We start from the raw sequence: 144,179 nt of genomic DNA, 5'->3' as shown, positions 1-144,179 counted from the left end.
GCCAGATCCACCTTTTTGTTGTTTGTCTTTTGCCGTTTAATTTGTCTCGAGTGTCTAAACTTCTATACGCTGTAAATATCTGTACATAAACCTCAGTTATTGCCTTTTTTTTATCCCTGCGTGTCAACTGATCACACGAGCGTCTCTGACGTGGCACCCCTGGTGCGAAGAGCTTCAGTTCGAGTTACCAACCGTCTCTGGCGGTGCACCTGTAGTGCAAAGAAGAAGAAGAACCTGATCTTTACTGGCGCAGTCGACAGGATCCTGCGGCCATCGGAAGACGGCGCAGGAAGAAGACAAGGCAGGGAGAAAGGTGACGACAAGGCGACAGGTCAGCGATCGTGAACGGACCTGCGGAGACACGGCGGCAAGGACGCAAGGACCACGGCAGTAGTCCAGCGACGCGGGACTGCGTCCGGTCAAGGAAGCAGCGCGTCGGGAACTCGACGATCACCGGCGGCGGACCAGCGGCGTGCGACAGCTCATCGCAGCGTCCGGGGAAAGTGGCGGTGGACCCCGACGCCAAGGAGCTGGCAATGCGGATCGACGCATCGAAACCGTGAGTTTCCTTGGTCGCATTGTTCACGTCCCTGTGTTCGAGCCGATAGGACATCTGAGGGGTACGGAAGGCGGTATGGAGAGCTATCCAAGCCTGCCCTCACTTGATGTGAGGTACCAAGTGGAATTAGCGAAGGCGCGCTTAGCGTACTTTCAGGCTGAACTTGCGAAAGTAAATGGAGGAAAGGCGCCACTGTGCGAGGAGAAACCTCAGGATGTTAAGTGCGTCTTGGAGGAATTAGAAGCAAAGCGCCAGCAGCTAGCGCTGGAGCTCGCTGAGCTCAAGGAGTCTAAGAGAGCTAGTGAACTAGCGAGGGACAACTACTCCGAGTCTCGAGAGGCGAGGCCGCCTGTGCTGGAAGACAAAGGAATATACCTGTCAAGCACAGGTCAAGAAAACAGCCAGGCAGAAGAAAAGAGGGAGCCAGCTTTCCACGAAAGTGCAATCTCTCGTGAAGAAAGTATCGTGACGGAACGCAGCGTCGCGGTAGTCGAGGCGGTGAACGCGCACTCCGACGATCCAGCTGCACAAGTTAGCTCAACCCCTAATGAGACCAGGGACGCGGACGCGAGTTCAGGATTGTTGGAAGTCACTCTGACAATTCCGAAAACGCAGTCCCAAGCAAGCTGTGAAAAAGAGCATTTCGTGCAGCAGGAAACGGTCGGTGAGGACAGACGTCAGATCGGCGAGCGAGTGAAAGGAGGAAGTCTGGCGTCGCCGCAACCGCACACTGTGTCGGGTATGGAGCATGAAGTGCCCCGTAGCGTTTCTGGTGGCAAGAGCCCTTCATCCGAGGCAAAGAGCGGAGGTGGGCCTGTTGGGCCGACCGGGCAGAACGCCGCGCAGATGAACGCACCCGGTGTGTGCCCGACCAGGTCAGTTGAGGACCCGGAAAGGTGTGGCGACTTGCCGCAAGGCAAGCCCGGGTCAAGTGACTGTCAGGAAGCTCATGGAGCCTCGGAGTCAGACTATGCCACGGGGCCAGCGGGCGCTGATCAAGCACGGAGCGGCGGTTTCAAAGTTTGCTCGTGCAGTAAAGGTGCAGATGACCCCGGGCGAGGTGGAGTGGCAGGAGGCAGGTGCGTGGTTTTCACGCTGAAAGTCGATGCGAGGAACAGTATGTTCCGTGCTAGAGGTCGGCGTATCAAGTGTAGCGAGACTGGCTGTACTGCTATATTTGGACGGGCCAGGGGCTATGCTCTTTACGCACCACGCGTGTCGTACTGGTGCGCCGGAGAGAGAGTGCTCTCAAGTGCGTCGCATGGTCAGAGATTTTCACCTATCGATGACCAGGACGTTTTTGATCCTGGAGGGCACCGTCTTTTCAGTTCACGCCCCGCTGTGGCACCAGCCTGACGAGCATAGTGGCCATTAGGTGTTAATCGTGTCGAATGAGGCACGTGTGGGCTCGAACGCGCACAGGGACGCTCGGTGCGACTAAGGAGGCTCACGTGGCCCATATCAGTGCTACTGAACGCTCTAGTTGTGAGTGTCGGTGTGTGTGTCGAGCAGGACGCGGGTGTGCATGCTGGTGAACTGGGTGCAACGCACCAACTTGGACGCGTGTTACGGCGCACGGCAGGCATGCCACCGTGTGAATTTGTGGAATTTGCTGATGTTGTGTGTGCATTTTGCATTTTGTTTTTGGTTTTGGTTTTGTTGGTGCCAGCGCTGGTGTAGCTGCGGTATGTCACCCACAGGGTGGTTTTGTGACCCGTACCGATCCCTTTGTTATAATTCTAAAAGTGGCATTTGAGCCCTTTGTAGAATCTTGGGAAGGGCGTGTAAGGGTTCGGTAGCGTTCGCGGGGTCATCGGAACGCGGCTGGGGGTGCTCAAAGCGAAGCGTCTCCTTTCTTGGAACGCGGCCGCTCGCGAACGCGCCGGCAGGTATACGGGTGTCCCCCCACCCGCAGTACTGATTCGCACACGTGCTGGCACGGATGTCTATTTGTGTTTGTTTTTATTTTGTGGTGGAGAGAGAGCTCTATTTTACGGCAGCTGGAGGGCTGGCCAGGCTCTTGAAGAACCAATCATGTTGAGAGCACAATATGATTGGAAGCTATGGAATGTGGGCCGGGCCTTTAGGGCTTTAAAACCGGGCCCCGGAGCTGGAAGCGGGGTTCTGGGCTAAGGTGAGATGCAACGCATCTTCGGCCACGCCGAGTAGGGGCCTCCCCTAGTATTAGCCAGATCCACCTTTTTGTTGTTTGTCTTTTGCCGTTTAATTTGTCTCGAGTGTCTAAACTTCTGTACGCTGTAAATATCTGTACATAAACCTCAGTTATTGCCTTTTTTTTATCCCTGCGTGTCAACTGATCACACGAGCGTCTCTGACGTGGCACCCCTGGTGCGAAGAGCTTCAGTTCGAGTTACCAACCGTCTCTGGCGGTGCACCTGTAGTGCAAAGAAGAAGAAGAACCTGATCTTTACTCGAGGGGTCACACAAGTAGCAGTGGACTAGGAAAATAAAAGCTACTTGTGTCGGAAGATGTCTTCAGTGCTTACCTCAAAAGCCTGCTTGCTTGCTGGGCATCCTAGCACCAAGTGAAAGGCTGGCACAGCCATACTGGAGAGCTTGGAAGAGGCATTGCTGGTAAAGCTATGTGGAGATTGCTGCAAGGTAAAAAGACACATTTAACAGCAGCACAGTGCAAAAAATGGACTAGAATCAAGCATGTAAGGCAAAGTGCAAGGCACAAAAAGGAGCCGGTCGCAGAATGGAACACAACTGTTTAACCACATTTCGAAGTGGGCCAGGCAACAAGAAATTCATAACCACGGCAGTCATTCACAACCTAGCCTCAGACGAGACATCACTTGCATATCGATATCCAGCATCGTTTCTACAATACATGCCACCATTCAGAAGAACAGACCACAGCAGGACGATATTTTCAGTAGAAGGCTGGTTTGCTTCAAATTCTGCATGCGTCCCTCAATTTGAAATCTGCCATGATTAGCAATGATTTCACATTCTCAAAGGTATGATGAATTAATAGTGCCAATTGCAGAAAAACCACACTTTTTCCTTTAACATCAAATAAGGTATTGGAGAGGTACCTCAGCATATTTAAGTCAAAGTCAGATTTATTTGCGCCATTGGTTATAATCATGAAACAATCAAGTTTATTCTTCGTACATATTAAAGGCTCAATTATCCTTAAATTTCACTGCAACTTCGGGATTTAGGGCAAATGGAGCTAGGGCACCTGTGTGCATTTTGCAGTTGTTTGTACCATTTCAGCTCCGAGCCAAAGTATGAAAAAGCGAATGCCAAAATAGAGGCGAAAAACTTCAGAGCAATTTGTTTTTATCTCACCGTTCTGCTATTCAAGGCTCGACTACACTGGCTCGGCTATAAGTACGAACGCAGCTGGATCATATGGAGCTTCGTACCTTAAATACACAATTTATAAAAGTACAAGTGAAATACAAGTGAAAGAGGAGGAAGCTCAATCCAAACGCATACAGCTGAATCGCAGTCTACGTAGTTAAACTGCTCGAGCGCTGTTACTTCAATTACAGCGTAACATGCGGCGAGAATGTAAAGCCCGGGCCGAAGATCTATTGGTGGGCACATATTCCATTCTCGGCGAGAGATGAATGGCAGTACGGCGGCAGTACGGCGCCGATATCGTGCACCCCGCGATCGGATCAGCTGTGCATATTTGCATGGCATACTGACCATGACCGTGTGACCACTGACACTACACGCGCATTCATGCCCGTGTGCCGCCAGCAAACAACCTTTCAGCGCTGCGTGCTGCCGCGATACGCACTGCGTCTTCGCGTCTCTGTACTAGCTGTGTTGACGTGGCCAGTTGTGCGCAAAGGCTTTGAAATAATGAACAGGTTCGAAGAAAATTAACTTACCCCCAAGATGCGAGATGTCACCCGGGTAGTGGTCTCCCACCAGCTGCTCCGCCATGGAGGAAATGAGCCCCACCGTCCGCATAGCGTTTCCAGTGAAGGCGCGCAAAGGACGACGCGCTATCCGTCGAGCCCGCTGACGCACGCTATAAACACAGGTTTACTCAGCACCTTACCACGTTTTCGTACATCGCACCAGCGAATTTCACTGCTGTCGGCACATCACATATCGGAAGAGTGACAAATGCTCATGCCAGCGATCGTTCACGCCCTCGGCACCACAAAGGACCACGACAAACGTAGTAACGCTGACCGCGGCCCGCCATGCTGTCCCTCCCCAGACGCTGCGTTCGTTGGCTAGCGCTTCGGCCAGTTCCGGCTTCCTTCGACCCGTTTAGAAAGGCATCGCCTCCAGGCATTCCTCCAGGTCGTCTCTTTCGGGCTCTATGCTTTTGGGCAGTGCGATAGCAAAGAACTAAAACCAAATGAAACTTTCGTTACAAAAATAATTAAGTTCTTGTGCACATATTAGCATTAAAAACTTGAGAAATTTGTGACGCATGGACGCATTAATATGCGTGTCGGTACATTCGTGCGTGCGTGCGTGCGTGAGTGGGATGGTCTAGCTCGTCAAATCCAAAGCCTATCCGACATGCTGCATGGTTTCTGAGATCACCGCCGTGAGCTTCGCTTGTTTTTCTCGTGCTGCTGCTGGGCTGTCTTGCGCGCCGCTGTTACTGTGCTGGAATCGCAAAAGAAGAAGGATTACCGGTGTGTGCTGCCGGTGGGCGCGCTCTCATCCAAGAGTAGTAGCAGCTCCCAATTAAGCGATCCGTCGGGGCATATGTGCTATGGATGTCTGGTCGACAACGATAATGAGGTCAGCAGTGCGGTGCCGTCGTTTGATGAGTCGAACCTTTCGGCCTATTGCACTGCTAACTTCGTTGCAAAAATGCCTGGCTCATAAGCAGCGACAGTGGCCATTGTTTCTGTGGTGTGTTTCGATTACAAGACGGCGCCCTTCTACAGTGTGGCTTCCTTGGAAACTTAGTCGGCGGTGTGCCTGCAACACCTGTCGCTGTCAGCTCAAACTGACCGCCTGCGAGCGCTGCCTTCTTTTGCGATGTGAACGGTGACGGGACACTTACTGCCTGTGGCCGGAGCTTATAGCAAAAGCGAAGAGTGTTTTGTGTGAAGGTTTGACGAAGTGCGTGTGTCAGTCTGGACCCTTAGCAAGTCATACGAGATGCGACATGCAAAAGTGGTCCACCAGTCGCTTCAGCAGAAAGGAGTGCGGATGTTTTTTACGTTACTTCAATCGAGAACTGCCCATGCAAATATTTCAACTCGTCCCTTGCCTAAACAGCATAGTAAAGAAGCTAAAGCAACAAAACTGCTGTTTCCATGCTGTATATTGATTCCGCACTCGTGCTAGAGGTGGGAAATATGTAGTAGTTATTGGCGGAGTTACAGCCTATGAAGCACGTGCAGCTTCCTGTAATTGCAGGTTAGGATATGTGCCTTACTTGGTATTGACTTTGTAACCAGACATAGCCATCTGTCAACTAAAAGAAATTTTCTTGCTATAGGATTCTGCAGCATTATGTATGCTTCTGGACACTGAATACCGGGTGCGTCACCTCTCTTGAAAGCACTCAGATTTGTGTACTTATCAGTACGTTTGAGATGAGAAAATTTTATCAGCTTCTTTTCTTTATTTTATAATTAGCTACACAGCATGTCGCAAAAAAAAAATGTTTTAAGGAAAAGTATTTCAGTTTAGAGTAGAACAGTTCAACAAAGTTGTTTTGGGCATTCTGGTAACTTCAAGATGGTATCTGATGGTTGCATACAGACGCGCAAGTCAAACCTCAAAGGGCATCAAACTTAACAGTACCGCTGAGCTTATCCTTTCGTGCTTTTTATGTGTGTGTAGATCACCTGGGGAAGTTCAGTATTGGATGTTGGATTTCATAGTTCTGCTACAACTTTTATCTTCCTTTCTACACATGAAACATGACTGAACTCGATTACATTCCCCAAGCAAATACCTGACGCCTTACAAGCGTTCCTTACTGTGCACAGTTGTCCCAGTGCATTATATCCACTCATGTGCAGCACACTGTTGTGTTGCTCTTGGTCTCCGAATGTGACTCTCAGCAATATGACGGAATAATAGCACATCCAGATGGTCTTTGTGGTAGTGCAAATTTCAAAACAGATTGAAGAAGAATGAAGAGTGTGATACTTCGTCATGCATCATGCAATGCTGGTGCTAATCAGGCAACATGTGTGGTATATATACTTCGCACATTTGAGATTCATTGGATTTGTTCTGGAGCCATACTGGGAATTAATTAATCGATCTGTGATTTGTCACTGAATTTGAGAGAGGGCACTAATTTCTGAACTTTTGACACCAACTGTGAATTCAAAACTGTCTTTTCGTGTAGGCTTACATGGCCTTTTTACGTGTATGTAAATTTATGCTAATGACTTTGGAAATTGCTTTGGAAATGGTTTTGGAAATTGCCTCGTAACATTCCTGTTACAGCTCACAATTCGCTTTCTGCACGTCATGTTTGATTGAACCTGATTATATCCCCAAGCTTGTTTGTTGCACCTAACAAACACTGTTGCCCTTTCAGAGTTATTCCATTGATTGACTCCTTTCGAATGCAAGCAACAAATGGTTGTGTTGCTTCTGATTTCGAAATATGGCTGTCTGCATGACGGGCAACAACATAAGTGCTCTGGATGGCTTTCATCATGCATCTATAAGATATCTGTAACTTTCAGGATTGGTTAAAGGAAGAACTGAAGGATGCTGTAAGAGTCATTAGCAGCTTGTTTTTTACATTATTTTACTATAAACTTGCAATGTTGACAAGCTCTTGCTCAGTGTGCATGTTGTCATGTACAGGTCCCTGCAGTATCCAAGGAAACCATTTTGCACTAAAAGATAATTTTTTGGTTATTTGTTTGCTGAAGTTGAAAATGATTAATGGGTACTTACGCCAAGACGAAAATTATAAAACAGCAAAACGTGAGCTTATTGCTCATTATTGAGAAGTAATCATTAACTGAATGCTCGAACCTTGTTTGCTTTCACCCTAAATGGGCCTTTACAGTCTCAACAAGTTGCTACTAAGCAAGCAAACGCACACATGGCCACACGCAGCCTCACTGAGCTTGCTCAGTACGCACATAAGCACGCACAGCTTCGGCAAGCCCCCTCTCAGCACGCAGACGTCCACGTACAGAGAGTTCTCCACGAGAGTCCACGATTTTTTACACGCAAAGAGTGTGCGTGAACGTCTATCAGCTCACAGTACGCGCATATGTACACACAGGACGCACAGAATGCGTACAGGTAACGCACAATTTCTGCGCATTTGTGTGCAAAATGAACGTGATCGTACAAAAATCACTGTTCTCGTGCAAACTCACGCAGAGTTTTTTCAATAGGGTGCAGCTACAGAAGTTAACGTCGAACTACTGCGCACCACCCGTAGAGCAACGGTCTTACACAGTGTCTGAACAAATCTATCTATGGCATGCTCGCCATGTATGGGGACGGCTAACACAAGACCTGGGATACCATCCTCACATACGTCGCCTTCGCCTACAACACAGCAGTGCAAGAGACTTTCCTGATGGCACCGTTTAGGCTCGCTCATGTTATGGAGTCAACCACCACTCTCGACACCCATCTCCCGAACATTACAGATGAAGAGAACATGGACGCCGCCGCCTAAATTCAGCGCGCAGAAAAGGCCCGACGACTTGCCCCATTACGGATCAAACATCAACAGCGCACAGACACCTGACGGCACAACCTACGCCGACATAACGCTGAATACAAGCCGTGCACGAGACTCGACGGCCGTTCGCCACTGTGGACTTAGTGAAAAGATTCTGCGCCGCTACTTCGGGAGAAACAAGGTCATTTGTCGACTTGGGGAGCTTTACTACGAAGTGTGCTCTGATGGAATGACGTCATGATAGCAGCGCCTTTCACGCCCAAAAGTTGCACATGTCTTGCGCCTCAAGCCTTACTTCGGACGCTTGCGGACGCTCTGCATTTTAAGTATCAGTATTTTTTTCTTGTGCGTTTAGTTCGTGTTTTTTTAGCATTACTTTCTTTTCGTTGTGAGGCATCGAGCCAATCCTTATTCGAGACGAGAGGAATGCCGCTCATCTTAGTACTGTTTCCGCTGCGCGCTCAAAGCCACCTGCCGGCGGCTTTATCATCTCGTTTGTGCCTCGAGATTCAACCAGACTTATCTCGATCTATAGTGCCCACGCGCAACTGCGTCCAGTTTTCCAGATTGTTCTAGTCGCTTTCGATTCCTCACCTCGAAATCTCCTTGGTAGCTTTATATTCAGTGCGGCCAAGATATACAGGGACTTAGTCAGAGTACCACCGAGCAAGCTTGTTGCTTTCACGCTGTCTCGTCATTCAGCTCTTTGTAGACGCAGGGCGGCCTAATAAATACCCTGCTGAAAAAATTTCTATGATGCAATAACCTCATCGATCATTCATCGTAGAATATCATACAATCTGTATGACATATACAATCTGTATGATATATCATACAGATTGTATGATATGTCATACAGATTGTATGATATTCTACGATGAATGATCTATGAGGTTATTGCATCATAGAACTTTTTTTCAGCAGGGTAGTTTTGTTTGGAAGCCTTGTCGCTGTATTCCTGATAGCCGGACTGCCGTCACCACTACACGAGAACATAGAAATGAGATCATGTTTTTTGAGGAGTCCAAATAACACTATTGCGTCACACCATTCAAGGCGGAGCTTAGGTCTCACCACTTTCTTTTCTATAGCATGTGCCAAACCACCGCGTCAAATACGAGGTGAAGGATGTACCCTAATAACGTCCTCGTTAGAGAGCGTCATTCAGCAATATAAGCGGGTCATCATGTTTTAGTTTGTTACTTTTCTTTCTAGCTGTATTAAATGCTGACTTTTCCACTGTTTTTGTGTTCTTACCCCACCTTCCTTGCTTTCCTGTTTTTTACCGTGTTGATGTTGGCTTTTCATTATTCATCAAGTTTTTCTTCATGCGTAATATCGTAGTTTCAGCGATTTGTTTTCTCTTCCAAGTGGCTCTAGGTTTGGTCTTTTGTGCTTGGTTGACCATGTCGTATAAGTTAGGGCTGCGCAAAATTTATACCTAATTTATTTTCCTTTGTAGGAAGGTATATTATGCTTTCTTAAGATTCTGTGTTTTCTTTCTTCGTCATGCGAGGTCTTGCCCTCGCTTCTTCGTAACTGAAGTTTTTGGCCTCTTTCGTTTGCTTTTTGAATATTTTTTTGCGTATTCATGTGGCCTGATAGGGCACTTCAAAAACACTGGCCCGGAGCTTTGGAGTCTTATCAGCACAGTGTTTACTTCAACAAATACGGCATATGATCAGGGAGCAAAAATTATTGTTATCATTATAGCGGCAACTTTTTCTAGCCGGGGAACCTGGACTATTTGCTCTCAATGCATACCACATTAACCCCGTACAGTCAATTTATAACAACTGTTATTAACAGTTGCTCCCTCCCTCCATTCGTCCGTCCGTCCGTCCGTCCGTCCGAACTGGATGGCTTCCTACATTGCCTCAAAGAGTTTCGTAGACTGTAAATGGAGTGCTTACTTTTAAGACATTCATCCACACTATGTACAAGAGGTCCCAACTCTGTTCCCAAGAACAAGACGACCAGTTGAATGCATATTTCCAGTATTAGTTATCTACGAAGCAACGATGCATTTCTGACATAACTGCTTATCTGTTGTGTCCCCTTATTGCTTTTGTGTGTGTGCGCCCCCTCCTAACGACCACTCGCATTCCCCTCCTAACGACAGTTCGCATCCTCCTCCTAACGACCACTCAATCCTCCTCCTAACGACACTTGCCCCTCGTCGCACGCTGTCACCAGATGCCCCCCACGGTGCGCCCCCGCACCCTCCTCCTGTTCTGGGAAGCCACTCCCTCCCGTGGACGCTTCTCAGCTCCCTCCTTTCTTCGGGCGGCCAGTTCGGCTCCTGCCTCGGTCGACGCTGGTCGCACCCTCATCGGCTTAAAATAAACGAAGTCTTAAAGTACCGTGTGCGTCTTTCGCTGCATTCAACACAGCGACCGGACACGACAGTGGCGACGAGAAAGTGGATTCGACCCGCGCTACGCAACGCTATTGACAAGCCATGGCTACGCGAGGGTTTCCCAATCAGATACCAGAATTCAACGGCTCATCGTGGTCATCGTGGGTTGGACGCCTTCAGTTCTACTTTGAAGCTAACAACATCACAGACCCAGCCTTGAAGAGGGCCAACCTGCTGACGCTGTGCGGGGAGCAGACCTACGATACTGTCTGCGCCCTTATTCAGCCAAGCACACCAGCGGCAGTGTCTTACGACGACATCGTAAAAGCGCTGCAAAAGCACTACGACCCAAGGCCATCCGAGGTCTACAGCCGGGCTCGCTTCCAACGACGAGATCAACTGGAAGGAGAAACTGTGAGCGCCTACGTAGCCGCGCTCAAGAAGCTCGCTGCCGACTGCAATTTTGGAACGCTGTCGACAACAGCTACCGGGCAGGAGGGAGACGCAGCTTCTTCTGCTAACACCACCATGCTTCCCTTGGACGTGATGTTACGCGACAGATTTGTGTGCGGACTGAGTGACGAGTCACTGCAGCAGCGCCTGTTCGCTGAGAAGGACCTCACATTCAGCAAAGCTTACGACATCGCCGTTCGAGCGGAGAGCGCCGGTCACCAGCAGAGAGGGATTCGCCGGAACACCGAGCCGGTACACCAGACAAGCAACCAGGTGCGCAAGCCTTCTGTTGTTGTAAAATCGGTCAAAAAGGCACAACGCTGCTGGCGGTGTGACGACCAACACAACCCCCAGGGATGTCGATTCCAGTCAGCCACGTGTAATTTTTGCCACAAGCGAGGGCATATCGAAAGAGCATGCATTACGAAACGGAGACGTGCCAAGATAAAGTCACCTTCCCAGCCTAATCACAGCGTCAACGCCTCAGAGAATACGCCGCTATCTGATCTCCATGGAACAACATCAGCAACACCATCTGTGTTGTACGACCTGAACACTATGAATCTCGGCACGCGACCGAAGATTTTTACAGAAGTAAGCGTACATCACCAGCTGATTAAGTTCGAGGTGGACTCCGGCGCAGCCTGTACTCTGATCAGTGAGGACACGTTCCGAACTTCATGGCCATCTGACGCACCCGCCCTGCAACAAGACGACAAGCACCTGCGAACGTGGTCAGGACAGAATCTGCCACTATTGGGCTCTGCCAACGTGCAGGTTAACTACAACGGCCAGACCCATACGCTACCTCTGCTTGTTGTGAAGGGCACAGGATCAAGCCTTCTAGGGAGAAACTGGTTTTCTCCACTAGGCGTGATGATATGCGGCATACACCAGACGCCGAGCCAGAACATGGTTGGTAAACATCAAAACGCCGATGCGCTAAGCCGTCTGCCACTAGACGCAACTGTTGACGAACCATTTCCACCAGGAGACGTTCTGATGTTCGAAGCACTGCCAGAACCTCCGCTTACAGCAGGCACAGTTGCAGCATCTACGCAGAAGTGCGCAGCTCTCCGGCTAGTTTACACAGCTGTTCAACAAGGCAACGTGCATAAACTCAAAGGGGACAACTTCGACGCTTACCGCAGGCGAGCTACAGAGTTGAGCACCCATCGCGGCTGCATCATATTTGGGTCCCGAGTTGTGATGCCGAGAGAACTACGCGCACAAGCTATGTCTCTCATCCACGCCGGACATCGGGGCATCGTTGCAATGAAAAAGTGTGCCAGAAGCTACATGTGGTGGCCTGGCATTGACAACGACATCGAAACAGTGGTGCGAGAATGCAAGCCTTGCCAGAGCAGCCGGAGCGCCCCGCCGAAAGCTCCTGTCCCAGAATGGGAAAAGCCAGACACACCATGGCACACACTGCACATTGATTTTGCAGGACCAATTGAGGGCTGCACTTTCCTTGTGGTCGTAGATGCCTACACAAAGTGGCTTGAGATAAGGCAAATGGGACAGACGACTTCGGCAGCAGTCATTGACAACCTCCGATCACTATTTGCAACGTTCGGCCTGCCGCGCAAGGTAGTGTCGGACAACGGAACACCGTTTGTGTCTGCGGAGATCCTCAAGTTTTATCGCGACAACGGGATCTCATCAGTTACATCGGCCCCCTACCACCCAGCGACAAACGGACAAGCCGAGCGCTACGTAGCCGAGCTAAAACGCGCCCTTGAAAGAGATCAGACAGGCTCGCTGCAGCGCCGCCTTGCGCGCTTTCTCTTCAAGCAGCACACGACGGTTCAGAGCACAACAGGCGAGACCCCCTCGAAAATGATGTTCGAGCGTGAAATGCGAACCCAGCTCACAGCCATCCTCCCCGAGCCAAAGGCAGAGACGTTCCGGGAAGAAAAAGCAATTCCGCGCTGCGGCACGCTTAATGAGGGGCAGCGCGTCCTCGCCCGACAGTTTCTGAAAAAGCCACGCTGGGAGGAAGCTACAATTGTCAGACGCATAGGCCTGCGCTCTTGGCTCGTCAACATACATGGCACAGTAGCACGCCGACATCTCAACCAGCTGCGTAGATTTACGACGCCGTCTGAGAGCTGTCCGCCAGCGGAGCGAACACGTGCACCATCTTCCCACATAGCCTGGCACCTCTTCCCGGAAGAAGAGACTTCGCCCAGGACAGACCTAGGAGACACAGCGAACAACAGCCAGCCTACAAGTGTTTCTCCCCCGAGCGCACAAAGCCAGCGCGCCTCCACGCGTGAGCGCCGACCCCCTGCACGATACCAGGCAACTTTCTAAGGGGGAAGGAAGTGTTGTGTCCCCTTATTGCTTTTGTGTGTGTGCGCCCCCTCCTAACGACCACTCGCATTCCCCTCCTAACGACAGTTCGCATCCTCCTCCTAACGACCACTCAATCCTCCTCCTAACGACACTTGCCCCTCGTCGCACGCTGTCACCAGATGCCCCCCCACGGTGCGCCCCCGCACCCTCCTCCTGTTCTGGGAAGCCACTCCCTCCCGTGGACGCTTCTCAGCTCCCTCCTTTCTTCGGGCGGCCAGTTCGGCTCCTGCCTCGGTCGACGCTGGTCGCACCCTCATCGGCTTAAAATAAACGAAGTCTTAAAGTACCGTGTGCGTCTTTCGCTGCATTCAACACAGCGACCGGACACGACATTATCATAAGCAGATCCTTTCGTAGCCAACTGTTATATAACACCACTTTCAAAATATCGAGAAATTAAAGGTTACCGATTTCAGCAGATTTAGTTGTGATTGAGTTTCCTCTTCCTGGAATAACTTTACATTCAAAATACCTCTCGCCTTCACAGTAAACATTCCGGAAGCCACTTTGTTCAAGGTAAACGATTCGAAATGCTTTCAGCGTTTTTTTTATTCGTGGCGGTGCACATGTTAACGGAAAGTAAATCGGTGAATAATAAGATAAAAGTCACCCAATGTACATAAAATGTGGCGCTCGGCGCTGCGGAAGCGGTGGACAACCAGCATGCAGCGGTTTCTAGACGCCGCCTGGACGCCGCCGCGTTCGGCTCCCCGACCATCCGCACTCGTGAGTGGACTGCTTCCACTAAGCACTGGCGCCTCCTCTTCGCTCCAAGCATGAATAGACCGCGGCTGCAGGCATTCGGCACAAAGGGTCTCCCCAGCTGGTCGCTGCTCCCTTCCGTGCCCATGGTCACCAGACCGACCACGGTGTTTCGCCCCTTTGCTGCACCGGCCCATCCGTCCGAACTTGGCGGGCCCCAGTGACTGCGTAAAAAAGCACTACGAGCAAAGATCGCGACCCAAATGGCGGACTTGTCACATATAACGGCTAATTTTCAGCGAAAAAAAGGTGCACAGAACTATGGAGCTGGTAGAACCAAATATGTGCGTACGTATCTGTCCTCGGGGTTGACGCACTTTTGCTGAGGTTAACTATACGACCTCAAATCCCCTCTGGCTTGCAACTGCGGCCAGAGAAATGACGTATTTCATTCCCCGAAGACTGGGTGAATAAACTTCCCGAAAACAAGATAACCGGCAGCTCCTCAATAAGTATTCTCAAAAATACAATGAATGTCAAATCATCGTGTGCCATTTTTTGCATCTGTGTTTATCCCTAAACTTGTGCGTTCGCGCAACAACGCTATATTTACTGCCTTACGGGACTTTCTGCAGGGCTGAATGTTCAAGATAACCATTGATGGAGCGTTTTGTGCATGCCGCTTGCTAAGTCAATGTCGCTGTGCAGACTCGTGTGGCAGTTAAACACAAATTTACCTGCAGAAAATTTGTGCCCTGAAATTGGAGCCTGAATCAAGGCTAACGCTCTAAACCCATCGTTCATCTTCAGCGGTATACAGCCTAAACGATGCTGCAGGAATTCAACAAGAGAGAAGAGGCAAAACAAATGTTGTAGTGCTCGGCATGCTGGCTTAACAAAAGAATGAGCGAGAACTGCTACAGCTTTGATTTTACCACGTAGCCCTGGGTCACATCGGGAACCACCATCCGATTACCTATTCCTCCTCCCTCGTCATAATATCCGCCTTTGACTTCTTCCACAGTAGCCCCCTATTCGTTTTTCCCTTAGCAGGCTTCTTCCGGTGGCGGAATTTTCTGCTCCTGTCATAGCTTCCAAAGCCATTAGGACACCTGCCCCTCCCTCCACCCTCCCTTTCTTCTACCACTTTCCCTCTCTCTGCTGTTGTAAGTGTGGGGAGGAGGATTAACTTCTCATCTCTCTCACCAGCAAACCTTAGCCGGTAACCTCCACTTGGAACAGATGGCAAGGTGAAAGCTCAATTGACTATGACTGCATGAATTTAAAATATTTTATATCATAATAAATTTATGTAAATAATTTTAAATTATTTCTATTCCTTATGTTAAAATAGATCAGCACTGCTTTCGCAGTAAAAAGCGACAAAAACTTTGCAGAGGAAATCGCCTGACGGCGTCTTCCGGTAAACTTGGCACGGCTGCCGGCGCATGTAGGCCATCTAACCAACCAGTGGCTGAAGTTGTAATCAATCCTCGCTGGTGCAGTGTTGAAATTAGTAGAAGGAAAGCAAACTCAAAACTGCCGTTCTTTGCGAACTTGACGCCGTTCCGCAAGCGCGCACTCTCTTGTTTTGAAGAAGCTACATTTTGCGCAAAGCCTCTATGCTACACACACACATTCACGCCAGCGCTCAAGCACGATCCAGAAAAAGGGGGTCACTGCACCTGAAATATGCGTAATTTTGGTCCGAGCCAAGGCGAATCCAGGGGCCGAGTTCTATTAGGACCAGTATCCATATTGCCACACTTAATTTAGACACCACTCTACCGGCGCCCCCGTGCGGTCTGTCTTCGTCCTTTGTCGCGCGCCGGACTTCGTCCTCTTCTGCTCGGTTCTAGGGTCGGTCGGCTGCGCTCTGCCCAGTGTGCTTGCGAAGTACTGTACTGCCAGGGAGAACGTTCTACCGGCATCCGGTGATATTTTTGTGGAGGTGCTGGGTAACGATCCATGTACGAAGAGGTCCCAGGAACCTCCAGCGCTCAGCCACACCCCCTGGACACGACACCTGTCCGCAAGTCAAGCCGCCGCTTGAGAGGCTTAGCCCTCGAATACAATCCCCTCACTGCGCCACCCCGAGCGATGACCTCTACAGTGGCCAGCCAGACCTTCCGGCAATCTGTGAGTTCGCCGCCGCTACTTCTTCATACGCCTCGTACGCCCGCGTCGATTCATGGTGACAAGTTTGAGGATGTGGATGACTGGTTGGACGGGTATGACAGGGTCGCTGAATTTAATCTGTGGGACGAGGACCGCAAGCTTCGAAACCTCTACTTTGCCCTCCAGGACGCCGCCAAGACGTGGTTCGAAAACCACGAGTCCGCCATCCACACAAGGCAAGTCTTCCGGCGGCAGTTGCTGGATACGTTCAGCAGCAACGAACGGAGGCAGCGTGCTGAATTGGCCCTGCAATCCAGAGCGCAGCAGCCAAACGAGAGCGTGGCGATGTCCGTGGAGGACATGACTCGGTTTTTCAACCGCGCTGATCCTCCGATGTCGGAAGCCAAGAAGGTGCGCCATTTGATGCGGGGAGTGAAGGAGCAGTTGTTCGTCAGGCTCGTGCGCGATCCTCCGGCTACAGTCGCGGATTTTGTAAAGGAAGCGGCAGGCATGGAGCGTGCCCTGCAACAGCGGTTTACGCACTACAGCCGTTCATCAAACATCACTGCTATGGAGCGCCATATGCCGAAGCCCGGGGATGAAAACACCACCCTCCGAGAGCTCCTCAGCAGCATCGTCCGCGAAGAGCTCCAGAAGCTTCGCTCTGTGGAGCAGCCTCCTAGTGTCACCGCCATCTCGGATGCTGTCCGTGACGAGATACCCCGCACGGTGCAGCCCATTCCACTGCCCAACCGCCAGCTCCCTATGTGATGACATACAGCGAGGCATTGCGCAGCCCTGCGCGACCACCGCCGGCGTTCTACTCTCTTGCCCTTACCGCGCCGTCCCACCGATTATCGTACACGACAGCGCTGCCAGACGACCGCCCACCCGTCACGAAGGCAAACATGTGGAGCACGCCGAACAACAGGCCCATGTGCGTTCATTGCGACGAAGCAGGCCACATCCGTCGTGACTGCCCGTACCGCCGGATTGGCCTGCGCGGCTTTTCGCCAGACGCACCCCCGCCACGCTATGGTGAACGACCCCGCGAGATCGATCAGTACCTAACAGCCAAAGTCCCACCTGCACCCACTGCCCCACGTCAGTCCAGGTCACCGTCGCCTCGACGGTTGTCTTCACCAGCCCTCCAGTCCTACGTCCGGCAGTCCTCCAGCCCGCGCCGGGAACACTGAGGACGGCGACCCCCGGAGGTAGGGCCCCCGTGACTGGACATAATGACGAACATCCTCCGCTCACCGACGTTAGCATGAGACGCAACATCCGACCCCACGCCGCGACGACCTTTCGACGCACAGAGACGCCTTCGCTTGACGCTTCAATTGGACAATCCGAACGAGCCTTAATTAAGTCCGACGACGTTTCGACGAACAGAGACGACTCCCCTTGACGCTCCAACTCGACCGCGAGAACGATCCCCTAGTCCGACCTCCCCCACACAGCGTCTTCCTTAAGATGACCAAGCTTCGGCTGAAATCCCGATCATCGTTGATGGCTGCCACGTGACTGCTCTCGTATTTACCGGCGCCGATTTCTCCGTCATGAGTCGTGGTCTGGCAACTGTCCTGAGGAAAGTACTGACACCTTGGCCTGGAACGCACATCGGGACAGCTGGAGGCCATCTGGTGACACCGCTTGGCGTCTGCACCGCTAGAATGGAGATTCCCGGTGTAACCTTCACTGCCTGCTTCGCTGTGTTCGCTTAATGCTCGAAGGACCTCATCCTCGGGTTTGATTTTCTTCGGGAACATGGTGCGATAATCAGCCTCCGTGAACTTGTCGTGACGTTCTCAACTCAGTGTGCCATAGCCGACAGCAGCGAGCCCGACAGGGCTGTTTTTCGCGTGTTTGACGACAATTTCACGCTACCACCACGCTCCGGTTGGTTTATTACGGTGTAATGCTCCAACCCACGCATGCCTCACGGAATTGCGGAAGGTAATCTGTCATTACTGCTGAGCGAACAAGTCTGCGTTGAGCGGGGTTTTACTTCCCTCCGCGAAGCGCGAACGCAGCTTTTTGTTACCAACTTTAGAGCCGAATACCGCCACTTGCCGCAAGCAACAGCCATAGCCTATTTCGATGAAATTAATGAGTCAGTCTCCCACTGTGCCTTGTCCCTGTTCAACGATACCCATGAATCCACGTCTGGCGCACCCGTTATGACTGATGTGAATTCCGACCTAACCGCCGATCAGAAACACCACCTCCACATGATCCTGGAGTCTTTTCGTGACTGCTTTGAGACCACTTTTCTAAAGTCCGACAAAAAACGGTCGCTAAACATCGCATTGTAGTTGATGAAGGCTAGAGGCCTATGCAACACTACCCCTATCGAGTGTCTGCAAAAGAACGGGAGGTGATTCGGTGGCAGGTTGAAGAAATGCTCCGCGACGATGTTATCCAGCCGTCAATAAGCCCGTGGGCTTCGCCCGTTGTGCTGGCCGCCAAGAAGGATGGCACTCTCCAATTTTGCGTCGACTATCGTCGCCTCAACAAGATTACTAAAAAGGAAGTTTATCCGTAGCCCCGAATAGATGACTCGTTCGATCGCCTGCGTCATGCCCGGTACTTTTCCTCTCTTGGTCTACGCAGTGGGTACTGGCAGATCGAAGTCGATGAACGTGACCGCGAAAAGAGCGCGTTCATAACCCCCGACGGTTTGTACGAGTTCAAGGTGCTCCCCTTTAGCCTATGTACCGCTCCTGCCACCTTTCAAAGAATGATGGACACTGTCCTGTTTGGCCTCAAACGGCAGTCGTGTCTCGTCTACCTTGATGGTGAGGTTATTTTCGCCGCGACCTACGAAGTACATCTCAAACGCTTGAGGAAAGTATTGGCGGCAATCCGATCAGCCGGTCTGTCTCTAAAACCCAAAAAATGCCACTTCGCGTACCAACGGCTGAAGTTTTTGGGCCATGTTGTGACACCTGAGGGCGTCAGCCTTGACCCCGACAAGACGGCCGCTGTAGCTGCGTTCCCGACCCCCACTGATAAGCGAGCTGTGCGCCGGTTTCTTGGCCTCTGCGTATATTACAGACGCTTCGTGCAAGACATCTCCAGGCTGGCTGAGCCTCCCACTCGGCTGACCGAAGACGATCAGCCTTTCGTCTGGGCACAGGAACAGCAGGATGCCTTCGAAGAGCTCCGTAAACGCCTACAAACAACGCCCATTCTTGCCCACTTTGACGAGGAGGCGGACACGGAACTTCACACCGATGCCAGCAACATTGGCGTCGGTGCAGTCCTCGTCCAGTGGCAAGAAGGTGTTGAGTGCTTGATTGCTTACGGCAGCCACACGCTGTCATTGTCCGAGCTGAATTACTCAACCACTAAAAAGGACTGCCTAGCTGTTGAGTGCGCGAAAACGCAGTTTCGACTTTACTTGTATGGTCGCCCGTTTCGGGTCGTGAGTGACCACCACTCATTGTGTTGGCTCGCGAACCTTAAAGACCCCTCGGGCCGGCTAGCTCGTTGGAGCCTTCGCTTGCAGGATTTTGATGTTAGAGCTGTCTACAAGTCGGGCAACAAACACAGCGATGCAGACTGCTTGTCCCGTGCTCCTAACCCGTCCAGCTCAGATGACCTCAAAGATGACCCTCTATTTATTGGCGCTCTGACCACATCGACCCTCGCTCAACCACATAGGGACGACACGGAATTGCGGCCACTCATTGATTACCTTGACGGTACTGCCTCGTTACCATCTCGTCTATTCGCGCGTGGCTTGTCGTCGTTTTGCTTGCGGGATGGCGTCCTTTACAAACGAAATTATGGCCCCACGGACTCTGGATACCTGCTCGTGGTTCCAACGGCGCTCCGCACTGACGTGTTGCAGGCATGCCACGACGAGCCTCCTTCCGGCCACCTCAGATTTTTTCGAACGATGGCACGAGTTCGTCACCGTTATTACTGGCCCAGGCTTTCTGCGGCTGTCATGCGTTATGTGCACACTTGCCGCGAGTGTCAACGTCGGAAGAAACCACCTTTCAAGCCGGCTGGCATGCTCGAACGTATTGCTCCGCGGAGAATTCCTTACCACCAAGTTGTCATGGACTTACTGGGCCCATTTCTCACGTCATCATTGGGTAACCGGTATATTGTGGTTGCCACCGACTACCTCACCCGGTATTGCGAGACGAAAGCCACTGCCCGCGGCACGGGCGCTCTCTTTCCGGGCATTTCCCACGGGACCCGACACCGACCAGGATTTCGATTTCAATCTGATTTGCACTTTTTAGGAAATATCCAATTATTACAAATCCACGCACCAAACTCTTCCCTCCCCGTGCAAAGCACTGGGGAAGGTCAGTGAGCGGGTACTCCTGCGCCTGCTCACCAACACGATGTTGTGCCCGGTAACTCTACAACATTTCGATCCTCAATACGACGGGCGGCGCTCACACTGTGGGGAGGTGTCTGACACCTACCACATGGTGTGGGCCGGCCAGCAGAACCCATGCGTACCCCCTATCCCGAACCCCACCCGAGAGGACTGGGAGGCGACCCTGTCCGGTTGCTGCACCCTTGAGGCCCAAAGGGCCTTAACGCAGCGCGCCCGGGCTGCGGCAAACGCCAATGGGGTGCCTGACTAGGCATTCCACCTAGTGGTTGCAAGGGCGTGACCCTTCAGGTCATGACCCCCAACACCTATCCCTATGATTAAGTAAATGTTTTCACCACCACCACCCCCTGCTGCTGAAATTGCTGACGTTTTCATCATCAGCATAGTCCTCCGCCATGGCGCCCCTCATGTTGTTTTAACTGACCGAGGCACAGCGTTCACGTCCACGCTTACTCAGAAAGTTATGCGGCTCAGCGGCACAAGTCATTGTAAGACCACATCTTACCATCCTCAAACCAACGGCTTAACCGAGAGCCTCAGTAAGACTATCCCTGATATGATTTCTGTGTACGTCAACGATGACCATAAGAACTGGGACGAAATACTTCCGTACGTCACGTTTGCCTAGAATACTGCCCTTCAAGAGACGACGGGGTTCACGCAATTTTGTTTGGTACACGGTCATGAAGTCGTGACTGTTGGACACGATGTTGTTGCCCGATATTGCGCACCCACCCGTTGCCGACGCTGATGCATTCGTTCGGCATGCAGAGGCTGCCCGCAGGCTGGCTCGGCAACGAGCCTGCGTGCGGCAAGAAGTCGATGCTCACCGCTACAACCTTCGTCATCGTGAAGTCATTTTCCAGCCTGGAGATCAAGTGTGGATTTGGAGCCCCATCCGTCTGCGCGGTCGCTCTGAGAAGCTTTTGTGCCGTTACTTCGGCCTCTACGAAGTACTCCGCAAACTCAGCGACGTTACGTACGAAGTGCGCTCGCTCTTCAAGACGCCCGCCGACATCCGAAATTGTGCACGTCGCAAGACTCAAGCCATACCATGCCCGCTAGGACAACTCTGGCCACGTTCAGTGCCTGGGACTCTGTTGACGCCCACACGAGGCTCCCTCCTCATTTTCAGGCATCGAGTCGGTGCCTTTGCAGAGGAGAGGGGCAATGACACACTTATTTTAGACACCACTCTACCGGCGCCCCCGTGCGGTCTGTCTTCTTCCTATATCGCGGACTTGACTTCGCCCTCTTCTGCTCGGCTCTAGGGTCGGTCGGCTGCGCTCTGCCCAGTGTGCTTGCCAAGAACTGTTCTGCCAGGGAGAACGTTCTACTGGCGTCCGGTGACAATATTTCATTCCTTTTGATGTGACATATGCGTGACGGCAGCATGAAACTGTAAATGCAGTTCGATCTTTTTCCACTGATGCACGGGAGGCTGTACAACGTGGCTCTACACCTAGCGCTGAATACCACACACAGCATCAGCCTATGCACCGTAACAAATTACCCCTCAAGGAAGCACGGCATAGAGCTGCCTCTCCTAATACTAGTAGCACATCGGAGACGTAGTTATTAAAAGACATCGTATCGCTCTCCTTCTATGTGTACGAAGTCGTTTTCCTTCCAGAGCTTTAGCCCCACCAGAGTTGCACCGGCAGATGTGCTGTGCAGTCGTCGACTGCTATTGAAAAGAAAGTTAGTCCATTGAAGATATTGCTCGCGCCATGATTTCGACTTCAAGTGGAAGGATGAGTGGAAGGAAACATGTGGCCATTCATACCACTCGAAGCGGCAGCTCAAGAGCAGAAAGCGTTTCTCTGGTAGTATCAAGTGAGGGCGGTCGACTCTTCTCAATGCTTACAATAGGACCGCGGCACGGATAACGAAGTCTAGGTGTCATTCTTGCGATATTTCTCAAACTTATGGAAAAATGGCTTGTTGGCACTGATCACTTGTAATGTTTGGAAAAACAAAGTCAACAACGCGTGCTCGTAGAAAAACCTCGGTGATCTTTTGGTGTGCTAGGAGTAAATGCGTCATTTTTAAAAATCCGGGAGTACCGATGTTGAAGCCCCGGAGCAACCAGGGTGAGGTCCGGTAAGCTTGGATCAACTTCACGCCAGCTGGAGACGACTGGGGCGAGGGTGTGGAGCTAAGAGAGCAAGAAAATCGGTTGATTCCACATGAAGAGCAAAAAACTGGAGAGGACGCAAACCATAAAGAGGACGCTGACGACACGATAGATTTAATGGGTTCATGCGCATATATGCAGTGTTGGCCATTCTGAACTTAACACTCATAGATCCCTTGGAGTCCTTGCACCAATCTTGGCGCATTAGTGCGGTGGTTAATCGATGACTTCTGTCCTGCGAGGGCAGATGCCGCCACCTCTGGGACTTGACCGATGGAGGTTGCTATTCCCAAGCAATCTCTGGCGACCAATCCTGATTTTAACTGCCACCTTCCGCAGTGTGTAGTTTACTGACAAACTTATGTGCAGGTTGTGATAAAGCCACAACATTGGGAGAACTAGTACTTGATGAAGGGCTTGTCGGTTCAAGCTACAAAAATTCAACAGCGCAAAAGGCGCACACAAAGGAAAAGACAGAGAGAAATGGACAGTAAGAGCGCTACGCGGACCACCTGCCTTCTACGTTGCTTCTCTGGGGATTTTTCGTGCATTTTTCGCCCACGGTGAAGGATGCGCATGACGCCAATAATGGCACCGCATTTTCAGCGGCACGAGCTCCTCAACGCTCTAGGATTAAAGTGAATAGGCGAATGATGAAGTCGACGGAGGAACGTGCGATACAGGAAACGGTAATTTATCGATTAAGCTGGCCCTTCGAGAGATTCCGGGGTCGAACGACGTGCACTGCGAGCCGAACAGCAGCGCGAAAGAAGAGGCCGGCAACGTGACTCAGCCAATCCAGTGAATACAGCCAGGCGGCAAGACGAAGCAGAGTTGCAGTGAAAGCATTATTTTGCTAAACATGATGCGGAAACAGATGAAACCTGGCTGCGCTAAACAGAGGTGAACCAAGCTAGGGAAGGGCCAACGTGCTGTCGCACCTAAGACGCATTCAGCTTAACCACGTAAATAGGGGGCCGGTTTTTTCAAGCAATCTGTACTGGCCGGTTCATACAGAATAAGCAACTATTAAAGCACCACGCACGTTGGGTATATAAACAATATCCCTTTAGAACTCCCAGGACTCACCCTTAACATCGCCAATAAAACTGCTGATAGTCCAAACCTGCAGTACCCATCACATATTTGCTCATCTCATTCGACTCGGTTATCAGATGCCATGTTTAAAGTCTCGCACCATGTTTAGTGGCCAGAAAATACCACAGCCATTATAAGATAATAATCATTAAATCATTGCTATGTCTTTCTACACTGCTATCAAAAAAATTTAATGGACCGAACCTGTCTAAATCATAAAATATAGTCTACTGGGCCAGTTGTTGATCTACACCTGTCGCCCCGTATTGCCGGAGTTCTTGGTCCGAAGCTTGGTCCGCTCTCGCCAGAACGAGGCAGGTTATGTGTAAAAATCAAAATTTACAACGTGACACGGAAAACGGTATCAGGCATAATTGACGGGAAAAAAAACAACAGAAAGAAGGCTTAAAAGGTGTAATGGGCCCTAATGGTCTGCCTACAAGGACGAAGACGCAAAGGGGTAAAAAACGATAATAATTTCAAGACATTATTGAAGGAAAAACGAAAAGTCGGCACGCGCAGCCCCACGACTACAGTCACATGTTGAAGCGATAATTTGATTCCAATCTCGCCAAAGCTATCGACATCACGTTTGCAGTGTCATCACGAAATCTAAAATATTTTTGACTTAGATAAACTAGAGCATAACTTAGCTGAAGATATTTAGCCATAACGGCAAATGTTTCAAAGCTTTGGTTACAGGCGCACTTAGGACTCTTCTCACAGTGCGCTCCATGTCCCGTCAGTGTTCCAAGCAGATTGTTGCATATGTTTCCCATGCGTATCATTCATAGGTCTTCCGGTTTAGGCAGCACCATCTTGATATTGCTTGAGGGATTCAAGAGCGGTCACTGGGCTTTGTTGTGCATAGCGGCTTACGCTTAGCATGCGCATTAACACTTTTTCATATTTTTTTGCAGGTTGTCGGGGGCCGAAATAACAAATTTTACTCTTGCCGCTTTCACAATCATTTTAAGCCTGTGTGGCACATTGAGGGTATGCAGAAGCATGATCACTCTTGTTTTATTGTGAGAGCCGATCTGTTTGGCAGGATGTGAAAGACAGGATGTACAAATATAGTTAAAACGGAACAAAGGAAACGGGACACAAATTTCCGTCTCCTTTCCGTTGTCCCGTCTTAGCGCTGTTGCATCATTTCTGTCAACATGTATACGGTTGTCCTCTTCTGTAGCTTGAACACGCGAGCAGCACAGCTGCACTCTAGGCCCTTATACGCCTGCGCCACCTTGCTCCAATATGTTGCCCTGTCGAACGCACTGGCCATTCGAACAGCCCAGGCACACCTCTCGCGAGTACAAGCTGGCAGTGGACGACCCTGTATGAAGCAGCCCGTATTGGCCCTCTTCTCCGTGTTTTATATGCTTAATGAGCTCTCCTTCTCTCCAAGCAAGTAGTTGCTCGATCTCGCCAACATTCTCGAGCTAGGAAGTTTGCTTTTCATGAAAGCGAAACACCATTGAGAGCATGCAGGACTTCCTTAACGCATTTGTGATCGAGTGGTTGACAGAGCCCCTCTTTACGGTCTTTTAACGGATGAATTTCGGGGGCTGAAGTAGCTTGCCTCCACTCGGGGCGAATATTGCTGTCCTATTTTCGCTCAGGTGCACCTAGCTGAGAGGTCAAATCCGCCATCTTGTAACTTGTGGTTACATAGACCTACTTGTACATTTTTCGAATGCCAAGAGAACTTCGAGAGCTAGATATTTAAATAAGGCTGGTCGCGTGTAGATACGCATCTGACATCAGGATCAGTGTAGTGTAATGATCCATTTCTTTTCCACTCGATTTTGTCCTCTCCCAGTGGTCGCTGCTTCCGCTGTCGCAGGGCGCCACAGATGTCAGGCTGAACGGGCCAGAAACACGCCCATGATGCCACTTACTTGCTATCTACTATCACTATCTACTCACTATCATCGCTCGTTATAAAGATGAGATCACGAGGCTCATTTCGGAAGCTTGCCAAATCAAAAAGCTAGGTAACACCTGTATCAGCAGCCCATCGCTAAATCTACTACCTAAGCAACTTGCGTATCTTAAGCTGTGACGTGCCTTTTTTCAGTCAAGTCTTTCAGTCAGTATCTTTCTCTCATGCTTATTTTGTGTTTTTACTCGTGCCATTTCATTTATACGCTGCCTCACCTGTAGCAATAAACCATTTGGTTGTTAGTCAGCGCTGGTGTTTTGTCCTTCTCTTGTGTCCTGTTCCGTTGCGCTGTTTTTCCAATTCGTAAAACATTTACCAACCAGCCCGTATTTGCCCTCTTCTAAAATACTCCATATGCTGCGAAGGTGTCAAGCGCGTCGGCAGGAGCCGCACCGTATTCGCTATTAACTTGAATACAATGTGGCCCCATTGTCACTTCTGGACCGCGTAGGCCTAATGCCTGTGTTCGATCGACTCAAACCAGACAGGCACTTCTGACTATGTCAAGGACTTCGAGATCGCCCCAAAAACAATTTCAAGCAGCAATTACACCCGCGTGTTGCTTCTCTTCAGGCTTACTTCTCAGGCTTACTTCTTCTTACTTCCTGCTTACTTCCAGGCTTACTTCTTTGTTGCTAGCTAAGAATTTAGCAAGTTCAAGCTGGATCTTGAGAGCTCGATGGCGCTCCTCAGCGGCTCCGACCTCGCTTTTTCATGGCCAGGCATGGACGAACTGTCCCCCGAAAGAACCGTTGCCTCTCCCTCGCTCATCGTGCTCGCTTTCCGCCTGTCCGGATTTAAGTGTCCAGATCGGATGTTCATGCGCTCCCGGACGGCCTACCCAGCCAGCAATGCCAACGCCTAGGTGAAAACGCAAAGAGGACTCACCCTCTGATGAGATGCACTTCGCTGGCGAACAACTTTCGTCGCTATCCCAGTCTGTCCGTTCTGTCGCTCCTCGCTTCCTCCCGACACAGCTTCTCTCAACCGGCTTCAGCCTTGCGTTGCTGGTCCACCCATGGAGTCTTTGCTGCTGGTTCCCGTGGAAGCTCCTGATTCTTGTCGTCTGCTCCTGGTCCTGCTCAACCGCCAATGCTTTGCATGTTGCCATAACGTCGCCTCTTCCACCTTTGCTGTCTCCTGAAAACGAAAGGATTCTTCCCGACTGCGCCAGTTACGCTTCGAGGTTCGTTCTTCGGGCTCCACCAAAGGTGGCCCACTGCCGAGACAGTATAAAAAACGAGATCAGGCAACACTTGATTTCAGGGAAGGTAAACTGAAGCTTTGTGCAGGAATTCAAATATTTACAACGGACTGAGCAGGGAGCACGACATGAAAGTGGCAAAGGGAATTTGTTCCCTCCTCAGCATCGCCGAAGGTAGAAGAGATAAAAATCTAGTTCTCCGGGAACTGCTTTTTAAAGACCTAGGAGCCTGGCCCACATTTTGCATCACCCAATCACAACAAACCCAACATATGATTGGTTGGCAAACTGCATAACACGCCTTCGTGTTTCCCCAAGGTTCGAAACCTTCTCCCTATAGAAATTCGAAGGAAAACACATGACAAGACAACAAAAACACTCCCACGTGTCACTGGTTTCCTGAAAACTCGTCACCCTTACGCCCTTCCCCAAACCATCCCTGAGCAGGGCAATTATCGGCCTTGAGCGAGCCGCTACCGTCGCGGGTGAAAAAAAAAAACGGAAGCGCTCAACCGCGTTTTATGCCACTCGTCTTTGCGACGACTATTGAGAGACGTCGCCCGAAATCCGGGAAGAGGCACAAACGCTGCCGTTTCTGCCCTTGAACATGCGGGAACAGCCTTTCTTTCTCGCCACTATTCTTGGCGCCTCTGGCGGGAAGCAATTCCGCGCAGGACAATTAGCAAACCGTTAGCAACTGTGGGAACAACACGGCTGCGCGGTTCGCGCAAAGCCGCATTGTTTCCGCAGACACGACCTCATTCCCTTCAACTCTGCAGTGGCCATGGCGGGTCAATATCTGCCTGCCTCGCCTTGTGTACTTCTTGCCGACGCAAACAAAGGGGTTAACAAGAAATTTTCCGCTTCATGCTGCCGGGACAGCAACAAAAGGACGGAAGCCCTAACAACGCCGCAGGCGTGCACCGATCCTTTACAACGCCTGTTGCGCAAGTTCAGTAAGCAAAAATGTTGGTCAATTTTTTAGGCCTTCTGCACGGACAATGATAACAATAAATGTATCAGTGATCCTTCTGTTGTACTAGTGGAAACAGAGAAATAGTTTACCTGAAGACAATCAGCCAGTCACGTAAAAAGAAGGAAAATACGCAGATTTTAAAGAATACATGGCAGTAGTCGGAAGCTCAAACCTCTGCTTGTTTTTGCTCTTTGATTATTATCTTGTCGCTGAAAAGTATTCGTCCGCTAGGGGTGACTAAAGCTACGTATTGTGTATAAAGGCCTAGTTTTTCTAGAAGAAGATCTCGCGTCCGTGGTGTCTAGTCCCTCTGTCCATGTGTTTTATCTGCGCTGGAGAGATGTGTACACATATAACCCACATATTCGGGAGGAAACACTGATTGTGCCGTGGAAAGCGCGCCCTGCTTTCAACCTACGAAATAGCGGTTCATTCCCGCCATGGGAACAATAGCGTCTTTCTATCTGAAGCTGTTGCCCTGTTCCGATAAATGGTGCATGCCTGCGAAGCTGCTTTCGGGAGAACAACCCCACACTAAGAAATCATTTGTCCGTGTCTAACGGTCAATCCCAAGTCTGTTCTGGCCTTGCGCTGGAACAGCCTTCAACACGACGTGTCCCCCCCCCCTATTTAATTTCCATATCTATAAACTTCATAGCGGCCATATTTAGCCGAGATTATATGTGTACTTGATTAGTGGTGTTACTCATTCCTTATGTATAATACCCTTAGTAATGGATGGGACCCCGCCGCGGTGGCTCAGTGGTTACGGCGCTCGGCTGCTGACCCGAAAGACGCGGGTTCGATCCCGGCGGCGGTGGCAGAATTTTTTGAAGGCGAAATTCTAGAGGCCCGTGTGCGGTGCGATGTCAGTGGACGTCAAAGAACCCCAGGTGGTCGAAATTTCCGGAGCCCTTCACTACGGCGTCTCTCATAGCCTTAGTCGCTTTGGGACGTTAACACCCAATAAACCAAACCAAACCTTAGTAATGGAGGCCCTTAAGGTGGTTGCCACCGATTGTGCAGTCACGCACTGTGACGCAGTTGTGCCACAAGAGAGAGCATGCGCAGTTTTGTGTCTGTGTTGCTATCACCGGTTGTGCTGATAACTGGCCACCGTCGTAGCTGTTTAAGCAGTCGTATTCTTCCAATAAAGCGCTTTTGATTCTGTGCAAGGAGTGAAGTTCCCGGGCCTCACTGCAGCAGCGGTGCACCGTGCACTAGCGAAGAGACGTTAAAAAATAGGAACGACAATGGAATCGACAAGTAAGTTTTGTTTTGAAACCAATAGTGCGCTTTTATCACACAAGGAAGAAAGACAAAAGACAACCTGAATGTTGTAAGCGAAGAAAATCAATACCTAGCAGCGCCACAGGCGGCCAGATGAGTTTTGGTATTCCATGGCGCTTCGCGTCTATGCGCTCTGCATGCCCGCGCGGTTTCGTTTTTGACGCGCCTCGATTTCCAAGCGCGGAACAGCAGAGGAACTCGAAGTGCCGCTCCAAATGCTTGTTAACTTTTGAAGGAGCCTGTTAAGGTTGGTCAGATGTTCGCCACGGTCGATGAAAAGCTTTCACGGCACGATTTTCGGTGATCGTACAAGGCAGTTTCCAATGTAAAGAGCACCTTGAGTCTTCGTACACTCGCCCGGCGAAACGTTCCCGGTTGTACCAGTCAACTTCCAACTACTTGACGCTCTGTGGGCTGAGGTCGCTGAAGTGCAGGCCGAAGTTATTAGACACTTTTAGCATACCATGTTCCCGTTGCCGGTACCTGAGTTCCGGGAGCCCGCGCCATGGTGGAAGAAACCACCGTGGCAAAATTCTTCCACCAAATTCTTCCACAAATTCTTCAACTGAGGCCCGCGCGCAGCCAATGCATGCGCAAATCTCCTTGACGTCGCCAGATGTCGCCACGTACCCGGCACCTATAGGCGCGACTGCAGCAATCGGGACCAATCAGAGCCTGCTCACCGGCGGTAGGCGGGCTCCCTGCACACCGCTAACGCTAACAAGGTCACGGTATGCTAAAGGTGTCTATATGCGAGAACTTCGTTGACTTCGAGAACTAGATCCATCGTAACGCTGGCAAAACGCCGGTGCAAACGTAAACGAAGCGACGGTAGCGACGGCAGCAATAACAGATAGATGCCTTCAAAGTGAGGCCGGCGGTAGCTTTCATTTCGGCTCTTGCTAGGCCGCACCGCTAGCCGCCAGAAATCACGGAGTCTGCGTTACGTCATGTGCACGTCATGTTTCACGTCATGTTTCATGTCACTTAGTCCTGTGTCGTCATAAGAGAGCCCCAAGTTTGAATCAGCGGCGGGTAAACTTTTTCAACTTCGAATCCAAATTTCTTAGAAATAAATGCATCTTTCGCTGCCGGCCAAGTGGCAACAAAGCCATGAAATGCCAAACTATCTGATTTTACTAGAAAAAAAATATTAATAGAGCTCCTCTCACTGCCGCTTTAAGAGCGCTGCTGTCGTGACACGCGAACGCATGTTCGCGGGCGTTCCTTTCACATTTCACGCACTTTTGAAGCGAAAAGCTTCACTAAAAAGCTTCACTAGTCAACACCGAGGCTAGCGTGGGCCCCGTCGTCAGAAAAAGCCACAGGTGCGCATGCGCGAACTGCGTGACGTCACAGTAGAGGTGCAGGTGGTCGGAGCCGCCGCTGCCGTGGCCGCGACTCTGCAACAACCTCGTGACGTCACAGGAGAGGCGCATGCCGCCGCGGCTCTACCGGTTGACCTTTAGCTGCGCCGAGTGCTTCTGCGCATGCGCGGCTGTGGTCGAAGCTGCTGTGACTCTGTCGGTATATGTGTAGGAGCGCTCTGAGAGGAGCGCAGGCGGCCATGGAAGACGATGCTGAATTGGTGGCGTGGAAATTGGCCGAGAAGCAGCGAATAAATGCGAGCCATAGGGCTCAACAAGCTGCTGAAACGCCGGAAGAGCGGGAGGCTCGCCTTGCTACACGGCGACAAAGAGATGCTGAGCGTCGTGATAATGTGGAAACAGAACAAAGTTGATTTATGCGAAGTATGGCTAAACTCAATGTTTGAACGTGAGGATAAGCCATAGAATATCTTCAAGTGCAGCCGTGTAACAGCAAGATAAGCCAAAACTACGCCAAGGAAACCTTAAGCTTAGCCATGGCATCACCGACGCTTTTCGCTTCTGATATCCGGGCTTAACCGAGCTAAGCCCCAGTCAATTTTTTTTAAGAAAAGCAAAACTCCCCTAGAGCACACAGCAAGAAAAATAAATAAGGCTGTTATTAGTATAACATACACAAAGTAAAGAATTACACGTCTGTTTTTGGTACACTATATTTTGCACCACAATTTTCGCCGGAAACGCTGCAGCTAAAAATTTTTCAATTTTCGATTATTCAGTTGAACGAAGTACAAAAACACTTGAGTAGCAAGATAAAATTGATTTGATTTGCCTCTCCCTATTTTGCCTCGAAATATTTTAAACCGTTCTCTAAAAATAGCTGGCCCGCCTGGTATAGCGATATACACGAACGCCACCGCTCAACGATGGGTTGAACTAAAGCCCCTCAAACTTGGTAAAGTAGCGACATATTGCCTCCCCTCCTCCGCTTCCTCGTCTCGTTTTGATGCAGAAACTCCTATTCATGCATCAAAAATGGCGTGCAACGCATGCCTGGGGAGGTGCACGTTTAGGCGCCCGACGGCCTCATCCAGCGTGGGAGAGAATAGAGGACGGAAGGGTGACATGCGGGGCTCAATTATTCAAAGGTTGGCATTACTTTACAAAGTTTGAGGGGCTTGAGATTGAACGTGTACGCAAAAGATGCACCTGGGACCGTATTCCATAACTGACCATCGTAAGACGACCATTTCACGTCCGTCTAGTCGTCCGTTATTGGTAACTCAGATATACGAACGGCTTTGCATCGTCTTTGGAAAGATACCGGCCCATTGGGTAGCAGCGACCGGACCTCAGCGCTGGCTGCACATCGCAGTCATGCTAGCGGGCAGGTCCGCTCGCCTGCTGGGGGCACAGCTCACACAGCTCTCAGCGATGTAGCTCACCAGTGGCTACATAGCAACGCCAATGCCAGCCAATAGTGAGTTCCGGTCGCCAACCACCCAATGGCAGGGTCACTTTCTACAGACGTTTCAAATCAGCGGGTATATCCGAGTTAACAATGACATAGGACCGGGCAGACGCGAACTGGCCATTTTAAAACGGGCGGCTTATGCAATGCGGCCCAACCAACGCCGCCGAACTAGCCAACAGTGGTGGCGCCACGGTGCAGTGTCACCGGGAAAGTGACTTATTGAGTCGTGGTAGAATTTGGTGAGCCCAACCCAACAAAAAATTCGTTTAGGGCTTTTTACTCGTTTTCCGATTGCTTCTTTGGTATGCTTGTGTATCCGCCACGCTTTTGGAGATGAAGCGACTAGTTGGAACAAGTCCACTCACTGAAGGAAGAAGAAGATGACCTCGGCATTTCGAACGTGACTCTGCGCACGTTCATTGAAAGGCAGCCGTCGTGGACCTTCCGGGCACCAGCGAAGAGATACCAGGACGCAAGAAGTAGTACGCCTGCCCCTCGTTTGGTGAGTAAACCAACTCTTAATCGCTATTCCGAGCATAAACGTTTGATAACGAGAGCTAGATAAGCTTCCAGATTCATTAATTTCCGTAATAGCGTTCCCTAGGCAACACAGCAAGAGCAACACGTTTGTTGAAGTTCCCTGCGCTAGTATGCATGCATATGTAGCGTTTTTTAGACGCCTGCTGTGAACAGCCTATTGCAGGTGCCGTACGACCCACTGAAGCGTGCTGCTTTCTCAGCAGCAGGGACGTGTTCCGCCCTTCGCGGTCATTAAGACTGAAGCCGTATTAGCTGCATTACGAGAAAAGCCGGCAGCGTTTGTTGGTGTGTGTACTCGCAGGCGGTAAAGAAAATCTCGGCGACAGGGAGAAAAAAGGGTGACGTCATCAAGCGGCCGTAGGGCGCACACAGCAAGCCGACCGCCGCAATTTCGGACGGATATAAATTTGATTCGCCTTAAATATCCCCCCCCCCCCTGGCCAGCATCAACGTTGTGCCAGAATTTCCGGCTACAAACGTATCAAAAGTTTCAGGAAGCGTTCGCCCTACAGCGTTCCGGGTTGTGTCATACCATTTCTCTTTGCATATAGCTAACATGTCCTCGCTAAATTGGTGGCTAGCTTGCGACAAAGATTCGAACTAGCGACGTAAGCACATTCAGTTGTATGACTTCCCCGACTTTACCTCTTCGCTGAAGGCGCGGTTGTCGTGTACGCAAAGATATGCGACGGTTACTGCGCCCTTTCTTTTCCTCAAAAACATACTTTGGTATTAAATTGTGACGGGATCGTTCGTCGTGCACCATTGCGGGTAGATTGATACGGCCCGGGCCAGCCCCTAAATTTGACCTGGGCCAGTTTGGACCCCAAACGATGTACAACCATAGCTGAGCACGCCCGACACGATGGTGACCTCCAAATTCGACCAGGACGATTGCCAAAATCCTATCACTTGTCATTTTGTGTACGTCTCGCAAAAACCACCCGGTTTCTCCACAATGAAATCCCCTCATAGGTCAAGTTGGAGATAACGTCATCAGGATCACGTGAACCTACAGGGACCAATCAGAGAACACTGGCAAATTTGAAGCTCTGAAGGACCCCCCAAATTTTATATTTGGCCGACATCACAAAAACTTACCACTTGGCCCAAAAACTTGGCTGGTGGCCACCATGACATTCGGGCACTTGACGCACCTCCAAAATTGGCAGGTTCCAGTACGAAAAATTTGATTTTGGCCCGCCTCCAAAATATGGCACTTTGCTCGGCCCAAAATTATGCTTTTAACCCCCTTATAAAATTTGTCAATTGGGCCTCCCAGAAATTGGTAGTTGGCCAACCCCCAAAATTTAGCATTTGGCTTTCCCCCAAGAATTCGTAGTTGACCACCCTAAAAATATTTTGCAGTTGGTCTACCCACCAGTTTTGGAAGTTAGCCCACCTCCGAAACATTTCACCACCAAATTCGGCACTTGTCCAACCTACCAAAATTTTGGTATTAGCCTACCTCTAAAAAATTGTCATTCTGCCATCCCAGAATTTTCCACTTGGGCCACCCCCAAAAGTGGCACTCGGCCCACATAACATAGGTTAAGCTCCCATAGTGGGCAGAAAAACCTTGTTTGAACCGGTTGTTGGCAGAGAACGATGGTGTATTCTTCGGCGATGTGAAGCCGACGTCAGTCTCCCACGAGCTGACAGGTTGGGCAGCCGCATGTAGGCCTTTCTCTTAGGTGATTATTTCTGTTTCTATGTAAAATGGTGATGGCGAAGGGTACACAATTTAATTGCAGGAACGACCTTCGAATTACTATGTAGACGGAAAAACAGAACACCTAGAAACTCTCGCATTTCCTTCGTTACACTATCATTAAGAGGGCCCTAATTTTTTCTTATCGCGCTAGCGTTGAAAACACCATACGAAAAAAAAAAATTCGGCGTTGGCGCTCTCCGTCTGAAGCCTCACAGCTGAGATGTGGAGAGAAGCGGCGATTTGGGGAGGAGGAACAGGATGAGAAAATGGCAATATCTGTACGAAGTAGTCGGAGAAGATCAGGGAAAGAGAGGAAGAGAAGGGTGCGCCGATCGGGAAAGAGAGTAGCGTTGAAAGAGAAAGAGTAAAGAGCGAGCGCGGCGGCCACGGAGAGCTAGCCGACGCACAGAAAGGATAGACCGATAAAGCACCTACTCGGCGTAATAGAACCAGCGTCGTATGCCACATTCGTGGCTGTCCGACATTGTGGTGGTGGTGGTTACTTTGGGGTATTCGTGACTGCCCGGCATTGTAGTAGTTGTTGATATTTAGGGGTATTCTTGGGAGAGTATACTGGGCGCGAGTTATGTTTCCCTTAGTTGTGGGATCCCTCTTAACCGAGTAAGAAATTGGCCTAGCTTGGGAATCGAACCCCGGTCTCCGGAGTGCGAGTCGAGCACGCTACCACTCCGTCATGCCACCTCGATGGTTTGGAATGAACAAAGGTGCGCCTAGTGAATACGGTGTGTTCGTTCACTCCCATCTTCCTCCCTCCCCGTTACGGCGAGGTTTATGTGTCCACCGAGTTGTGAGAGACAGATACATTTCCTTTCCTCAAAAACCAATTTACCAACGAGCAAGGCGTATTTGTCCGCGTTTCATATTGGTCCAAATTGTCGTGACGTCACCGCGCGCGAATTTTGACGGGTGTCCACCGAAATATGTGAGGCAGTTACTGCGCAACTTCCTCTCCTCAAATACAGTTTTCGACTAGTGTCTACTGAGATATGTGAGACAGTTAATGCGTAATTTCCTTTCCTCAAATACAATTTTCATTTCCTTGATTACGGCCCCTCTTTCTTCTTTCACTCACACTTGCTCCCTTCCTTTACGGTGCGGCTCAGGTGTCCACCGAGATGACAGAGAATAACAGCCCTATTTCCTTTCCTCAAAAAAGCGTTGCTTTCAAAGGGCAACACATCGCGCCGAACGGGTGGTGGCGTTCCTTGGACTCCGTGGCAGCGCTACAACACGCTGTCGCGTTCCACTCCTAAAGGCGAAGCTTAAGCGTCATTAATTGGCAGTTAATTAATGCACCAACAAAATGTGCAGTGAACAGTCGCGTAGCAGAATGCAGCTCTCAGGCTTCCGCCTTTCACCACTTTAGCCGCTTAATTTCCTCGTAATTTTTTTATTTATTACAAATACTTCAAGGGCCCTCGGGTGAATGCTTTACATGAGGGGTGCGCTAGCAACCTTGTGTTAATAACAGATTTTTTCGATGGCTTTCTTCAAATGGTCCGGGTTTGTATGAAGGATAGTACCTCTGGGAAGACTTTTCCAGTCATGCGCTGTTTGGATGAAGAAGGAATGAAGATGGGTCACGTAGCTAGCAGGAGGTGGGTAAACGGCATTTTGGTGGCTTGTGCGGGATGAAGAACGATGAGCAGGCTGGATAGGACAGTTGTAAGAAAAGTTATGATACATTTTGTGGTACAAGCTGTGGGAAACCTGGCTTTCCGCCGTCGCCTTTGCGCGGCTCTGCCGGCCTCCCGCGTTGTTTCTCCTCTTTCCCTTGCTCCCGCCTCAGGCGGTGGAGAGGCGGCTGGGTGACTAATCACTGTCATTTAGCCACAGCTCCGCCCCGGCTCCCCAAGGGCCTTTGCCATTGGCGCTTTTTGGCGGGAATTTGGGACCCGCTTTGGGCGGCCGCGCGCTGCGCGACCGTCCGAGCGGGGCCCAGAGAGAGAGATCCCTCCGAGACAGCGTAAGGTGCGTACGTTACTGTTTGTCCGTGCCGGCCTTTGCCGTTCGGACCAGTGCTTACTCGAGCTCGCCCGCACGTGTCCTCTGACCTGCAGCGGCTCGAGCCTGTCCAGCGGGGTCCAGCGACCTCTGACAGGCGTACCTTGCGTTGAATGCCCACTCTCTCGCAACCGGCCCAACGGTCGACACGAGAGAGAGATCACAGCACTGCCGCGGGGACATTCTCCTGCAGCGGCGTGCTAGCGGTGCGCATTACTCGAGTCGCTTCGTGCGCGCAGCGGAGCCTTGCTCCTCGCGCGCCCCCGGGACGGGGTGACTATTGAGTGTGTGTGTATCAGCTGGAGGACGATGTGAATAAACGTCTCCTTTGTGAACTTGGAGGCCTATTTCTTTGCGGCGAATCGCTCTCCTCCCAGGGGAGGCTGAGTGCGCTGCAGCGGTGTCCCAGTGCGTGTGTGGTGACGGCTGATCGGGGCCCTTGGCTCGCGCGAAGCTCGAACCCGCGGTGGGTTGTGGCCTGTGTCCACTTAGAAACCCACAACTAGGTGCACTAACTGTTTTGTGCCGAACGTGATGTCGTGTCCAAGGGCGCGAGGTCAGTGCTCTGCCGCGGCCCCGTCGTCATCAACGCACCCTACATCGACGGAAAGAAGACCGCCATCAGTCGTCGGCCCTCCCAACCCGTTCAACTTGAAGTCTGCGAGCGGTGAGTCCCCGACCGGCCTACTGGGCCGCGCCATCGAACTTTGAGGCTGACATCCACCTGTCACATAGTTGTACAGTGGAATTCACATCTTGTGTACCCTGTATATAATCTGTAAGCTGTTTAGTGTTCCTGAAGCGTATGGCAGTGTTTGTTTGTTTTCCTTGTTTTTCCTTTGTTTTCTTACGTTGTTCTGGCTGGAACTGAAGGGTAGCTAGTTTTGTTGTGTGTATTCATTTCTTTATTTTGGAACTGAAGTGTAGCTTAGTTTTTTTTTAGTATTGATTTCTTTATTTTTGGTCGCGTGCTTTGCCGATGGGTAGGACGGCATTTAAGGAGAGGGGGATGTGGGAATCCTGGCTTTCCGCCGTCGCCTTTGCGCGGCTGTGCCGGCCGCCCGCGTTGTTTCTCCTCTTTCCCTTGCTCCCGCCTCAGGCGGTGGAGAGGCGGCTGGGTGACTAATCACTGTCATTTAGCCACAGCTCCGCCCCGCCTCCCCAAGGGCCTTTGCCATTGGCGCCTTTTGGCGGGAATTCGGGACCCCGCTTTGGGCGGCCGCGCGCCGCGCGACCTCCGAGCGGGGCCCAGAGAGAGAGATCTCTCCGAGACAGCGTAAGGTGCGTACGTTACTGTTTGTCCGTGCCGGCCTTTGCCGTTCGGACCAGTGCTTACTCGAGCTCGCCCGCACGTGTCCTCTGACCTGCAGCGGCTCGAGCCTGTCCAGCGGGGTCCAGCGACCTCTGACAGGCGTACCTTGCGTTGAATGCCCACTCTCTCTCGCAACCGGCCCAACGGTCGACACGAGAGAGAGATCACAGCACTGCCGCGGGGACATTCTCCCGCAGCGGCGTGCTAGCGGTGCGCATTACTTGAGTCGCTTCGTGCGCGCAGCGGAGCCTTGCTCCTCGCGCGCCCCCGGGACGGGGTGACTATTGAGTGTGTGTGTATCAGCTGGAGGACGATGTGAATAAACGTCTCCTTTGTGAACTTGGAGGCCTATTTCTTTGCGGCGAATCGCTCTCCTCCCAGCGGAGGCTGAGTGCACTGCATCGGTGTCCCAGTGTGTGTGTGGTGACGGCTGATCGGGGCCCTTGGCTCGCGCGAAGCTCGAACCCGCGGTGGGTGGTGGCCTGTGTCCACTTAGAAACCCACAAAGCACAGCCTTGCAACTGTGCGACGTTGGTTGAGGTTAGGTAGGCATGCATTATTTTTGAGGGAAGTAACACTGGTGGAGTGTGAGTAGTTTGAGTCGATGAATCTAACGGCGCGATTTTGGGCAAGTTCTATACAGTTAGTTAGGTTAAGTTGAGCGCGGTCCCAGATGGCAGATGCGTATTCTAACTTTGGCCGAATTAATGTTTTATAAGCTAGTAATTTAACTGCTGGTGAAGCTAGACGTAAATTACGACGAAGGTAGCCCAGAGTTTTATGAGCAATGTTAATTATCCGCGTTATATGGATAGACCAGTTAAGGGTACTCGAGATGTCAACACCAAGATACTTATTGGAATTGCGGGGTAAGACACTAGAACCGTTCAGAAGATAATTGGGGTAGGGTAAATTTGTCGTCTGTGGAAGGAAACAAGCGCAGTTGTGTTAGTATTTAAGACCATCAGCCATCTGCGACACCACTCTTCCAGTCTTTATAGATCACATTGAAGGGCATTATTATCTGCTGCACTATTAATAGGACGGTAAATGACACAATCGTCGGCAAATAAGCGGATGTTTGATGAAATATGATTAGGCAAGTCATTGATATAAATTAAGAAAATGAGAGGGCCAATAACTGTGCCTTTCGGCACACCAGATTGTGTGATAGAGAGTGAAGAAGGATTGTTGTTCGCTTCTACAAATTGCTGACGGTTAGTGAAGAAGTCCTGTAACTACTTGAAGACGAGCGGGTAAAGATTTAGTTGTGAAAGCTTTAGTAGTAGGCGTTTATGAGGGACTTTGTCGAAAGGCTTCTCAAAGTCGATTAAGAGAGCGTCAACAGGCGTATTAAGGTCTAAATTAGTACTTATGTCGTGAAGAAATAGCGCAAGTTGGGTGTCACATTAAAGTCCTTTTTGAAATCCGTGCTGGTTAGGGTAAAAGAACTTAACAGATATAAGGAAATTTGTGATTTACGAATAAATAATGTGCTCCATAATTTTGGAACAGACGCTGGTTAGAGATATGGGCCGGTAGTTAGTAGAACCTGGATTAGGAACTGGAACAACCTTACCCACTTTCCAGTCATGAGGGACGATGCCGGATGATAATGACTGATGAAAAATGAAGTCTGCTGAAATGTAGCTGATGAAGTCAATTTTAAAGATTCGATTAGTTTCAAGATTCCTTGGGGTGAAAATGTGATATCTGGCATGACGGAATGGTTATACGAGGAAATAAACGGGAGGTTATCGTCTGGTTCTCTTGTAAAAATAGAAGAGAAGTTTAGATTGAGTATTTCCGCTACCTCGTCACTGGGCATAGGCTGACCTGCCTGATTCATTAACGGAACTGATTTTTCATTCTCTTTGGGATTAATTGCTTTCCAGAATGGTTTTGGGTTAGTTCGAAATAAGTTAGACAGGGTGGTTTCATAAAAGGAACGTTTAGATTTAGTAATCGCTGAGTTATATAATTTGGACGCGGTGCGGTATTTCTGCCACGCCTGTGGACTCCTAGTAAATTTGGCTGCTCGGAACAGGCGATTCTTTTTTTTTTTTAGACGCTTGAGTGCAGAATTTAAAAAACGGGAGGAACTGCGCTCGCTAACGCTTACGGTTGGAATATAGGTATTGATTAGTTCCTGCATTTTAGACTTAAACATTGACCAGTTTTGCTCGACAGATCGCGTGCTAAAGTCAACAGATATTAATTCCCAAAAACTGGTTAGTTCTTTGTTGAAATCTCGATAATTACCTTGGTCATATTGACACCGTCCATTCATCGTCGTCGTTCTACTAGACCCACGAGAGCGCGGAATGCGCGCGCGAGCTGGCCTTAGGAAGAAGCCGAAGTGTCTGGCTGCGAATGCTCCGTTTTTGGGACCGCTACTGACGTCCGCTGCTGTCGCCTACTTTGAAGTGTCCAACCGAGCCGGACGTACCGTACCACCCGTGACATCTGGTGGAGGGCGCTGGGTAACGCATTCCATGCCTCGGACTCCCCCAGCAAGCAGGGATTCACGTCCTCGAGGGTCATCTGCCATCGAGGTGACGCCTGTACACCACGGTAGCCGCCGGCTCCAAGGCCTTCAACCCGAGTTTGGGCTTCTGGAGTCTCGCTCAACACAAGCGGTTCGTTCAGCGCCATCGTCGACGACCGTCCAGCCCGAAATAGGCATGCAGACGACGATTAGTTCACCTTCTGTTGTGCTACAGCAACCTCGGGAGCCACCGATCTTCCAAGGTTCTCCAGGCGAAGACCCGGAAGACTGGCTGGAGAAATTTGAACGCGTAGCCCGGTACAACAGATGGGCGGAAGACTCGAAGCTTCAACACGTGTTCTTTTCGCTGGAGGGCGCAGCTCGTACGTGGTTCGAGAACCGGGAGTCGTCCATAACGACATGGAACGTATTTAAAGACCAGTTCCTGAAGGATTTCACTACGGTGATTCGAAGAGAACGGGCCGATCTGCTCCTTCAGTCCCGAACCCAGCTACCAAATGAAAGCATACTGGTATACTTCGAAGAGATGGCAAAGTTATTTCGTCGAGCTGACCCGGACATGACAGAGCAGAAGAAACTCCGGTACCTTATGCGAGGTGTCAAGGAGCAAATCTTTGCCGGACTGGTTCGCAATCCACCGAGCACGGTCGCAGAGTTTCTGTCGGCGGCAACCACCATGGAAAAGACACTCGATATGCGGTTGCGGCAATACGAGCGTCAGCCTTTGGCCATGACTGCGGTAGCCACGGACATCAGTAACACCCACATGCTTCGCGAAACCGTACGAGCTATCGTTCGCGAGGAGCTCCAGAAGCTGTTCCCGGCTACGCCGCCTGCGCCAACGGTTTCTGCTCTATCCGAGGTTATTCGGGAAGAGGTGCAGCAGGCGCTTACAACACCAGCTCCCTTCCAGCCGTCCACAGCCCCACCGCGAATGACATACGCCGCTGTTGCTCGTCGCGCACAACCGCCGCCGAGTCGTCTTCAGGAAACCCCGGCCTCTTTTCGGCCGCCACCACCTGCTCGTCCTGCTCCATCGTATCCCCGTAAAAGTGACATCTGGCGCACTCCCAACTACCGTCCTCTCTGCTATCACTGCGGTGAGCCGGGTCACCTGTACCGCAACTGCCGGTATCGCCAGATGCGCCTGCCGGGGTTCCCTGCAGATGCACCACGTCCGCAGCCTGGGCAGCGACCCAGAGAAATCAACGATTATCTGGCCGAATCTGCCGGTGGGAGACGCAGGTCGCCATCTCCACGTCGTCGGTCTTACGGTGACTTTCCTCGGGGAAGGTCGCCAAGCTCCCGCCAGGAAAACTAAAAGCAGCAACCTTTGAGGGGGAGGTTGCTCACCGACGAAATGTAACAGACCCTCCTACGCCGCAGCTAGGTGGCCACCCGATGCCACGACCGAATGCCGTCCAACACCGTTAACCGCCGACTCTGCGTGAATGCCACCTGACGTATCGAAATGAACCCGCACCGCACCGCAGCCGTGACCGAACACCGCGCCGTACCTCTCACACGACGTCTACGACAGCAAACCTGAGCATTTCCCTCGACGGAACAGACGTCACTGCACTCGTCGACACAGGGGCGGATTACTCTATCCTCAGTGGAACTTTCGCCGCCACTCTGAAAAAGGTCACCACTCCGTGGATGGGCCCACAGATTCGTACAGCCGGGGGTCACTTAGTTACACCGACCGGGACTTGCACAGCAAGAGTAGCAGTTCAAGGCGCAACCTACCTGGCAACGTTCGTTATACTTGAACATTGTTCACGTGACGTCATTCTCGGGATGGATTTTTTGACCGAGAATGGAGCGGTCATCGACCTCCAGTCAAAGGCCGTGTGTTTCTCCACAGAGAATGCAATACACAGAGATCCAGACCATCCGACCGCACTTTGCATCCTGGATGACCACGTCAGCATCCCACCTCGTTCGAGTATTATGGTTTCTGTCGGCGCCATGACTGTGCGGAATTTCGAAGGCGTCGCGGAAGGCAACCAGATCTTGCTTTTTGCCAGGAGCCTTGCTGTCGCCAGAGGAGTCGTTAATCTCGTCGACGGAGAAACAGAAGTGCTGATAACCAATTTCGGTGGTGCACACCAACATCTGAACGTGGGAACCGTTGTGGCTCACGTTGATGCCATCGCCCATGTCAGCAGCACACCCAGTATTTCCACAATGTCGTTGCCGCAACAGCAGAGCCCAGTCACTGGTTTCACGTTCGACGTCAATCCAGCACTCTCCCCGACGCAGCAACAACAAGTTAAAAATCTTCTTCTGCGCTACGGCGACACCTTCTCGGTATCATCGCGTGTTGGACGAACTCACCTAACGAAGCATCGCATTATTACGGACGATAACGTGCACCCTCTCCGACAGTCCCCCTACCGAGTGTCCCCCGCTGAACGCGACGCTATTGGCCGCCAAGTGAAAGAAATGCTCCGCGACGACGTAATTCGTCCTTCCCGGAGTCCCTGGGCAGCGCCAGTCGTCCTTGTGAAGAAGAAAGACGGAACATTGCGGTTCTGTGTAGACTACCGTCGCTTAAACAAAATCACCAAAAAGGATGTCTATCCTCTCCCCCGGATCGACGACGCTCTGGATCGCCTTTGTAGCGCGAAATACTTTTCTTCGATGGACCTCAAGTCAGGTTACTGGCAAATTGAGGTCGATGAGCGGGACCGTGAAAAAACAGCTTTTATTACTCCAGATGGCCTGTACGAATTTACGGCCATGCCCTTTGGACTGTGCTCTGCACCGGCAACTTTCCAACGCCTTATGGATACCGTCCTTGCCGATTTAAAATGGCAGACGTGTCTCGTCTATCTTGACGATGTTGTCGTCTTCGCCCCGACTTTCCAGGAGCATCTTCACCGCCTCGAATTGGCCCTACAAGCAATAAGGTCTTCTGGACTCACGCTCAAAAATGAGAAATGCCACTTTGCGTATACAGAGCTGAAGTTCTTAGGGCACGTTGTGAATCAAGCCGGTGATCAGCCTGATCCTGAAAAAACAACAGCTATTGCCCATTTTCCGCCGCCGCAAGACCTGAAAGCTGTCCGCCGTTTTCTTGGATTGTGCGCGTATTACCGTCGCTTCGTGAAAGATTTTGCTCGCATTGCCGAGCCGCTGACGCGCCTAACACGGTCGGACACACCTTTCAGATGGGAAGCAGGGCAAGAAAATGCATTCCGCAGCCTCCAAAGCCTCCTGCAGGCGCCTCCCGTTCTGGCTCACTTCGACGTCAACGCCGACACGGAGCTCCATACTGATGCCAGCAACATCGGCTTAGGTGCTGTCCTGGTCCAGATCCAAGCGGGTCAAGAACGGGTCATCGCTTACGCAAGTCGATGTTTGTCACCAGCCGAATCAAACTATTCCGCTACCGAGAAAGAATGCCTTGCCATTGTATGGGCCACTTCGAAATTCCGACCGTACCTTTACGGCAAAAATTTTAAGGTGGTGACCGATCATCATGCCTTATGCTGGCTCGCAAGCCTTAAAGACCCGTCCGCTCGCCTCGTCCGATGGAGTCTGCGGCTCCAGGAATACGACATGACTGTCGTGTACAAATCCGGGCGCAAGCACTCTGACGCCGATTGTCTGTCCCGCGCCCCAGTAGATCCTTCTACCGACGCCTGTAATGATGACGACATCTTACTGAGTGCTCTCAGCGCCTCCTGCCTCGCTGACCAACAATGCGCCGACCTCGAACTTAGAGATGTAATGGAATTTCTCAACGGCAGCAACACGACCGTACCACGCGCTTTCAGGCGCGTGTTGCCATCTTTATGCATCCGCAATGGTCTTCTGGTCAAGAAAAATTTCGCTCCAAACAATACGCAATACCTAATCGTCGTACCGGCTAGCCTGCGCAATGAAATCCTCCAGGCCTCCCATGACGAACCCACTTCTGGACATTTGGGCATAGCCCGTACGCTAGCCCGAATCCAAGAGAATTACTACTGACCTCGCCTCCGTGCTGATGTCACTCACTACGTCAGAACGTGCCGAGCCTGTCAATGTCGCAAGGTACCGTCAACCAAACAAGCTGGGTTCTTGATGCCCATTAGACCACCTACAAGGCCCTTCCAACAAATAGGAATGGACATGCTGGGTCCGTTCCCACGTTCGAACTCTGGCAACAAATGGATAATTGTCGCGACGGACTACCTTACCCGCTATGCAGAAACGTCAGCTCTACCCAGCGGCACCTCTTTAGAAGTCGCCAAGTTCTTCGTGCATCAGATCGTACTCCGCCATGGGGCACCTGAAGTGCTGATCACTGACAGAGGCCCTGCGTTCATCGCTGAGCTGCTGCAGGAGATCTTGGTTTACAGTCATACCGACCACCTCCGAACAACGTCGTACCACCCTCAAACAAACGGGTTGACTGAAAGACTGAACCGAACCCTTTCTGACATGATTTCTATGTACGTCGATATTGAACACAAAACGTGGGACGAAGTGCTTCCTTATGTCACCTTCGCCTACAATACGGCCATGTAAGAAACAACGCAGATGTCCCCATTCCACCTCGTCTACGGTCGTGCAGTGACGACGATGCTCGACGCAATGTTACCACATCTGGACGACTCTAGCCTTCACACTGATACCTACACGTTCCTGGAACGCGCCGAAGCTGCTCGCCAACTGGCCAAAGTTCGAATTCAGGACCAACAACTTCGAGATGCAGATCGCTACAATCGGCGCCGTTATGACGTCCATTATGCGTCCGGCGACCGTGTGTGGGTGTGGTTCCCCATTCGGCGACGAGGACTGAGCGAAAAACTCCTCCATCGCTACTTCGGACCATACCGCGTGGTCAGGTCATTGGGCGACCTCAACTACGAGGTCATTCCCGATGGATTTCGGAAGTCCCGACGGTCTCCGTGCCCTGAAGTGGTTCACGTGGTCCGCCTGAAGCCTTATCACGAGCGGTAGCCTCGCCCACTAGTCCCGTTCATTCCTTCCGACCTCTCCACTCACTCCCAGCATCGGGACGATGCTTCTTTTTGCCGGGGAGTAATGACACCGTCCATTCATCGTCGTCGTTCTACTAGACCCACGAGAGCGCGGAATGCGCGCGCGAGCTGGCCTTAGGAAGAAGCCGAAGTGTCTGGCTGCGAATGCTCCGTTTTTGGGACCGCTACTGACGTCCGCTGCAGTCGCCTACTTTGAAGTGTCCAACCGAGCCGGACGTACCGTACCACCCGTGACAATATAAGGTCAGTTTTTGTTGCTCTTCGCTGCGCTGTTCAGTCTGGTGAGGAGTGTGCCATGGATTACTTTATGATCGCTAATTTCATCTAGGTGTCACAGCGAAGGAACTCTATCGGGGTGGGTTGTAAGTACAAGATCCAGGATGTTAGCTGAATGATGGGTATTCCTAGTTGCTGATTCAACAATCTGAGATAGCGAAAATGTTAGGCATGTGTTAACAAAATTGCTTTCATTATTATCTTTCGAAATGGAGAGGGCAAGGTCAGACCAAGTAATATCGGGAAAGTTGAAATCACCGAACATAACAATAGGGGCATGCGGATATAGAGATCTTACAGAGTTAGGCGCGTCATGGAACTGGGGCATGAATGAGTTGTCGGAACCAGGAGGGCGATAGCATGCGCCTAGGATGATATGGGGGTGCGCAGCTGTACAGCATACGAAGACGATCTCTAAAGAATTATGAATGGATATTCGAAGCAATAAAAATCAGGATGAGTAGCGATGAGAACACCACCACCGCGTCTGTTGTTGCGGTCCGCACGAAAAATTTGGAAGTCTGGGTGGGAAGGAAAAATCTCTGAATTATGTATAGATGAATTCAACCATGTCTCGGTTAACACGATGACATTAGACTCTGATGAATCGATAAGGTTATCAAGGATGTCGCGTTTGGGTAGCACGCTCCTAATGTTGTTGGAAAGGAAGGAGAGGGATTTCTTTGTACTGTCATCGTTGGCACGTGCCAACTGCCATGTTGAATGAAGAACAACTTGTTTGCTGGCCGGGTCATAAACGTACGTGTCCTTTCCTGCTTCCAGTCTGTTTTGGCGAAGAGTTTTGCGAAAGCTTTGCTTTTTTTTTGAAATTCAATAAGCGTTTTCCGGGCTAAGCGAGTGGCTGGAAAAAGATCTTGGGCAACACCAATTTTAGAGTGTTTGTTTGCCCTGCTAGTCGTCAGCAGTTTTTCTTTATCCTTAAAATGGACAAACCTCACTAGAATTGGTCTCGTTTTGTTCTGAGAAAAGGACCCAAGCCCATAGGCACGCTCTATGTCCCTCGCTTCAATGCACAATTTTAAGTGTTCCTTGGAAAAGGCAGTTACCTTTTCCTATGAGCTCGCCCAACTTTCATCGCACTCATCGTCCAACCCGTAGAACACCAGGTTGTTCCGCCGCGCCCTATCTTCGGCATCCTTTGCTCGAGCACTTAACTGCTCAATCCGACAAGCGTTTGCCTCTGCGAGCGTCTGAACACTTTTTATATATGCCTTGATTGTCGTCAGAGATTGGCACTCATCTTCAATTTTAGTTATTCTTTCTTTGATATCTTGCAGCATTTTATCGTTGTCAGTCTGCTTTTCCCGTATATTTCTAACTTCATCTAATAACGTCGCCTGTCCACTCTTTAGTTCGCCAGAGCTTCTAACAGAGCAGATAGTGCCAGCAGCGGCACGAGTAATGGGACCCGGGTTTTCCTCGACGTCCTCGGACAGTTGCAGAAGCGCCTGTATTACACGTGCACAGGCACTAAGAATGACAAAAGCTGCCTGTGGGCCTGGCAGCACTAAAAGAATATTAGTAATTTGCGATTCGCGGATGACAATGCCTACCGAACTCGCTCATGGGATGAAATGCAAAGCACGATCAATGCTCTGGATAGGCATAGCTGAACGGTGGGTCTAAAGATTAATGTGCAGCAATCCAAACTAATGCTGAACAAAATAGGAAGGGAACAGCAGTTAACGATTGATAGCAAGGCTTTGGAAGTGCTTAGAGAATACGTCTACTTAAGGCAGGTAGTGCAGATTCGGATAATGAGAACTGACTAAGTAAAGTAAGACTGGGGCCGAGCGGGTTTGGCAGGACCTCTAAGATCATAAATGGGACTTTACCAGTATCCATCAGGAGAAAAGGATATGCCAGCTGTATCCTACCGGCAGACGAAAAACGAGCGATGTCATCACTGGTTGCCCTCAATGGGGTGGCAGTATTCCGGAATACATTCCCCAAAATTTTGAGCAAGCGTTCTTCATACAGCATTCCGGGTGGCACCCTTGCGTTTCTCTTTGCACATAGCTTCCATGTTTTAGTCAACCTAGAGGCTAGCTTACGACAGGGGGTCTGACGAATGACTTAAGCACCACCAATCGCACGCATTCAGAGACCACATTTTTTCTTAATATGCGGTTGAGGTGTCCACATAGATCTCGAGATGTTAAGTTGGATTATAGCTTGCGACAGGGGTTCGGACAAATTACATATGCACCTTCAGCTGCATGCTTTATGGTGCGGTTGAGGTGTCCATTGAGATGTTGACATTTTAGAGCTACCGCGCCCTTTCCTCAAAAATCTTTCCTTTCCTCAAAACAGATGATTTCGCATTCCTCCACCTAAGCAGACTTAGTGCCTTCAGAATTTTTGTGCTAACAAGAACTTGCTTGTTTTTTACTTTCACTTCGACAGGCGGAGATCGAGAGCACTTGAAGACTCCGGACACGCCTAGCCCGGATACCTCTAAATATGAGCCATCCTGTACAATACCGGGGAGTGGCCAGTGGAAGTGCTCAGACTTGCCAAAGCGAACACCCTGAGGAACCAGCAGAAGGCGACATCGAGTCATTTCGCGCTCTCCTAGAGGAATTGGCTGCAAGGTGCGAGTCATTTCGCGCTAGCCTAGAGGAATTGGCTGCAAGGTGGGAGACCTCGTCTTCTGTTGCACCGACTCCGCAGGAGATTATAAACAGCCCCGAAGAGGATGAACCCTGTGAAAGAAGTTCTTTTTCTGGCCTTGACTTTGAAGGCATGGCACCGCAACCCCTGCAGGGGCTCGGAGTGGCCAGTGGAAATGCTCAGTCTAGATATAGCGACGAGCCTGAGGCGGCCGTAGAAATGGGCGAAGAGTCATTTATTTCTGTACTTGATGAATTTTCTGCACGGAGGACGATTTCGCCCTTCCCAACGCGGAGTCCGCAGCAGAATATAGACAACCCCGACGAGGATTCATCATGTGACAGCAGTTCCTTTTATGGCCTTTACTTTGAAAGGAGCCCACCACAAAGTGTGCAGGAGCCGGGGGGCGTTGTTTCTCATTCCCGCCACTCGGAGGATCGCAGCCCGTCTTGGCCAGACTTTTTGGAATTCAGGAGTGGTCCTGAGAGGTACAGCCATGAGGTTTGGTTTAGAACACCAAATCAATCAGGTGGGCCTACACGCGACGGACATTGGGCGACCCGTGTAGACAGCAGCCAGTCCCAAGAGGAGGTAAATGGGCGCTCTCACCAGGACACCGAGAGCGGAGTTTCTGGTGAGCCTAATAACGGCACTTCTGACATACAAGATGCACGCGGCGGTCAAGATTGCAGTGAGGAACCGCAGACGCCCCAGGCTGGAGATGTAACCCCGATAACAATTGATACCAGCGACGATGAGGACTGCTTCATTGTTGAAGACAACAGACTCGCAGCAGATGCCCAGTTAACCGTTCCTAGCGTCGAGCATGCCAGCCCTGGCACTGTTCCGGCATTTGACAGGAACGCCCTAACTTTTCCAGGACAGCCGCCGCTGAACTACATTTCCAGTGCATCGGGCTATTTTCCATATGTCTATCCTTGCGGCTGTGTGTGCCCCCTTTGTTGTCCATGTTTGTTTTGTTTGCAACGTTTCCAGCGACGATGAGTGGCAAACTCGGGCGAAACGCAGCAATCAGAACCACATTTCTAATGAATCGGACTCTTTTTCATGTGCATATCTTTGCGTCTGTGTATCTCTTCGTTCTTGTCCATTTTGTTGTGAGCGCGAAATTTTTAGCCGCTATAAGCAACCAACCCGCTCAAAACACAGCGATGGTAAAGTACATTTCTAATAAATCGGGCTCTTTACCATGTGTTTGTCTTTGCGCCTGTGTGTGTCCCTTTTTTGTCCATAATTGTGTGCGCAAAATTTCCAGCCACTATGAGCAACCAAGTCGATCATAATGCAGGGATGCTGCCATCAGGTGCCACCACTCGGTCTGTTCGTCAAAATGCCGAGCATAGATTGGAGATGTCCGACCTCAGCACTTACGGTAGAGGTGCAAAACTGCGTGCGCCTTTGGAAGACATTCCCCGCAGCCGTTCTCACGATCGTAACGAAGGTAGCCTTTGACATCAATCCGAAGTGGGCGACATGTCACGCTAACCAGCTGGAATAAAACAGTCACCTGGGACACGAGAAACCAATCAGTATGTTTTCCGGATACTAGCAGCTATGACAATGAATTTGTTGAAATAGAACTGGAGCTTTTATTTACCACCCTTAAAATATTTCTGGGTTTCACAAGGTTGCTGAACCTCTACTTTCTAAGGAAAACGAACTCCAGCATGATGCACTCTTGAGCTCCGCGGTCCGGGATGACATTTACACGAAGAGAACAAGCACCTCTGAGTCAAGTTGTCGGTTAGCACAAATGCGCCTGCAGTTATTGACATCTCCCAGGATTCTCAAACGCGAAATACTACACCTGCTGCGGCAGCTCATGACGATGAACACGAGACATTCTGCGTGAAGCAAGATGTCCCAGACATCTGTCGCCTCCCAGTACAGGTGCGAGTACGTTTGCTGAGGTCTCCAAATATGCAATATTTTTCAAATTAAATGGATTCGGAGATTTCTGTAAGCAGCATTAAATATGTCTGAGGTTGCCAAAATAGCACAAACTTTAGTTTCTGCTGAGGGAAAAATTGAGCTCACTGCAACCTTGAGCTCCTCTGTCGAGCTACTGCGCAAGGAGTCACGCGAGCTATTCCAGTTTCAATATCGGCCTCTATACTGCGGACACAGGAGCCCTGTGCGAAGTCTTTTACGTCACTGACACGCCAGAAGCCAGAGGCTGCTAAAAATCAGTGCAATACATATACTCATGGAGCAAACCCGCCGGGATCTCCAACACCTACTAGTCCAGACCTGTGTGTGCTACTTGAAGTCTGTAATGAGAAGATTTTCAGTCATTTGGAATGTGAGATCTTTGCACAGAAACTTGATAACGGTTCTGACATTGATAGAGACGCCGAACAGCAAGATTCTGCGGTGGACAAATTCGAGGCCGACGATAGCGTAAGCTTTGCTTTTATGTACGACCTACGCGGGACGACAAGAGCAATTATTCTTCCAGAGTTCAAGTTGCCACCTAGTCTAGGCGCAATAGAAGTAGGTTACGAATTCCAAGATGTATTTTTACAAGATGCTAAATCGACTGCAGCAGCTGATTCAGATGATTCCACGGCATGCGGTCGAGAAAAAGAATCGTCAACACGTCCGACGCTGCGTACTCCAAACTTACGCGTGCTGCCTGATGCGTCTGGAAGTGTTCGCAAACAAGATGCTAGAACACCTGCAAGACCTGATGGACATGAGCCCGAGAAATCAGGTCTCAAAAACAGCATCCAATGCATCCGCGGCCGCGTACTGCAGACGACGCGCGTATGTTACCTGACCTGCCTGAGGGTGCTGATGCACAAGCTTCTGTGCCGGCTGCAGCGACTAAGGATAAAAAGCCAGTTATATTAATTCTTGAAACACAGCTTCTTATGCGTACACCAAATTTCAACCCACAGCACTGAGATCCGGGGCCGCTGCCTCATTCATTGTCGGACAACTGAGTGAAACAGTTAAGCGCAGAACAGAGGGAAAAGACAGATACAGTCGACTTTAACAGTACTTGTTCATTGTGAAGGTTCCGTGAGCATATTTCTGACGTCATCTCGGGTGCAACTTCACCGTGTGAATCAGGAGAAGGGAAAGCAATGGTATCCAAACACGGCTCAACAGCTCCAATTCCCCCGTCCTGCTCGTCCGTGTCAGTGCTCACCGAAGGCAAGGTCATTAATTCTTAGCATAAACTGGAGGTTTCCATTTCCTGGTCACCAGTTTCACTGGTTTCACTGAGCGAAGACGAAATAGTATACTCTGAAGATTGCTCCGAAATTCTCCCTTCTCAAAAACACCTGTTAAGGGCAGAGGCTAAATGGAGGATTCCCTAACTGTCCAGTCTCTATCGAGCTCTTCACAATGTGCACCCAGCGAAAGTGCGGCAGCTGGCTGGCGAGGAAACTTGGGTCCCGTACCGCCTGCATTGACCTCTCCAATATCTGCACTGAGTGTAGCTGAGAGAGCTTACTCTCCGGATGAACGTGCTGCATTCCCTTCTCCGAAGGACAGCTTAGAACCTGCATCAGAGAGTAGGGAGGAAGGAGATTTGTTGAATGCATACTTGACAATGTTGGAACACATATTTACAACTATACATGTCATATCGCTTCACCCAAACGTGACCTGTAATAAACGAAAAAAACTCTCAGCGGCATCAGTGGCACGGTGTCTTATCAGCAAGTGTCCACTGCCACAAGTGGGAACACACTTACACATGCAAAGTTGCTTGGCCATGAAGTCTTTGAATTTAAGGCAGTTAAGGGCGATTTCCCATTCCCCATATTGTAGCGTGCAACGCCAAAAAGAACACCCGCGCAGAGACGAAAAAAACCTGCGGCGGTCCCCTAGTGGTTCGAGCGCGCGCGAGAGAGCCAACAACTTCTTCCTCTTCTAGCGCATGCGCTACTTCTGTCTCTTCTTCGAATGCATGTATCACTGCCCCCATCTTCTGCAGCATCGACACGATGCGGCTGGGAGTGAAAAGTTAGCGAAAGGGTAGAACACAGCTGCAGTGGACCGCAGTTCAGTCAGGTAGCCGGTCGTGGTAAGGCTTCATGCGAACAACGTGTACGACTTCAGTTCGGTGCGACCGGCGCGATGAACAAGCTGTCGGGGCGGGAGCAACTGCATAAGTCACATCACTGATGCGGCGCACTACTTCGTAAGGGCCGAAGTATCGGCGCAGCAGCTTTTCAGAGAGCCCGCGGCGAAGAACAGGTATCCAAATCCACACAAGGTCGCCGGGAGCATAACTGACGAAACGGCGTCCACAGTTGTACTTAGTGGCGTCAGCCTCCTGTTGACGGTGGATGCGCAGGCGGGCCAGTTGACGCGCTTCCTCAGCACGCTGAACGAAAGTATCTACGTCGATGTCAGCGTCAGAGTCGCAGTAAGGGTCGACGGGCAACATAGCATCCAACGGAGTGGTCACCTGGCGACCGAAGACAAGCTGAAAGGGGGTCAGTCGGGTTGTTTCCTGCAGGGCGGTGTTGTACGCAAACGTTACGTACGGCAGAATGGCGTCCCAAGTTCGATGCTCGACGTCAACGTACATTGATAGCATGTCGGCTAGTGTGCGGTCGAGTCGCTCTACCAACCCGTTTGTCTGCGGGTGATACGCCGTAGCACGTCGGTGGCTCGTGTGCATCAGAGTCATCACGGACTGGGTTAAGCGGGCCGTGAAAGCAGTTCCCCGGTCAGTAACAACAACGGCGGGTGCTCCATGACGCAAGACAATGTTGTGGACGAAGAACTGCGCCACTTCAGCAGCAGTGCCTTTGGCAAGAGACGTGGTCTCAGCGTACCGTGTGAGGTAGTCAGTCGCAACGACTATCCAACGCTTTCCAGACGAAGACTTCGGAAATGGGCCAAGGAGGTCCATGCCCACTTGATGGAAAGGGGTCTTCGGTGGATCGACGGGGTGAAGAAATCCGGCCGGTTTCAATGGAGGAGTCTTCCGACGTTGGCATTCACGGCATGTTTTGACGTAGGCCCGCACCGATGGGAGTAACCTGGGCCAATAATACTTTTGTCTAATCCGCGCGAGTGTACGGCTGACTCCAAGGTGGCCGGCGGATGGTGCATCATGACAGGCACTCAAGATCTCAGACCGCAGCTGTGATGGTACGACAAGTAGGAACACTTCTTCGCTGTTGGCAAAGTTGCGCTTGTAGAGAACACCAGACCGTAAAGTGAAGGTGTGAAGCCCTCGAAGAAAAACACGCAAAATGGGAGCTTCACTGCCTTCGAGGTAATCGATGAGCGGCGCCAACTCCGTGTCCGCCCTCTGAAGCTGCGCCATTTGGGTGGTACTAACAGAGCCCAGGAAAGGAAAATCATCGGTGGTTTCTTCGGTATGGATTGGGATAGGCGCGCGCGACAGACAATCCGCATCCTGATGCTTGCGGCCAGACTTGTAAACTACTGTTAAGTCGTATTCTTGCAAGCGTAAGCTCCATCTAGCCAAGCGTCCTGAGGGGTCTTTGAGGCTCGCCAGCCAGCATAAGGAGTGGTGGTCGCTTACCACACGGAAGGGTCGTCCGTAGAGGTACGGTCGGAACTTGCAGATGGCCCATATCACTCCAAGACATTCTTTCTCCGTCGTAGAATAATTGGTCTCGGAGCGCGTAAGTGTCCGACTAGCATAACTGATGACCCGTTCTGCACCGTCTTGCCACTGGATCAGTACTGCACCAAGGCCAACATTGCTGGCGTCAGTGTGGATGTCCGTGGCAGCATGCTCGTCGAAATGGCCGAGTATCGGAGTGCTTTGCAGACGGCTGCGAAGCTCCACAAATGCAGCCTCTTCGTCGGTCCCCCAGAGGAAGGGCGTGTCGTCGCGGGTCAGTGCGTTCAGCGGTTCCGCGATTTTCGAGAAATCTTGAATAAAGCGCCTATAATAGGAGCACAGGCCTAAAAACCGGCGAACGGCCTTCTTGTCAGTTGGGCGTGGAAAACCTGAGACGGCAGCAGTCTTGTCAGGGTCCGGGCGAACACCTTGTGCGCTGACAACGTGACCAAGAAAGCGAAGTTTCTCAAAGCCAAAATGGCATTTCTCGGCTTTGATGGTGAGTTGCGCGGATTTGAGCGCTTGTAGCACAATGCGCAACCGCTCCAAGTGTTGGTCAAAGGTGGGCGAAAATATAACGACATCGTCCAGGTACACCAGGCAGGACTGCCATTTCAAGCCGGAGAGGACAGTGTCCATCATGCGTTGGAAAGTAGCCGGTGCTGAGCACAGACCAAATGGGAGCACTTTAAACTCATAGAGGCCGTCAGGCGTCACGAAAGCCGTCTTCTCCCGGTCTCTCTCGTCCACTTCGATTTGCCAGTACCCGCTTTTAAGATACAATGACGAGAAGTATCTGGCGTTCCGCAATCGGTCGAGCGCGTCATCTATCCTGGGCAGCGGGTAAACGTCCTTTTTGGTCACGCTGTTAAGTTTCCTGTAGTCCACGCAGAAACGCAGAGTATTGTCCTTCTTTTTGACAAGAACTACAGGCGATGCCCAAGGACTGGTGGACGGCTGAATGACATCGTCTGCAAGCATCTCGGCAACCTGATTCTGAATGGCTTCTCTCTCCGCCGGGGAAACACGATATGGGCGCTGGCAGACGGGTCGCGTAGTCTCGTCAGTGATGATACGATGCTTGGCGAGTGGAGTTCGGCCGACCTTCGAGCACGTAGCGAAACAGTCCGCAAATTCTGCCAAGAGGGCCGACAGAAGATCCCTCTGAACCGACGGCAAGGCAGGATTTATTCTGACTGACTGAAGAACGTGATGTGGGCCAGCATACTCCGCAGAGGGTCCTCCCACGGTGCACAAACCTGGAACCTCAGCAACGTCGTGGAGGAAGGCAATAGCCATGCCTTTGGCCAGGTGCTGATATTCGTTGGCAAAGTTAGTCAGGAGGACGTGGGTGCGGCCGTCACGTAGTTGGACGAGACCTCTTGCAACGGCAAGTCCCCGCTTCAGCAGCAGTGGACTATGGCTGTCCGCTAGGCCCTCGTAGTCATGAAAGAGGTCGTTCCGCACGAGCACCAGAACACTGCACCGCGGCGGCACCGTGACGTCGTTCTCGACAATGCGCAGAGCGTTGCTGCAGGGATCGCGGGAGTCAAAGCGCGCCACGGCCTGTTTGGTCGAGAACGTGACACGTGCCTCCTGAAAGTCAATCACAGCGCCGTTCGACTGCAGGAAGTCGATCCCCAGAATCAAGTCTCTGGAACACTCGGGGAGTACGACAAATTCACCAACGTACGTAAAACCACTAATCCCAACTCTAGCCGTGCACTTGCCCACAGGGGAAATTAGGTGGCCACCAGCGGTGCGAATGGGGGTCCCCGTCCACGGTGTCAGAACCTTCTTAAGTTCTCCAGCGAAGGCACGGCTCATAACAGAGTAATCAGCACCGGTATCGAGCAGCGCGGTATGTCAGTGCCATCAATTGTCACACGCAAATCGGATGCAGCGTATCTGATACTGTCGCTGCCTCTCTCTGTCCGGGTATCGTCGGCTCGTGGGTTCCGCGATGGAGGATCTTGACACGTCCCGACGTCAGCGGCCTTGCCTCCAGAGGTCGCTGGTGTTAGTTTTCCCGACGCGGACTCGGCGAGCGACGGCCAGCAGAGCTACTCTGGCGGCCAGGGCTGGAAGAGCGATAACGGAGAGGCGAAGGGGAACGGGACTCGCGCCTTCCAGAGTAGGCAGGGTTCTGGCGTGCCCAAAGATGCTGTGCAATCTCATGCGGTCGTTCGCCGTTCTGAGGGCAGGGTGCGTCGGGATGGAAACCGCGAAGGCCCACTTGGCGGTACGGACAGGCGCGGTAGAGGTGACCAGGCTCCCCACAGTGGTAGCAGAGAGGCCTGCGGTCCGGTGTACGCCACAAATCCGACTTGCGAGGGCGTGGCCCAGCTGTAGCAGATGCGGTTGCAGAATACGTGGCAATGTTACTCACGGAGGTCGACGGGGTCACACCGTAGCCAGGCGCGCTTGCGTGACATGTGCCGATGTTGCTCACGCCAGGCGTTGGGGTAATGGGACCGTAGCCTGTCGTGCGACGTACAACAGATGCGTACGTGGGTCGGTCATCGAACCGGGATGGCGCTTCGGGGACAGGAGGTGCCGGCGCAGCCTGTCGCACCTCGTCCCTGACAACTTCGGACAGCGCTGCCAGCGGCGCAGGTGCAACCTGAGACAGATGGATCCGTTGCAGTTCCTCCCGGACAACGGAGCGAATTAGTTCACGCAAGGTGTCTGCACTGCCGCCGAGACACGACGAAAAGCCTTCGGGCACCATGCAGTTGTCACAAAATTCGGCGCATTTTAGAAACCAAGAAAGAAAAAACCGCCGCGCGCACGCCGTCTCGCCAGCGCGAGCCCAACGGGAGAGAGTGAAAGCCCCGCCGAGCGCGTGCCTCTCTCTCCACCGCCATGGCGTGCGCCGAAGGAATGAGTCATCCACGCCGAATTCTCTGGAACAGACGAGTCGGTTCTACAGCTGACGGGGGGAAAGGGCGTAGCCTTGCGTGCACTAAGACACGTCCCCCCTCGCCCGTCGGCGCCACTCAAGAACACGCTCGAAACTTCGAGATGCGACCCGCGACCTCTGACCAATGGGGACGCGCGGCCGGTGAGAAGACGAAAGGGAGACAGCACTGCCAATGCTGCGTGTATGTGCGCGCCTACTCGGGCGCGAACAACAAACAGACGGGAGAGCGAGCCTATAAAGAAGGACGTTGACCGCTATCAGTCAGTCCGGACCGCCGTTTAAGCTTCGGAGAAGCGCGCCCGTTCGACTCCCGGGGAAAACACCACTCGGCCAGCCACGGACCAACGAGGCAACGTTCGCCAGTCTGCGGGACGGCATCGTCATGGAACTCTGGTCGTCGGACTGCCGCAGTGCCCGGTGAACAAATTGTGTTTTGCTTGTTTACCTCTCTCTTGTCTGAGTGCACTTTAGGTGCAATATTGCCTTTGTATTGCATTCTCTCTCGAGTTTAACTTTGCACGCGTTGCATTGTTTGGTTAATCACTCTGTATGTGTTTATACTAGTGATTGTGAAATCCTCTGTATCGTCTCTTTGCTGTATAAACTTTGTTTTGTTTTGTAAACCTCTGGCTCCGACCCATTCTCTGGCTTGCGACCAGCGAAAGCTGGGCACCGAACGCTCAAAAACCTATTGTCACTTGGTGGCTGGTCTCCGCTGAGTTTGCCACGCTGAGTCGAGGGCATCTCCTTCGAGTCCGAGACCGCTACCCCCACACGCTCTAAGGGTGTCTGGGAGCTTCCCACGTAAAAGTGCGCGAAGTCTGGGTGACAATATATTCTGGCGTCCGCGACAGGACGTTTGGTGTTTGCAAGCACAGAGAACGGAGAAAGAGTCGGAAGGAGTTTACGAGTCATAAACGAGTGTTATCAGCAGAGCGATATTGTGAGGTGCTGCTCCGAAGCGGTTAGTGATGTTCACCGTTTAGAGGTATCCATTGCCTTGAATGTAGAGTTCGGTCTCCAAATATGAGCTTTAAGGAGCTAAAGGAGCTAGTAGAGGTCGGTCTCCAGATGGGGATGACCGGAGCCGAACTGCGAGAATGGGTGGACCAGGAAAGAGAGAGAGCTCGAGAAGAGAGAGAGAAAGAGAGGCAAAGGAAACGTGAAGAAGAACAGAGAGAGCGGAAAAGGCGAGAGGAAGAGGCCGAAAGGGCTTTTGAAAGAGAGATGGCAATCATTCAGAGGAAGATTGCTGAAATTCGGCGTTTGAACGACGTCAGGAAGCCAGCGGAGCTTAACCCCGGAGAGGCCGGGTGGAAGAGAGAGGAAATTAATTCCTCGGCTACCACGGAAGAGGTTGTAGCTAGCTCCACAAGTCAGAATTTGGTTGTGGAACAGTCTGTGCCTGCAGCTGCAACCACAGAGAGTGAAGAACAAACCGGTGTGTCGCTTCCACAGGAAGTTGTAAGCGTAGCTACTGCTGAAGTAGTAGGCACTGTGGAAAAGGCCAACCTGACGCTTCAGTCAGAGGGGACCTTAGGGCAGCCGCCTGAGGACGAAGAACCAGTTCGGATCCCTATGGAGGAGTCCGAGTGCAACACGTGTGAGTCTGGCCGTGCCGACCACGAGAAGGAGTGGTTAAATGGCACTGAGTGTGAAAGCTCAGACGTGGTAATACCTGAAGAGACCGCACTCAGTGAAGACCCGGAAGCCGTTCCGAGTGAATCCTCGAACAGCGAGGAGGGATTTCCCGACGACGAAGGCGAGAAAATTGGTTCCCATGCCGAAGGCGAAGAAATTCTTCCCGCTGAGGAAGGAGACAGTGCAGTACAAGGAATGGAGCAGCACTGCACTGAAACTAACGAGCTCAAGAAAGTATCAGAGAAAGCTGAGGAAGCAACACTGAGCGAAAGTGAGGGGAATGAGTCATCAACGGCTAATGAGCCAGGCTCAGAATGCCCCTCACAAGGAAGGCTCCAAAAGAAGAAAAAGGATTTGGAAGAAGAAAGCTCAGCCCTCGAAGAACAAAAGAGAGCTGAACCAGTGGCTTCATCGCGAGAGAACACCGCGGATGACGCAATTGACAGTGAACCGGGGTTGACCCGAAAAAGAACTTGGAAGAAAGTAAAAAGAAAGAGAATTGAGTCGGGCACCACAGAAGCAGGTGAAACCGAAAAACAGAAGTCCTGGAGAAAATTCAGGCAGAAAACGGGAAGAGACAGAACCAAGCTGAAGACAGCCGAGCCGAATGGGAGCGAGCTGCCCGAACATCGCAGCAAAGTCAGAAAGAAGCTCAGAGGAACGAGCCCAGCCTACAGCAAGGACTCAGTGTGGAGGCGCAAACGAAAACAGAAGAGCGCACACGGAAAAGAGAGCAAACACCTGAAGCGCAGCCGTCGTAAGCGAACTGGCGTTAAATTTGCTCGCAACAGACGCGCTGGCCACAGGAAAAGAAGGGCTCGAAGACTGGCCGCAGAACCAGAGAGGAGTACGAGCAGGAAGCGGAGCCAAAACCGCGTTCGGAAGAGAAGCCTCAGCATGAGGCGGAAGAAGAGTAGAATTCGTGACAGGAGGAAAGGTCAGAGTCGCGTAAGAAAGAGAATTGAAAGTGCGACTGAAAGATTGAAGGAAGCAATCCTGCTCCGAGCCCGCCGTGTCAGCCAAACTTGGAAGTATAGGCGAAAGTGTGCCTTGTATTTGCGTGCTCCATGTTTGTAGCCTTGTGTTAATGTACTGCCCAATCGCGGCGTGTACTTATGTGCATTGTGAACATTGCACTGTGTTGTGTATGTGAAAACATCATGGTAGTGGTGTATGTATTTTCACATGTAGTTTGTGAGCGCATGCATGTGCGCGCGAATTGTACCGCCGAACTGCGGCGTGTTTTGGAGTGCAATCTGTCTATTGTACTGTGTTATGTATGTAAAAGCATCAAAGTATTGATGTATGTATTTTGGCATTCGCCACTGACTTTGTGAGCGCATGCATGTGCGCGCGAATTTTGTGTTTTGTGAATATTGTTACACAATATTCTTAAAGGAAGGGGCAGTGTCACAAAATTCGGCGCATTTTAGAAACCAAGAAAGAAAAAACCGCCGCGCGCACGCCGTCTCGCCAGCGCGAGCCCAACGGGAGAGAGTGAAAGCCCCGCCGAGCGCGTGCCTCTCTCTCCACCGCCATGGCGTGCGCCGAAGGAATGAGTCATCCACGCCGAATTCTCTGGAACAGACGAGTCGGTTCTACAGCTGACGGGGGGAAAGGGCGTAGCCTTGCGTGCACTAAGACACGTCCCCCCTCGCCCGTCGGCGCCACTCAAGAACACGCTCGAAACTTCGAGATGCGACCCGCGACCTCTGACCAATGGGGACGCGCGGCCGGTGAGAAGACGAAAGGGAGACAGCACTGCCAATGCTGCGTGTATGTGCGCGCCTACTCGGGCGCGAACAACAAACAGACGGGAGAGCGAGCCTATAAAGAAGGACGTTGACCGCTATCAGTCAGTCCGGACCGCCGTTTAAGCTTCGGAGAAGCGCGCCCGTTCGACTCCCGGGGAAAACACCACTCGGCCAGCCACGGACCAACGAGGCAACGTTCGCCAGTCTGCGGGACGGCATCGTCATGGAACTCTGGTCGTCGGACTGCCGCAGTGCCCGGTGAACAAATTGTGTTTTGCTTGTTTACCTCTCTCTTGTCTGAGTGCACTTTAGGTGCAATATTGCCTTTGTATTGCATTCTCTCTCGAGTTTAACTTTGCACGCGTTGCATTGTTTGGTTAATCACTCTGTATGTGTTTATACTAGTGATTGTGAAATCCTCTGTATCGTCTCTTTGCTGTATAAACTTTGTTTTGTTTTGTAAACCTCTGGCTCCGACCCATTCTCCGGCTTGCGACCAGCGAAAGCTGGGCACCGAACGCTCAAAAACCTATTGTCACTTGGTGGCTGGTCTCCGCTGAGTTTGCCACGCTGAGTCGAGGGCATCTCCTTCGAGTCCGAGACCGCTACCCCCACACGCTCTAAGGGTGTCTGGGAGCTTCCCACGTAAAAGTGCGCGAAGTCTGGGTGACAGCAGTTGATGTCCCGGTTGTACTGGCGGGCCCGTTGTTGCAGCGTCGTCTCCATCGTGGTCGCCTCGGTTAGAAATTCCGCCACCGTGCGGGGTGGGCTGCGCACGAGGCCCGCGAACAGCTCCTGCTTAACCCCACGCATGAGATGGCGTAGCTTCTTCTCCTCTGTCATGTTGGGGTCGGCGCGCTTGAAAAGACGGGTCATGTCTTCGGTGTACATGCGCACGCTTTCGTTCGTGCGCTGATTTCGGGAGTGCAGCGCAGCTTCGGCCTTCTCCCGGCGGTCAGCGTTGGGGAACGTAGCCAGGAGACTCCGGCAAAACGTCTCCCAGGTGGGAAGTGTAGCCTCGTGGTTTTCAAACCACGTCCGAGCAGACTCTTCCAGGGCAAAGTAGACGTTATTCAGCTTGCGCTCGTCACACCAGCCGTTGTAGCGTGCGACCCGCTCGAACGTCTCCAGCCAGTCTTCAGCGTCTTCGAACACGTCACCGTGAAAAGATGGCGGTGTTCGCGGTGGGTGGCAAAGGATCGGCGCCAGGGGCCTGGTGTCAGCGGCCATGGCAGTTGGACTCGACGGTAGAGGCTGGATCGGCGGCTGGGTCCTGGTGTCAGTGGCCATGTCAGTTGGACTCGGCGGTCGAGGCTGCGTCGTCCTTGTTGGCGGGGGAAGGGGCCCAAATTCAGGCGACTCTCCGCGGAGACGGCGGCTGGGTCGCTGGTGAACCGGTGTGAGGTCCGTAGTGACGCTGTACGGAGTTTGCAGGTCGGGAAGCGTACCCCGCACCTCCACCAAACTGTAGCGTGCAACGCCAAAAAGAACACCCGCGCAGAGACGAAAAAAACCTGCGGCGGTCCCCTAGTGGTTCGAGCGCGCGCGAGAGAGCCAACAACTTCTTCCTCTTCTAGCGCATGCGCTACTTCTGTCTCTTCTTCGAATGCATGTATCAATATTTCTCCGGCGCAGCCGGAAATCTTTGCAGCGAGAACACGTCGCATATACACGCACACCTCTTGCACTGATGCTGGGCGAAGTTTTCATGCATTGGAAGCTTGCGTTTACTTCGGTTGCTCTTGCAGCCAACGACGGCGCAGTGCCGCCCCGACCATTATGTCTCGTACATCGTTGCTACTCACTCGAACCCTTCCTTAAAGACCCAATCAAACGCCACGCAGAAATTAACACGCACAGTCCCCTGGACGGCACCTCGCTTCCCGAACCCTACGCCGAGAGGCGGTGCCTGCTGTCGAGAGCAGCAGCGCGCCTGCAGTCTGTGTGCGAGGATAAGGCCAGGTTCTTCTGCCCTCGCATGATGGCCGCGAGCGCGCTTCAACTCTCGACACCAGTCGCGATCTGCCGACAAGACAAGCGCGGCGTGGTGGACTGCTGGTCACGCCGGCGCCGGGCGTATACAGGAGGCGTCTTTACCAGTTCTTTGCTTCCGTCATTGAAGCGCTCCATCACCTAACGTATGTAGGTGCGTGCTGTGCATCACTGCAGGCATTTTCCCTCTACCAAACTGTACTGCGGTTATCTGACGCGCATTGTTAATCGTTAAGCTGACATACGACAGTTGTCGACCAGGCTAGGACGCCTACCGGAAATGGTACTTAGCGGCAGGTTTCTGCGCTGGGGTGTCGTATGTTGCCGACTTTGACGTGCGCCACCATCTGCAATAGTTTTATGCATCAGACGGTAAATTTATTGGTTTGGATCGATGGTGCAGTGATGTGCAAGCGGATCGGCCAGCTACAGACTGAAGGTGGCGCAGGCGAGGCGCGTGGCCTCGATGGCCAGTGCTTCTTCAGCATCCATGCGCCGAGCTTGCTTTTGTCCCCACTCAACACATTTCGCGTACAGGAATGTAAGCACGACAGCTTCCAGTTTAAGTTGCTATTTTCACAGGCATGTCAAAGGGATCACGTGGTAAAGGGCTGACCGTGGTGTCTCTCTGCTGTTGGTATCTCCCTGAATAAAAAGAAAACATGCACGAGTTTATTAGGTTCTTTGTCACTTGTCCAAAGGGCTAAGCGATGGTGTCACACGCGCCGAGAGCTTCCGATAAAATAGACGCCACTACAAGCCGCTGAATCCGTGAATCCTGCCTTCTCTGCTAATAATTATTCAAGCTTTGATAAATTAAGCGGGAATACGTTTTTATGCTCCAGTTAGACCAAAAATTCGCATAAATATGCGCCAGATACCTAAGTTTATTTCCTCTTCGCCCTGTGACTCAGCTGAACTTACAAGGATAATTAGCTGATGTAACTGGCACACCACCACGCAGGCGACAACAAAGCCTTAGTTGGGGGGGGGGGGGGGGTGTGGCCGGCCGGAAGGATTAAGAGCGCATTGCAACTGGAACTGCATGCTAGCCTTACACCTAGTGCTTGATATTGACCAAAAAAGTTTCCTCTCCGATGGAGAACTAATTACGGTGGCGACAGCACGAGTGCGTGCTAAGCACCGGCACAATATAACGAGAATGTCGAACTAAAATGAAGACTAATGGATAATTTTTATTTCTTTGATAACGTAAAGGTTTCCTGCAACGGAACCGCACTCTGGAATAAAGGTAGTTGTTCTTTCAGGGCCCGAAGGTGCCACAGCCCAGCAGTCCACAAAGGACCGCCCGCACCGCGGTGCGCCAGTCGGCGGAAATGGCCGTTTAGGAGAACGGCTCAGGGCACTGTTCACAGTTAGATTTGGCGCCCGCCAGGAGGCTCCTGCATGGCAACCGACCCCCCCCCCCCATGTGCCATACTGGACACATTTTTAGTTCTTTTCAATTTCTGATTAAATCTATAGCCCACCCCCATCCGCCATAATATTGCGAGCTTCGAAACTAACAGCTCGAAGAGAGGAGTGCTCGCAGGCCCAAAATGCGCTGCAGAAATGGAGGTGCCGAGGGGCGCTCGCCAGGCTTGTTTAATAGGCGTGTCGAAGGGCGCTGACAACAGCCTCCTCCATCACGCCTTGTGGCGAGAGTTATTATAGAATTTCCCGAACAACTCGATTGTCTAGCTCCCGTGGCCGCGACGAGGTCGGCATCTTGTTGCGCGCCATGGTTGTCCTGCAGACGCACGGCGTCTATAACGACCGAGCTTGGTGTTCGATAGCTCGAAAAGCCGCTGTGACCAGGAAGCGAAAAAATTACGATGAAATCGTATCACTTTAACTGCCCATGCTTGCATCCAGACATTTTTCACCAAATTTTATCGCTAGATATCGCTATAAAATTGGCAGTGGCTTAGCTGTGCTGTGCCAGGGTTTATGTAGCGTGAGGTATTGGTGTATCTTGGTTAAGCTTGTTATTATTAGCTTGGTTTCCGCCCTTTTAAACCTTGAAATTCTGGTACGTGTAATTATCACTAAAAAAAGACAAGAAAACGGACAGTATAAATTGTGAAGCGTTTTTTTATATCTTATGGTTTCTCCTCGTTGGTGAAGCAATAGGCCATCGAGGTCGCTGAATCCATAGGCCGTCGGCGTCCGTTGTGTTCATTGGCTTTTACGCTGACAATGTTTTACACTCCGATCAATTTAAGGAAAGGAAGTGCGCATAATGGCTCCTTGGGTCAGTGGTCGCCTGAATCGTTCTTATAGGTGCGTGTGGTGATGAGAGAGAGATATGGGCTGCAGGCATTGAGAAGGTTGTGCAAGAATCGCGGCGCTGAATCCATAGGCCGTCGGCGTTCATTCTGTTCAGTGCCGTTGGCGCTTTTCCTCCATGGAACACGGCGAAGTAGCTGTGCATCCCTCCACATTAATACACGGGGCGCAATATCCTAGCGCATGCGCAGTAGCCCGCAGCGGCGAGCGCTCGCGGCGAGGTACGCCAGATGATGATGATGATACCAACTTTATTTTGCACCAGATAAGGAGGCCCCCTACTCCCCGTCCCCGGCACACAGGCCTGGGTGACGGGGGCCGTAACCTCCGCGATTACAAACAGGCAAAAACGTCTTGACTCCTCGCGGCTTCTTCCGGCAGGCAGATAGCTTTTGCTGTGGATCAGGGGCCTCGCTCCGCAGCAGGGCTTCCCAGGTTGCTCTACATTTCATATTTGCTTTAGCCCCTGCGGAGCTATCGTATTCTCAGATTATGTAGTCGATGGTCTCTCTCGCCCCACAGTGCTTGCACTTATCGTTTTGTTGCTCATCTCTCTGAACATGACAGCTGTGCGTAGTGACGTCACTTGCTCCGCGCATGCGCAATATGGTCGAGCAAGAGAGCATGCGAAACGGTGAGACTGTGGCCAATGTAGCCCAGGCTACAATATTGCGTGTTCAGCCCGAACCACGCCCAGAACGTGTTCTAGATAAACGATTTGCTCTCTGTACATGGGCGAAACCAACAGGTGGGGAAATGAAGCAGCGCGAAGCGGATGCGACACAAATGAACAGGGATCGAAGTGCAATGGTCGAACACTGCGAGGCATGTGACCACAAGATAAGAGACATTTAGGATAGGGTGACGCTGTCGGTATAACAACTGCACACTTCTCATATTATATCATATAGTCAGCATTAAAATTCCAATAAGGAAGGTTTGATTTGATTTGATTTATGGGGATTTTACGTGCCAAAGCGACGCAGGCTATGAGAGACGCCGTAGTGAAGGGCTCTGGAAATTTCGGTCACCTGGGGTTATTTAACATGCACTGACGTCGAGAATTTCGCCTCCATCGAAATTCGACCACCACGGCCGGGATCAAACCCACGTCTTTCGGGTCAGCAGCCGAGCTTCATAACCACTGGGCCACCGCGGCGGCTTCAATAAGGAGCGGTGTGAAGCAGGGAGACACGATCCCGCCATTGCTATTCACGCCTGTTTATAGGAAGTGTTCCGAGCTCTGGATTGCAAACGGTTGGGGAAAAGAGTTACTGAAGAATACCTATGTAATTAGAGATTCGCTGATGGCATTGGCTTGCTAAATATTGTTGACATTTCAATTGCATCAATCACTCAAGCCATGTTTATATTTTGTTTAATTAAAGATTTTTGTTTTAAATCGCCGTTTTGAATATTGCTTCTAGGTGAATATTATGGTGCCCGAATCTAAAACGTGCCTAAAAATGTCTAATTAAAAAGTTTTTATTTTGATCAGTGCGGTTTGATGCGTGCGGGATGTGAAGAAATCCCACGTGACCATGCCCTTGTTGTTTTTCCGTTGTTCTTTCCGCACTGAACGCGGTCAAGTCAGAGATGACTTTCAACATTGCCGCCAGCGCTTATTTCATTGTTTTTGTCCCGTCTCATTCGCGGCATCATCTAAAGCGGCTAAGTTCAGGAATTCTGCATTTGAGAGCGCTGCTGGCGCGACACGCGAAGCCATGTTCGCGCGCGTTTCTTTGATATTTCACACAGTTTTCTTCTAACGCAAGCAAAAGTCACCTGGAGCACACAGGAAGAAAAACAAATAAGGCTTTTATTCGTATAACATACACAGAGTAAAGAATTGGACGTCTGTTTTTGGCACGCTCTGCGTTTTAGCACCAGAATTCTCGCCGGAAACGCAGCAGCTAAAAACTCAATTTTTCAATTTTCGATTACGCACTTGAACGAAATACGAAACCACTTTAGTAGCAAGATAAAATTGGCTGCACCAGCTTCCACCTATTTTGCCTCGGGATATTTTTAACCTTTGTCTAAAAATAAGTGGCTCGCCTGGTATAGCGATATACACGGACGCCACAGCTAAACGATAGGTTAAACGCGTACGCAAAAAGGTGTACCTTAGGGCCGTCTTCCTTACGCTTTAAAGATGACCATTTCACGTCCGTCTGGTCGTCCTTTATTGGTCACTCAGATATACCAGCGCATTTCAAGCGTCTGTGGAAGGCTACCCGGTCACTGGGTAGAAGTGACCGGACCTCATCGTTGGCTGCACATCACAGTCATGCCAGCGGGCAGGTCCACTCGCCTGCTGGGGACACAGCTCACACAGCTAACAGCGATGTAGCTCACCAGTGACTGGACATCGCAGCCAATGCCAGCCAATGGTGGGTTCCGATCGCCAACCACCCAATGGCAGGGTCACTTTCTACAGACGTTTGAAAGCTGCGGGTATTTCTGAGTGACCAATGACAGAGGACCAGACGCACGCGAAATGGCCATTTTAAAACAGGCGGCTTACGCAATACGGCCGAACCAAGGCCTCCAAACTAGCCAACAGTGGTGGCGCCACGGTGCAGTGTCACCTGGAAAGTGACTTATTGAGTCGTGGTAGAATTTGGTGAGCCCAACCCAACCAAAAATTCGTTGAGGGCTTTTTACCCGTTTTCCGATTGCTTCTTTGGTCTCTTTGTGTATCCGCCACGCTTTTGAAGAGGAAGCTACTAGTTGGAAGAAGTCTACTCACTGAAGGAAGAGGAAGATGACCTCGGCATTTCGAACGTGACTCTGGGAACGTTCACTGCAAGGCAGTCGTAGTGGAGCTCCCGGGCACCAGCGAAAAGATACGAAGACGCAAGAAGTAGTACACCTGTGGCTGTTTTGGTGAACAAAGGCACTCTTAATCGCTATTCCGAGTATACCCTTTTCAGAATGAGAGCTAGAGAAGCATCCAGATTCATTCATTTCCGTAATAGCATTCCCTAGGCACCATAGCAAGAGCAACACGTTTGTTGAAATTTTCTGCGCTAGTATGCCTGCATTTGTAGCGTTTTTTAGACGCCTGCTGTGAACAGCCTAATGCAGGTGTCGCAAAATCCACTGGCGACGTGCTGCTCTCTCAGCAGTAGGGACGTGTTGCGCCCATCGCGGTCATTAAGACTGAAGTCGTATTAGCTCCATTACGAGAAAAGCCGGCAGCATGTGTTTGTGTGTGTACTCGCAGATGGCAATGAAAATCGCAGCAGTGGGAAGAAAAAAGGGTGACGTCATCAAGAGGCCGTAGGACGCACACAACCAGCCGACCGCCGCAATTTCGGACGAATGTATATTTGATTCGCCTACCCTGACTTCACCTTTTCCCTGAAGGCGCGGTTGACGTGTCCGCCAAGATATGCGACAGTTACTGCGCCCTTTCCTTTCCTCAAAAACACAGTATGTTATTAAAATTGTGACGGGATCGTTCATCGTCCACCATTGCGTGTAGTTTTATACGGTTTCGCGCTCGATGTAGCATACGCTTCTTACTCAGGTTCGAGGCTAGCACGCGGCAGGTATTCGAACCGTGTGTCCAAGTGTTTCACTCGGACCTTTGTGGATTCAGCGTTTGTGTGATCAATGTTCGGACGTTTCATGTCTGATTGCGCAACCTGAGTCGAGGCCAAACGGTCACTATGACACACTAATTCTTTCGCCTTCACAGCACGTAAGCAGCCTTAAGTACCCTCTGAACTTTTGTTCCCGCGGCAACGACTGTCTTGAGCCCCTCCGGAGTGTTTTTGCTGACAAGCTTAGGTGTTAACACAGGGGTTCTGCGCTGAGTGGGCATTCTGGACATTTTAGAGCATAGCTCTACAAAATGCAAGAGTCGATCACCATTCCGTGCCTGTTTTGGCCTTTAACCTCGAAAATCATAGCAACAGACCGACCTTGGCCGATTCGGACCAAATTAGGTGTCCATCCTAATACTCCGTGCACGACATGATGGTGACCTCCAAAATTGGCGCGGGTCAATTTGAAAATCGTGGGAGGGAACAGCGTGAACAAAACGACAGACGAAGCAAGAGGATACAAATACGAGCGCTGTTTTTAGGTTGAAGTTGAAACACTGAAAAGGGCCCTGTGCAATAGAAATACATTCTTTTAAGGTTGAAGTTGAAACACTGAAAAGGGCCCTGTGCAATAGAAATACATTTTTTTAGGTTGAAGTTGAAACACCGAAAAGGGCCCTGTGAAATAGAAATACATTTTTTTTTTAGGTTGAAGTTGAAACACTGAAAAGGGCCCTGTGCAATAGAAAGGCATTTTTTTTGCTTCTCGTCGTTTTGTTATGCCTCTTGCTTCGTCTGTCGTTTTGTTCGCGCTGTTCCCTCCCACGATGTATCTGTACAAACGCGCCCTGTTATCCATCCTTCTTAAATTCGAAAAATTGGCCCGGGCGAGCCCCTAAATTTGACCTCAGCCAGTTTGGACCACAAACGATGTACCACCATAGCTGAGCATGCACGACACGATTGTTACGTCGAAATTTGGCCTGGGTGATTGCCAAAATGCTCTCACTTGACCTTCGGGTACGTCTTGCAAAAACCACCCGGTTTCTCCACAACGAAACCCCCTGATGGTGAATTTGGAGATGACGCCATCAGGGTCACGTGAACCTACAGAGATCAGAAAGCACCAAAGTACTGGAGCTTCTGAAGGACCCCCGAAATTTGACATTTGGACTTTTTTTGTTTCCCGTTGGTCTTATTGAATTTATATCCTCGTACTTTAATCGTCCTTTGTTGCTGTTATTTTGTTGTTACTACTTTTTAATTTTCTTTTTTAACGTTGTGCACTGCTGACTTGACCGCCAAAGGGCAGTCGGCAGTATTTATGAAGTAAAGAAATTAAATAAATATCACAAAAATTTACCACTGGGCCCAAAAATTTGGCTGGTGGCCACCATGACATTCTGGCATTTGACGCACCTGCAAAATTGGCAGGTGCAACACCAAAAGTTTAACTTTTCGTGAACCTCCAAATTATGGCAGTTTGCCCGGCCCAAAATTATGCCTTTAACCCCCTTATAAACTTTGGCAGTTGGACGCCCCAGAAATTGGCAGTTCGCCAACCCACAGGATTTAGCATTTGGCTTTCCCTCAAGACTTCGAAGTTTACCCACCCCAAAATATTTTGCAGTTGGCAAAGCCACCAATTTTGGAAGTTAGCCCACCTCCGAACCATTTCACCGCCAAATTTTGCACTCGTCCCACCTACCAAAATTTAGGTATCAGCCAACCTCTAAAAAGTTGTCAGTTTGCGATCCAAAAAATTTCCACTTGGCCCACCCCCAAATTTGGCGTTCAGCCCAGCTGACATAGCTTAAGCTCCCATAGTGGGCGGAAAAACCTTATCTCAAGCGGTTATTGGCAGAGAACGATGGTATATCATCAGCGGTGTGGAGCCGAACTTCTGTCTCCCACGAACTGACAGCTAGGGCAGCCGCATGTCTGTCTTTCTCTGAAGTTTTTATTTCTGGTTGTATGTAAAATAGTGATGGCGAACGGTAAACAATTTAATTGTTGGAACGGCCTTCAAATGACTATGCAGACGGCCAAACAGAACACGTAAAAACTTTCGCAATTCCTTCGTTAAACAACCGTTGAGAGGGCCCCAATTTTTTTTATCGCGTTAGCGTTAGAAGCACCACTTGGAAAAAAATTTTCGGCTTTGCCGCTCTCCGTTTCAAGCCTCACAGCTGAGATGTGGAGAGAAGCGGAGATTTGAGGAGGAGGAACAGAGAAGAGAAGGTGGCAATATCGGGACGAAGTAGCCGGGGATGAGCAGGGAACGAGAGGAAGAGAAGGGTGTGCAATTAGGGAAAGAGAGGAACGTTGAAAGAGAGAGTAAAGAGCGTGCGTGCCGACCAGGGAGAGGGAGTCGAGGCATCGAAAGGATATACCGATACAGCGGCTACATGGCGTTATAGATCCGGCATCGCATGCCACTTTTGTGGCTGCTTGACATTGGGGTGGTGGTGGTTACTTTGGGGTATTCCTGACTGCCCGGCATTGTGGTGGTGACGGTTATTTAGCGGTATTCTGGGGAGAATATACTGGACGCGGGTTATGTTAACCTTAGTTGTGGGATCCTTTTGGTCGTCTAGGGGAGGGGGAAGAGAGATGTAGAGGGGGTTGGGAAGGAGAGATGCAGTCAACATAGATGTCGTTGCTGCTGTCATGGTCCAGGTCTTAGCAGTAACAGGTCCAGGGGGCCGCAGGTCCAGGGGGCAAAAGCTCTAGGGAGGCCGCAGGCCTAGAGCAGTGCATCCAGACCGGTCTCCACGAGGTAGGCCAGTAGGACGCGATGGGCGGGGAGGTGGTTTTGAGCCTGGGACAGGAGCTGGTCCTCCGTGTCGGCTGACAGTCCAAGAGCCCGGTAACCTGCAAGAGACGGCGACGGTACAGATCAAATGTTAGGCACGCACACAGCAAGTGTCTCAAACTGCCTGCATCACGGTACGACGCGCAGGCAGGGGAGGGTGTCAGTCCGAAGAGGAACTTACGCTTTGGCATCCAGGAGCAGCCGGAGCAGGAGGGTTCGTTCCCGGCGAGGGATCTCTTCCGAAAGTCGGTGAATGGCTGGTATGCAGCGATGCGCCTGTCGGGGTGGAGTGTCCTTACCACCTGCTTGAGTAGCGGGCGGGAAGAATCGTGGAGGCTATTTCGTAGTCACTGGGAGCCCGTTATAGCGCGCTGCATTGCACAAGGGTGTCGGCGTCCTCGTAGCCCTGATAGCCGGCATGGCCAGGTACCCAGTGGAGAGACGTCTGGTAGCCAGCGTCCTCAAGGGCGTGAAGCTGGGCACGAAGGACACTGGTCGAGGTCTGGGAGATGTGGGGCTTACCCTGGAGCTCGAGGGCGGGCCGAGAATCACGCAGCATAATAACGGGCCCAGGAGGGCCGTTGTTCTCAATGAAGTCAGCTGATAGGTTGAGACCCGCCAGTTCAGTGTCCGTTGAGCTGCCCGTTAAGGAGAGCCTGCAGGTCCGTGACTGCTCCGACTGGGGCACCGCCAAAGCCACCACCGCCTGCCCAGTGGCTGGTCGAACCAAGCCGTCGGTGTAGAGGAGGGTTGGACCTTTGCACTCATCCAGGAAGGTTGCGGTGGTATGGCGGAGTGCGGTAGCAGGGGAGTGACGTTTGGTCACTCCGTCAAGGCCCAGGGTATCCTGCAGCGGAGGTAGGGATAGGAGGGCAGGGAGGATCGGGTGCCCAAGGGCAGGGCCAAATGTCTCCACATAGGCTGTAGACATCTTCCCAATCCTGGAGTTGGGGCTGCCATGCAGACGTTCATGTAGGACCCAGCATCTGGAACGTGGGAGAGCGAGTCTGTGTGCGTCAGGCCTCTTTGGAGGAGCAGGAGGGTCAGCGGGTAGACGCCCGCATCTGCCACGGTGCCGGTGCCTGCGATCACTGTGGGCAACGAAACCATCTACTGCGGGAGAGTTCCAAGCGATTAGGGCGGGTAGGCCGGAGGGTGCCAAGAGGCTTGACGTGCTGGATGGCTGATGTGACCGCTGCCTGAAACAGTCCGATGGCCCAGGTGGGGGTAAAGCCGTTGCCTCGAGCGAGGAGGCGTTGGGCTCCTCTGCCGACTCGATCCATGTGGGAGAGGAGGGCCTTTTAAAAAGGGTTCCAGGTGAGCCGGTGGTCGATGGTAAGGCCGAGGTACTTCATCTAGGATTTCTAAGGGAGGTCAGACCCATTGATGTTGATGCTAGCAATTTGAGCCGTGGCTCGTGCTCTCCTCGGATTGACAAACAGAACCTCGGACTTGTTGGCTGAGAGTTACAGGTCCTTGGTCTCCAGGAACTGCTGCACACCACTGAGGGCACGCTGGAGGGCCTGCCTGGCTGTGGTGATCTGCCTCATTGGTGCTCGAACCCAGAGAGCCACATCATTCGCGCGCACAAAGCAGAGAACCTAGTGGTGGTGGCCCTGGTGGATGGAGCTGGGGAAGCCTGCAATGACCAGGCTGAACAAGAAGGGGCTGAGGACCGATCCCTGAGGTACCCTGGAGGTGATGCGGCGGAGAGTGCTAAGGTGACGCCTACCCGCAGCTGCAAAGAACGACCAGAGAAAAAGGAGGTAATGAAGCGTCGGACGTATCCCGTCACCCCCAGCTCGTCCAGTTCTGTCTCGATTTGCCTGTAATACAGACTGTCGAATGCAGACTGGGTGCCCAGGACGACTAGAGGGTGACATCTCCATGATGTTTCGCCTCCTAGCGGGAGGACACCACGCCCGCGATAGAGTATGCTATGCATCGGTGCCTGCGGGACCCTGTCTGCTTCTCGGGAAGGAAACTGGCGACCTCTGCGATCCCGGTGATCGCTAGAGAGCCAACCACTCTGCTGTCTTATAGGCGGTGGAGGTCAGCGAGGTGGTCTGTAGCAACAGAGCTCCCTGGATGGCTAGCTGGGCTTGAGCATGAGGACCATGAGGCTGTGGTACAACACGTCGGTAATCTGCCACTCGTCCAGATGTCGTTGAACACGACCAGGAGAAGAGCCTTTTCCGGGGCATCCAGGTTGCGCAGCATCTACAATGTGAGCCCGTCTGCCGCAGGAGCGCTGTTCTTTTCGGACCAGTTGAGGGCCCTGTGGACGTCGTGGTTGGTGACCGCGTCACTTCACAGCGTGGCCGCACCTATTGAGCCTGCAGGCATGGGAGGGCTGCACTGTGTTGTCTAGGGGGGGGGGGGGGGCAGCGGGAGGCTGGGGCTCGGTTGGGCTGCCTTGGAGAAGTCGGCCAGATGCTCCGCTACTGCCTGATAGGACACTTCCCGGGCGATGTCCACTCCGTGCGCAGGATGGCGGTTGGTGGCGACCTGCAGCAGGGACCGCAGGAGGCGCCAGGCTGTTGTCCACTGCCGGGGCTGCCGTCGGGGGCCAGGGCGCGCAAAGAGTTCGACACCAAGAACTTTTCCCTCTGCCTTGTGTGGGCGGGCGACAGCTGCGGATCACTCTCGCACGAGGACTCCCTTGAGCCTGAGGGGGTGGCAAAGCGGGTGGCCTCCGGGAAGGCGAGCTTCGTGGTACTGCGCGTTGGGAGGGGAAGGGGACCGGGAGCTGTGGGACATCTCGCGTCTGAACGCGATGCCGATCCTTCGTCTTCTCCAGTAGAGCGCTGACCTTCAGCTCAAGGCGGCGGAGGAAAACCGGGGCTCGTACTCTACGCTAGAGGCGCTGTGCCTGGCTGTCCTCTCCGTTATGGTGCGGTAACGCCGGCTGGCTGGGATGGAATCCGTGCCATCTCAGCTGTCTTACATGTTGGTTTCTGCAGGTACGATCTGTGGAAACAGCTGCGAACAACAAACAACTATAAACGAGACCTGACACCGCGACAGCCGCCGCTGCGCTAGTGACCTGTGAAGTAAAACACACTAAGAGAAAAAGGTCAGGACTGCAAGTTGTGTGGGCGATTCCTCTGCGCGGGGACGCACAGGCTGTCAATCGAGGCAGGACTTTGTACAAACGGTTTATTCTCACATCAGGGGGGCCGGTCGTCGTCGTGGCAGCTGGGTCAGGTGGTCCTTTTGGCAGGGCTGGTCCAAGAGCGAGAGGAATCGCCCACAAATAATGGCGCCCAGCGTGCGGCTTTAATTAACACCTTGTGGACGATTTCTCTGCCGATGTTGGGATGTGCAGCCAGACTCGTGGCAGGCCCTCTTTGTTCAGGGCCACGCCGGACCGATAGGGTTAAGGAGCGGGTCAGGCGGAATGTTCGCGGGGTAGCGACTTGTGTAGTGTTGTAAATTTGTTAGGGGTTTTGTGTTATTTATGTAGTTTTCGGGCGTTTTGTGTTGTGTATTTCCGCGTGTTTGTAGATAGATTGTTGTGTATGTGAATGTTCTTGTTGCCATGAGCAGTTAGCCGGTGCGGCCGGACAGTTAGCGCGAACTATGCCTCCCAGAAAGGATGTTTCAGCCACGGCTTTGGATGGCGGGGCAGCCGGTAGTGAGACGGCCGACGCGGCGGCCGTAATGGGGCAGGTGACTGAGATGTTTGCCGCATTAGCCCGTCAGCTCGGTTCGGTGGCTGGCGCCAGCCAGGCCGCAGCATCGGTAGCATCGGCGACAACATCGCGCCCGCGGATAAATATGGAGGTCCCCTCCTTTTCCGGGTACACGGACGCGAAATCAGTCCACGAGTTTCTACAACAACTCGAGGACTACCAGACGGCTCTGGGCGCCCCAGATGACGTAATGCTAGGGCAGGTCCTGCCTGTAGCACTCGTCGAGAGCGCGGCGCGATGGAGGCGCTGCCAGCCGACTTTCCAGTCGATGACGGACTTCAAAGACCGTTTCCGCGCCGAGTTCTTGCCGCCTGATTATGAGCGCCGGATGATGGAGGAGCTCGCGTTGCGCACCCAACACCCAGAGGAAAGCCTCCTCGAGTACGTACGCGCAATGCAAGAGCTGTACAAGAGGGCAGATCCGACGGCAACCGACCGAGATCAGGTTGCGCGTGTGATCAGGCAGTGCCATCCACGCTTCAAGCCGTATCTGCGGGGCCGCAGTTTTACAAACCTCGAGGCCCTAGCGCAGGAGGCCAAGACCGTGCAGGCGGATTTACTCGCCGAACTGCGCTACCAGCCGCCCCCCAGGCCGGCCGAATCGCTAGAACCGGGATGCGCATGGGATGGAGGCCGAGAATGCGCGATGAGGGCTCGGCGCGCCGAGGTAATGGCCGTGGAAAGGCAGGCGGAACCCCCTGTTGTCCCTCGCGCGCTTGACCCGTACGCATTCGAGCAGCGGCGTCGTGCCGGCCTCACAGGCCACGCGCCGAGCGAGCGTCAGGAATGCGCGGAGAAAGGGGAGAGTCGTCCCCAACCGCTTCGTGGAACGAGGGGTCCTCCGTCCACGCGGCGGGGTGAACGACCGGCTTTGCTGGAATTGCAACCAGCCCGGCCACGTGGCACGCGAATGCCAAGCTAGGCGTATGCAGGGAAACGCCAGGCGCTGGCGGTGATGTCTGGTGGCAGCGGCCTTTCACCGTCAGCGGGAGAATTTCATGGTTGTCAAGGCGCTAGTCAGGAAAAGAACTCCCGCGCCGGCGACGGGGAGGCCTTTGTCCCGCTCGCCTGTAGAGCTCAGGGAGTCGTTCCGCGCTCAAGCCCTTTTATGCTAGTCCAGTTAGCGGGTCGATGCTACTCTGCACTCGTAGACACGGGCTCAACGCTGTCACTGGTCGGTGACGAGGTGTACGAGGCCTGCCGGATAGGTAACATCCGTGTCAGACCGGCCCAAACCCCGTTAAGCTTAGCAGCTGGGGCGGCAAAGGCAAAGGGAGCGGTGCGTCTTACGATGCGCTTTGACGGCAGAAAGCGGAGACATCGCTTCGTCTATCTGCCTGGCTTGTCGATACCAGTAATTCTGGGAAGGGATTTTCTCTCGAGCGAAGGCATTGTGCTCGACATGGGGGAGAATGGCTATCGTTACAGCCAGCTCGCCCCCCTCATTCCCTTCGAAAGCGCATCCTTGCCCGGCTGTCCTGCACAAAAGGTGGTTGTCCACACCTGTGTGACAGAAAGGCAGGTGAGCTCCCTCGAGATGCTGAGAGACGGTGGCCCGTTAGAAGCGATTATTGCGTCTTTCTCAGCACCCAGTAGTCAGCGCCGAAGGCTCGCGGAAACTTTACTCCCGTTTTCGGATTGCTTCACGGAGAAACCGGGCAGAACCGACCTGCTGCAGCACGAGATTCAGACGGGTGATACGCGCCCTTTCAGGTGTAACCCGAGGCCGTTAAGTGCGCATAAGAGGCAGCTTCTCGACTGTGCCCTTGACGAGATGATTGACACCGGTGCGGTGAGACCCTCACAAAGTCTCTGGGCGTCACCAGTGGTTCTAGCGCCGAAGAAAGATGGATCGGTCAGGCTGTGTGTTGATTATCGTAAGCTCAACTCACTGACGCCTACGGTTGCGTACCCTTTTCAGTCGATCGAGGCTGTGATGTACGCGTTAGGGAACGCGAGGTTCTTCACAGTCCTAGATGCAAGCAGAGGGTACCTGCAGATTGAGGTGGCGGAAGGTGACATTGAGAAAACCGCATTCACCTGCCACCGCGGGCTCTTCGAATTTACTCGACTCCCGTTTGGTTTGTCTAACGCCCCGAGCACGTTCATGCGACTGATGGACATCGTGCTGGGCGATGCAAGGTTCAACTACGCCATGGCGTACCTCGACGACGTTGTGATATTCTCACAGTCGTTCGAGGAGCACCTCATTCACCTGAATTCCGTTCTCGATAGAATGAGACGTGCCGGTCTAACCATCAATCCAAAGAAAGTGCAGTTGGCATCGAAGAGAGTGAACCTCTTGGGCTTTGTCGTGGATGATGGCACACTGAGACCGAATGATGACAAACTGCAGGCAATTCTGAACTACCCCTGCCCCATGGATGTGAAAAGCTTGCCGAGGTTTTTGGGGATGGTTGCGTTCTACAGGCAATTCATCCCGCGCTGTTCGGAGCTTGCAAGGCCGCTGAACCTGCTGTTGCGTAAAGCCTCGAAGTGGGTCTGGGGCAAGGAACAGAGTGACGCATTTGTTGCCTTGGCTCGCGCAATAGCGAATACCGCTAGTCTGCGCCTCCCCGACCTGAACAAGCAGTTTGTCTTGCAGACAGACGCTAGTGACTACGGTGTTGGAGCTGTTTTGTTACAGGAACACGAGGGCAAACTGCGCCCTGTCGCGTTCGCTAGTCGCACGCTCACATCGGCGGAGCGGAATTACTCCGTGACCGAAAAAGAATGCCTGGCGATCATGTTCGCATTGTCGAAGTTCGACATGTACCTAGACGGAGCGGTCTTCACCGTGCAGACAGATCATCAGGCATTGTCTTGGTTAAAGAGGCTCAAGAACCCCGCAGGCAGACTCGCGAGATGGGCGCTGACGTTGCAACGTTACGCGTACGCCATCGAGTACCGCCGGGGCAGCTTGAACAAGGTGGCCGATGCTTTATCACGCGCACCATGGAATGCTGGCGAAAGCGCTTCAGAGGCGCAGCCCAGCTTTGTAAAAAGCGGCGTCACCGCTGTTGGAGGGGAGGAGAGGGCGGACGGGAGTGTCGCGCCCGGTTCGGAGAGAGAGGAGACGGACAAAGGTCCCGCACGGTGCTGTGACGGAAGGGAAACACAGCAGCTCGTGGCGGCGACCGCTCGCCTGCCTAGGAGCGAGGCAGAAAGAAATCTGTCTTGGGGAGTAGCGGTCAGTAGAGAAGAGCTGATCGAGGCCCAGAAAGCAGACGGTCTTTGCCAGCGGGTGCTGAAGGAGCTTGCGAGCAGCGCAGCTTGCACCGGGAACGCTGAGGGCAAGTACGACGCGTATCTGCTGGGCGATGATAGCTTGCTGCTCCGCTACATCCCCCAACTTGACGAGGAAGAGGCGATAGCATCCCCTTTCCGATTCGTGGTCCCGGGAAGGTTGCGGAAACGGTTCCTGCAGTACTTCCATGACTCAGCGCTGGCAGGCCATGGCAGCGGCAGTAAGACTTACGACAAGTTATGCCGTGTCGCGACCTGGCCAGGCATGAGAAAGGATGTGCTGGGATACGCCCGTACCTGCCCGGTATGCCAGGTAGCCAAGCCGCGGGCGGGCAAGCCCGCTTGCATGATGAAGGCGGTAGTTAGCAACTACCCGTGGCAAGTGGTCGCGTGCGATATCATGGGACCCCTCCCTCGGTCCGCGCGCGGAAACCAATTCATCCTGGTAATAACGGACCACTATCCCAAGTGGGTTGAGGTTTTCCCCTTTAGGAAGCTTGTGTCGGAACGAATTTGGGAAAAACTGTTGGAGACTTTCACTCGTTTCGGTTTCACTTCCGACGTGATTACAGACAATGCTTCGTATTTCACAAGCAAAGTCTTTGTAGACTCCTGTCGGGCGCTTCAAATCCGCCACAGGAGAACGAGTCCCTACCACGCTCAGAGCAACATAACCGAGCGGGTGAATCGAAATCTGAAGAGCATGCTGGTCCCGACGACCGAGCAGCACAGAGATTGGGACGCGCGGCTGTCCGAACTAGCGTTCGCTACAAGGACAACCGTGAACAGGTCAGTGGGTATTACACCCGCTTACTTGAATTTTGGGAGAGAGATCGCTTTTCCGCTAGAGAATGCCCTACTCGACGCGGCGGGGCCTGCGCCCCCTCCGCTTTCGCAGTACGCGGCAAGGCTCCGGGAGCGCTTGGAGGCAGCGCAGCGCGCAGCCCGCGAAAACCTCGATGTCGCGCGCATGGAGCAGGCGGATCAGTACAACAAAGGTCGCCGTCACGTCGTTTTCAACACGGGTGACTTAGTACTTAAGAGAACGCACCCACTTAGTAACGCAGCGCGCGGTTTCGCCGCGTCGCTAGCGCACAAGTGGGCTGGGCCGTACGAAGTTACGGCACGGACTACGCCGCTCACCTACCAGTTGCGGTTGTTGACAAACGGCGAAACCGCCGGTCCGGTGCATGTCGCTGATTTGAAGGCTTTCCACCTTCGCAAGGACGATGGCTGCGAAGCGGTGGAAAATCAGCGCGATGCGGCGATCTCACCCCCGGGAGGACGAGCAGGTAGCGGTGCGGTTCGCAACCGACGCTACAACCTGAGGACCAGGTAGCACCCGTGTCTCTCGATCAATTATCGCTCGCAATGCTCTCGCCCTCTCAATATGCCTTCTAGGAAGCTCCAGCGGTCCGGCACCCGGGGCTCGGACTCCGGAAGGGATGGCAGACCACCGTCGAACGGTGGCCGCCATCAAGGCGCGCCACCCGGCCGGCGGCAGGGTCCACGCGAGTGGCGCCGGTTCCACGGCCGCGGTGGCCCCCACCGCCAGTCTAACCGCGCGCCTGCCCACTGGAGAGAACCTCCCAGTGGTGCAGGACAACGCAAGAGGGCCAGTGACGACCAGGCGCAGGGCCCCCCTCAGCACCCAGCCGGCGCTTCGGCCGCCGAGCAGCCGCAACCCAAGCGGCCCAGGGTCCTGCGGCACGTGGCCACCTGGACCACGGTCGCCAACGGAGCGGCCATCTCTTACTGCGCGCGGTCCAGGTGGCGGGACCAGGCGCAGCCCCTTCGCGGCGGTGACCTCCAGGAAGTGCCGCTGCCTTTCCGCGGCCTGACCCTGGAAGAGAGGGACCAGGAGCCCCCGGCCGTGTTTAGTGACGAGGAGCGGGCCGGCCTGTGTTCCCTCTGCGGCACACTTGTTGTGCACCGGCCCCGCCACGAGGCCGGTGCGCTGCATAGAGAGCTCAGGGAGGCGGCGGAAAAGCTCTTGGCGGCTGCAGCGCCTTCCCCCGCTGCGCCACTGCAGAGGGGCAGCCCGGAGGAGGCGGCCCTCCGCATCCTCCAGTCCAGCCGCCCAGACCTGCTGTCCCCGGCGGCCGAGGAGCTTTGGAGGGCGCTGCCGGCAGGGCCCCCAGCGGAGCCAGGCGCCTCGCTCCCCCAGGCGGCTCGTGAGGAGCCCGTCCAGCCAGCGGTGAGCGGCCCCCCGGCGAGCACCCCTCCCCCCTGCGACGACTCTATGGACCCGGACCCGGAGGTCATCGAACGCCTGCTGGCGGACCCCGGGACGGACGTTTGAGGGGGGGGGGGAGATGTAGGGTCTGCTCGCGGGCAAGTCAAATCTCGCGCCGCTCACCGCGGGTAGCCTCGGACCCCTTCTTCCCCACCGCGGGTAGCCTCGGACCCCTTCTTCCCGGTCTCGCCTTATAAAGGCTTTCTCCCAGCCTCGCTCCCCCCGCCCCCCCACTCGATTGCTCCGGAACACAAGGTTGGATTCAGTATGCAGCTCGTCGCGGAAGCTCCAGTAGCGTCGTAGCTCGGGAGTGACGTCAGCGTTGTCAATGGGCCACGCTGTGCTTGCATACTGGCGAAGTTTCACCATGCTTGGGTCACGGTCCGTCTCCCGCAGAACTTGCTCCAGGCGCCTGTCTGAAGCCAAGAATGTCTGTAGCTCTTTCCGGTTGCAAGGGGCCTGCACGTGGAAAATATCTTCCAGTCTCCCTGGATCCAGGCTCAACCCGTCGCGCGTCAACACGTGGCCTAGGTACTTGACGGATTCCTTGTCGTTCTTCATGACGGTAACCATGTGGCTGGACCACTCGGTTGGCTCGGTCACCTTGGAAACTACTCCGGCTGCTTCCATGCGATCCAGTTCCGCCTTTAGTCTGTCCTCGACTGCGAACGGAATCCGGCGTGCTGCTTTGACCACTCCTTGGGAACCTTGCTTGAGCTTCAGGTGGTAGACGACACCCTTGAGCTCGCCTAATCCGGAGAAGACGTCTTCATACGGCTTGACTACGTCGTACAGCTCTTGGTGCTCCAGTGAAGAAATTCGGCGAATAAAGCCTAGCTTCTCGGCAACTGAGCCGCTAAGAGTCACGGGTATGTCGTCTTCCATTACGAAGAATGTCGTTTCAAATGTGCCCTCGGGTCCGGTCACATGAAGGTGACTAGGTTTCGTTGCTTTTTTCTGAAAGCCAAAAAATGTGTTCAGCACGACAGCGCAGTTTTCGGGTTGCTTTTGAGTTATCTTCTGCAGCTGGCTGCGTGATATGACCGAGCAATTGGCTCCTGTATCAAGCTTGCAGGCAACGGGCGTTTCTTCTATTTTCACGATTCCAGTCCAGCGGTCGTCTTTCTTGATGCTTGGCGATAGAGTTTGCAACCAGAAATTATCTGCCTGTCCGTCTGAATTCGCTTCCAGTGACGCTCCTTTTTGCTCTTTCACGCAGAGGTTAGCGCTCTTCGTTTTGCACACAGCTGCAAAATGATTTCTTTTGCCACATTTTAAGCACGTGCGTCCCTTTGCAGGGCATGTTTCACTGTTGGGAACACGAGCACATTTGTTACAGCGACTTTTCATTTGGAGGACTGCATTGACCTCCACTTGACTGTTCTTGCTGGAGTGTATTTCTTCACTTTGCTCCTTGCCGTGTTCCCGAGCTCGACACATTTCAACAGTTTTGGCCAAGGAAGCATTTTCTGAAAGAAGCGTTTCTTGAAGCTTCTTGTCTCTCATTCCTAGAATGATTCTGCTTCTTAGCATGCGTTCTTCCAGCTTACCGAATTCACAGCTTTTTGCTAGTATACGCAGCTCCGTTAACCAATCGTTAAAATGTTCGTATTCCTTCTGGTCACGCTTTCCAAAACGAAACTCGTGATCAGCTAGGTTTAGTGCTGGTTTGTAGAACGCTTCAAACTTTCGCTTCAGTACAGCAATGTCGCTTTTATCCTCTCCAGCATCAAATACGAAAGTGCTGTACGTTTTGCGTGCGTCTTCTCCAATACTGATGAGAAAAGTGGCTGCCTGTACCTCTTTCGGTTGTTGGTCCAGGTAGGTTGCAGTTGAGAAGAGCTCGAACTCTTGCTTCCATGCTTCCCAGCTATGCCAGACATCTCCCGTTGTATCCAGGGCCTTCGGTGGGGGCAGTAGCGAAGTGACGGGGGCGGCAGGCTGCCCGCGGTGCTGCTCGGCGTCTGTCATGGCTCTGGTCCGATGAAATTACCTGGGCCTCCCGGATTGCCGTGCTTCTGCCGTCGGTTACGGTGCCCGGTTGCGTTGCGCGGTCGCTAACCGGCCACTTCTGACACCATGTGGACACGACGAAGCATGGTGCATGAATGACGCTTTATTCAAGAAGGCGAGCGGTTATATAGGCAAGCGGTTAGATAACAGAAATGGGGGCGGCTTCTGTCCGCCTAGGCGCGTGTGCATGACTTGCACTACGTCACAAAAAGTTCCCGAGAGAAGGACGGAAATCATTACGGAGTAAGAGTGCACTGGCCGTAGGATGGAGAAGAGAGAATGCAAAGAACACCACAGCCGCTTTATTGCACCACGGCTGCTAACGCGAACATGCCGCAAGAATCCCACTGACCGTGTGCGAATTTCTTGCACGGGCAATGCTGATATTTGCTCCACTCACTCGCCATGGGAATCAATCTCTTCTGGGAATAGATTTGGCTTAAGAGAGTGCTGTTATCTTACTAAAGTGGTAATATTTAGCTGTGTTTTATATTGGTATTATGATGTCGGGTATACCAGTTTCAGCAAGTTGCGGAATTACGAAAAGCTGGCGGCTAAAGGGAAATTGTCCGACCTAAGCCGCGTGTCGTATGGCTGCACCTCCATTTTTTTCTAACACCCTCTTTTGCTCAACACATTTTTGGTTTTATTTCACTGTTCTAGCCTGAGTGAGACGGCAAATTTAGTACGGAGGCTAGTTAGTGTTGAATTTCTTTGGTAAAGAAGCTTTTGTGCTGCGTCGGAGTGGAGCAGTCAGTTGCTAATTTTTCGACGTTGTGTGTACTTGTCCTCTCCTTTATGTAGTCCTGCGCCCCATCAGGAAAAGTTCGCCCAGGTACTGAGCGACAGCTACTCTTTTTTCATTTCCGTCACAATATGGGCCCTTCTACCAGAACTTCTAAACAACACCAAGAAGCAGATTTAGAGCACATCACCGTCATATGACGAAAATCACAAATGAGAGAAGGGAAGTCACAGCAACTGTCTCACGTTCCACTGGACACCTCGACCACACCGTGAGAGAAGGAACCATGGAGGAAGCGAAAAAAGGAACAGAGAAAGAGGCGCCGTAGTAGAAGGCCCCGGCATAATTTTGACCACCTGAGATCTTTCAACGTGCGGTGACGTCTCTGAACACGCGGGCTTCTTTTGCATTTCGCCTACATCAAAACGCTACAGGATCCGATCTCGCCTTTTGAGGCCAGGGTCTCAAACGCCACAACCACGAAAAAAAAATTGGCATGACGGTTACCACTGCGTGACTCGCGATTCAGTTGCAGCTGTTAAGGAATTTATCTATTACGATATGTTGACCTAGAGAATATGAGAGCGACAGAGTATCTCTATAGTTTTATAGCGCTCTATTTAGCTTTCATCATACACTGTCTTTCCGCCTAGCTCTCTTCCCCAGTCAGCTACTCTAGGCGCACTGTTTCATTGGTGTCTATCTCATCGAGCGGCGCGTTTCTCACCAGCTGCCGCAAATGAACCACGCTACACTGCGGATAGCAGACGTGGTGACTGCCAACCGGTTAAGCATTTATATGTTGGCTCCACATCGTCCTCCTTCCACGGTAACCTTCCTCCTGCTCTTTCCAGAGTAACTATCCTCCGGGTGGCTCTCGTGGCAACCACTCAACACTTGGGACTTACTCTCTCGCCACACCTTTCTCCTACCACGGGAACCACCCTCCGGTAAAGGTTTCCTGTTCTCTTCCTAAAGGCTCTTTCTTCCACGGAAACCATCCTCCAGTCGGGGATTCTCACGCTCCTGCCACGCGATCTTCTTTCATGGTTAGCACCTAGCGGACGATTACCTTTGTAACCAACCTCGAGTTAAGTCTTCTTACTGCCTCACCACATAATTCTTCTTGCATGTTAGCCGCCTACCGGGGGTTTCCGTGGCAACCACCCTGCGCTCTCACCTTACGCTCTCGCCTTACCTTCCTCCTTCCAGAGTAACCACCCTTGAGTTAAGCTTTCCTATGCTCTCGCCATACCTAATTTCTTCCACGGAAACCATCCTCCAGTCGGGGATTCTTACGCTCCTGCCACGCGATCTTCTTTCATGGTTAGCACCTACCGGACGATTACCTTTGTAACCAACCTCGAGTTAAGTCTTCCTGCAGCCTCACAACACAATTCTTCTTCCATGTTAGCCGCCTACCGGAGGTTTCCGTGGCAACCACCCTGCGCTCTCACCTTACGCTCTCGCCTTACCTTCCTCCTTCCACAGTAACCACCCTTGAGTTAAGCTTTCCTATGCTCTCGCCATACCTTCTTTCTTCCACAGAAACAATCCTACAGTCGGGGATTCTTTCGCCACATCTCCCTCTGCCCACAGTAACCTTCCTTCTTCCAGGGTAGCTACTCTCCTGGTGGTTCTGGTGGCAACCACCACCGGTCGTGCCTTTTTATGCTGTCTGCATATCCTCCTTCGGCGGTAACCATACTAAGCTTGGGGATTCCTCCGCTCTTGCCAGAACCTCCTTTTTACTCGGTAATAACCTTCCAGACAGTTCACTTCGTAAACGACCTCCGGTTCCACGTTGAAATTTCGCGTCCGGTGCAATACCAGGTGAGCTGCGGCGACGCCTGCCAAATCCTCTGCTTTCGGGTGTATTTATCTGTAGTGTAACCTAGCCTTCAGTGTTCACCAGTGCCACCCTCGACCATAGCGGCGGACGTAGTATGCTGCGCGAGAGCGCTCTTATGCTGCCTATGATATCAATACTTCCAGAACTGAGGCCCTCGTTAGCTGTTGAGATGGCAAGGGAAGGGAAAAAAGGCGCCGGACATGCCTATTTTTGTCAAATGGTCGTGTAAGGTGAGGAGAAGAGACCTCTTAGAGATTTAGTGCTTGAATGGTGACACAGCTGCTTCACTAAATGGCTGAGAAGCATACCATGAAGCCTGACTATTTTTCGCAAGGACTGTACCTGAGAGCTTCACGGCTGAAATGAACCAGTGACTGCTGCGGGATGTGTCGCTATAAGTTTTGCCAGCTTACAAGAACCTTCTTGCAAGCGTTGTCAGTGTCGGTATTCAAACACCACAGAAAATAAAGACAAGAAGTATATCAAACTCCCGTGCTCGACACGCGGCCCCGAACGCCGGATGTGGAACGCCTCCTTCGCTTTACGAGCAGCGGGTTGCTGGAACTTCAGCCCGAGAAAAATGCTGTCAAGCTGAAGCCTCGAACGTCTGGTATGCCAACTTAACCTGCACAGCTACCATTCTCAATTTTGTTTCAAAACAGAGGGCTCAGATGGTAGCTTTATCTGCTTCTATATATTTCGCAGTCTAAGCGATCAGGCGGCGGAACCTATGAAACGAAAGTCCGAACTCTCTTATGAGATTTTAATGAGTGTGGCAAGCCTCCCTTTGGAGTGCAAGTGTGGTGGCCGGCTGAGGACAACAAAGCAGAGAACAGTTCGCCTTTTCCTGTTATCCTGAAGCCCTCTCGACGTGCCTGCACCGTAAACATTTAATGTGAGTGCATACAGCGAGCATCGGCACTGTAACAATTAGAGATATGCCAGGACAGCCCCTATTTCTCATGTAACCTGTGTACTACACAGTTATACCCATGACATACTTTATGCACTCGTGTATAAGGTTGCTTTTGTTTGCCTTCACACTGTTCAGACGCTAATGTGACAGGGATTTGGTTTCAAAAATACAAAATAACTAGCTTGAGGTGCTAAACAGTGCTGTCACCACCGTGCGTGTATGATTTCACTGCCTATGCGCGCACTTGCATGGCTGTATTTTGATTGTTTCTGGTGCCTATACGGTTAAATGCTGTGCGACACGAACATTTCATGACTACTCTCGTGATCGCGCAGCCCAGCAGTGTTATATGTACTACGCTTCTCTCACTGTCGCCGAACTGTGAGCATATACGATAAAAGAAGCCCGTGAATAGTGCCGGTCGTGGCGCGGTCCTCTCAGTAATTGCTCCTTAGTACAAAGTATCAAATTCTTAGGAAGGGGAAGCTCCGTACGAGCGGAGAGTAAGTCACATCGAAAGCGGGAAGACTCTTCTACTGAAGTGTTAATCGACATCGCTTGTATTTGCTCTCTAGAAAGTAATATGTTAATGTATCTGTATTGCTTCCTCACTTTTCTTGTTCGCGTTCCATTCCCTGCTGCTAGTGCACTACACAAGGTAGTCAACACGGGGGGCGGAATTTTTACAGCAGGAGCTGCTGCTCCTGCTCCTGGCTTTTTGTTGTCATCGTCGTTGTAGTAGTGGAACCAATAGTGGTATTAAGTCGTACTAGTCGTCGGTGTAACTGTTGGGTGCGTTATCATGGGGACCACTGGAGGGAGGCTACCGTGGAGGGAGGAGTTAAATGAAGTTTTGAGTGCAACGGAATCCTGTCTGGCCGGGTGGGGACATTTGAAACCAATAACTATTGAATGAGATGAAACTGCAGGCGAGGTTACCCCATCGGTGGATCAGGGCTACGAATTCACGACCATACGACTGGAGAAGGGTGATGAAGGTGATAGGGTGAGAGAATCTCGGTTTACTGGGCGGGAACGATTGAAACGAGGGAATCTAAAAAAAAAGTTATTATTCGATTTAAACTCGATATATGTCCGTTTCTTGCTGCGCATTCAAGACTATTTAAAAACGACTCAGTTCTGTTAATACTTTCACTACGAACGAAGCCCCCACACTGGGAACCGAAACGACAACGATCATTCTTTTTCTGACCGGCGTCTCCGTTTTTCTTTCAGGAAGGAGGGTGACATGAGTGCAAGAATGCGTAACCGGTGGGTGGTTTCCACCGGAAAATTTTGAGGTTGCCAACTGTGGAAGAAGGTGGGTATCGGGAAACTGGAGGAATCCCAAACCGGACGATGGTTACTGTGAAGGGAAGAGGGTAGGACGAGAGCGCAAAAAGGGGCAACCGGCAGTCTGTTGCCACGGGAACCAGCCGGATCGTAGTTACCGTAAAAGGAGGGTATGCGACACCGTAGGAACGGGAATGCGTTTCCTGTCGTTGTTCGGTGCTGCTTTCTTCAAGGAGCTCGCAAAAAAAGTACTTCAGACGCGCAACATGACAAAACAGTCATGCAATTGACAGTGACATGACGTGTTACGGCCAATTTTCACCTTAATTTCGTCCCTCGTACGCCATTCACGCCTACTTCAAAGGGTACAGTGGTTCTTTTGGAGCACTGTAGTTGGAGATGGTTTTCCTAAGGAGCTACTCGAAAGATAAAACGCCGCGTGGCGTTTTTGAACCCGTCCCTTGTGTGGAGGAGGGGCATCCACTCCACAGAGTGGAGGTGGAAGGTCGAGTCGAGCCGCCTTTGTGATTTCGGCGGCTACTTTCGAAGGACATCGCAACTACGCAGTGAAGGCTCCCCTGAAACGCGGATGTCTCGGTAGGGACTGAAACTCGGTCCTAGGAGTGAGCAGAGAAGGCTATCCAGTTACCAATAGCGGCCATAAAATTTACGTTCAAGTGACAAAGTAGCCGTGTGCTGACAAGGGATACAGAAATAGCTTTCCGGAAGGGGGTGGCATTTGGAGATTTTTCACTCGCCCTCACATAAGTGATGCAAAACTATCTATAGTACCATCAATAGTAATTTCGATAGTTCTATTGATTGTACTATCGATAGCACTCCCGATAGTTCTTTTGATAGTGCTATTGATAGTGCTATCAATAGCGGTATCGCCACTACTTGCTTATATAGTACTACCGATTCTATAAAATCAACCACGCTTACCCACTGCATCCTAAACTTGGTTTCCTGAGTGTGCGGTATTGAGGTAACGGTATGAATAACTGACAGGACTCGCCCGTTTTCGCAGCATACGCGTCACCGAGCGCTGCAGACATTCCCTACGTAAAGTTACTGGATAATGTGTTAGTGTCGTGAATGTCCTAGTTGCGAAGCATGTGTGGGAAAAACATTTCTGCAGCGGTTACGTCAGCAAGACGACGTCTGCATTGCACTATAGTGTCGTGTTAGCCAGCACAAATTGTGCTGTTTATTCTTTCATTAGATTCAGTTCCAGCTATAAAACCGCGAGACCAGTCAGGTATCGCAAAGTTTTTGGCAATATCGCTGCTCAACAAATGCATAATATTGCCGCACTTAGTTAAGACATTACTCTACCGGCGCCCCCGTGCGGTCTGCTGCTGCCGAAGGGGCAACAATGAGCCGGCCGCGAGGCACAGTGGCCCTGGAGGGGACGGACAGCCGCCCAGCACGCTGCGACGGGGGCGGCAGCATGCTCCTGCGTGGAAGGGGTTGTCCCAAAGGCCTGCGTGGAATGGCACCTTGCCCCAGGGTCACAGTGGTGTCCTCCGCCGTTGCTGCTTTAGACGGTGCCTTCCTCGGGACAGCTGCCGTGGGTGGAGGCGTGGGCATGGGCGCTACAGCGAAGGTGGTCTCCGCATTGGGTACAGCCAAGCCCTCTTCATTGACGCACGAGTCCAACGGCACAGCCTCTTCACTGGTGGTCAAGGGCCGTGGTGCTGCTGCTGTCTGCTTCAACCAAGGGCGGCTGTTCGGACGTGTCACGCTTGGTCTCACCCAGAAGTGGTGGAGAGCCAAGCAAGTCTGTCAGTGCTACCGGGTCCTTCAGCACTGCTTCCTGGTTCGTGTTGGGCAGAGCGACACCAGCCTTGGCCCCTGCCAGCGGGGTCGGAGAGGCTAGTGATATCAGCCAACTGTCCCCCTCAGTAACAGTGCTCCTGGGTTGCTCTGGAGACTGAAACAGGGCACAGCGGGGTACCGGGTCTGCATCCCCCTCCAACTAGGGGTCTGAGACCGAGAGGTCGACCAGTGTGATCGGGCGTGTGTCGACAAGGGGTGTGGTTGCCAGCTCCTGGAGGACTTGGGCGATGCGCCTCATCTCACGCTCCACCATCGACAGGCTCATGGGCGGCGACTGCACCAGGGACGCAGAGTCCCCATCACCATCAACGCTTGTGGACGGCCATGCCAAGTGTTCTTGCAACCGCACTGGTGTTGAGGAGAGGCGGGTCGCCACTGGGGACTCCACAATCGGCAGCAGCAGAGGCGGTGCAGCACGGCTGGAAGATGCCCCACTGGACGCAGCCGGCCGAGGCAGGCCACCAGCCGCTCTGGTCTTGGGAGGTGGAAGGCGGGAGTGGCCCAGTTCTGGTGCCAAGGCTGCCTTTGGCTTTGGTTGTGGCGCTGGCTGTGAATTGGGCTTGGGTGCTTGCCTTGCCATCTATGCTGTGAGTTGGCCGGCTGGTGTCTGCGCTTTCTGTGGTACGGCCAAAGATGTCCTTGGGCCAGCTGCAGCTGTCTTAGCCAGTGGCCTCAGCGATGTTCGTGAAGCAGCTGCTGTCGCGGGCACCACCGACAGCCTGGGTGCTGGGCCCCGCTTGGCAACGCCACTCGCCAGTGCACCACTCGCTGGCGCTTGGAGGCTCCTCCCGGAAGCTGCACCAACAGAGGGTCCTGCCAAGGACCTCCTCAGGGAGGGCACCCTGGGGCCAGGTACGGCAGGTTCAGACAAAGCTGCTGTCTGCCGCTGGCTGGGCTCCTGCGGTGCGCTTGTGGGTGCAGACAGCTGTCCTTCTCGTTTGGCCCTGTTCACCCCAAAGGTGGTGTCTGCTGCTGCCGAAGGGGCAGCCACGGGAATCGGTGGGACGGCGCGGTAGGGGCAGGAGGGTAGAACGCCGGCGGTGGTGGCGCCGGACTTCGTCCTCTTCTGCTCGTGCTAGGGCCTGCCGGCTGCGCTCTGCCCTGTGTGCTCGCCAGGTACTGTTCTGCCACTGATAGAACGTTCTACCGGCGTCAGTGATATTTTTGGTGCAGCTGCTGGGTACGATCTATGTACGAAGAGGTGCTGGAACCTCCAGCGCTCCGTCACACCCCCTGGACACAACAAGCGCTCATAGCGTATACCAACTGCCAAAGTCGCACCTGGGTCGTTACGGCCAGAAGTAGTGCTGGAAGGAACAGCTCAAAACGCCATTTAAAAAACCCGATTGGACCGCTATCTACTCTTCCTAATTCCTAGAAGCCGGCTTCGCGAGATTCTGGAGCCTCGTGAACATGACGCCGCTGCCACGGCGCATCGTATCGCGTTACTCGACGGAAACGAAATGAGGCTCATGGCGTCGGCGACAAGGAAACATGTTTGGTCCGGCTCCACCGTATATGCGGCACGTCTGCAAACAAATAGGCGAACCGTGGCTCAGGCGCCATCCGAACAAATCTGCACTGAGTGGTGCACCGCGGGCAGGTAGCAAAGCTGAGCTCATGAGAAAGCGCGCAAATAAGGGCACGGGGCGAGTGGAAGCTTTCTCTTTTTATGCGAAGCATATTACTACAGGTACACTACAGCCCTTCGCCGTGGTTACGCGCCGTGCACACCACGTGGTACAGTGACGTCACACCACGTGACACATGACGTCACGACAGAGGAAGACGGAGGTCCACCTCGCGCCGTCGCTGTGCTTGCACGCCGTGCAGACCACGTGGTACAGTGACGTCACACCACGTGACATACCACGGGACACATGACGTCACGACAGAGGAAGACGGGGGTCCACCTCGCGCCGTCGCTGTGGTTGCACGCCGTGCACACCACGTGGTACAGTGACGTCACACCACGTGACATACCACGTGACACATGACGTCACGACAGAGGAAGACGGGGTCCACCTCGCGCCGTCGCTGTGGTTGCACGCAGTGCAGACCCCGTGGTACAGTGACGTCACACCTCGTGACATACCACGTGACACATGACGTCACGACAGATCGCCCTCACGCGCTGGGAGAGGGAGAACGATGCCATCGCACAGACGCCGGAATGTCCTCGAGCGGCATTCCCGCGCATTTCGAACGCGCGTTCACAATCGGTGTAGGTGAAACGCTCGCTCCACCGGGCAGGCAGACGCAGCTTCCGTGGCAATCCAGGCGCTCACCCAACGCGCGTCTCGGGGTTAGTCGGCGTTCACTGTAGCCATGCCGTTGTCTTCCCCCACGACGAAGGCTTCTAGTGGTTGTATTAAAATGACCAAGTATTCAACCAAGGAAAGCAATGTATTACCAAGCCTAGCCACCAATATGCTTCGCATCTGACTTGGCTTAACCTTAGCTAAGCCACGGACATTTTTTTCCCCTCTGTCTCCCTCAATGCCTTTCGCGCAGTGCAGGGCAGCAAACCGAGCATCTTCTCCTGGTTATCGTCTACGACTCTCCATCTGCTCTCTCTCTCCGACACATACACACACACACACACACACACACACAGATATGTACTACTTGTTTGCAATTGTGTTCCGTCGAAGTGCTGCCGCTACGTCTCGGATCATATTTCGCGAATTTGTGCTCAACAGCCCAATGCTATTTATGCACTCTTTATGCATGATTAGGTGATGTCTCTGTATCTCACGTCTCTGAACCCACTTCCTGCTGTCGCCTCTGTCGCTCTGCCGGGAGTCGAGCACGCGACTCCTTTCCTGACTCTTCGTCAGCCCCCGAGAAAGCCAGGCGGCTAATCGACTATAGGCTAGAGACCGATGCCCAACATAATAGTGCTGATGCACAGCACAGGCAATTTTGGTCAGTCGCTGCATTCGATTTTGTACCTGTTTGGGGAACCACGCTTAGACGGCACGGGAAAATTACAAGTCGCCACCGACAACATCAGCCATGTTTCACAGGCTACTGAGTTCGGAGTTGCTGAGCGCGCCCGCGTTGTGAAGTTTCTACAGACGGCAGAGAACTTGAAGGCAATGGCGAATTGCATAGCGGGAACTGAATGCTCCGAAGGCGTGGTTGTGAAGTGCAATCGTCTGCGCTTTACGCATCAATACCTTGCCCGGCACCTCAGGGTACGCGCGCCTTCAAAGAGTGAGGCTGTGCTGCCGAGGAAGCGGATGATTTCGTTCGTAAGGAGGAAAGAATATTCGTGATCGACGGAAGGGAAGGCTTTTCAAGCGCCTTTGCAGTTATGGCTCCCAGCTGACTTCCAAACTGCAAACAGTGCTCGCTTTTGGACAGTACAATTGGCTACAAAGGAATCAAGCATTACAAAGCGCTGCGTAGAAGCAGCCTGCTTTTGGCCACTCGTCTGTGGGGTTGAGAAAACATTCATAAAACTTCCGAACGGCAGTTTTCTCACAGCACTCCCAAATGACCTACGCCAGTGTGCCATGGGTGGAGCCATGGAGCATGCCCTATACGCAAACGCTACGTCACTGGCCGCGACAGTTACCAGACGGGAATGCGTTTCCTGTCGTTCTTCGGTGCTGCTTTCTTCAAGGAGCTCGCAAAAAAAGTACTTCAGACGCGCAACATGACAAAATAGTCATGCAATTGACAGTGACATGACGTGTTACGGCCAATTTTCACCTCAATTTCGTCCCTCGTACGCCATTCACGCCTACTTCAAAGGGTACTGTGGTTCTTTTGGAGCACCGTAGTTGGAGATGGTTTTCCTAAGGTGCTACTAGACAGATAAAACGCCGCGTGGCGTTTTTGAACCCGTCCCTTGTGTGGAGGAGGGGCTTCCACTCCAGGAGTCGAGGTGGAAGGTCGAGTCGAGCCGCCTTTGTGATTTCGGCGGTTACTTTCGAAGGACATCGCAACTACGCAGTGAAGGCTCCCCTGAAACGCGGATGTCTCGGGAGGGACTGAAACTCGGTCCTAGCAGTGAGCAGATAAGGCTATCCAGTTACCAATAGCGGCCATAAAATTTACGTTCAAGTGACAAAGTAGCCGTGTGCTGACAGGGGATACAGAAATAGCTTTCCGGAAGGGGGTGGCATTTGGAGATTTTTAAGTCGCCCTCACATAAGTGATGCAAAACTATCTATAGTACCATCGAGAGTAATTTCGATATTTCTATTGATTGTACTATCGATAGCACTCCCGATAGTTCTTTTGATAGTGCTATTGATAGTGCTATCGATAGCGGTATCGACACTACTTGCTTATATAGTACTACCGATTCTATAAAATGAACCACGCTTACCCACTGCATCCTAAACTTGGTTTCCTGAGTGTGTGGTATGGAGGTAACGGTATGAATAACTGACAGGACTCGCCCGTTTTGGCAGCCTACGCGTCACCGAGCGCTGCAGACATTCCCTTCGTAAAGTTACTGGATAATGTGTTAGTGTCGTGAATGTCCTAGTTGCGAAGCATGTGTGCGAAAAACATTTCTGCAGCGGTTACGTCAGCAAGACGACGTCTGCATTGCACTATGGTGTCGTGTTAGCCAGCACAAATTGTGCTGTTTATTCTTTCATTAGATGCAGTTCCAGCTATAAAACCGCGAGACCAGTCAGGTATCGCAAAGTTTTTGGCAATATCGCTATTCAACAAATGCATAATATTTCCGCACTTAGTTTAGACATCACTCTACCGGCGCCCCCGTGCGGTCTGCTGCTGCCGAAGGGGCAACACTGAGCCGGCTGCGAGGCACAGTGGCCCTGGAGGGGACGGACAGCCGCCCAGCACGCTGCGACGGGGGCGGCAGCATGCTCCTGCGTGGAAGGGGTTGTCCCAAAGGCCTGCGTGGAATGGCACCTTGCCCCAGGGTCACAGTGGTGTCCTCCGCCGTTGCTGCTTTAGACGGTGCCTTCCTCGGGACAGCTGCCGTGGGTGGAGGCGTGGGCATGGGCGCTACAGCGAAGGTGGTCTCCGCATTGGGTACAGCCAAGCCCTCTTCATTGACGCACGAGTCCACCGGCACAGCCTCTTCACTGGTGGTCAAGGGCCGTGGTGGGGCAAATGCTGCTGCTGTCTGCTTCAACCAAGGACGGCTGTTCGGACGTGTCACGCTTGGTCTCACCCAGAAGTGGTGGAGAGCCAAGCAAGTCTGTCAATGCTACCGGGTCCTTGAGCACTGCTTCCTGGTTTGTGATGGGCAGAGCGACACCAGGCTTGGCACCTGCCAGCGGGGCCGGAGAGGCTAGTGATATCAGCCAACTGTCCCCCTCAGTAACAGCGCTCCTGGGTTGCTCTGGAGAGTGAAACAGGGCACAGCGGGGTACCGGGTCTGCATCCGCCTCCAACTCGGGGTCTGAGACCGAGAGGTCGAGCAGTGTGATCGGGCGTGTGTCGACAAGGGGTGTGGTTGCCAGCTCCTGGAGGACTTGGGCGATGCGCCTCATCTCACGCTCCACCATCGACAGGCTCATGGGCGGCGACTGCACCAGGGACGCAGAGTCCCCATCACCATCAACGCTTGTGGACGGCCATGCCAAGTGTTCTTGCAACCGCACTGGTGTTGAGGAGAGGCGGGTCGCCACTGGCGATTCCACAATCGGCAGCAGTAGAGGCGGTGCAGCACGGCTGGAAGATGCCCCACTGGACGCAGCCGGCCGAGGCAGGCCACCAGCCGCTCTGGTCTTGGGAGGTGGAAGGCGGGAGTGGCCCAGTTCAGGTGCCAAGGCTGCCTTTGGCTTTGGTTGTGGCGCTGGCTGTGAATTGGGCTTGGGTGCTTGCCTTGCCATCTGTGCTGTGAGTTGGCCGGCTGGTGTCTGCGCTTTCTGTGGTACGGCCAAAGATGTCCTTGGGCCAGCTGCAGCTGTCTTAGCCGATGGCCTCAGCGATCTTCGTGAAGCAGCTGCTGTCGCGGGCACCACCGACAGCCTAGGTGCTGGGCCCCGCTTGGCAACGCCACTCGCCAGTGCACCACTCGCTGGCGCTTGGAGGCTCCTCCCGGAAGCTGCACCAACAGAGGGTCCTGCCATGGACCTCCTCAGGGAGGGCACCCTGGGGCCAGGTACGGCAGGTTCAGACAAAGCTGCTGTCTGCCGCTGGCTGGGCTGCTGCGGGGCGCTTGTGGGTGCAGACAGCCGTCCTTCTCGTTTGGCCCTGTTCACCCCAAAGGTGGTGTCTGCTGCTGCCGAAGGGGCAGCCACTGGAATCGGTGGGACGGCGCGGTAGGGGCAGGAGCGTAGAACGCCGGCGGTGGTGGCGCCGGACTTCGTCCTCTTCTGCTCGTGCTAGGGCCTGCCGGCTGCGCTCTGCCCTGTGTGCTCGCCAGGTACTGTTCTGCCACTGATAGAACGTTCTACCGGCGTCCGTGACATTTTTGGTGCAGCTGCTGGGTACGATCTATGTACGAAGAGGTGCCGGAACCTCCAGCGCTCCGTCACACCCCCTGGACACAACAAGAGCTCATAGCGTATACCAACTGCCAAAGTCGCACCTGGGTCGTTACGGCCAGAAGTAGTGCTGGAAGGAACAGCTCAAAACGCCATTTAAAAAACCCGATTGGACCGCTATCTACTCTTCCTAATTCCTAGAAGCCGGCTTTGCGAGATTCTGGAGCCTCGTAAACATGACACCGCTGCCACGGCGCATCGTATCGCGTTACTCGACGGAAACGAAATGAGGCCCAGTCAAAAATTCCTTCAGCCTATCGGTCTGAAGGCTGAAGGAACCCGTAATTTGGGCCTGTTGGGCCTGTTGGTGATGGGCCTGTCGGGCCTGTTGGTGATGGGCCTGTCGGGCCTGTTGGTGATGGGCCTGTCGGGCCTGCTGGTGATGGGCCTGTCGGACCTGTTGGTGATGGGCCTGATGGTGATGGACCTGTCGGTGTCACACCTGTTGGTTCTAATGGCGTCGGCCTGTTGGCACAGATCCTGCTTGCAGGTATCGGGATAGTGTTAGGCCTAATGAGGGACGCCAGTCCTAATGGCGCACCATAGATAAGTTTTTTCATCACTCAGAAATGTGTGCTGCACATTGCGCATGATAACATAGCTTCTTCGATTAGTGCATCGCAAGCTGTTGCAAAAAGGCAGCGCCTGCTACTAATAATATTTTCCAATTAAGCTGGCCAAAAGGGTCTGTAATGTCGTACGATATATATACTGACTACCAGATTTAGGGCAAACGAAAGCTTTATTATAAAATAAAGAAACATGTAAAGAGGAAGATGATCAGCAGTCAGAGCAGCAGAACCGAGGCGAGGCGCGAGACGAGAAGACGACGATCGGCAGCTGAAGCAGCAGAGCCGACGCGCGGCGCGAGACGAGAGCGTGAACTGTTCCGGGACTGGACCTGTCCTTGCCCGCTCTAACCGGCCTTCACAACTGTCAATAAAGGCCTTTACATCTTGGTGGAGGTGCGGGGTAGCGGAGAGACGTCTTTTCGGGTGATTTTGTTGAGGCGCCGGTAGTTTGCGCAAAAGCGGATAGAGCCGTCTTTCTTGGTGACAAGGACGACGGGGGAAGCCCAAGGACTGTGTGATGGTTGTATGACGCCACGCTGCAGCATATCATTGACCTGGGTGTCGATAAACTGGCGTTCGGTGGCCGAGACGCGATATGGGGTTGGCGCAACGGCGAATGGGCGCCAGTGTCGATCCGATGGGTAACAGCTGAAGTGCGACCAAAACAGTGGTGAGAGAAGTCAAACGATGACCGAAACTTATCTAGCAGGGCCGCAAGCTGGGTCTTCTCCGGTGGCGAAAGATTTGTGTCGATTGAGCCCACAAAGACGGCCTCGGGAACGGGATCAGGAGACGGTGAGGAGGAAGTAAGTAAAGACACTTGCAGGCGGCAGGAGTCGTCCTCAGAAGGGTCCCAGGCGACGACGGAAGCGAAAGGCTGGACACATCCCAAGCATTCACCACGAAGAAGAGTGGAGGGGCACAGGAATGGATTCGTCAGGGGCAAGGCGCTGCAGCCGGCTGAGGCGGCAAGCACGGCGAATGGCAGGGGTAGACAGTGGCGAGAAGCAGAGGAGTCGGACGGGATGAAGATGATAGGGCCGTTGGATCCAGAGTCGCAATGAACAGAGGCGAGCACAGCAGAGCACGGCGGGATCATGACGTCATCAGCCACAGTCAGCTTGGAGCACAAGTTAGTGGAAGCGTTCACTGAGTCGTCGCCGAAGGGAAGAAGGGCGACTTGGAACGAGCGCAGTCGATGACAACGTCATGTTGGGAGAGAAAGTCCCAGCCTAAGATGACGTCGTGAGACGGCCATGGGAAGACGATGAATTCAACAATATACAGAACGTCCTGAATAGTAACTCGGGCTGTACATGCCCCCAAAGGCGCAATAAGTTGCGAATTAGCGGCGCGAAGCATAAAACCATATAGCGGAGTCATCACTTTTCGTAACTGGCGGCACAATTTCTCACTTAGTACAGATACAGCAGCACTGGTGTCAACAAGCGCGAAAGCATCGGTGCCCTCCACAGAAACCGGAATCAAATTTGTCGGAGAAAGTCGAGGTCTTGAGCTTGGTGACGAGCAAGCAGTTCTTGCCTCCGGAACTGCGGGCACTAGTTTTCCGAAGGGGAAGAGGGACGACGGCGCATCGGGGAAACCGAGCGACGACGCGGAGATGGAGCACGGCGGCGAATAGACGGCCTGAGATCGGAGGAAGCAGTGGTCTCAGAAGGCGATGTGCGGTGAAAAGGCTGGGGAGGGGCGTAGGCGTAACCTCGAGGGTCAGTATTGGCAGCAGGGGACAACACTTGGCGGCGGCAGGGACGCATCACATGGCCAGGAATGCCGCAGACATAACAAATGGGTAGGTTGTCCGGTGTCCGCCATGGACGGAAACGTTGCGGTGGTGGCCAGGCAGGACGAAATGGTGTCGACTGCAGAGGATGCTGGTACGAAACGAACGTTTCTGGGCGGGGACGCCTGACGGCTTCGGCATAGGTAAGTGGCAAAATAAATTTATACATCATGACCTCCAATTTTTCGTTGCACGTCCCCCAGCTTCTGTGAGAGGTGCTTGCGCACGGCTTTCAGTCTCTTCTCTGCAAGCTCCTTTGGTATGTCTCCCATGTAGATATGAAACAGAGCTGCACAATAGAACACAAAATAGGCCACATTTGAACACAACTAGATACATGATAAATGCAAAAGTGAGATTCAGAATTACCACTCTCATTGTAAAAACACAGAAACGAATGTTCGCCATTAAAGGGGCCATGAAGCCTACTTTCGTGCATACCCTTGTTGTAGCATTTAATTCCCAACACATTAAATTACAATACCCAAAACTTTCAGTTGATTCCATGCGGCAGATATCTTTAAAACGATTTTCGTTTCCTTTGAGAACTGACTGCTTGTCTGGCAACCTCTGATTGCTGAGGACACATGGGCCTACCCACTCCGCGTCTGCTGTGTGTTGTTGGATGCATTGAGATGCTTGCATGAAAGCCAAACACAGAGATTACTCGAAACAACGGGCAATGCTATTTATACATTCTGTGCAGATATGTCAATTGCACTATCATTGTCGCAGCAAGGTCGGAGAACGCGCACAATGACTTGCCACCAGTCGTTGAGAACGCTAATTACACAACCAAATAGATAAATCAGGTTACTGGCAGAACGGATCTTAGCGAGAGCCACACAAACAGTGTGGAGATCTCTGAAAGTGCTGTGATAGAGCCTGCATGAAGAAACGTATGGGCATAACACACCTTTCAAAAACTAAACGTCACTTTTGCCCGACTTTGCAGTTTTGGCTGCAATAAGGACATTGCAGTTGTTACAAACCTCGGATACAATGAACAGGATCTCCATGACTATCACGCTTTCTGTAAATGAGCGCGACTGTATTTGGCTGAAGCAAAGTTTGATTGCCTAGGTGTTACTCAAAGCAAAGAAAAAAAAAGCACTAGCACTTTTCAGAGAAGAGACTTTTTTCGGTGTAAGTGCCGGTTTCGCCTCTGTTCTGCCAAGAGACCGGCACTTATTTGAAAGCACGCCAGTCACGCTGCGGCTCTTCAGCTCATCAGGTGTCCAATACACCAGCACCGCGGCAGAACATTGAGTCTGTTGGTGCTCTCAGGAGCATCTGCCAGGCACCAGGCTCCATCCAGAGCCCACTGCCTGCATAGACCTGCAGCAAACGTGGAGAATTTCGCATTTGTACACATTAACAGCAATGAATCAAGGGATTTTAAATATTTCATAACTTAAAACAAACAGCTGAAAAACATAAAATTATGTAGGCATGAATGCACTCTTTTACAGCGAGCAGTGTCCAAAATCAGTAGATTTTTTATTTCTAGCCTTATAATTCGAAAAAAAAGAAATTGCTTGCGTGCAACATGAAATATATAGCACAATCTTCTGACAGTTCTAGCTTCTCTTCATTCCGAGTCAAATACCGCCAAAAGTTGAAATAATGTTCTCTGCCCCAATTCAAACAAACTTCAGAAATGAGAATAAATTTCACATACCAACAACTAGGCATACCTGACAGAACAAGGCAGCCTCCTCATGATCAAAAAATTATTTGTGTACTAAGAATTTCCTCAGGACAAGAATAACTGCAGACCCATTATGGCATCGTCAGGTAATGAAGTACAAAAATGACAAATTAGAAATGCTGACCTGTGCCTTACATGATATTGTCTGAAACCGCACATCTATGCTTTGCACACTACCCTTTTCGGCACACTTACTGGGACTAGTATAAGTTTCTACTGTAAGCTAGCATCATCCTCTAAACTGTACCCATTTCACTATGTACCAGCCCCAATTTAATTAAGAATCATTCACTCACTCTACTATGGTATTTGATACACTATATGACTTAAGAACACGCACAATCACCTTTCCATCATCCCTAGCAGAACCTATCACAGTGTCCTGCCCACCAGGCAGCTGGAGCTGGCAGTCCGCGGCGCTCTCCATCTCCTCGGCTGAGCATACTTTTTTGACAAGAAAAGGAAGTACACAAATATCAATGCACCTCAGCAGCACATATAAGCAAAAAGCAAACTGAGTTCAGTTTGACATTGTGGGCTATCAAGTAAATGAAAAAAAATTAAGTATTTTGCTCTCAAGGTAACAGTGAAAGCTTTGCACAGTAGAACCTCGCTGCTGAGTTGATGGGTGCTGCATTTTCCTGGCTGCTACACATTGTAGTGGTCTAGATCCGGCATGATGATAATAGGGTTCCATGCATTATAAACCCTGCTGTTCGTTGCAATGTAACTTCGGCCACATTCCTACACAGTAATACTTGTGAAATAACACCCCATGCCAGCCTAAATGAGAAACGGTGGCGGTCATATGTTTACTTCTAAAGCGGCTTTACTTGGCCTGGAATGTCTAGCACCACTGTGTTAGGCAGACGGCATTCAGACAGGCTGTGCCATCATCATCAACAGTGGTTGCACTTTTTTGAAGCAGTAGCTTCACTGCTACAGGTGCACGGCTGAGATCGCCATGTACGCAACATGACCTTCAAGTCTGCCACAAATAAAATAAACAAACAAATAAACCTCACAATCAGTGGGATTCAAACTCAGGTCCATTGGGCGAGAGCCAGGTGCGCTAACCACTAAGCTTCAGACCCACGGTGTGACAATTCAATAAAACTGGAGATATACAGGGTGTCCCAGCTAAAAGTAACCAAGCTTGTTAAAAAGAGGATGATCCCTAGCCGAGTGAGACCAACTGAGGGTTGTTGATAGTCGCGTGTCCTAGTCTGCAGTATTTTTTTATTATGCAAACGTGATTAATTAGCAAAGACTAATTAGCTAGCTTTTTAATTATTGCTTTCAGGAAGAAATTGTCAATGCAGGAGTTGTAGATCCCATAGAAAAATAATCGTTTGCCTTGTTTGCAGCTAAGTACCACTGATAAAACTTCTTTTATCTGACTTAAAAGAAAGCCCGCGAAATACAAAAAGAACCACGTGATAGGGAAGCAGTTACAGCGCTCCCAAACGAGCGATCAAGCAACGACATCCGCTTATGTTTGCAACGCTGTCCCGTACAGCTTTTGGCGTCTTGAGGAGGTGGCGAGATATGCACCAGGAACTGCTTATGCGTCATGGAAAGTGAGCGGGTGCTGCTTTTCAAGGAAGTGAAGCGCGGCTCGCATGGAGCGCTTTTTCACGCGTAACCTCGCCTCGAGTGATAGGAATGTGGCCGTGCCGCTAACTTGCACCGTCACGCGCTGAAGAAACTTTCGCCCTAGCGCCGATGCGAGAGTTAATTACGTATATCTCGCAACCATCACAAAACGCCGAACCCCGTTCGGGACAACGTTGCAAAGATAAGCGAATGTCTTTGCTTGGCTGGTCGTCTGGAAGCGCTGAAACTGCTTCCCTATCACGTGGCTCTTTTTGTATTTCGCGGGCTTTCTTTTAAGTCAAATAAAAGAAGCTGTATCAGTGGTACTTGCCTGCAAACACGGCAAACGGTTATTTTTCTAAGGGATCTACAACTCCTGCATTGACACTTTCTTCCTGTAGGCAATAATTAAAAAGTTAGCTAATTAGTCTCTAATTAATCATGTTTGCATAATAAAAAAAATACTACAGACTAGGACACGCGACTGGCAACAACCCTCAGTTGGTCTCACTCGGCTAGGGATCATCCTCTTTTTTACAAGCTTCGTTACTTTTAGCTGCGACACCCTGTATATGTGCTTCTTGTATACTAACTGCTAGGTTACACAGCCGCTCATGCAATATCATGGTAATTTGTGATTCGAGCGATTCATGATTGATCAGTGACAGGCGATTTCGAGAGGAGTTTGAAGAGAAATAACAAGAGGAAGACGAAGAATACAAAGAGGAAGATTAGCGCTCCACACGTAGAAAATCTAACACCACGGGTATAGGAAAAAATCAGCTGTGGTTTAGCTTCGGTTAAACCTGGTGAGAAGCAGTAGTTTCACGTAGCTACGTGCGGCAAAGTCCAAAGAAACAACAATCTTTCAACAAGCCGAGAAACTAGAAACAAATAAAGCTTTGCAAAGCGCAGCCACATGAAGCTACCGCTTCTCGCCATGTTTAATCAGAGCTAAACCACAGCTAATTTTTTCTTCACCTATCCTTGTTTCTTTGTAATTGTGCTGCTAGTGTTAGTGTGGCTGGCGCGATTGATTTTGTCCTTCCGCACCTCATCACATCTTTTGTGACTTCTGGATGCACACAGCAGTGGCAACAAAGAGGACGAGGGCTAGCCTCCGCTGGAACCAACCATTATGTTGGCTGTAGCGGCATTAGACATTCTCAGAAAGTATGTTTGCAACGATCGCAACAGCCACATAGCCCCGTAAATTCTGGAGAAATGAGTAGTCCTCACCGGACGGAAGAAAATGCAGCAGACAATGCTGCATGATTTTTTCAAGTGCCAGCACTGCAATAAATGTGTTTAGTTCTTCATTCCTGTCATTTTTAAATTTGTCCTACTTCCTGCCTCTAATGTTTCCTCGCTCTTGCATTTTTTTTGTAGCAAGAGCTATTGGTCGCAAAGTAGCATTTTCACTGCGGCGGTGGTCACGCCGTGGTCACACCGCTTCTTGCGCCGTTGCCTAGCAACCGTTGCCAGATGGAGCCACACCATCTGGTGCAACGTCAGAGGAGGAGGAGAGCCAGAGATAGCAGCAGGCACAGCAAGAGACCTCCCAAGTCTACGTACGCATTCACTGGACACCCAGACATCACGCACAAGGGACCGGGAACAGGACTGCCCACGAGGCTGCTGGCGCGCAGCTAGAGGAAGACCGTCGGCATTGCCTTAACGTGAGCCGACCATCTCGGACCACCCTTATTGTTCTCCCATCCCACTCATAATACCTGACTCTATCATCACACGCCTTTAACAAGAGCAGAAGGGTTTGTCGTGGGACTTTGTCCCAGACATTACTCCATCCATTCCTTCTGGACTTTCTCGCCCGGCCCAAGTTCTCGCTCACAAGGTGCGAGCCGGTGCAGCGTACACCCCGGACATCCCGAGTCGATGGCACCGAACCAGGATCGGCTGCCCCGATTGCCCTGCTGACTCTGTTGATTTCCACCACCTGATCTGGACCTGTCCTGACACTTAGAGCCTCTGCGCCTGCTACACCTCTGCCTACCACATCCAGACATACGATGACTGGACGGCCCCCAGTACCGACGCCAAGCGCAAGCTCAGTGCCCTGCTAGACTTCATGTCAGAGACCGACACCCTCACCTTCACCTAGCCAACCCACTTCCCCCTTGGGCCTCAGGTCATCCTTTTGATTAAAGATTTATGAATGAATGAGCAGCGGCCTGTATAAGAGGGCGGTTCGTTGAAGCTGTTGTGGCCAGAGATGGAGAGCGAGTCGGAGAGGCTGAAACAAACCAAGCTTAGCTGTTGGAACGAAACAAGGCAAAGGCGACGAGACCGGGGAAGAACGTGCAGAACGTCTGAATAAGCGACGCCGTGAAGATGCAACTCGACGAGTTCGCCTAGCCTCTGAAGGTCCATTACCTCTCGCTACGTATGTCTGGCATAGCTGAGCTAAGCCACAGCCAATTTTTTTTAGTCCCGTGAGGAGTACATCAGCAGGGTTATGCTGTATTAAAACTTGTAGAAACATTAAAACTATGAGAAACACATCTCAGTGAAGAGTTGATCGGCTGCTACACTAACAGTAGTAAAGCTTTTTGACGGGCTAGTTGGTACATATTCATATTTGAAAGGGTGTGCGCTAAAAAAGACGTACACAGGAAAAAGATAGAGATGACAGGAAAGAAGCGCAACTTCCAACTTTAATGACGACAAAAGAAGCCAGGCGCACATATATATCCGCTGATAAACAGATATGAGCTGCGTGATGGAGCGTGACCCCATCAACCAAACATCAGACAGCGCAAAAAATGCATATCTAAGTGACATTAAAAGAAACCCAAGAAAGTGAACATATCAAACACCTGCCGAGGTAAGGTAAAAAAGTGGGATTCGTATCGGCTGACAACAATGCATAACAACATGAGAAAACAGAGCTGTATGAAAGATGACACTGAAAAAGAGGATAACACCATAAAAAAGGCTAACAACATGACGAAATTTTTAACAAAGAACAAGTGAAAGATGGAGATAAAAACCGTGTAAAGGGTGGTAAATACAGGCACATTGGAACATCTAAAAGGGCAATAAAACATAGAGAGGCGAACGCGTTAATAGTCTAGATGTACCCATCCAGAAAGGCAAGTCCATTTCTAGAGAGGTTAATGGAAGGCGTGCTAACGCACTTGTCTTTCCTGAGGTGAATAAAAAAGGCCTCAATTACTTCTCTTTCTGTCTTGTCCTGAGCTTTAGCTAGAAACTTGGTTTCATTAAACTTGGGGTAGCAGTTCTGGCAACTGCTGCAGTGTAACGGAAGGTTACCTCCAGACCTGTTCTTCATGGTGACGTTGTGCCTGCGGGCGCGCTCATTGAAACATTCCCGGTTTGACCCACATACACTTTGCCGCACGTCAAGGGAATCTCGTACACAACATTGGCAGTGCATTGTGTGTACACGGTTTGATGCTTGATATTACAGGCCTTCTTAACACGCTTCCTGGTCACCATCGGACATAATTTCGCCAGTTTGCAAGGAGCCGAAAAAACCAGCCTAACCCCGTGACGAGACGCAACTTTCTTTAAATTGTGTGAAAGACCATGCAGGTAAGGTATAACCTGCACAGGTTTCCGTTCTGTTTGATGTTTAGCATGCTCCGAGGCGGTCAAAGGAGCTGAGACCGGATGCCTCGAAATAATCTTTTCAAGTAAAACGCATAAGCCTGCTTGTCCACTACGTGTCATTGTGTCTGAAAGGGATACGTGGCAAAAAGTTGTGGGTGACTTCCTTCGGTGCCAACAGGACAGAATAGCTGGCGCTGACCCTTACCGCGTTCGAAGCTCAAAGGAAGTGGTGCAGGTACTGGAGGGAGGCAAGGTATCGGCCACAACTGGTTTTTCAATTGACGTTGAGGACTTATTTTGCTCTGTGCCTCACGACGGGTTGTTGGATGCTGTTCGTGAACATTTGGAAGAATTTGGCGAAGTCAGGTTTCAAAATTCTGCCGGTGTCACAACTGAAAAATTTCTGGACCTACTATTGTTTTATTTGGATTCCACTGTTATTTGCTTCCAGGATGAGTTTTACTTGCAAAAAGCCGGAATTTGTATAGGTTCCTCAGTCGCACCGGTCTTATGCGAAATTTTTCTGGCGCCATTTGACCGGCGCCTTGAAGCTAGCTTGAAGGACACAGGGATAACACGTATTTTCAGATACGTCGACGATTATCTTGTCCTTAACGCACCTTCATACTGTGCTGCTGATACACTTGTAGTCCAAATTCTCACTACCTTCTGTTCTTCATCGAGGGGTCTAAAATTCACGCATGAACGAGCAGATCATGATCGACTCCAGTTTCTTGACTTACAGCTTATTTTTACAAATGATCATGTGTGTTGGTCTTATCAGCCGCGCTCAAAGAAGTCACTTTTGCCCTATGATAGTGCCCACTCCAAGCTGGTAAAGCTTGGCATAGAATCTCTTTGCATGAAATCTGCATTAGAAAAATCCTGCGGCCACAAGATAGGTGAAAGTTTCCAGTGCCAGATCGACCGAATTTCTGCTGCAGGTTACCCTGCAAATCCGGTCACCAACATGTCTGAAAACCTTTTGCAAAAAATTAAAAACTCGGAGCATGCTAAACATCAAACAGAATGGAAACCTGTGCAGGTTATACCATACCTGCATGGTCTTTCACACAATTTAAAGAAAGTTGCGTCTCGTCACGGGGTTAGGCTGGCTTTTTCGGCTCCTTGCAAACTGGCGAAATTATGTCCGATGGTGACCAGGAAGCGTGTTAAGAAGGCCTGTAATATCAAGCATCAAACCGTGTACACACAATGCACTGCCAATGTTGTGTACGAGATTCCCTTGACGTGCGGCAAAGTGTATGTGGGTCAAACCGGGAAATGTTTCAATGAGCGCGCCCGCAGGCACAACGTCACCATGAAGAACAGGTCTGGAGGTAACCTTCCGTTACACTGCAGCAGTTGCCAGAACTGCTACCCCAAGTTTAATGAAACCAAGTTTCTAGCTAAGGCTCAGGACAAGACAGAAAGAGAAGTAATCGAGGCCTTTTTTATTCACCTCAGGAAAGACAAGTGCGTTAGCACGCCTTCTATTAACCTGTCTAGAAATGAACTTGCCTTTCTGGATGGGTACATCTAGACTATTAACCCGTTCGCCTCTCTATGTTTTAGTGTCCTTTTAGATGTTCCAATGTGCCTTTATTTACCACCCTTTACACGGTTTTTATCTCCATCTTTCACTTGTTCTTTGTTAAAAATTTCGTCATGTTGTTAGCCTTTTTTATGGTGTTATCCTCTTTTTCAGTGTCATCTTTCACACAGCTCTGTTTTCCCATGTTGTTATGCATTGTTGTCAGCCGATACGAATCCCACTTTTTTACCTTACCTCGGCAGGTGTTTAATATGTTCACTTACTTGGGTTTCTTTTAATGTCACTTAGATATGCATTTTTTCGCTGTCTTATGTTTGGTTGATGTGATCACGCTCCATCACGCAGCTCATATCTGTTTATCAGCGGATATATATGTGCGCCTGGCTTCTTTTGTCGTCATTAAAGTTGGAAGTTGCGCTTCTTTCCTGTCGTCTCTATCTTTTTCCTGTGTACGTCTTTTTTAGCGCACACCCTTTCAAACAACACTAACACTGATGGCTAAAAAGATAACTGGTGAAATAATGAGGGCTAAGTGACAAGTGACAACCGTGGCCGCAGTGGCTCAGTGGTTATGACGCTTGGCTGCTGACCCAAATGACGAGAGTTCGATCCAGCTGCGGCAATGGAATTTCGATGGAGGCGGAATGCTAGAGGCCCGTGTACTGTGCGATGTCAGTGCACGTTAAAGAACCTCAGCTGATCGAAATTTCCGGAGCCCTCCACTACCACGTCCCTCATAGCCCGAGTCGCTTTGGGACGTTGAACCCCCATAAACGAGCCTTAAAGACACAGCAGAACACTGCGGAGCGAGAGCAGTTCAGAAAAATCGCATATCCTGCCAAAAATGAAAGGGGCAGTACAGCAAGCCTCATAGGCAATGCAAAAAGAAAAAAAAAAGACGTCAGGTTCAATTAACTGCGCATTTGTTGAAGGACAGCAGGAACACTGTGCCAGAAAACTTTTCAACCTGTACACGGTACAACGCCTAACAACTTTGAATGTACCAGACGACCAGAATAATGCTAATATATTTTGTTAATTCACAAGAAAGGGGATGTCAATCAATTAAAAAGCTTTTAATTATTAGATAACTACGGGAAAGAAACATGAAGCTTAATGAAAAGGCTTGAAATGCAACTGAAGGCAGGACGGCAAGCTATCGAAAGGTATAGATGTAATCACACAGTACAGTAGGAGAGCGACACAAAGTAGAGATAAAAAGTACAGAAAGAAATGGGGCCTGGGAAGGGTATGGAACCAATTTCAAGAAAAGGTCAATGTAGCACATACAGTCAAAGTTAGGGGCACAGCAGAGATGGTGGAAGGATGAGACTAGAAGTTTCAGGGGATAAGGCGCCCTCAAGTGGCACAGGACAAGGTTAACAGGCACTCATTGGACAAATCCTTTGTTTGCAGTGAACATTTTCTTAGGCCGATTTGATTATGAAAAATAAAAAATGGCATGCATCACAAGAAGGTTCGCTCACCAAACTCGTCTGGCCCACTGCCACTCGCCCCATCGATGGATGTCATTGCTGGGGCCAGTTCTGTGAATTAGGTATAGTTAGAGTTCATGTCCTTACACCAAAATGCACATCAAAGGTACCGTAAAAACCCGCGTATAATACGAGGTTTCTTTCCCATAATTAGCGTCCTAAATTTCCGCCTCGTACTATTTGCGGATCCGAACAAAAATTTTCGAAGTTGCTCGATGTTTTGGTTTCGTTTTTGCGGCGTGGCTACGGCTTCGCTTCGCTATTGGCGCGTGGCTACGGCTTGGCTTCGTTACTCTTTTTTTTCCCATAATTAGCGTCCTAAATTTCCGCCTCCTACTATTTGCGGATCCGAACAAAAATTTTCGAAGTTGCTCGATGTTTTGGTTTCGTTTTTGCGGCGTGGCTATGGCTTTGCTCCGCTATTGGCGCGTGGCTACGGCTTGGCTTCGTTACTCTCGACAAACGACGTCACGACGTCGTTTCTTTGTTGATCCTTTGGGTGCGCCGGGGGGTCGCGGTGTGCCGTGCGCCTGTTGACAACGCACGTGCTAGCATGTAAGGCACGCTTCGTGAAGTGGATATTGTTTTAGAGAGCACGATGTCACGGTCTCGAAAACAGTACAAGGCTACTTTCAAGCGATTTTGGCTGCGGAGAACATCGGCAACGGTGCGGCCGGGAGGCAGTTTGGTGTCGTCGAAGGAAGCATTCGTGGATGGCCACAACAGAAAGAAGCCCTTTTCGCGTGCAGCGGAATGCGACAAAGCTTTCGCGGCCGTTTGATGGTTGTGTAAACAAACCGTTCAAGGACGCAGTCAGGCGGTGCTACGCAGAGTGGATGCGCTCAGGTGAGCCTGCAGTGACGCCAACCGGGCGGCTGAAGCGGGCTTAAGAAGTGCGGCATCTCGAACGCCCTCGATGGCACGGAAGATGAGTACATTTGGGATGATTTGTCTGACAAAGAAATGTTCGAAGAAAGCGCTACTGAAGAACAAAGTAATTGAAGTGAAGTGCGGGATGCGATTTGAATAAATGTCTTCTATGAGCTTGTGTTACTCGTATTATACGCGGGTGAAACTTTTTTTCCCATTTCGCGTCTCTAAATCTTAGCCCCGTATTATATTCGGGTTCGTATTATACGCGGGTTTTTACGGTATATTCACACAACGGATGAGGTCGCAAAAAGATCTCTAGCATCACCTCAAGTAAAGGCAGTGTCCGCATGTTGAAAGCATTCACACATGAGATGAAAACAGCAGATCTTGTCCTAATAGAAAAAAACGCCCTCCTCTTTCCATCTGCAGACACCAATTGGTTGGCGTCAATTCGTGACGTCAAGCCACATAATGCACAGTTCACCCTCTAGATTTGCAATTCAGTCCACCGTGTGAATTCACCTTAAGATGACTTCCAAGAGCACTTACTTTAAGCTCTAAGATATACATGCATGGTGACACCTACAACATGCAATTTGATGAAGTAGCTTAGCTAAGAAAAAAGGGATGAGCAGCACACATGTGAGCTACTCAGGAACAAGAACCAGAGCTAATGTTTTAAACAGTTACTAGGCACATTACCATAGCATTAAAATGCACACACACCTCTCAACTGGCATGTTAGAAATACAAAACACTTCAGTAAACTATCTACACAACAATAGCACACCTTGCAAACATACACCACCTGGACTTTGTGTTTCCCAAATATAAGACATTCATTTTGTGCACAAAATTGCAACAAATAAACAAAGTAGCAGTGCCACCTAACTGGCCATTTAGAAACAAGGAGCAGAGGTATTATGAACAGCAGAGTTAATTGTTGGCCTGGTTAGCATCACTGATTTAAGTTCATAGTTTTCCAGCCCTACGGAACACACACACATACATGAGCCGCCACGGCAGTTCAGTGGTTATGGTGCTCGGCTGCTGGCCTGTTAAGACACGGGTTCTATCCTGGCCGCGGTGGTTGAATTTCGATGGAGGCAAAATGCTACAGGCCCGTAAATGCAAACTGCATGCAGGAGATCTAAAGAATGAGGACAGGTTCCAAACTTGTCAAGCACTGCAGTGATTGTACAGAGATTTTCAAGTGTGAAGATCCTTAGCAGAAGCAAGCCACTTGTGAAGGGACAGAGACGCATCATATTAAAAAAGCTGGTTCACAATGTGCGAGCAATACTTCAGTTGTATCATATAACACAGAAATGATGTTTCTTTCATAGTTTTTATGATAAAGGTGTGATAAGTTTGTTTTTTTCCTGCTCCGCTGGTCTGAAGGCATTTAATCAGTGTCTGCGCCGTTAAATAACCAGTCGTCAGTGAGTGCTGTGTTTTATCCTTCTTCCCAACTTCAGTAAAACGGCAAGTTACATACTTGAAGAAAACACAGGTGCTGACTAGCAACTGAAGGTTTATTGAAAAGGAACACATAAAATATACTCTCTTCACAGCCAAGAGCGTGCATGAGCTGCGCGAACAACACTGATAAGCTATTAACTTCAGTCATGGTGGTCAAGATTCAACAGTTCACAGCCATGAACGGCCATCCGTCCTTGTTAATGATTGTGAACTATTGTATCCTGACCACCATGACTGAAGTTGACAGGTTATCAGTGTTGTTTGCGCAGCTCGTGCACTCTCTTGGTTGTGAAGAGAGTATATTTTATGCGTTCCTTTTCAATAAACCTTCAGTTGCTAGTCAGCACCTGTCTCATCTTCTCTCTTGTCCCTGTTGCTGCACTGATTTCTTCAAGTATCGTTCTTCCCTTCTTTGGTCATGCACCGTTGCACTGGAAAACTACAAATTTAAAGTACTCTCAACATTTGCCAGAACAATTTAGCACGTCTAAAATATGCTTATCTTCTGGTAGCCTCCAGCTGCTCACGATGATGGTCTCTTCTAATTCATGATGTGACAAGCAAAGCTGCATCCCTGCAAAAAAAAGAAAGAACCAAAAATTTCCTAATATAAGCATCTTGGTGGGCACACGTCTAATAACAAATCTTTTGCAATCCTCAATGAGCACAGACATTGGACAGCTCTGTAAAAAGAACTTATGTCCAGTCATTTGGCTCAAACCAAAATAGTGAGAAAAAAGTCCGCCCTTCCCTGGCAGCGCGAGCATATTTTAACAGCCTGAGCAACAAATTGTTCTGAAAGTGGCTAAAAAATGCATTCATTACATAAAAGACATCGACTATTTATGCCACCTAAAATTCCTCCAAAGCAAGCAAATAATGTACAAACAAAAATTCCCATTTCCGCACCTCATAGCAATGGCCAGTGCTGCTGTCTCGCTTGAATCCTGCCTTACAAGCGGACCTACTGGTGTCAGCCATGGGGACGGCCATTCAATTGCTTAAACCCACAAGGGCGTTTGTAGATGAAGGCGAAGCCGGCTGGAGGTGGTTGCACATCACTCCCTTTGTCTTCCCTCAATTGTGCCATGGCAGGTGGCCGACAAAGTAAACTGAGCGAAGAGGGCAGGCCCAGCCTATAGTCTTTTTCAGCCTCACTGCTGTGCACAATTTGAAAGGCATAGTTGCTAACGGCCGATTCTTAGTGGGCTACATAAGCTAGATCACAAACTGATGATGGGTGCAGGGGACAAGTAGATGCAGCTAGCACAGGAAAGGGCTAATTTGGGGAATATGGGAGAGGCTGTCGCCCTGCTGCGAGTATAGTCCGGCTGATGATGATGAAGGATGATTGAATTCCAATGAATATTTCACTTTTCTTAGCCTTGGTGCAAATCGCTGCACAGTCCCATAAATGTTGGTTATAAGAGTATACGTCTGATTAAGAATGAGAGGGCAAATACTACACTACTGGCATGATGCAGCAGCGTCAGTGTTAAGTGAAAGAATAAATTCTGGTTCCTTGCTTACAATGTCGCTGGATCTATGCTATCTTCCAGTAGAATGCATGAGAACTGGTGTAATGCCCTCGCACAAAGTGCAGACGTTAAGGAACATGCACAACTTGTTCTTCCAGAGAACGAAAAATTCCAAAGTAGTGGTAATGACCATCGCTCATCACTGCTGAATCACTATGCCTCTGCGTCTTTAGTAATTTTCTAGAATCCGTGGGTAACTCTGGATGGTATGGCTTCAGCATTTTAAGCAGGGAATGCAGGTGAGAAGCAGGCGATTGGCTATTAATTGCCCACACGCGCAAGTCGTGCTCTAGACATTGAGTAGCGGAACCAGACTCAGGTGTCATCCTATCTTCATAAACCACCAACTCCTCATTGTCAGAAATTCGCGACAACTCTTACGTTGCACTTTCTATGTCAGGGATGCTGCTAGCGGTGCTAAAATCTGACAAGTGAGAACTGCGGCTTTCAACTGCGTCCTCGACCGGCGCTGATAAAGAGGATAAAATAACATTATGCGATGAAAAGGCATCTTGAAACTGTTCTGCTCCTGTTGCGCACAATCTGCTGCCATGACCATTATCAAGACTGACAACTGCCAAACAGGGTAGCATTTCGTGATGCGTACCCGCAAAAGCCGGCTCTCACCATCGTGGGTACCCTTGACGAAAACAGTTTTCTAGTTCGTCGTGAACAGCCTCTGCTGTTCTTCGGCGTCGTTGCCGAAAGGACACCTCGATTAGCGAACACTTCATTCTCTTCATGATACAACGAATGTAGCACTTTATCAAACTATCACGCAGGGCATGGGTAACATATATACACTACTGGCTTTGTGCCAACCAACACAGGTCACAGCACAACAATGCAAGTCTAGAAATCACTCACCATTGAGGTCATCCTCTGGGCAAGCCTTTGTTGTTTCAGCTGAATTCCAGTGAAACCACAACGAAACACAGCAGCGCGGGCACGACGACCGCCAAAAAACTGTACTTGAAGAACAAAAAACGCGAAAATCTTGCCATGACTGCCGCTGAAACGCGGGTTCTCGGACCAGCGTGCGCCGCAGGATTGGCTCTCGGCGCGGCCGCGAGTAGCCGCGGTTTGGATTTGGATTTGTGATAGTGATCTCCATGACCATTAGACTGCGGGGCGTCAGTGAAACCAGAACTAAATTTCTTCGGCAGTTTTAATTTTGTCTGCCTGTTTAATTAAAAACAAAGTAATTCCACCTGTTTAAAAATATTTCAGATAGAAATATATTTTTCTACCTTAGTGTCACCATTTGCATACACACCACATGCAAACTTGCAATAGAAGTAAAAATTAATAAACAAATTAATACTCTAACGGTGAGGGGAAGTGATCTGGTACCGACTTTTCTATTTGGGCTTCAGAAATAGCCAGAGAGGGCAGACCTATAGCATGAATGTTATAGCAATGCCATCGTATGTGGTTCAACATTTATTCATCATTTGACAATATTGCTGCAATGTGAAAAGACCACTTCAGAGCAACGTTATCAGCATGTTGCTTGGTAACATTGCAGCAACATTATCTAATGTTCAAGAATGTTAGCGCAACATAGTACAACATTGGCAATGTTGTGGCAACGTTGCAGTTACATACTGTGCTACTAGGGATAGCAGCGAGGCTCTATGGTGAGGCAGCTATGACATATAATGTTCACCAGCTGCTGCACCTTTCTAAGGCTACGCGCATGTTTGGCCCATTATGGGGTGTGTCCACGGTTCCTTTTCAAGATGGGATTGGCCGTGCACTGCGGCTTGTGTCAGCAGCCAAGCTGGTGCCTATGCAGGTCGCTGAACGGTGCATAATGCAGCAGTGCTATCGAAGCTCAGAAAGAAATTTGGAGCTCCCAGCTCATTTGGCTTTTGCCAAGAAAAATATTGGCGCTTAGCACACAAACAGCTACCAGACATGTGCTCTAGGTGTGCCACACCCTGTTCCTTCATTTCCCGAGCAGCTAAAAATGATTTGCAATTCACACTTTGGCAGCATTCCTCAGATGTCTAGGTACTTTCGAGCACAAATTGGCAGCATTATTATACACAGTTCGGATTATTTGACTCCAAAAAAGACCAGCTCTTGTTATGTTAAAATGGTAGACGGCTCATATTGTTATGTACTTGGAACTTATGAGATTGCAGGCTGTATATATTTTCACTCCCAAAGGCTTCTTGTTTCACCACTTGTATTTGATGTCCTACATATCATGCAGTGTCAGCACCCACCGGCTGATCAGAATAATTGTTTGCACTCCCTTGATTATGTGTCTCTGCAATGTGTTTTCTTTAGTATTAATAATGTTTCATACTTGTGTGAAGTGCCCAACCAGAAGGAAAGAGATTGATCTGGTAGTGATGTATGATGTGCAGTTCATGAAGGTAGTTTCGGTGTATTTTTATTTTTGAATTCCTTTAAGGTAGCTCTTCAGTGTGTTTAACTTTTTTCAAACTTGTGGCCATGAAATTCATTGCAGTTAGCAGCAATTACACCAATCTTCAGATTGTGACGGGAGGTTGCTCCATATAGTCACATTGTCAAAAGTTCGTCGTCAGTTATAAATTCAGCACGGCCACAAGCGGCAGGCATTGTCTTCGACGACCGCCAAGCACGCTTGTTGCTACACCGCTGCCGAGTCGTTCAGTTCTTTGTGGGTGTGAAACAGCCCAACAGTGTTTCTTTGGAAGCCGTTTTGCTGTCTACCTGACTGCCAAACTGCAGCCGTCACAACTACGTGACAATATTACACTAATCTCAAAGTTTCTTTTATTCTTGGAACATTTATGCTTCAAAGTATTTAGTGCAAATAATGCAAGAGAGAACACATTGCCATGTATGCTGACAAAGTCTGTTGATGGGATTTATAAGACATAAGTAGAGGCCGGATTTTTAGGCACCAAGAAGGCATGTTTTAGGCGCCAAAAATAGGTGGTTAAGATGTGAGTTTAGGCACCTAAAAAGAAAAATAGGCACTATAAACTGCATCAAAATTGCACTTATCAGATCCGAACATCAGCACGCAATATCTGCCATAAAGTAAAAACAGACGGAATGATTTGAGATCTTAACCATTGTGTGCGAACCTTAGAAGCACTCTTTTTAAAGCTGTCATGAAGCTTTTCGTACAACACGCATGCTTCAGCAGAGCAAAAGAGATGGTTACAAAGCCTTTTAAAATGCGTTGGCATACCTGGAAACAAACAATTTGCTTGTCGTGCACAATAGTAAAACAAGAGGCCGTGCATTTAGCAATTGACGCAAATGTGACTTTAAAGCATCCGACATGTGTTCAGAGTCATCCTCATAGGAATTAAACTTATCTATTGCAGGCATGCACGGTGCTTTAACATTAATAAATGTGTCGCCATTTGTGTAAACTGCGTTTTATAGTTAGTGGCTCCAAGTGTCGGAAGTCACGCGGACTTAAAATGGTGCTTGCTATTAAAAGGGTCTGGAAACCATACGTACGAGATGCTAAATATGTAGCCGCTTAGTGCTGGTGATGCTTTATATGCCGAAAATAATTATATAGTTCAGCACAGACCTACGTACATCCACTGGGGATTCATAATAAATAAACACCGTTCATATAGTAATCACTGCTAAAGTCATGAAAGCAGTAGCACACAAGCAACGTCTCCATGTTGGTGGGCTCAAAATTGTGCCTCTTCTCATTGAGAACAAGCTTGTAAGCTGAAAAGGAACGCTCCACACCAACAGATGTTACAGGAGTGTGCTTGTAGGAAACCATTTCGATTGAAGGGTTGAGATAATATGACATAGGAGTGACGCCAAAAGAGTGATATTCATACAAGCATCAAACATTGTTTGAGTGCATGAATGTGTTCCGTATGCACGCACGACTGGCACGGCTCTCAGCTGTCCAGTGCGGCCTGCTCCAAGAAAACTGCCGCCAAAGGCTATTTGATTAGGATGACATGCAGATGAGGCACAAGGAATGATCATAAGGCAGATTACCAATATGGCAAATTTTATCCAGTTAAACATTATCCAGCCAGCTTATGGAACAATTTGCAGTCAACTCGAACCCATTGGGAAATATGTGGACGAAACTTACGTACTTCATGTACTTTCCAAAATGTAGCACCATCTGGTCAACTACTATTTTAACGGCCAGAGTTTACAAGCTGTAACTACAAAACGGCAGAAACAGAAAAAAGGTTATTTCGATATTTTTGGCTGATGTGGTTGACATTGTCTACACAGTCGGCGTTGGAGTAGTGTTCACCACACCCAAGTGACGAAGTCATTTAATGTTGCCATGTGTGGGTTCAACTCGAAACCGAAATGGATTCGAAAACAAAGAGAACCTGAAAACAAAACCACAACATATATCAGGGCCATTGTCTTCAAAATAGGGCATTTTTAGGCACCAACGTTGGAAATCGGCATTTATAGGCGCTGACGCCCAAAATAGGCATTTATAGGCACCATCAAATGTGTATTAAACATGTCGTGAACGCCTAATTCATGCTCATATGTAAAAATGGTGCGCCTATGATGCCTTGAAAAAAATAGGCATTTGCCTAAGATCTGGTCTCTAGACATAAGGATATACATGGCCTTGCAGGCTGATAGTATGATGCTTTGTCATCCTTGTTTTTTCATGTGTTTAAAATGTTTGCTGCTTTTAAGTGTAAAGAATAATGCACGTTCCTGTCCAACATTTATTACTCCCTCTGCTTTGTTGTTGTGGCCTAGTGTGTGTAATAAATCGTGTTTGTAGATCACATCACATCATTTTATTTTCCTTAAAGACCCTTTTCCAGGGTGTTACATAAGGGGTGGGGTTTACGAAATGCAGGAATCAACAGTGCTTGAAAATGATGATGTACATGTTATGGCAGCAATATTATGGGGAAGGCCGTTCCAGTCAGCTGCTGCACGAGAAAAAAATGAGTTGGCAAAAACAGTGGTACGGCCACGTGGACGCAAAACTTGGAAGAGAATGATCGACCGATGCGGTGGGACCTACATTGTGGAAGTGCGCAAATGTATGGTTCTTGTTTTAGTGGTGAATAAAAGAACTTGTGAAACAGGACAAGACTGGCTATGCGACGGCGACTAGAAAGATTAGCTAGACCTGACTACGATTTGAGGGATGATATGCTGACATCGTACTAGTATGAGGTGTGCATGAATCTGATAGCCCTGTTTTGAAAAGATTCGATAGCGTGTGTTAAATATTCTTGATAAGGGCTCCAGATGGGTGATGCGTATTCAAGTTTACTTCTAATGAATGAGATGTACGCTTGTAGTCTTACGTGTTGTGGGGCTTCCCGTAGGTGATGTTTTAAGAAACCTAGTGTTTTATTAGCAGATGATATCAGGTTAGTCACGTGCAAACGCCAAGATAAATCATTAGAAATGGTGACTCCTAAGTATTTATATGACTGGACGAGGTCAACTGGGGAATTGCAGACTGTGTATTTGAGAACAAGAGGATTTCGACGGCGGTGAAAGGACATGCACTTGCATTTGTTAGAGTTGAGCATCATAATCCACTGGGAGCACCAGTCTTGCACATGGCGCAGGTCTGCCTGAAGGGATTCTTGGTCAGAATGGTTAGTCACTGAGCGATAAATGACGCAATCATTGGCGAATAAGCGGATGTGACAAGAGACATGCTGGGGTAAATCATTAATGTATATGAGGAATAACAAAGGACCGAGAACAGAACCCTGTGGGACGCCAGAGGTTACTGGAAGCGGGTTGTAAAGTTGGTTATTAATGACGACGGACTGAGAGCGATGCGTGAGGAAAGCTTTAATCCATGCAATTATGTTCGGATGTATACTTCAACTAGGAGAGTTTAAGAAGCAAGCGTTGATGAGGTACTTTGTCGAATGCCTTTGCGAAATCTAAGAAAATGGAGTCAGTTTGCAGGTTAGTATCAAGGTTGGCGTGAATATCATGTAGAAAAATGGCTAGTTGAGTTTCGCAGGAGAACCCCTTGCGAAATCCATGCTGTGATGGATGGAAGAAATTATTTGAATCCAAATATTGCATGATTTGAGAGTAAATGACATGTTCCATGATTTTGCACTGTACACTTGTTAATGAAATGCGGCGATAATTAAGAGGTGAATCAGTACTACCTGATTTGTGGACGGGAACGACCTTCCCCACTTCCCAGTCGTCTGGAATGGTACCTTCGGAGACTGATTGCGAGAACAATCCTCAAAACCTCAAAGCCTCAAAACTGGCTGCACTTATTTTTGATGCAGCGTTACATGTTCCATGGGTATGTTCCGGGAACCAAAATTCTGTTACTGCTGTCAATTAAGTTGACGTATACCCTACAGTGATACGAAGAATTTTTACGCAAATGCCTTTCAAAGAAGGTCCTCCAGCCAGTGGAGCTGGCCAGTTGGTGTGATGTGATGGTTAATCCCCATTCACTTAGTGTGACATACAGGGGGCTGGGAATTAACTGCATAGAGATCATAAATCCAGCGTCAAGGAATATGTTCACTTGACATCGCGGTGCTAGGTGGGCGAGTTTAATGTTTTCAATGATACACATCGCCAGAGAGAGAGAGACTCTTTAATGAAATACAGAGAATTTAGCCGGTGTTTCAATATCGCTGGCATGCTACTCTGAGTATGGAGGGGAATTTGGGAGATAAAGACTGAAGGAGAGCCGCACATGAGTTGTGCGGCTTCTCATGACAACACAGATGCCTCGAGGGGACTTCAGTGTACTCACTGCACTTGGCTTCAACAGTCAATGCAAGTGCAGGGCGCTTTCCTGCTTGGTGAAAATTATTTAAACAGAAACGTCGCGCCATGGAAAAAAAAAATTTGCGCTGTCGTTCAGCGCGAGCAATTCGCTGCACGTCTTTGCCGCGCTTATAGCGCTGTGCGCTGCATTCAGTCACCTTAATCCCCGACTGAAAGGTGCGCTGGCGTATGAATTCCTCGTGACTACGAAAATCGGTGCGGGCGCGCGCCCCCGCGTAGAATATGGGAACTGGTTTCGTTGCCCGATCGAGGAAGCTCTGGACGATCGAGCATGCATGCAGCGTCTCCACCTTGCTGAAAGGATGATCGAGGATCGAGGGAAGGCTATGCATAGTAGAAAAAGTTAATTCCGACTGGCGCAGTTCCTGGCCGGTGTATGCCGCACACAAACATGCGTACGTGTACTGGCTATCAGATAGGCAGATCTGCCCTGATAGCGGGCGGGTTCACTGCACGCGGTGCGCAGCATATGCATAGCGGAAAGGTCGAACATAATCAGTTTTGAGTATGAAGTATGATCGACGTACGTACCGATACCACATTTGCTCTACTTTTTGCGCGCAACGCGCACAAACGCGTTAAGCTAGAATTAATTGTGCAGCACCTTTTAAAAATTCATTCGCCTCAATTGATGGTCCTCCCTAGATTAAAATTAACTGCGCAGCTAACACACATTTTTTTTTCACCTGGCCGTAGTTTATGCCGTGCGCCTGGAATCGTCTGCGCCGAGGACGAGTGAAGAAAAGTCAGCAAAGCCGAATAGCGGCCGGCCGTCTTTGCATGCTTCGCACGAAACGCAGAAGTACTTCAGTTATGCGAACCGCTTGGTTGGTACGCATCAGTTGTCAAGTTCACTACGAGACAACGTTTACCGTCCAATATTGATATATGATAAGTGTACAGTTTTGTCGAAAATGAGCCAGGATCGAGTGAAGCCGGCCGGATGATCCTTGAAAGCTAAGCATATGATCGAGAGCGCGAGCTCTACAGCGATTCATGGCCTCCGTGCAAAGAATTTTCAGGCACTATCGGAAGGGCGCGCAGCTCACATATACTTAATGCGTGCTTGCAAGAATCATGCAATTTGCACGAATATTGTATGTGTTTGAGCATACGTACGTGTGTTTCAGATATGTCCCCGCTAATTTCGTAAGCTGCTTTCTGGCCAAATAAATCTCCACCGGTGAGCGGTTGTGCTGGTACTACAAGGTGTGTGCTACACAAACCGATTAAAACGTACAGTTAAGCTTCTTGCCAGTATTATAACTTTCCCGAAGCAATTCGCAGCTATGCCGGTGACGGTCGAAGCTAACGTCGCCAGCAGACAGAGCAGCTGCATGCAGATTTCTGCAGGACCGTCAGAGTCACGCCGCTAAACAGAGCTGCTAATGGAGATGCCTTCAGCACCGTCAGAGTCGTGCCGGTACAAACAGACGTGCTGACGGAGATCCCTTCAGCACCTTCAGAGACGCGCCGGTGCAAACAGAGCTGCTGACGGAGATGCCTTCAGCACCGTCAGAGTCACGCCGGTACAAACAGAGGGGCTGACGGAGATGCCTTCAGCACCGTCAGAGCCGCGCCGGTGCAAACAGAGCTGCTAATGGAGATGCCTTCAGCCCCGTCGGAGTCGTGCCATTGCAAACAGAGCATCCATGCAGATTCCTTCAGGACCTTCAGGTGCATGTAGAGGTGACAGTCAAGAGTCCTGTTGGCTCCCTGAAGGAACTTGAAGGATTTTTTGACCGGGGGCTCATGGCGTCGGCGACAAGGAAACAAGTTTGGTCCGGCTCCACCGTATATGCGGCACGTCTGCAAACAAATAGGCGAACCGTGGCTCCGGCGCCATCCGAACAAATCTGCACTGAGTGGTGCACCGCGGGCAGGTAGCAAAGCTGAGCTCATGAGAAAGCGCCCAAATAAGGGCACGGGGCACGGGGCGAGTGGAAGCTGTCTCTTTTTATGCGAAGCATATTTCTAGAGGTAAACTACAGCCCTTCGCCGTGGTTACGCGCCGTGCACACCACGTGGTACAGTGACGTCACACCACGTGACACATGACATCACGACAGAGGAAGACGGAGGTCCACCTCGCGCCGCCGCTGTGCTTGCACGCCGTGCAGACCACGTGGTACAGTGACGTCACACCACGTGACATACCACGTGACACACGACGTCACGACAGAAGAAGACGAGGGTCCACCTCGCGCCGTCGCTGTGGTTGCACGCTGTGCACACCACGTGGTACAGTGACGTCACACCACGTGACATACCACGTGACACATGAAGTCACGACAGAGGAAGACGGGGTCCACCTCGCGCCGTCGCTGTGGTTGCACGCAGTGCAGACCACGTGGTACAGTGACGTCACACCACGTGACATACCACGTGACACATGGCGTCACGACAGATCGCCGTCACGCGCTGGGAGAGGGAGAACGATGCCATCGCACAGACGCCGGAATGTCCTCGAGCGGCATTCCCGCGCATTTCGAACGCGCGTTCACACTCGGTGTAGGTGAAACGCTCGCTCCACCGGGCAGGCAGACGCAGCTTCCGTGGCAATCCAGGCGCTCACCCAACGCGCGTCTCGGGGTTAGTCGGCGTTCCACTGTAGCCATGCCGTTGTCTTCCCCCACGACGAAGGCTTCTAGTGGTTGTATTAAAATGACCAAGTATTCAACCAAGGAAAGCAATGTATTACCAAGCCTAGCCACCAATATGCTTCGCATGTGCCTAGGCTTAACCTTAGCTAAGCCTCGGCCATTTTTTTCCCCTCTGTCTCCCTCAATGCCTTTCGCACAGTGCAGGGCAGCAAACCAAGCATCTTCTCCTGGCTATCGTCTACGACTCTCCATCTGCTCTCTCTCTTCGACACACACACACACACACTCACACACACACACACACACGCGCGCGCACGCGCACACACACATACACACACACATACACACACACAGATATGTACTACTTGTTTGCAATTGTGTTCCGTCGAAGTGCTGCCGCTACGTCTGGGATCATATTTCGCGAATTTGTGCTCAACAGCCCAATGCTATTTATGCACTCTTTATGCATGATTAGGTGATGTCTCTGTATCTCACGTCTCTGAACCCACTTCCTGCTGTCGCCTCTGTCGCTCTGCCGGGAGTCGAGCACGCGACTCCTTTCCTGACTCTTCGTCAGCCCCCGAGAAAGCCAGGCGGCTAATCGACTATAGGCTAGAGACCGATGCCAAATCATAATAGTGCTGATGCACAGCACATGCAATTTTGGTCAGTCGCTGCATTCGATTTTGTACCTGTTTGGGGAAGCACGCTTAGACGGCACGGGAAAATTACAAGTCGCCACCGACAACATCAGCCATGTTTCACAGGCTACTGAGTTCGGAGTTGCTGAGCGCGCCCGCGTTGTGAAGTTTCTACAGACGGCGGAGAACTTGAAGGCAATGGCGAATTGCATAGCGGGAACTGAATGCTCCGAAGGCGTGGTTGTGAAGTGCAATCGTCTGTGCTTTACGCATCAATACCTTGCCCGGCACCTCAGGGTACGCGCGCCTTCACAGAGTGAGGCTGTGCTGCCGAGGAAGCGGATGATTTCGTTCGTAAGGAGGAAAGAATATTCGTGATCGACGGAAGGGAAGGCTTTTCAAGCGCCTTTGCAGTTATGGCTCCCAGCTGGCTTCCAAACTGCAAACAGTGCTCGCTTTTGGACAGTACAATTGGCTACAAAGGGATAAAGCATTACAAAGCGCTGCGTAGAAGCAGCCTGCTTTTGGCCACTCGTCTGTGGGGTTGAGAAAACATTCATAAAACTTCCGAACGGCAGTTTTCTCACAGCACTCCCAAATGACCTACGCCAGTGTGCCATGGGTGGAGCCATGGAGCATGCCCTATACGCAAACGCTACGTCACTGGCCGCGACTGTTACCAGTCGGGAATGCGTTTCCTGTCGTTGTTCGGTGCTGCTTTCTTCAAGGAGCTCGCAAAAAAGTACTTCAGACGCGCAACATGACAAAATAGTCATGCAATTGACAGTGACATGACGTGTTACGGCCAATTTTCACCTTAATTTCGTCCCTCGTGCGCCCTTTCACGCCTACTTCAAAGGGTATAGTGGTTCTTTTGGAGCACTGTAGTTGGAGATGGTTTTCCTAAGGAGCTACTCGAAACATAAAACGCCGCGTGGCGGTTTTGAACCCGTCCCTTGTGTGGAGGAGGGGCTTCCACTCCACGGAGTGGAGGTGGAAGGTCGAGTCGAGCCGCCTTTGTGATTTCGGCGGTTACTTTCCAAGGACATCGCAACTACGCAGTGAAGGCTCCCCTGAAACGCGGATGTCTCGGTAGGTACTGACACTCGGTCCTAGCAGTGAGCAGATAAGGCTATCCAGTTACCAATAGCGGCCATAAAATTTACGTTCAAGTGACAAAGTAGCCGTGTGCTGACAGGGGATACAGAAATAGCTTTCCGGAAGGGGGTGGCATTTGGAGATTTTTAACTCGCCCTCACAAAGTGATGCAAAACTATCTATAGTACCATCGATAGTAATTTCGATAGTTCTATTGATTGTACCATCGATAGCACTCCCGATAGTTCTTTTGATAGTGCTATCGATAGCGGTATCAACACTACTTGCTTATATAGTACTACCGATTCTATAAAATCAACCACGCTTACCCACTGCACCCTAAACTTGGTTTCCTGAGTGGGTGGTATGGAGGTAACGGTATGAATAACTGACAGGACTCGCCCGTTTTCGCAGCCTACGCGTCACCGAGCGCTGCAGACATTCCCTACGTAAAGTTACTGGATAATGTGTTAGTGTCGTCAATGTCCTAGTTGCGAAGCATGTGTGCGAAAAACATTCCTGCAGCGGTTACGTCAGCAAGACGACGTCTGCATTGCACTATGGTGTCGTGTTAGCCAGCACAAATTGTGCTGTTTATTCTTTAATTAGATGCAGTTCCAGCTATAAAACCACGAGACCAGTCAGGTATCGCAAAGTTTTTGGCAATATCGCAGGTCAACAAATGCATAATATTGCCGCACTTAGTTTAGACATCACTCTACCGGCGCCCCCGTGCGGTCTGGTGCTGCCGAAGGGGCAACACTGAGCCGGCCGCGAGGCACAGTGGCCCTGGAGGGGACGGACAGCCGCCCAGCACGCTGCGACGGGGGCGGCAGCATGCTCCTGCGTGGAAGGGGTTGTCCCAAAGGCCTGCGTGGAATGGCACCTTGCCCCAGGGTCAAAGTGGTGTCCTCCGCCGTTGCTGCTTTAGACGGTGCCTTCCTCGGGACAGCTGCCGTGGGCGGAGGCGTGGGCATGGGCGCTACAGCGAAGGTAATCTCCGCATTGGGTACAGCCAAGCCCTCTTCATTGACGCACGAGTCCACCGGCACAGCCTCTTCACTGGTGGTCAAGGGCCGTGGTGGGGCAAATGCTGCTGCTGTCTGCTTCAACCAAGGACGGCTGTTCGGACGTGTCACGCTTGGTCTCACCCAGAAGTGGTGGAGAGCCAAGCAAGTCTGTCAGTGCTACCGGGTCCTTCAGCACTGCTTCCTGGTTTGTGATGGGCAGAGCGACACCAGCCTTGGCCCCTGCCAGCGGGGCCGGAGAGGCTAGTGTTATCAGCCAACTGTCCCCCTCAGTAACAGCGCTCCTGGGTTGCTCTGGAGACTGAAACAGGGCACAGCGGGGTACCGGGTCTGCATCCCCCTCCAACTCGGGGTCTGAGACCGAGAGGTCGACCAGTGTGATCGGGCGTGTGTCGACAAGGGGTGTGGTTGCCAGCTCCTGGAGGACTTGGGCGATGCGCCTCATCTCACGCTCCACCATCGACAGGCTCATGGGCGGCGACTGCACCAGGGACGCAGAGTCCCCATCACCATCAACGCTTGTGGACGGCCATGCCAAGTGTTCTTGCAACCGCACCTGTGTTGAGGAATGGCGGGTCGCCACTGGGGACTCCACAATCGGCAGCAGCAGAGGCGGTGCAGCACGGCTGGAAGATGCCGCACTGGACGCAGCCGGCCGAGGCAGGCCACCAGCCGCTCTGGTCTTGGGAGGTGGAAGGCGGGAGTGGCCCAGTTGAGGTGCCAAGGCTGCCTTTGGCTTTGGTTGTGGCGCTGGCTGTGAATTGGGCTTGGGTGCTTGCCTTGCCATCTGTGCTGTGAGTTGGCTGCCTGGTGTCTGCGCTTTCTGTGGTACGGCCAAAGATGTCCTTGGGCCAGCTGCAGCTGTCTTAGCCGGTGGCCTCAGCGATGTTCGTGAAGCAGCTGCTGTCGCGGGCACCACCGACAGCCTGGGTGCTGGGCCCCGCTTGGCAACGCCACTCGCCAGTGCACCATTTGCTGGCGCTTGGAGGCTCCTCCCGGAAGCTGCACCAACAGAGGGTCCTGCCACGGATTTCCGCAGGGAGGGCACCCTGGGGCCAGGTACGGCAGGTTCAGACAAAGCTGCTGTCTGCCGCTGGCTGGGCTGCTGCGGGGCGCTTGTGGGTGCAGACAGCCGTCCTTCTCGTTTGGCCCTGTTCACCCCAAAGGTGGTGACTGCTGCTGCCGAAGGGGCAGCCACGGGAATCGGTGGGACGGAGCGGTAGGGGCAGTAGCGTAGATCGCCGGCGGTGGTGGCGCCGGACTTCGTCCTCTTCTGCTCGTGCTAGGGCCTGCCGGCTGCGCTCTGCCCTGTGTGCTCGCCAGGTACTGTTCTGCCACTGATAGAACGTTCTACCGGCGTCCGTGACATTTTTGGTGCAGCTGCTGGGTACGATCTATGTACGATGAGGTGCCGGAACCTCCAGCGCTCCGTCACACCCCCTGGACACAACAAGCGCTCATAGCGTATACCAACTGCCAAAGTCGCACCTGGGTCGTTACGGCCAGAAGTAGTGCTGGAAGGAACAGCTCAAAACGCCATTTAAAAAACCCGATTGGACCGCTATCTACTCTTCCTAATTCCTAGAAGCCGGCTTTGCGAGATTCTGGAGCTTCGTAAACATGACGCCGCTGCCACGGCGTATCGTATCGCGTTACTCGACGGAAACGAAATGAGGCTCATGGCGTCGGCGACAAGGAAACATGTTTGGTCCGGCTCCACCGTATATGCGGCACGTCTGCAAACAAATAGGCGAACCGTGGCTCCGGCGCCATCCGAACAAATCTGCACTGAGTGGTGCACCGCGGGCAGGTAGCAAAGCTGAGCTCATGAGAAAGCGCCCAAATAAGGGCACGGGGCACGGGGCGAGTGGAAGCTGTCTCTTTTTATGCGAAGCATATTTCTAGAGGTACACTACAGCCCTTCGCCGTGGTTACGCGCCGTGCACACCACGTGGGACAGTGACGTCACACCACGTGACACATGACGTCACGACAGAGGAAGACGGAGGTCCACCTCGCGCCGTCGCTGTGCTTGCACGCCGTGCAGACCACGTGGTACAGTGACGTCACACCACGTGACATACCACGTGACACATGACGTCACGACAGAGGAAGACGGGGGTCCACCTCGCGCCGTCACTGTGCTTGCGCGCCGTGCACACCACGTGGTACAGGGACGTCACACCACGTGACATACCACGTGACACATGACGTCACGACAAAGGAAGATGGAGTCCACCTCGCGCCGTCGCTGTGGTTGCACGCAGTGCAGACCACGTGGTACAGTGACGTCACACCACGTGACATACCACGTGACACATGACGTCACGACAGATCGCCGTCACGCGCTGGGAGAGGGAGAACGATGCCATTGCACAGACGCTGGAATGACCTCGAGCGGCATTCCCGCGCGTTTCGAACGCGCGTTCACACTCGGTGTAGGTGAAACGCTCCCTCCACCGGGCAGGCAGACGCAGCTTCCGTGGCAATCCAGGCGCTCACCCAACGCGCGTCTTGGGGTTAGTCGGCGTTCCACTGTAGCCATGCCGTTGTCTTCCCCCACGACGAAGGCTTCTAGCGGTTGTATTAAAATGACCAAGTATTCAACCAAGGAAACCAATGTATTACCAAGCCTAGCCACCAATATGCTTCGCATCTGACTAGGCTTAACCTTAGCTAAGCCTCGGCCATTTTTTTCCCCTCTGTCTCCCTCAATGCCTTTCGCACAGTGCAGGGCAGCAAACCGAGCATCTTCTCCTGGTTATCGTCTACGACTCTCCATCTGCTCTCTCTCTCCGACACACACACACACACACACACACACACACACACACACACACACACACACACACACACACACACACACACACACACACACACACACACACACACAGATATGTACTACTTGTTTCCAATTGTGTTCCGTCGAAGTGCTGCCGCTACGTCTGGGATCATATTTCGCGAATTTGTGCTCAACAGCCCAATGCTATTTATGCACTCTTTATGCATGATTAGGTGATGTCTCTGTATCTGACGTCTCTGAACCCACTTCCTGCTGTCGCCTCTGTCGCTCTGCCGGGAGTCGAGCACGCGACTCCTTTCCTGACTCTTCGTCAGCCCCCGAGAAAGCCAGGCGGCTAATCGACTATAGGCTAGAGACCGATGCCCAATCATAATAGTGCTGATGCACAGCACAGGCAATTTTGGTCAGTCGCTGCATTCGATTTTGTACCTGTTTGGGGAACCACGCTTAGACGGCACGGGAAAATTACAAGTCGCCACCGACAACATCAGCCATGTTTCACAGGCTACTGAGTTCGGAGTTGCTGAGCGCGCCCGCGTTGTGAAGTTTCTACAGACGGCAGAGAACTTGAAGGCAATGGCGAATTGCATAGCGGGAACTGAATGCTCCGAAGGCGTGGTTGTGAAGTGCAATCGTCTGTTCTTTACGCATCAATACCTTGCCCGGCACCTCAGGGTACGCGCGCCTTCAAAGAGTGAGGCTGTGCTGCCGAGGAAGCGGATGATTTCGTTCGTAAGGAGGAAAGAATATTCGTGATCGACGGAAGGGAAGGCTTTTCAAGCGCCTTTCCAGTTATGGCTCCCAGCTGGCTTCCAAACTGCAAACAGTGCTCGCTTTTGGACAGTACAATTGGCTACAAAGGGATCGATCAAGCATTACAAAGCGCTGCGTAGAAGCAGCCTGCTTTTGGCCACTCGTCTGTGGGGTTGAGAAAACATTCATAAAACTTCCGAACGGCAGTTTTCTTACAGCACTCCCAAATGACCTACGCCAGTGTGCCATGGGTGGAGCCATGGAGCATGCCCTATACGCAAACGCAACGTCACTGGCCGCGACAGTTACCAGACGGGAATGCGTTTCCTGTCGTTGTTCGGTGCTGCTTTCTTCAAGGAGCTCGCCAAAAAACTACTTCAGACGCGCAACATGACAAAACAGTCAAGCAATTGACAGTGACATGACGTGGTACGGCCAATTTTCACCTTAATTTCGTCCCTCGTACGCCCTTTCACGCCTACTTCAAAGGGTACAGTGGTTCTTTTGGAGCACTGTAGTTGGAGATGGTTTTCCTAAGGAGCTACTCGAAAGATAAAACGCCGCGTGGCGTTTTTGAACCCGTCCCTTGTGTGGAGGAGGGGCTTCCACTCCACGGAGTGGAGGTGGAAGGTCGAGTCGAGCCGCCTTTGTGATTTCGGCGGTTACTTTCGAAGCACATCGCAACTACGCAGTGAAGCCTCCCCTGAAACGCGGATGTCTCGGTAGGGACTGAAACTCGGTCCTAGCAGTGAACAGATAAGGCTGTCCAGTTACCAATAGCGGCCATAAAGTTTACGTTCAAGTGACAAAGTAGCCGTGTGCTGACAGGGGATACAGAAATAGCTTTCCGGAAGGGGGTGGCATTTGGAGATTTTTAACTCGCCCTCACATAAGTGATGCAAAACTATCTATAGTGCCATCGATAGTAATTTCGATAGTTCTATTGATTGTACTATCGATAGCACTCCCGATAGTTCTTTTGATAGTGCTATTGATAGTGCTATCGATAGCGGTATCGACACTACTTGCTTATATAGTACTACCGATTCTATAAAATCAACCACGCTTACCCACTGCATCCTAAACTTGGTTTCCTGAGTGTGTGGTATGGAGGTAACGGTATGAATAACTGACAGGACTCGCCCGTTTTCGCAGGCTACGCGTCACCGAGCGCTGCAGACATTCCCTACGTAAAGTTACTGGATAATGTGTTAGTGTCGTGAATGTCCTAGTTGCGAAGCATGTGTGCGAAAAACATTTCTGCAGCGGTTACGTCAGCAAGACGACGTCTGCATTGCACTATGGTGTCGTGTTAGCCAGCACAAATTGTGGTGTTTATTCTTTCATTAGATGCAGTTCCAGCTATAAAACCGCGAGACCAGTCAGGTATCGCAAAGTTTTTGGCAATATCGCTGGTCAACAAATGCATAATATTGCCGCACTTAGTTTAGACATCACTCTACCGGCGCCCCCGTGCGGTCTGCTGCTGCCGAAGGGGCAACACTGAGCCGGCCGCGAGGCACAGTGGCCCTGGAGGGGACGGACAGCCGCCCAGCACGCTGCGACGGGGGCGGCAGCATGCTCCTGCGTGGAAGGGGTTGTCCCAAAGGCCTGCTTGGAATGGCACCTTGCCCCAGGGTCACAGTGGTGTCCTCCGCCGTTGCTGCTTTAGACGGTGCCTTCCTCGGGACAGCTGCAGTGGGTGGAGGCGTGGGCATGGGCGCTACAGCGAAGGTGGTCTCCGCATTGGGTACAGCCAAGCCCTCTTTATTGACGCAGGAGTCCACCGGCACAGCCTCTTCACTGGTGGTCAAGGGCCGTGGTGGGGCAAATGCTGCTGCTGTCTGCTTCAACCAAGGACGGCTGTTCGGACGTGTCACGCTTGGTCTCACCCAGAAGTGGTGGAGAGCCAAGCAAGTCTGTCAGTGCTACCGGGTCCTTCAGCACTGCTTCCTGGTTTGTGATGGGCAGAGCGACACCAGCCTTGGCCCCTGCCAGCGGGGCCGGAGAGGCTAGTGATATCAGCCAACTGTCCCCCTCAGTAACAGCGCTCCTGGGTTGCTCTGGAGACTGAAACAGGGCACAGCGGGGTACCGGGTCTGCATCCCCCTCCAACTCGGGGTCTGAGACCGAGAGGTCGACCAGTGTGATCGGGCGTGTGTCGACAAGGGGTGTGGTTGCCAGCTCCTGGAGGACTTGGGCGATGCGCCTCATCTCACGCTCCACCATCGACAGGCTCATGGGCGGCGACTGCACCAGGGACGCAGAGTCCCCATCACCATCAACGCTTGTGGACGGCCATGCCAAGTGTTCTTGCAACCGCACTGGTGTTGAGGAGAGGCGGGTCGCCACTGGGGACTCCACAATCGGCAGCAGCAGAGACGGTGCAGCACGGTTGGAAGATGGCCCACTGGACGCAGCCAGCCGAGGCAGGCCACCAGCCGCTCTGGTCTTGGGAGGTGGAAGGCGGGAGTGGCCCAGTTGAGGTGCCAAGGATGCCTTTGGCTTTGGTTGTGGCGCTGGCTGTGAATTGGGCTTGGGTGCTTGCCTTGCCATCTGTGCTGTGAGTTGGCTGGCTGGTGTCTGCGCTTTCTGTGGTACGGCCAAAGATGTCCTTGGGCCAGCTGCAGCTGTCTTAGCCGGTGGCCTCAGCGATGTTCGTGAAGCAGCTGCTGTCGTGGGCACCACCGACAGCCTGGGTGCTGGGCCCCGCTTGGCAACGCCACTCGCCAGTGCACCACTCGCTGGCGCTTGGAGGCTCCTCCCGGAAGCTGCACCAACAGAGGGTCCTGCCACGGATTTCCTCAGGGAGGGCACCCTGGGGCCAGGTACGGCAGGTTCAGACAAAGCTGCTGTCTGCCGCTGGCTGGGCTGCTGCGGGGCGCTTGTGGGTGCAGACAGCCGTCCTTCTCGTTTGGCCCTGTTCACCCCAAAGGTGGTGTCTGCTGCTGCCGAAGGGGCAGCCACGGGAATCGGTGGGACGGCGCGGTAGGGGCAGTAGCGTAGATCGCCGGCGGTGGTGGCGCCGGACTTCGTCCTCTTCTGTCGTGCTAGGGCCTGCCGGCTGCGCTCTGCCCTGTGTGCTCGCCAGGTACTGTTCTGCCACTGATAGAACGTTCTACCGGCGTCCGTGACATTTTTGGTGCAGCTGCTGGGTACGATCTATGTACGAAGAGGTGCCGGAACCTCCAGCGCTCCGTCACACCCCCTGGACACAACAAGCGCTCATAGCGTATACCAACTGCCAAAGTCGCACCTGGGTCGTTACGGCCAGAAGTAGTGCTGGAAGGAACAGCTCAAAACGCCATTTAAAAAACCCGATTGGACCGCTATCTACTCTTCCTAATTCCTATAAGCCGGCTTCGCGAGATTCTGGAGCCTCGTAAACATGACGCCGCTGCCACGGCGCATCGTATCGCGTTACTCGACGGAAACGAAATGAGGCTCATGGCGTCGGCGACAAGGAAACATGTTTGGTCCGGCTCCACCGTATATGCGGCACGTCTGCAAACAAATAGGCGAACCGTGGCTCCGGCGCCATCCGAACAAATCTGCACTGAGTGGTGCACCGCGGGCAGGTAGCAAAGCTGAGCTCATGAGAAAGCGCCCAAATAAGGGCACGGGGCGAGTGGAAGCTGTCTCTTTTTATGCGAAGCATATTTCTGGAGGTACACTACAGCCATTCGCCGTGGTTACGCGCCGTGCACACCACGTGGGACAGTGACGTCACACCACGTGACACATGACGTCACGACAGAGGAAGACGGAGGTCCACCTCGCGCCGTCGCTGTGCTTGCACGCCGTGCAGACCACGTGATACAGTGACGTCACACCACGTGACATACCACGTGACACATGACGTCACGACAGAGGAAGACGGGGGTCCACCTCGCGCCGTCGCTGTGGTTGCACGCCGTGCACACCACGTGGTACAGTGACGTCACACCACGTGACATACCACGCGACACATGACGTCACGACAGAGGAAGACGGGGTCCACCTCGCGCCGTCGCTGTGGTTGCACGCAGTGCAGACCACGTGGTACAGTGCCGTCACACCACGTTACATACCACGTGACACATGACGTCACGAAAGATCGCCGTCACGCGCTGGGAGAGGGAGAACGATGCCATCGCACAGACGCCGGAATGTCCTCGAGCGGCATTCCCGCGCATTTCGAACGCGCGTTCACACTCGGTGTAGGTGAAACGCTCGCTCCACCGGGCAGGCAGACGCAGCTTCCGTGGCAATCCAGGCGCTCACCCAACGCGCGTCTCGGGGTTAGTCGGCGTTCCACTGTAGCCATGCCGTTGTCTTCCCCCACGACGAAGGCTTCTAGTGGTTGTATTAATATGACCAAGTATTCAACCAAGGAAAGCAATGTATTACCAAGCCTAGCCACCAATATGCTTCGCATCTGACTAGGCTGAACCTTAGCTAAGCCTCGGCCATTTTTTCCCCTCTGTCTCCCTCAATGCCTTTCGCACAGTGCAGGGCAGCAAACCAAGCATCTTCTCCTGGCTATCGTCTACGACTCTCCATCTGCTCTCTCTCTCCGACACACACACACACACACACACACACACACACACACACACACACACACACACACACACACACACACACACACACACACACAGAGAGATATGTACTACTTGTTTGCAATTGTGTTCCGTCGAAGTGCTGCCGCTACGTCTGGGATCATATTTCGCGAATTTGTGCTCAACAACCCAATGCTATTTATGCACTCTTTATGCATGATTAGGTGATGTCTCTGTATCTCACGTCTCTGAACCCACTTCCTGCTGTCGCCTCTGTCGCTCTGCCGGGAGTCGAGCACGCGACTCCTTTCCTGACTCTTCGTCAGCCCCCGAGAAAGCCAGGCGGCTAATCGACTATAGGCTAGAGACCGATGCCCAATCATAATAGTGCTGATGCTCAACACAGGCAATTTTGGTCAGTCGCTGCATTCGATTTTGTACCTGTTTGGGGAACCACGCTTAGACGGCACGGGAAAATTACAAGTCGCCACCGACATCAGCCATGTTTCACAGGCTACTGAGTTCGGAGTTGCTGAGCGCGCCCGCGTTGTGAAGTTTCTACAGACGGCGGAGAACTTGAAGGCAATGGCGAATTGCATAGCGGGAACTGAATGCTCCGAAGGCGTGGTTGTGAAGTGCAATCGTCTGTGCTTTACGCATCAATACCTTGCCCGGCACCTCAGGGTATGCGCGCCTTCAAAGAGTGAGGCTGTGCTGCCGAGGAAGCGGATGATTTCGTTCGTAAGGAGGAAAGAATATTCGTGATCGACGGAAGGGAAGGCTTTTCAAGCGCCTTTGCAGTTATGGCTCCCAGCTGGCTTCCAAACTGCAAACAGTGCTCGCTTTTGGACAGTACAATTGGCTACAAAGGGATCAAGCATTACAAAGCGCTGCGTAGAAGCAGCCTGCTTTTGGTCACTCGTCATTGGGGTTGAGAAAACATTCATAAAACTTCCGAACGGCAGTTTTCTTACAGCACTCCCAAATGACCTACGCCAGTGTGCCATGGGTGGAGCCATGGAGCATGCCCTATACGCAAACGCTACGTCACTGGCCGCGACAGTTACCAGACGGGAATGCGTTTCCTGTCGTTGTTCGGTGCTGCTTTCTTCAAGGAGCTCGCAAAAAAAGTACTTCAGACGCGCAACATGACAAAATAGTCATGCAATTGACAGTGACATGACGTGTTACGGCCAATTTTCACCTCAATTTCGTCCCTCGTACGCCCTTTCACGCCTACTTCAAAGGGTACAGTGGTTCTTTTGGAGCACTGTAGTTGGAGATAGTTTTCCTAAGGAGCTACTCGAAAGATAAAACGCCGCGTGGCGTTTTTGAACCCGTCCCTTGTGTGGAGGAGGGGCTTCCACTCCACGCAGTGGAGGTGGAAGGTCGAGTCGAGCCGCCTTTGTGATTTCGGCGGTTACTTTCGAAGGACATCGCAACTACGCAGTGAAGGCTCCCCTGAAACGCGGTTGTCTCGGTAGGGACTGAAACTCGGTCCTAGCAGTGAACAGATAAGGCTGTCCAGTTACCAATAGCGGCCATAAAATTTACGTTCAAGTGACAAAGTAGCTGTGTGCTGACAGGGGATACAGAAATAGCTTTCCGGAAGGTGGTGGCATTTGGAGATTTTTCACTCGCCCTCACATAAGTGATGCAAAACTATCTATAGTACCTTCGATAGTAATTTCGATAGTTCTATTGATTGTACTATCGATAGCACTCCCGATAGTTCTTTTGATAGTGCTATTGATGGTGCTATCGATAGCGGTATCGACACTACTTGCTTATATAGTACTACCGATTCTATAAAATCAACCACGCTTACCCACTGCATCCTAAACTTGGTTTCCTGAGTGTGTGGTATGGAGGTAACGGTATGAATAACTGACAGGACTCGCCCGTTTTCGCAGCCTACGCGTCACCGAGAGCTGCAGACATTCCCTACGTAAAGTTACTGGATAATGTGTGTGTCGTGAATGTCCTAGTTGCGAAGCATTTGTGCGAAAAACATTTCTGCAGCGGTTACGTCAGCAAGACGACGTCTGCATTGCACTATGGTGTCGTGTTAGCCAGCACAAATTGTGCTGTTTATTCTTTCATTAGATGCAGTTCCAGCTATAAAACCGCGAGACCAGTCAGGTATCGCAAAGTTTTTGGCAATATCGCTGCTCAACAAATGCATAATATTGCCGCACTTAGTTTAGACATCACTCTACCGGCGCCCCCGTGCGGTCTGCTGCGGCCGAAGGAGCAACACTGAGCCGGCCGCGAGGCACAGTGGCCCTGGAGGGGACGGACAGCCGCCCAGCACGCTGCGACGGGGGCGGCAGCATGCTCCTGCGTGGAAGGGCTTGTCCCAAAGGCCTGCGTGGAATGGCACCTTGCCCCAGGGTCACAGTGCTGTCCTCCACCGTTGCTGCTTTAGACGGTGCCTTCCTCGGGACAGCTGTCGTGGGTGGAGGCGTGGGCATGGGCGCTACAGCGAAGGTGGACTCCGCATTGGGTACAGCCAAGCCCTCTTCATTGACGCACGAGTCCACCGGCCCAGCCTCTTCACTGGTGGTCAAGGGCCGTGGTGGGGCAAATGCTGCTGCTGTCTGCTTCAACCAAGGACGGCTGTTCGGACGTGTCGCGCTTGGTCTCACCCAGAAGTGGTGGAGAGCCAAGCAAGTCTGTCAGTGCTACCGGGTCCTTCAGCACTGCTTCCTGGTTTTTGATGGGCAGAGCGACACCAGCCTTGGCACCTTCCAGCGGGGCGGGAGAGGCTAGTGATATCAGCCAACTGTCCCCCTCAGTAGCAGCGATCCTGGGTTGCTCTGGAGACTGAAACAGGGCACAGCGGGGTACCGGGTCTGCCTCCCCCTCCAACTCGGGGTCTGAGACCGCGAGGTCGACCAGTGTAATCGGGCATGTGTCGACAAGGGGTGTGGTTGCCAGCTCCTGGAGGACTTGGGCGATGCGCCTCATCTCACGCTCCACCATCGACAGGCTCATGGGCGGCCTGCACCAGGGACGCAGAGTCCTCATCACCATCAACGCTTGTGGACGGCCATGCCAAGTGTTCTTGCAACCGCACTGGTGTTGAGGAGAGGCGGGTCGCCACTGGGGACTCCACAATCGGCAGCAGCAGAGACGGTGCAGCACGGCTGGAAGATGCCCCACTGGACGCAGCCGGCCGAGGCAGGCCACCAGCCGCTCTGGTCTTTTGAGGTGGAAGGCGGGAGTGGCCCAGTTGAGGTGCCAAGGCTGCCTTTGGCTTTGGTTGTTGCGCTGGCTGTGAATTGGGCTTGGGTGCTTGCCTTGCCATCTGTGCTGTGAGTTGGCCGGCTGGTGTCTGCGCTTTCTGTGGTACGGGCAAAGATGTCCTTGGGCCAGCTGCAGCTGTCTTAGCCGGTGGCCTCAGCGATGTTCGTGAAGCAGCTGCTTGCGCGGGCACCACCGACAGCCTGGGTGCTGGGCCCCGCTTGGCAACGCCACTCGCCAGTGCACCACTAGCTGGCGCTTGGAGGCTCCTCCCGGAAGCTGCACCAACAGAGGGTCCTGTCACGGACCTCCTGAGGGAGGGCACCCTGGGGCCAGGTATGGCAGGTTCAGAGAAAGCTGCTGTCTGCCGCTGGCTGGGCTGCTGCGGGGCGCTTGTGGGTGCAGACAGCCGTCCTTCTCGTTTGGCCCTGTTCACCCCAAAGGTGGTGTCTGCTGCTATCGAAGGGGCAGCCACGGGAATCGGTGGGACGGCGCGGTAGGGGCAGGAGCGTAGAACGCCGGCGGTGGTGGCGCCGGACATCGTCCTCTTCTGCTCGTGCTAGAGCCTGCCGGCTGCGCTCTGCCCTGTGTGCTCGCCAGGTACTGTTCTGCCACTGATAGAACATTCTACCGGCGTCCGTGACATTTTTGGTGCAGCTGCTGGGTACGATCTATGTACGAAGAGGTGCCGGAACCTCCAGCGCTCCGTCACACCTCCTGGACACAACAAGCGCTCATAGCGTATACCAACTGCCAAAGTCGCACCTGGGTCGTTACGGCCAGAAGTAGTGCTGGAAGATACAGCTCAAAACGCCATTTAAAAAACCCGATTGCACCGCTATCTACTCTTCCTAATTCCTAGAAGACGGCTTTGCGAGATTCTGGAGCCTCGTAAACATGACGCCGCTGCCACGGCGCATCGTATCGCGTTACTCGACGGAAACGAAATGAGGCTCATGGCGTCGGCGACAAGGAAACATGTTTGGTCTGGCTCCACCGTATATGCGGCACGTCTGTAAACAAATAGGCGAACCGTGGCTCCGGCGCCAACGGAACAAATCTGCACTGAGTGGTGCACCGCGGGCAGGTAGCAAAGCTGAGCTCATGAGAAAGTGCCCAAATAAGGGCACGGGGCACGGGGCGAGTGGAAGCTGTCTCTTTTTATGCGAAGCATATTTCTAGAGGTACACTACAGCCCTTCGCCGTGGTTACGCGCCGTGCACACCACGTGGTACAGTGACGTCACACCACGTGACACATGACGTCACGACAGAGGAAGACGGAGGTCCCCCTCGCGCCGTCGCTGTGCTTGCACGCCGTGCAGACCACGTGGTACAGTGACGTCACACCACGTGACATACCACGTGACACATGACGTCACGACAGAGGAAGACGGGGGTCCACCTCGCGCCGTCGCTGTGGTTGCGCGCCGTGCACACCACGTGGCACAGTGACGTCACACCACGTGACATACCACGTAACACATGACGTCACGACAGAGGAAGACGGGGTCCACCTTGTTAGCAAGAAGTGGCCGGATTCTTTTCGAATAAAGAAAACAGGTTTAATTTAAGACTTAAGGATACAAGAATGAGATAACTGGATTATTGATACGTAGGAGGTTCGGAGGATCTGCAGAGTTGGGAGGGCCTCGCCGACTCGTCTCGTATCGTCGGCGCCTCTCGGTCATCTCTCTTCCCAAGCTGCAGCGGTGGGGCTTTTATAGCCTGAGGAACGGTGGCCCCTCCGAACTGGCCAATCCAAAGGCGGCACTCGGCGGCAGTCCGAAAGGACCAACCAGCGACCGCGCGGCCAACCGCTTCAAACTTTGCCGCGCGCGGTGGCGTCCGGGGGAGGAGGAAACGGCGCCTCGCAGTCTGGCCTCTTGCGACAAGTCCAGGCGTGTTGCTTGAAGATGCTTCTCCTTACGACTCCGCTGCCGTAAGGCGCAGCATCGTGGCTTGTCAAGGGGGACGCTCGTAGGAGAATGTTAGGATGCGGGGCGCCTCGTGGTCGCTGAGCAGGAGCGTTAAATGTCGTGTGCTGGCGTGTTGGGACCGCGTGGCTCGTAAGAAATGTGAATGCTGACACGGCCTTTCCAGAATTTGCGCCTGTCCTCAGGCGCACGTTGTCGACAGCAATTCTTTGGCGTGCTGTTCGTTCTTCCCCGCGTATCTTGTGGCTTGCGTCCAGCTCGTTCGAATACGCCTTCGATTCAATCTGTGGAGACGATGCGACTCGTGCGAAGTGCCGTGTTTGTCTTGTTCGTTTCGTTTCTTGGTCCAGGGAGTCGGGCTTGTACCGTGATGCTCACCGATACGACGGCGTCGTCGTTTCCACCTGGGGACCTGATGCGACTTATGCGGACTGCCGTGTTTGTCTCGTTCGTAACGTTTCGTGGTCCAGGGAGTCGGGCTTGTTGGATCATTCTGCATCGTGCCGTGCATTCGTCGCGGCGCTGGCTTTATGGATGAGACAGTTCGTCTTGGCAATGGCTTCTGCATTGTAGTAACTGTAGCAGATGCGAAAGGTGCGCCGTGTCGTTGGAGGCACGTCTCGTGGCCAACTCGTGTCGGTAGTGGCTGCTGCACCGTAATATCCGTGGCAGGGGCGCGGGGTCCGTCGTATCGTGGGGAGCCCGTTGCGTGGCTCGAGCTCGGTGACACCGGCTGCTGCACCGTAGTGTCCGTGGCAGGGGCGCGGGGTTCGTCGTGTCGTTGGGAACCCTTTTCGTGGCCCGCTTGCGGCGGCACCGTGTGCTGCACCGTAGTGTCCGTGGCAGGGGCGCGGGGTCCGTCGTGTCGTTGGGAGCCCGTTTCGTTATCTGCTTGCGGTGACAGCGGCTGCTGCACCGAAGTGTCCGTGGCAGGGGCGCGGGGTCCGTCGTGTCGTTGAGAGCCCTTTTCGTGGCCCGCTTGCGGCGGCACCGTAGTGTCCGTGGCAGGGGCGCGGGGTCCGTCGTGTCGTTGGGAGCCCTTTTCGTGGTCCGCTTGCGGCGGCACCGTGTGCTGCACCGTAGTGTCCGTGGCAGGGGCGCGGGGTCCGTCGTGTCGTTGGGAGCCCTTTTCGTGGCCCGCTTGCGGCGGCACCGTGTGCTTCACCGTAGTGTCCGTGGCAGGGGCGCGGGGTCCGTCGTGTCGTTGGGAGCCCTTTTCGTGGCCCGCTTGCGGTGACACCGGCTGCTGCACCGAAGTGTCCGTGTCAGGGGCGCGGGGTCTGTCGTGTCGTTGGGAACCCTTTTCGTGGCCCGCTTGCGGCGGCACCGTGTGCTGCACCGTAGTGTCCGTGGCAGGGGCGCGGGGTCCGTCGTGTCGTTGGGAGCCCTTTTCGTTATCTGCTTGCGGTGACACCGGCTGCTGCACCGTAGCGTCCGTGGCAAGGGCGCGGGGTCCGTCGTGTCGTTGGGAGCCCGTTTCGTGGCTCGCTTGCGGCGGCACCGTGTGCTGCACCGTAGTGTCCGTGGCAGGGGCGCGGGGTCCGTCGTGTCGTTGGGAGCCCTTTTCGTTACCGGCCCGTGTCGACAGTGGCTGCTGGTCCGTGCTGTCACTCGTATCGTGTGACACTTGTCGTTGAGCAAGAAGCCTCCGGAGAGGATCTCTCTCGGCCAGCAGTCTCTCGAATTCCGCCCTCTCGGCTTGGCGGCGAGCGTTGTCGTCCATGATCCGCGTCACGAGGTCGTCCTTGCGGCCGCTGCACGAAAGTCCTCTGTACTGTAGCCATGCCGTTGTCTTCCCCCACGACGAAGGCTTCTAGTGGTTGTATTAAAATGACCAAGTATTCAACCAAATAAAGCAATGTATTACCAAGCCTAGCCACCAATATGCTTCGCATCTGACTAGGCTTAACCTTAGCTAAGCCTCGGCCATTTTTTTCCCTCTATCTCCCTCAATGCCTTTCTCACAGTGCAGGGCAGCAAACCGAGCATCTTCTCCTGGTTATCGTCTACGACTCTCCATCTGCTCTCTCTCTCTCCGACCCACACACACACGCTCACGCACACGCGCGCGCGCGCGCATGACAGATGCGTCTTTGCATTTTTCTTCCGTCGCACTGCTGCCGCCACGAGGCAGATTTTATTTCGCTGAATGCCATTTATTCACTGTTTATGCACAAGTGGTTAGACTTATGCATTTAACATATCTGAATCCTTGGTCACTTCTCGTAACAGGCCCCATCGTTAGCTTCAGTTCTACATCTATGTACCACCGACACAATCTAAAGGTGCTAGTATGATTTATTGTTGCCCGTTACTTACGTGTATTTCATATTAAGTCCATTGTATTTCCTTTACTTATGCTAGCACTGGACTTCTAGTTAAGGCTTCTTTCAATGTCTTTTACCGGCTGTTCGTCGCCTTTCAGCCCTTGCTCACTAATCGAATATCATTGTGCTCGGTTACTGTTAGTAGTAATTCGTTTAACTATCCCTCAGTAAATTGTTCAGGGCTGGTTACTTTCAGCAGACCTGTCATTTTTATTTCAGGTACAGGGGCGATACAAAGAAATGCATACATATGAACGACCTTAGCGTCTTTTTGTTTCGACCCTGGTACAAGCGCGACGAAAAGAAATGCTAACAGTGGAGCGCGTAGACGCCTCCACGATATTCGCATTTGTTCGTATAGCGAGAGTGCTAGTGGTTGTGCTGTTGCTGCAAAATAAATGGTGTGGTGAAGCACCCAGGTGCTTTTGAGCAGGGCACCCGCAAGATTCGCAATAGCTCTAGACGGAGCGCTCATTTATTAGATATATCAGCACGGGTTTGTTATCATGCAGAATTCGGCGTAGAGATAGCGGAGCGTTGGGGCGCCTGCGACATCTTGGAGCCTCTACACTACAAACACAGAGGGCGCGGTGTCCCTTCACTGGAAAAGTGGATGCCACAGTGCCATTGTTGCGGGGGCAATGCGTGTCGCATGCTGCGCTCTCTCCCGGAGTTCGATCGCGAAGGCGGCCTCCTCGGTCAGATGTAACACGTAACATCCACTTCTTTGACCCTTTTACCCTGAGGCTTGCCCACGTTCAGCAATAGTGCCTTCCTATTCTGAATAAAAATTTTTCGTCTTCTTCTTTTGAAGGAACAGCGGCATACAGGTAATGCCTCCTAAATTCAATGACGCCAAAATATTTCACAAGCGCTTCTATTTTATACAGAGAACCTCTGAAAACGACTGCAGCTTCATCCACGTAATTTTTTGAGTTTTTGTACAACCTTGTCGCTCACTCACAGACCAAAGCTCCGTTCTTAAGCACTGAAGAAGACGAAGAAACACGTATCTCGCCCAGTGCCATTCAGCCCGAGGACATCATCATCATCATCATCATCAGAAGACGTGGCAAGAACCAAGGGCATAACCGCAACAACAACGTGCCAAGTATTCGAGCTTTCATGCTTTCATGCAATTTTCTCCACTTCGGCCATAGCATGGACGCCTCCGCCGCACCTTGGATGATGACCCACAACTCAGGAGGTTCCTCTTTGAGCTCTTCACGCTGCGCGGGATCTCGGGAGAAGCCTGGTGCATCGCCTTGGCGCTGAGTGTCTGCTTTGGGGCCATCATGTGCGCAGTGTGGTTGAACAGGGCGTCCACGACAACCTTGGGCTTCCCTCCGCAATAACCTGAGATGGGTACACGTCTTGGCCGCGCCAAAAGGATAAAACCAAGGGACCACCTCATCCTGTCTTACTCCGGTGTGTATTTCAAGCTCGCAGCTGTCGACAAATAAGTGTGACTCGTTTGCGACTACACTGTGAACAGGAATTGTGAAAGAATTCCCCACTGACTAGTGACTGTCTCCGGCATGGTTCTACTTGACAAGAATCCAAAGTGATGTATTGACTGTCGGGAGTTGCGCTGACAGTTGCAGAAACCTACACCTTGATTTCATCGGCATCCACTCTACTGCTGCTTTGAAACCCACTTAGGACAAACCGGCCATGAGGGTCTTATTCAGACGACGAACACTTGGGTTTGACTGACATGGTGAATGTTGATACATGAAAGGAGACGCCGTTGCGTGCACAAAGATGCTGTTGATATGTGAATAATTATTAGAATCAAGTGACGTGCAACTGCATCTTATGTTTAATAAATCCTAAGAAAAATGCCATACTTGTAGCGCCTAGTCGTTCGTCCATACTTTTTCACGCAGGCAGCGGCGGTGCATGTTAAACAACCCCAGCGGTCGATATTTCTTGAGCCCTTCAATACGGCGTCCCTCATAGCCTGAGTCGTTTTGGGACGTTAAAACCCCCATAAACCAAAACACTTTTTAAATAATGTATTGACGAAGCCATCCTCGGCAATGTTTCGTGTCCTTGACGAGTATTTAGAAAGAAGCAGTATAATTTATGAAGCACATCATCATGTTTCTAGATGCAGTCAGTTGCCTCTCGTTGGCGTATAGGTGAAATGCATAGGCGCACAGCCGTGGCGCTGCGCTGGGCCGCGGTCGGCCGCCATGACTGAGATCGCGTGTCGCAATTCAGACTGCTGCTTGGAGTCCGCGTGCATCGAAGATTCGACCGGTAGTCGCTGGGCGCGATAGCCGCACGATAGCCGCCACGCTAGGAGGCCATGCCTCATACATTAGGAGTGAATGCGAACATACAGTATTTTAAACCCAGTTAGTTACAGATACAGAAATTGTTTCGACTGCTATGCAGTTAAATAACTACCTCCTGCGATTGTGATGGCATATAGATACGTTTGGTAAATTTGTTGTTTATGGTATCAATGTGGCGCTCACTTATCTTTTTAATTTCTGCCTTGCAAATGGCTGCTTCCCTGAGGCTTTCCGAATGGCTAAAGTGCGTGTTCTTTATAAAAAGGAGATAGAAATAAGCTAAATAACTACGTACCAATAACTATCTTGCCAATATTTTTTAAAATACTTGAAAAAAATTTTACTTCTACGCTCAGCACGGTTCACAGATGAACACAACTTGATAGCAAATTATTATTCAACGCGGCATCCCGATTTTTCACCTATGCCTCATTTACGACTAATTACGGTGTTCAAATGTTGTGTATAGCCATTCCGAATATGCTGAATTTTTTCAGGAATGAGGAAATCAACAGAGAGGACTTGTCATTGAGTGAGCTGAACTGGATGTTTTTGTAACTTTTTTCCACATCTATAAAATTAAGGACATGCTCTAACCGCACTATTGTGCTGTTACACCATTCCTGTGTTTTTTCTAGCAATTCATTGTTTTCTTTCTTCTTTTTCTCCCCAGATTCTTTTTCCCCCCGGTTAACTTTCAGCTACCTCTGCATACTTAGTTTTTTGAGTGTGTGTTTGTCTTCCTTTTTTTACCTGAATGTGCATATTATGAAGTGTTTTGTTTATTGGTAACTGATATTTATTATTGTCTGTCATTAACTATTTTTATTGTGATAACGTTGCTCATTGCTTTTTCTCTTTTGTCTATTCGGCCACCGTTTCCATGATGTGTTAATCAGGGTGCAGGCCTTGTCAGGAGGCATGCTTGGTCATCCTCTTTTAGACTCACCTCGAGGGCATATTGTACATAATATGGCCAAATAAACATACTACTTGTGCTACTACTGCTACTACTACTCCTACTACTCCTACGACTACTACTACTACTACTACTACTACTACTACTACTACTACTACTACTACTACTACTACTACTACTACTACTACTACTACTACTGCTACTACTACTACATTTGTCATTATCTGTGTTATCTGTGTTTCTGATTCACTGTAACTATCTGCGTGTTGATTGGAGTTAAATCATGTATTCATTGTTTGTTTTTAGCTGACATCATACGTATCTGTAGCTGATGCTCTGCTCTTGTAAGGTAGATGGGACTCGAGTCAAGTTGCCTAATAGCAGCTTTTCTCCGCATCTCACGTATGTTTATACACGAAAATAAATCAAATCAAATGAAATTCCGTCGTAAACGAACACCACTTTAATTGGGCAGCTGCGCTTGTCAGCGCGGCTCGAGCCGGCCGAGAAAACAGGCGCCGCGACAAAAGTTGGCGACGGGTTTGGTTCGCGTTCATTCTGGGATAGAAACTCGGATAGCGGTCATTGACGGCAGCGCTTCCGTGAAACCAGACAGCCGCATTTAGTTAAAACACATTCGCAGAGAAGTGATCGCTGATCCGGCATCTCGCTACTGCATCTGCGCTGCATGAGCACACCGGGTAAATATCTGACAACGGCGCCGATTATGTCTTGTGTGGGAGTCCTCTGCACATAACGTATACTCACGGCCGGACTTGGGAAGCCTTGCTACCACTGTGGAGCAGTCGTTCTTTTGCACAAAGGGGGTCGTATATTGTCACGACGGCAGCTTATGTGGCAGCAAACTGGTGTATGTTGTTGTTCACTTCTGCACTGTGCGCGATGTGTTGAAATTCGACACAAGAGTACCTGCTAGCTGGAACTTAATAGTCCGCGCTTCGTCAGTGTCGTGCATATTTTTCGTGGCGGCATATGACGACACCGCGCACGGTGCAAAAATTAGTGTGCTGTTTTGTTAGGGATCGAGGTTGCCGCGCCAGCTCGCGAGCTAGCAGTATCACCCTGACGAAAGCGCAGGGTTCCCATCATCCACGGTATAAAGCCGCCGCCTGGGTGGCCACGACTCCACCGAAAAACGAGGTGCATGCCCCATCAATTAATTTCAAGATCAAAAAAAGCTGGCGGTCACACTCTTTCATTCAATAATTCAGCAAACTTTGGTGGCCGTCCTGTGCTTGCTTCGGATGCACTTCGTCCAAAAATTTCGCATATTTTCGCAGATATAATGCAACATTAATCTCTAAAACATTATATCAAGGTCAGATATGTAGTATAGTACAGAAATAAACGGCTCTGCGCAAGTATACGCAGACAGCAGTTATGTAAGGAGCACCACACAGAGCAAAAGTGAACAACTACGTAACCCAGTCTGCTGCCTTATGAGCGGCCGTTGTGACAATCTACGACCACCTATGTGCAAAAGAATGACTTATCCAGAGCGCTAACAAGGCTTTCCACGTCCGGTCATGTGTATGCGCTGTGTGTAGAGGACACCAGCACAAGAAATAATCGCCACCTTTTGTCTCAAATTTACCTGACCACAGACGACGTAGCGAGAGGCCGGATCACCGATCACTTCCCCGCAGATGTCTTGAGTAAATGCGGCTCTTTGTATTGATGGAAGCTCTGCTGTCATCGACGACTATCCTAGCTTTGATCCCAGAATCGAGGGAAACCTAATCGGCGCCCAACTTTCGTCGCTGCGTCAGTTTCCTCAACAGGCTCGAGCAGCGCAGCCGCCCAATCGAAGTGGCGTTCGTTTGCGTGCAGCTGTCGCGCCTTACGACTATCGGTCGAACCTCGGATGCACGCGGGTTCCAAACAGCAGCCTGAAATCGACACGCATGAAAACAGGCTTGCGGAACAGGAGTTCGTCTGCTGCGTGCACCTCTGTCATGGCGGCCAGCGGACGAGCAGCTTCGCGGCACGACTTTGCGGCAGTGCATACCACCTCTACGCGCGACGCAGAATTATATTGCCGTTTTTTTATGCAGGAAAAAGTTGTAACGAGAGACTTTTGTGA

General features: G+C 51.5%; 2 protein-coding genes, 1 long non-coding RNA gene and 1 pseudogene across 4 annotated transcripts in view; 1 reads left to right on the top strand and 3 right to left on the bottom strand.

Annotated features, from left to right (window-relative positions):
- LOC149356242 (uncharacterized) overlaps window positions 1–7,563 on the bottom strand; it is a 14,186-nt gene extending 6,623 nt beyond the window's left edge. For both annotated transcript variants that reach the window (XM_089584147.1, XM_089584148.1), the window contains exons 1-2: window positions 4,435–7,563; window positions 3,067–3,174 (exon numbers count right to left, since the gene is read on the bottom strand). In XM_089584147.1, coding sequence (XP_089440273.1) covers window positions 3,067–3,126 — 60 coding nt within the window. In that variant the 5' untranslated portion in view covers window positions 3,127–3,174; window positions 4,435–7,563. The remainder of the gene's footprint in view (window positions 1–3,066; window positions 3,175–4,434) is intronic.
- Window positions 7,564–40,074: 32,511 nt separating this feature from the next.
- LOC149356241 (uncharacterized) lies at window positions 40,075–41,427 on the top strand. Its single transcript, XM_089576287.1, has one exon. The coding sequence runs from the start codon at window positions 40,093–40,095 to the stop codon at window positions 41,425–41,427; it is 1,335 nt and encodes a 444-aa protein (XP_089432413.1). The 5' UTR covers window positions 40,075–40,092.
- A 47,115-nt stretch (window positions 41,428–88,542) lies between these two features.
- LOC149356239 (uncharacterized) lies at window positions 88,543–140,529 on the bottom strand (annotated as a pseudogene).
- On the bottom strand, window positions 98,464–107,469 carry LOC149356240 (uncharacterized). Its single transcript, XR_016291626.1, has 3 exons — window positions 107,205–107,469; window positions 99,319–99,416; window positions 98,464–98,599 (listed from the first exon to the last, which is right to left on the bottom strand). It is a non-coding gene; the product is annotated as an uncharacterized LOC149356240 (long non-coding RNA).
- Window positions 140,530–144,179: the final 3,650 nt, after the last annotated feature.

This window comes from Amblyomma mixtum, chromosome 3 (assembly GCF_055824585.1).
Source record: "Amblyomma mixtum isolate Tamu chromosome 3, ASM5582458v1, whole genome shotgun sequence".
Taxonomy (NCBI): Eukaryota; Metazoa; Arthropoda; class Arachnida; order Ixodida; family Ixodidae; genus Amblyomma; species Amblyomma mixtum.
The sequence above is the reverse complement of the archived record's forward strand: the minus strand, read 5'-3'. Positions and strand labels throughout refer to the sequence as shown.

Coding starts and splice junctions, on each gene's coding strand:
- LOC149356241 (XM_089576287.1), top strand. CDS start 40,093: ATGCCTCGGACTCCCCCAGCAAGCAGGGATTCACGTCCTCGAGGGTCA.